Below are 144,179 nucleotides of genomic sequence, written 5' to 3' on the forward strand. Positions count from 1 at the left end.
GCTGTGGTCTGCAAATACTGCTTACTTTCAGTGGAGTTTATGGTCATTAAATGCTGACCGTTCTACCTTCCGAGGGCGTTTACAGCTATACTGCTCGCTGCTGTTTACGTTCCTCCGACCGCCAGTGAAAACAATAGGAGTGAGGCATTGAATGAACTATATCTATATACAGAGAGCAGCAGACAGCCCACCCTGATGCCTTTCTCATCCTGGTTGGGGATTTCAACCACATGGACCCAAAAAGTGTTTCCAAAACTACACAAACTCAGACTTTCCAACACGTGGAAACAATACACTGAACCAAGTTTTTACCACCCAGAGAGGAGCATACAAGGCCTTCCCACACCTCTGCGCCTCTGACCACATCACTGTCATGCTAATGCCATCATACAGACCACTGGTTAATACAGACCACTGGCATAGAGACTGGAAGGGCTGGAAGGGCCCCCTCAGGACTGTTTTAACATCACAGACTGGACTGTGTTTAAACAGGATGCCACCTGCAACAACAGCACAGACCTCCAGGAGTACTCAGATGTCGTCACTGGCTACATCACCAAGTGCATCGATGATATAACAGTACTCAAGACCATCACTGTTCAGGTCAATCAGAAGCCATGGCTGACAGGGGAGGTCCACAGGCTGCTGAAGGCTGGGAACGCAGCCTTCAGAGCAGGACATGAGGAGGGCCTGAGGACAGTGAGGGCCAACCTGTCATGCAGCATTGGAGAGGCAAAGAAGCAGGACTCCAGGAGGATAGCTCATCGCATTAGAGACAGCAGAGACACACAGAGCCTGTGGTGAGGGATGCAGACCATGGACTACAAGCCCCCACTGCAGACCTGTGACAGCTCCATCTCTCTGCTAAATGAGCTAAATGCCTTCTTTGCTCATTTTGAGGCACACAAAAGCACACTTGCACTGTGTCTCCACCCCCTCCTGGCAAACAGGTGTCACTGCTGTCCTCGGACAGTGTGAGGAGGACTGTGACGAAGCCGTCTCGTCACTGACAGCTGTCCCTACTGAGTCCATAAACGCGCACACACACACACACCCACACACACATACTCGCCTAGTCAGTTCCCCGGGGACAAACTCCCGCCAAAGTCCGACAGTCATATTACAACAGTAAACCACACAGGAACACAGTCTGCCTCACGTAGCGACTTATTAAGGGTGCACACTTAATATTTTGCTAGGCTTATTGATTATATGGCGTTTGCTGGTTACTTACCGTCCTCTTCCTGTCACTGCTGTGGCTTTGGTCAAACCAGAGGCCATATCCAACCCACTGTTAAGTAGCGACCTGGCCGACATCCGGAAGTGACGTCACGACCACGTGAGCACTCCGGTTCGCGCCAAACATTTTTATTTTTAAAAACCATTTATTACTTTGCTGTTTCTGCTACTGTGATTAATATGAATATTCGAAACGAATGTGTAGAATTTGTGTTATTTTTGTAATTATTTTATTTATGTGGAAACATAACAAGAATTTATCTAAAGTGATTTATTTGTAGAAATTAAGGATTATTAAGCATAAGGGGCGGGGCTTAGAGTATTAAAGGGAAGCCTGAGAAGAAGGATTGGGTCATTCATTGAGTTGCATTGCTGGCAACTGGAAGGATTGAGTGGAGACAAAAGGTTGGATTATTTTTGGCTGGTCTAGAGAGAGACAAAAGTTGTATGTTTGTTATTTTTCTTATTTTTTCTTTTTGTAAATATGTAAATATAATTGGCACTGGAGTTTTTGGACATTTCTTGCACTGCTGAGCACCGTTTGGGAGCCACGGGCACAATAAATCCACCACAAACTGACAAGCGACTTGCCTGTTTTATTGGTTGGCGAAGAACCCCGCCACAAGGACACTCAGCAGCATCAATGCTCACAAAGCTTCTGGTCCTGATAACATGTGCTGAGGGACAGTGCTGGGAAGCTCACAGATGTCTTCACGAACTTCTTACTAAGCCAGGCTGTCATCCCCACGTGTATCAAAACCATCATCTCTGTCCCGAACAAGTCATTGCCCTCCTGTTTTAGCGACTACCATCTGGTAGCCCTCACTCCCATTCTTATGAAGCGCTTCGAACAGCTAGTTTTAAATGATAAGGTCTGTCCTCCCACCCTCCCTGGACCGCTCCTAGTTTCCATATTGGTCCAACCGCTCAACCGACAATGCCATCTCCATTGCCCTCTACACAGCCCTCACACATTTGAACACAAAAGACACTTATGTCAGAATGCTGTTCATTGACTTCAGTTCATCATTCAACACAATCATCCCCCAACAGCTCATTCTGAAACTGGACCAGCTGGGAATTAACACCTCACTGTGCAACTGGCTGCTGGACTTCCTGACCAGGAGACCACAGGCAGTTCAGGTCAGTAGAAACACATCCAGCATCACCACACTGAACACAGGGTTCCTCAAGGATGTGTGCTGATCCCCCTCCTCTTCACTCTGCTGACCCACAGCTGCACACCGGCACACAACTCCAACCTCCTCATCAAGTTTGCAGATGACACGACTGTGGTGGGTCTCAGCAGCAATGACGATGAGACAGACTACAGGAGCGAGGTGAACCGCCTGGCCTTGTGGTGTAAATGTCACAAATGGGGTGGGGCTCTTCAAAATACCAGCAAAAAGATAGGATTAATAAAATGATTAATTAAAAAAAAAGATTAATAAAATTGTTTCTGTTATTCTCTGTAAAAAAAAAAATATCTTGGAAAATTAAAAAGAACAAGACTGTCCTTGATTTGGGACTTGCAAGCTTCCCCAGAATGTCCCAGCGTACTTCCTAATATTTCTCACAAGAGATATTCCAGTTCAATCAGCTGACCTGGGTCCGTGGTCATCACACTGTCAGGAAGAAAGCGTAACTCAATTGGTGCAATTTTTAAGAGGGAGGAAAGAGGTTTCACGCTTATAATGCCCACAAGCTCTTCCACTTTCCTTTACTTAGCTGATAGCGAACGTTGCAGTTGTCTCCTCATGGCCTGGGTCAGTCCTGCAACCTCTCCGGTTCTCTGCTTGCAGTCCGTGCAGCAGCTTCCTCTGACTCCCTCAGACCCGCCCACACCACAGCCTTTCTGTCCTGTCCTCCTTCCTTCTCCCCCTTCCTTATTTTTGCTCAGTCTTTAAGAGAGGCTCCTTATTAGTTATGGTCCAGTCCAGAGACTGGGGGGGTGTGTGGGCCTAACTGAAATCAGCTGTTCTCAATCATCCAGGTTTCTACATTCATGAAATTAAAACACAGCAAGTGAAAAATAAAAGTCAAAATAAAATCAACACAGTTAAAAATCATGCAAAATGATAAAACAACAAACAATATGAAACCATAAAATTGACCAAGAATTAAGCTTAAGAAGAATAAGTCCCACCTTGACATGAACACACCAATTTCTCTCTGAATGAGGAGAAGACAAAGGAGAGAATTGTGGACTTCAGGAAACCAGGCCCACAGCATGTGGCTCTGACTATCGATGGTACTACGGTGGAGAGAGATGGCGGTGCAGAGTTCCTGGGTGTGCACATCACAGAGGACCTCTCCTGGACCATCAACACCACATCACTGGCCAAGAAAGCCAACCAGTGCCTCTACTTCCTCTGCAAACTGAGGAACGCTAGAGCCCCGCCCCCATCATGTGCACCTTCTACTGAGGCACCATGGAGAGTGTCCTGACCATGTGGTACAGCGCCTGCTCCACGTCCTGCAGGATGACCCTCCAACGCATCGTGAGAGCAGCTGAGAATATCCTCACCTGTAAAACCCTCTGCATGGCGAGAGACCTCGCCCACCCGTCACACAGCTTCTCAGCCTGCTGCCATCAGGAAGGAGACTATGGAGCCTGCAGACCTGGACCAGGACCAGGACCAGCAGTCTGAGGTCCACCAGGCAGTTAACTCTCTCCCTGCTCTGCCCCCTTCCACACACACACACACACACACACACACCCTGAACTCTGACACCCACATCAGCACTTGGACTTTTTACACCCTCTGGAACCACTTTAACCAGACCAGAAGCTAACTCTAAGTCTGCTTTAGCTCCATAACATAAACATATGTTGGACTGTATATTTATTATCATGTTATCATTTATTATATGTTTTCTTTGTTGGATTACATTCTTGAATTTCATCTCACCAAGGCTTGAAATAACCGTAATTTCAAGTCTCTGTTTGTCATGTACATGCTGCAGAATTAACAATAAAGCTGACTTTGACTTTGATGAGAAAAGATGACTCAACCAGGCACAACAGACATCACAAAGCACAGCTAAGGCCGTAACACAGTTATTAAAATGTAATGATCTGCTGGATTACAGTGTTCTATGTATAAAACTCATAGGAAACAGTTACCAACAATATCCAGAAAGGATCTACAAAAAATAGAAAACCATTAGAATTTTACTTTTTTTATACGGTGTATATTCAGAAATCAACAAAAATTAACTTGGGGTTCATCTTAGTATAACATGGTCCATTATACTAACAAACAGAAGGGAGAAAGCAAAGCAAAACAGAAGAGAAAGTGAAGCAGGTAAGCACTATATAAGAATTACAGTCTAGCAGGATATGAGATGTGAGTGTTGTAGGATGTGTTTCTGTGATGACGTCTATCATACACTGTGTATCCAGAGCCAGCGTTAATGGGTAACAAAATAATGGGTGCAGTTAAGTAATAAATTATACAAGGTAATTTCCACAGCCCTAAGATAAATTAATATATACACATTTAAATTATTGAAAACACAAAGAGAACAAAGTTCAGGTACTTTAATCTCGAGTAGGCATAAACAGAATATATATATATATATATATATATATGCCTACTAACTGGAAGCTGGTGAAGCGGTTCTGTGGGGTTCATGGGGTTTCATTTCTATTCCTTTTGTTTGCGTTGTCTTTGAGTCTTGTGCTGTGGTTCTTTGTCTTATTTTGTAGTCACGCCCTTGTATGTACCGTTCCCCTTACTTCCTGTTCAGCTCACACCTGGTCTTTGTTGATAGCGCCACCTGCTCCTCGTTTAGTTAGTTCTTCCTCCTCAGTGTATACAGTAAATACCCGCTGGTTTCTTTTGTTCTCCACCAGTTCATCATCATCATTGCACCCCTTCATCACCCATTGCATCCCTTTTTCCTTGTCATAATTCTTCTCTCAGTCCAGACTGTTTATTGATATTTTCCTTTTGGTTTGTGTTCCAGAAACCTGCTGTAGCAGTACCATTTGTTGTTGGACTATTAAACATCTAACACCTTCATCAACCTGCATCCTGCCTGATTCTACATTTTGGTCCAGTCTCCACACCACCCCCTGACAGATTCCCAGCTTCCCCAAACTGTAGGCAGAAGTAGTGTGCATTGGGGTATGACTCACATAGAATAGAATAGAATAGAATAGAATAGAATAAATAACTACATTATCATCACATAGAAGTACAACAGATTTGAGGTGCATCTCCAAATTATCTAAATAAAAATAACATTATACAAAAAAAAAATGGAGATAATGAAATAAAATAATGTAAAAACTAAAGACATACACATATTTAACTGAGCAGGGCACATACTAGAATATTGCATGTGGTGGTTTTATTGCCCTTGTATAATCAGTATTGCACACTGTGAAATTTGGAGATGATTATTCTTATTACAGCTTGTGAGTGTTAAATGGTTGTGATGGCTCAGGAAAGGGAGCTGCCATCCTGGCTGTGTAGGCTCTAATCGACCTATATCCGCTGCCAGAGAGGAGGTCAAACAGGTGGGGGGCTGGGCGGGAGGGGCCAGACAGGATAATCTCGACCTGTCTGATACAGCATGAGGTGGCGACCTCCTCAAGGCGGAGCAGGGGGACAGCCAATAATTTTACTAGCTGAGCTGACCTTTAGGAGGGCTTGCTGTCATTGTTTCAACAACTTCACACAGCTGATATTTGGACTTTTTACTTCACTGAATTTTTCATCATGACATCATTGTCATCATCATCATATGTGTAATTTGGACACCTTGTCAGGTATTTACATATCATCAAAACCTTTATAAAAATCGGATCCCTAAAGCAAGCACAAGCTGGCTCGCCTTTATTCTCCAAAATCATCCTCCAAACTGGACTCACACTTAGTTCTCACAAAACAGACATTCAATTCTGGCATCATCCTTGGTAGTAAATGGAAGTAAATAGAGAGGCAAGGTTGAAGTGTAGGAGGGCTGACTGAAGTGTGTATTAGTGTCTATATGCTGTAAGTGTGTGTCTCCTAGCAACTACCAGCCCTCACTGGCCGTGTGCTCTGAGCCAGCAGAGCAGCTTAGCATGGCAGATGCAACAGGTGCACTGTGAAACATCCTGCAAATGTGCAGGCCACCATTCAGCTTCGCTGAATTTCTGGGAATGTCGTCCATCTGTGCTCACTCAGCAGGTATTTTAGCTTTTTTTCATCCTGGAGCCAAACAGCAGCAATTGGCTGAAAAAGACAATGTACAGAGATATGTTATATTACCAACACCAGCTTCTGAGTCGCCTCATGTTCCCCATATAAACCAACATCCCTGAATAACCTGTAGATGTTGACAGAAGCTCCAAAGAAGCATGATCCATCATCACTCCTTAGATGTACATTACTTAAGTTTTCATAGAATTCAGGAAGAAAAACTCTTTTGCAGGTAACTGCTCAGCATCCACGAGACACCCACTTGCCCACGGCACTGAGTAACCAGATCATCATTAGGCCTAAGCACTGAAAGTGGTGTAAAGGCCAACCGAAATACAGGTGTTTACTAATTTTGTCATTCTTACTTAAAAAAAACAACAAAAAAAAAAACTGCTCCTAGATGTTTTGCCATTAAACACTTTCTGTCTCAAACAGCATCAAGTATCTATTAAACTGTTGTGTGTGACAACAGTGACCTCCTGGACACAAATGCATCTCAGTATTTGTTCATTAGCATAGCCCTGCCCACTGAAAACAGAAAGTCTGAAGTTTTTTTTTACTCTAACTTACAAGGTAATCAAACACATTAAGTTCATTCTTGGTCAGGACAGGATTGATAATTTGACTGTCCATTACATGTTCCTGTAATCTATTACAATGATGACCTATGGAAGAAACAGTTTAAACTTACCTCCCTTTGCTGCCTTCTTCATCCTTATACAGTATATCCTTATTAATTATTTCCCCTCTACAATGGTGGCTAATCACATTAGATGTTAAAACGTGTCAGATCACCAGCAGAAACAATGGTCTGTTTTCACAGACGAGAGCTCAGCGGAAAACCTTAATATGAAAGATCATTTCTTGACACAACTCTAGTGGTTCTTCTTCTCATATCATGGTATGATATGATATTGCATTATTTATTAAATAACATAGGATTAGACCTAATATGACAAAATGCTGCTGTGCATGGCAGTCAAATGCAGCAGTGATAAAGACATGCACAAAACTCTTAATATTTACCTGAAGAAGTCTATGGACATCCAATCATACTGCTGGCATGAAGGGCCAGCAGTATTACTTTTGTTCAACTTTCTAAATCATCTGGAAATGACTGAAATCAATAACCAGTGGGTGAATGGAAGTAATCAGATAGGAGCAGAATCAAGAGTTGGTATTCCGAGAGTTTAGTTACAAATAAAATGTTTTAAGGGTTTGTATATGAGAAGAATCCAGTTCAACACTGATGCTTTCTGGAACATAAACAGTTGTGTGGTTTCCCCTCAGCTACACAGGATGTGACTGTTCAGTTTCACATGTCTCCAGTTCCCTTAGAGGTTCCTACAAACCATCTCCACAAACAGCACAGATGGGCAGCATGTGCATATCAATGCTGTGATCTGGCTGGTGATGGCATTTTGGAGTCTCTGGCAAGAGGCCTGCTGTGACTTACATCAACAGAGATTTATAGAGGATTTATAGCTTTACAGTGCAAAGAAGAAGCATGAATGTAGCACTGTTAACCCTGTCCAGAGACAGGCTAAACTCCTCTGAACGTGGAGGTAACTGAGATAGACCAGCACACAATGGATAGGTGTACTGCAGTTGGATCAATCAGTGTTTCATTTTTGGGAGAAAACGACCCGGACCATTAATGAGAAGACTCATTTAGACTGTCGAGAGTCTAAATCTAGTTTCACTACTGGTATCACATAAAAAGCTTTCCCTGCTATTGACTCTTGTTTGGAATCATTTATTGGATTGAGATTTTCTCCAATGACGACGAGCCTTGTCAAGAGAAGAGGAGAAGCTTTATTGTCATTGTACAAGGAGTCTCTTCACAACCATGGGGAAAGAGCTGAGTTTAAATCTATGTAGGTGTGGGCTCGCATGACTCTGAATCTTCCAGAGGGAAGACTGCTGAACAGAGTGTGTCCTGGATGAGTGAGTTTGTCCCAGATCTTTGTGGCCCGTTTGAGGAGTCGGCTCCAATAGATCTCTAGGCCTGGGTGTAGGGAGCCAATGATCCACTCAGCGGTCTTGATGACCCAGTGCAGCTAGCGTACCACACTGTACATCCATAGGTCAGGACAATCTCTATTGTGCAATGGGAGGAAGCTGGGAGAGTACTCATGCACACATGGGGAGAACATACAAACTCCACACAGGTTCCCCCCAGAAACCTACTTGTTGTTAATATATAAGAATTATAAAAATAAGATATATTAAGTATGTACATTAATAATTATGTTGGATTTTTTGTGTGTTTGTGGTCTACTGGGAGAATCCCGGATCTCCTCCAAGTGCTCCTTCACGCTTTGGTTGTTCCTTCATGCTTTGGGAGAGAAGAAGATGAAGGCTAAGCTCTCATCCCCACCTTTCTCATCCAGGCGATGAGAAAGGTGGGGATGAGAGTTTAGCCTTTATCTTCTTCTCTACCAACACCTCAACTGGTAGATCCAAGGATGAGACCTAGCAAGGTAGCAATCACAGCAACTTTGATGGTGGTAAGTTTATCAAAAATTTTCCTTCCACCCAGCCAACCATGGGACTATTACACTCCCAGTTGCCAGTCAGCCATGGTCCCACATACAGTAGCTCTGGACTATGTTATTGGTTTTCCCCCATTCAGAGATAACACCACCATACATACCATAGTTGACCAATTCTCCAAGGCTGCACACTTCATTGCTTTGCCAAAACTCCCCGCTGTCTAGGAAGACCTCCTTTCCAACATGTGTTTTGTATTCATGGCATTCTCCTGGATATTGTCTCTGACAGGGGATCCCAGTTTGTGTCGCAGGTCTGGAAGTCTTTTTGTCATGCCCTCCGAGCTACTGTTAATAATCTGGTTTTCACTCCTAGACTAAAGGCATGGCGGAATGGACCAACCAAAACTGGGGGCTGCCCTTCGCTGTGTGGCTGCATCTAATCTGTCCACTTGGAGTGAACATCTGTGCTGGGTGGAGTACTCTCACAATTCCCCGACCTTGTCGGCCACCGGCCTCTCGTCTTTTGAGTGTTCCGCTGGATATCAGCCTCCTCTGTTCCCTGATGACAAGATTTCCCTCAGTGCACATCACACGAGACCCGTTGTTGGGTTCCACGGTCATGAGTTAGGGACATTTGGGCATAGGTTGGGTAAGTTTGACCAAATGTTGGGTCAAACACTCTGACCCAGTGTGTTGGCTTTAAAATTGTTAAAAGAGCCTTGTCATTGTTCTCTTCAGTCTGCCATCTTTAACAGGACAAGGACCTGATTTGACTACACAGGATTGCTGCTCCAGCATGAAAAAAGAAACAGTAAGATAGTAAAATTTATCCGTATGCCCATGCAAAGGTAAACTGGCAATAGAATTAACTTTAGTTGATTCTAGACAAGATACATCTTTTTAACTGTCAGCTTTAGCTTGCTAACAGCAGCTATGTTTAAAATTCAGAATGGGGAAAGAGGTACGGCACTGTTCATGGCTAGCAATACAGCATGTTACCTTTAACCTTCCTGTCTTATTTATTTTTATAAGCAAGACTGTTTCTGCAGTTGAATTTAATGTGTTTATATAATTTATTTCACTCCCCTTCGTTTCTTTTCTTTTTGTTTTTGCTTTGTTTTCCTTTTTGTGAATGTGCTTGAAAGCACTACAAGCATTCAAGGTGAACTTGAATGGAAAACAGTGAAATCTTGGTGTACCTGAGTAACCTGCTTCATTTAGTGTGGAGAGCACCTTTCCCTTATTCAACCACAGGAAGATTCAAGCATGTGTCGTGTACAGCTGAGGATGCAACAGTAACAAACGTGTTCGGGATGTTCTCCGCCTGCCCTGACCAGTAGGAAAGTTAGCTGGCCAATACGCTGTGGAAGGTCCGTTGGTGATGAAGCCACTGAGGGGAAAGATGAGTGAAGCACGTTTATTAAATGTTTTCATCCCTACAGATAAAACAAGCTGAAATAGATGCTGCAGATACACAAGAAGCTCTGCTGGGCCTCCATGGACCTTGTAGGAGTGAAGATCCTTACGTTTTAAATTGTTGAAGCTATTGCAGTGTTTTGGTCTTATACTTTACACTTCATGTACATTTGTAGGAAGTTTGACAAACATTTTTTATTTTAAGGATAAGGTGACATGGCTTTACAGCGGCTGCCGGTGCTCCTCCAGCTGCATCCAACAAAGCTGGAAGAAGAATTTTGCTGTCCAGAGGTCTGGAGATCTGCAGCTCCTGCTGACGTCCAGCTTGTGAGTTGATAGTAGAATTTGACAGTTAGCTTCAAGATTGGTTTTGCACTCTTTTTTTTTATGCTTCTCTTCATATTTGAAGAAAACATGGTGGAGTACCTGATGCAACAGAAGAGGATCCATGTTCCTGATGCTGGCAGAGGAGTGCTGGGCTACCAGGTATATCTGGTAATACGTGGGACCGCCACTGAACATCCATCTCCTGAGTGCAGTTGATGGGTTTGTCTTGTACATCAGCTACACAAAACCAAATATGAAATAAATAACATGAATAATCACCTGTTTTATCATTTTTTATTTTAGTTTTGCATTGTATTTTGCACATTTTTACAAATTAAGATGGTTTCCCTGTTTATCAAAAGACTGAAACATGATGTGTTTTATTATTATTCCCCATTTATATAAATGCTGATTTGGGATTAAATTTTTTGGGTCATTTTCACCTAATTGCTAATAGTTTAATAACCCAAATTTGGGTTTTCTTTTTAATCAACTGTTAGGTAGCCTTAACTATACAACTGTGTAATTTTAACCATTTCTTTGGGTAGAAAATATAACCCACCATGTTGTGTCAAACCCACCTAACCCTGCCGGGTTAGAAGAACCCCTGCTGGGTTTGACCCAGCAGCCGGGCTGCAGAACAACCACAACTTTGTGATTTTTAACCCAGCAGTTTTAAGTGTGTACTGTTTTCATATTCCTATAATATCAATATTCTATAACAGTAGCCGGTTCATTTCTTTTCCTGTTCATCGTTAAAACAAATTTGTAAATTATCTGTAAAAATTCTACAGTGAGTGGCAGCGTGTTTGATGAGGCACGGAAGCAGCAAATTTACAAATATATATATATAATAATTTTTTTATTCTGTTGTCAGTTTTCATTTTGCTTAAATAATAAACAAGCTGAATATGGTTCCTGCTTGAGTATAAAGATTTCTTTCTATAATCTAAAAACAACATAAAACTCAGTCTTTCCAGTTAACAAAATAAATTTTGCCACAACTGTTGAAGAATAAATGTCACCTTTTATGTCCCATCCTTCATCCATCAGCAGAGGAGATGTAACTTCTCCTCTCTCCCCCTCCTCCTCCTCTTCCTCTCATTCCCTGTTGACGTCCACGACTCTGCCATTCCAGGGTGTTCTCCGCTCCTCTCATGTGCTCAGAAAGACTCTTCTAACTGCCTCTGTGCTCACATCCTCCTTCTCTTTGGTTTTTCTCTGCACCAGCAGTTTCTTTATCGACCATTAACTCTGTCCGTTTTCTTCTTCTTCTTCTTACGGAGTTTGGAGGCTGAGCTCATCCAGCCTCTCAGCGGTGTGAACCCTTCCTCTCTCCGCTCCATCAGGACCAAACCTGCTGGTTATCTATCACCGTGGTGACCTCTGCTTGTTTCTGGCTGAAGTTGGAAGCCGCTTCCATGAGCGCTCCTCCGCTGATCCGGGCTCCCAGCCCGCTCCCGTTCTTAGCGGCTACAAACATCTCCTCCGGGGGAGGAGGAGCAGGTGGGACCGGTGTGATCTCCTTCCACATTCAGATCGGTATGAGCCGGGAGCCGGTACTGCTGGACGCCGCAGAGCTGAACCTGAGCCAGGTCCGGGAAGTCGCCTGCTCCATCGTGGATCAGAAGGTATGAGGAATCAGTCTGAGCACGTTTTCCTTACCGGAAGTGGCAGCTGGTTCACCAAGGTGTAAACATGGTGGTGATAAGATCAGTTTGCTGTAGCCTACTCTCAGTCCAGGAGAGTTACTGCACACAGCTGGATGCGTGGTGCGCGCGCGCGCGTGTGTAGAGCATCACTTATTCATTTTCAATGTAGGTAATTTATTTATTAGTGATGAAAAAGTTGAGATAAAACCTTTCCAGTTCAGTCTGTTTCTTGCTGAGACAGAACTCATGATGATAAGACTGGTGGAAGTTCTGGTAACTTTAGGACCGTACTGGTGAAAAGTTCGTGAAGAGTCATGCACGTGGCCTCCACACACCGGCAGCTCAGTGCAGCTCTCTGGATGCTGATGAGGCTTTGACAGGTACAAAGGTTTGATTTTTACATGGGTAGAGACATAAAGGTTTCCCTGGAGGACAAGTGTTGCACTTAAGAGAGACATTTATCTCCTGCATCATGTAAGTGAGTGAAAATCTGAACAAGCAGAAGTTTAGAAAGTAAAATATTAGATTCAGTGACTGACATAAATTTTTTTTCCTGTTTTGTCTAAACTGCATCCAGGACCATTTTACTAAATAATTTCTGTAAGTTGATGAGTTGAAGGCATCTGTTGGTTTATTTATTAGAAATCAATTGTGTCCAGACAAGAAAGCAATTTACACTATGGTGCAGTCATCATCATCATCATCATCATCATCATCACACAAATGTTCTTTAATCACAGAACAAAAATGACTTAAATTAATCAATTTAATGAAAACTTGAAGGAAAATATGAGCATCTCGACAATCACAAACAGATTGTTTACACATCTACATGTGATCATTTTGATTTGATGCAGCTGCACAGAATTTGTGATGTTAGAAGAAAATGTTCATTTTATTATTCTCATTTTAATTTAATAATTTTTAAAGGATCTGTATCGAGCGAAATGTCCTTTCCAGTCTGTATACCATGTGAAGGTTTCTGTTTAGCACTGTTTGTAGTCCAAGTCACAACTTAGTGAAACTCAGCTTCCTCAGCTTCTCCTTCTCACACTAACATCAGCTTTGGTTCTGACACATTGATCCATGATAAGGAAACATTTTTTTATTATTATTTAGTCAGGCCTAGAATTACGGGTCGGCCCAGGGGCAAGGCCCGCCCCTCCCATCCAGGGACTAGCCTTTTTCTTTAATTATATATACTTTTGAGTATAATTTTCATTTTCATGGTCTCAAACGTAACATTTATTGAGACCCTGTTAACGTTATCTGCATCTGCTGGTTTCTGCTGAACTTTGACATGAAAAGGAAAAACTTTGTTTGGGGAACTTTCCACAACTGAAGGTCTGATTCCCATCCTGCCACGAAATATTTATAAGCTCTAATCTGACTTGTCTGCTTGTAATTCTGCCCCTGTGAAGTACGACTGTCAGCTGAGCAGGTAGTTGTAAATGTCAGGGTAAATCTGGTAGCAACGTCAGTTGGATGTTTTGGAGTTTTTTTTTTCCCAGGAATTTTGGAAAATCATACAAATTTTCAGCACAAAGAAGCGCACAATGTTTTTCTTTATTTATTTTTCTCAAAATATCGCTGACTGACCACATAACTGCTGAACTGGTTTGGAAAGTGTGAAGTCTGCTACCGCCACCCCTGATGTCCTCTTTGTCCCTGTCCTGTCCATCCCTGTCCTCTTTGTCCCTGTCCTCTCCATCCCTGTCCTGTCCATCCCTGTCCTCTTTGTCCCTGTCCTCTCCATCCCTGTCCTGTCCATCCCTGTCCTCTTCGTCCCTGTCCTCTCCATCCCTGTCCTGTCCATCCCTGTCCTCTTCGTCCCTGTCCTCTCCATCCCTGTCCTGTCTGTTCCAGTCCTCTCCGTCCCTGTCCTCTTCGTCCCTGTCCTCTCTGTCCCTGTCCTGTCCATCCCTGTCCTCTTTGTCCCTGTTCTCTCCGTCTCTGTCCTCTTTGTCTCTGACAGCTGACAGAAGTGATGGAGTGATAATTAAGTTTTTTCTCTTTAACTGATGTCAACTAAAGAGCAAACTGGTCTCGGAGGAAACCAACAACAACAGAAGAATAAAAACCCAGAGCTCTTAAAAACCAACCGGATTTGGCTGCCAGGTTTTGAAATTAGAAACTTTACTGGGCTGTGTTTTAAACAACAACTAACCACTCAATGATTAAAGAAAAACTTAGGATTTTTTTTCGGGGTCCTTAAAAACATTTTAGGGCGGCACAAGACCCCCTAAAATAGTTGTTGTTTTTTCTCTCACAGTCCACCAGATCCTTCACCTCCTGGCAGAATGACTTCTCATTGTAGGTTAACAGTCCCACTGCTGCTCCACCACACGGCAAACATAAACAGTGTGTACAGCCGGGGGCTCAGGACACATCCTCGAAGGGAACTAGTGTTGGGAATAACAGGGAAAGACGGGGCTGCTCAATTACAGAAAAAAAAATCCATAATCACGATAACTCTGTCCAAACATTGGACACATGTTCACATGTTCACATGTTTGGACATGGCTGAAATGGTTTTTGCAAGATGTTGGGAAGAGGCGGGACTTTGACTGGTGCTATCACGAGTTTTTCACTTCCTACTTTTTATTGTGTGTAAATATGTGTTTATAAATCTCTATAGATTTTGTTTGGTTACTTGGTTCATATAAATATAAATATAATATAAATATAAATATAAATATAGAGCCAATTGTAATTGGATTTGTGTATAATCTAAACAGGAAGTAGGACTGATAAGAAGGATAAGAGTAGACGTGCTTCTGCTGCTCCTTTATATCATGTTAAGTATGATCCCTGTTTTTATTTGGAGCAGAAACCACAATTAAATTTAGCTTTACTGTCCAGCCAGAGGGAAAGATGAGAAATGGAGGATTCTGACTGTCAGCAAATCCGGGACCCAACTGTAAAAGGAAGGTCTTAATGTGAGCTACAGGAGTTTATTGATAAGAGTTTGTAGGATGGTTGTGTTAAACCCACAACTGGATGGAATCTATCTGCAGTTTTTAAGGCCACTTAGAGAATTCAGTGGTGGTCTGGTTTAAAATGCAAATAGACCTGGTTGTCATCCACAAAACTACAGAAAGGGATATTATATTTCCTGAAAATAGATCCCACAGGCAACATTTACAAAGGACTGGGAAATGATTCACAGTGCCACAGGACCCGTACATGGGTGAGTGTTTATGACTGAGAAAAAACAGAAAAAGCCCTGCGTGGGCTGTTTGACTGTGTAGACTAGGAAGTGATGTCTGAATGTGCGTTTCTGGGTATAAGACGGAGAGAGAGAGAGAGAGGGAGAGAAAGAAAGCACTTGTGGTGTAAAAGTACAATCAACAGTACATAAATTCACATTTACAGAACCTGTAAGTCTTCTCAACATCCTCATCACCACACCAATGACAACATCAGAATCAGAGAGGTGCTCCTCAGCTTTAAAGAGGATAAAAACTTTCCTGAGGATCAGGATCGCCTGGATCTCTCTCCATAGAGAAAAGCCTAACACGGGACATCCCTGATTTCAGCACCAGGTTCTTTCCATCCCCTCCAGTCCTCATCATATCACACTCACCTTAAAACAACTTGACCTTCTTTCTCTCACTTACACACACTGTTGATTTGTATAGATTCAGCTGATCATACCTTTTGATTGTTGTTGATTATTGTAATAGAAACTCTTCTTTTCTGAAGCATGCATGACGCATTATACAACTGAAAATTGTTCATTTACTGTGTCTGTAATTCTTATTCTGGACTAGGCAGAGAAATGTATTGTCACATCAGCCCCATCAAGAATATTTTTCACCCCCCGCCACTGATGGAAGCACAGTTAGCAGCATTCATTCGCTGGTTTTATTGGAAATGTAAAATGGTAATAAGGGCTGGAAGATGTGTGCATGTGGATTTGAATTTAAATTCCACACAGTTTAAAAAGTGCAGAATACTCCTAAAGTAGATTCTGGTTCAGACTTTTTCAGTTTTTGTTATTTATTTATTTATTGAGAAAATGAAAATACAAACTCACAAAGAGGATAAAATAATAATAATAATAATAATAATAATAATAATACAGATGAAAGTTAAATAACAAGCAGCTAAATTAAACTTGTAGTTTTTGCACTGCTAACAAAATATAGACAAATTTGTTTTGGTGCCAATGGCCAAACGATGATGAACTAACAACAAACATTTCATTTATATAAAAAAAAAGACAAGAACATGATGAGGCATATCTTACACCAGGCTTGACCAGGCAATGGTCAGCGGTGGGTAATGAAGAGAGACAGTATGGAGCTAAACAAATTCTACAGAACTTGGAGACTTATCCTGAACATAAAGAACACCACAGCAGAGGAATGAACCAACCCGTCTGCTAACGACATGGCTTTAACTATAACTGATAAAGTAGCAGCCAATAAACTAAAGACTGTTTCATGGCACATTTCTTTGTACGTTTCTTTGTAATAATCTGGGTTTATGTGATAGTGGGATTGGGGGGCGTGACATTATTCTTTTAGATAAAAAGGGGGCCCGGCAGGAAAGGTTTGGGAACCACTGAGTTAACATAAGATGCATGTCTTTGGACCCGTGGAGGAAGCAGGCAATACCCGGAGAGGATCCATGGATACACGGGGAAACATGCAAACGCCACACAGACAGGCCGCTGTTCGAACCCCCAGCTGAGGCTCGAACCAGCGACCTTCCTGTGGAGAGGCTGTAGCGCTAACCACCGTTAAACACTGCAGTATAATGTTGCATGTTAAAAAATAGAGCCTTGTTTTTTTTTTTTTTTTTATTATTTATGAGTCAGAGGCTTATTTGGTCATTTTAAATTCACCCCTGGAAATAAGCAGGTACAGAAAATCGAGGGACAACCTAATTAATCGCAGAAAATCAGCTGATCAATCATGAGTACAAGTTTTAATCGTTGCCCAGCAAAGATATTAACCCTAAATTTGACCATAACTCATTGTTTGCTTTATCAATCATAATGATTTGGTCTTGATCTGTTAGCTTCCTGTCAGGTTTTGGTCCCCATAATGTTAACGTCCATTATGTCATAAATACAAACATCTCTGCTCTCTATAGAACGCTGTGTCCTGTGTACCAGCTGGTGGTGGTCTCTCTATGTTGCCTGGCAACTGATGATGATTGGGACTGTGAAGTGTCCTTATGGGGGTCATTGTTAGACGAAGACACATACATTCTCTCTCAGTGGAGCAACAGATGAACAGATGTGTTTGTTTCTTCTCCATTTCATTTTCCTGTTTCATCTCAGTTTACTTTTTTTTCTAGGTGCATCAATTTCTGTTCTTTGTTTGTTTTTCTTTTTTCAGTTCTACCCATCCTTCTTAACACCTTCCACCGAGTATAGACATGTCCTTTATGGATGATTCTGGTGGGGCAGCTTAGTGTAGACTGACAGAATCAGATATTTTATAAGTAAAATTCATTTTATATTTACTTTAGTTCAGTTTTGGCTGTTACTCTGTTTAACAGGGTGGAAGGTTAAAGCTCGGCTATAACAAGAGGAGATAATAAAAGGCTGCTATGTTCTTGCTGGAGGGGAATGCCAAAATATTTAGTACTATTTATGATTTTTGACTGGCTTCTTTTTGTTTTATGTTTCAAATACAAAATCAGTCATTAAATCTTTCAGTCAGGACACGAACATCCACACAAGCAACCATAACAGTTATTAGCAGTGATGGGAGTAACAGCGTTAAAATAAATGCCGCTAATAACAGCGTTACTCTTTCCATCGTTACAGCCTCAGTGATGATGATTGACCACTGAAGAGTAAAACGTCATGGCAGATCAAGATCAATCAATGCAGTAAACGTTCTTGCATCTCATTTAAAATCTCTGATTGGCTGGAAGTTCGGATGGGGAGGGTGGGGTTGTCTTCACGTTTTTTATTTGTGTTCGTGGAAGGAGGACGGAGTGAGTTGGTTTGGGCTGATGTTGCAGCTGTTAGCGGCTAATGACAGAGCTTTTTTGTTTGTTTGACCCTGGTCTGTACCACTATACTGTCTTCATCTGCCCCCTTTCTTCTTTCACATAATGGTATAATCCAAGGCTGTGTCCGAATGTGCACCTTACTCCCTACACAGTGCCCTATACAGTAGTGATGCGCCGGTCGGGGTTTTTCCCGACCCGCAGGTCCCGCTCTTTTAAAAAAATTGGACCGCACCAAACCGCCCCGCATCTCCGCTTCTATTTTTTTTAACCGACCCGCCCCGCCCCATTAAAACACATGTTATGACATTGACGAATATTTTTTTTTAGTCTGAGAAAGGTGCATATGGTCTCCTAAATTGGCACCGGAAACTGGCAACACAAAATGTATTTTCATTTGAACGTTAAGCCTATAAACATAAATAGGCAAATAAATAAAGTGTTTTAAAGCGTTTAATTGTTATAAAGCACATAGCCAATGCTGCTGCTGTTGTCTGCACTGATTACCTGTCCCAAACCTGGGATTTAGCCATTTGACCCTCCTTCTTCTTTTTAAGGATGTAAACTCCCGAACAAATGTTATTCAACACTTCTTCCATCTTTTGTTACTTGTCTGCTTGGCGCTTTCTGCACATAGCCTGCATAGCCTGCGTAGCCTACTACGCACCTACGTGGACATTACGTTATAAAACGTGACCTGTGTTTAAATAACTGATAAATATTTTGTCTTACATATTATAGTAACAAAATGTAGACACTGATTAAGGTCTTTATTTTCAGTTTGACAAAAAATAAAATTAATAGATAGAACTAGATATTTCAGAATAGTAAACCACACCAACCCGCCCCGCAGTGAAGCGAAAATTCTTTGACCCACCCCAACCCGAACCTCGGGTAACCCGCGGGTTAGGGGGCGGCCCGCGCATCACTACTATACAGGGATCACGCCATTTTGTCGGAGTGTCCGAATGTCCAGAGAGAAAAAAGTAGGGCACTCAAAATTACCCACAATGCATCTTGAAAAGTAATGAGCATCGATGGTCACTAGACGGGTCAATATAGACCACAATGCATTGCAGGAAAAAGCTCAACATGGCGCAAGGAGGCGAAAAAATTGACCTGCGCGAAATTACCTATAAGCAAACAAACAAAGTATAAAAAACAACATAAGGAATAAAAATAAAAATATTTACACACAACTTTGGATTTAATTTGTAGTGACATCTTGATGCGGGTTGTGGTTGCCGTGGTGACGGCTGGTAGTCACGTGGTTTGTGGCGAGGAAAAAATAGGCAGCTTCGTGTCTGAATCGCCAAGAGAATGAGTCACTATGCAGTGCAACTCTATGTAGTGAAGGAGGGGTTAGGGAGTAGGGGGGACATTCGGACACAGCCCCTGTCTTCCTAGCATACGATTGGACATATAGTGTCCGCATGAAACTAAAGGCAAGGTAAGTTTATGTGTATAGCACATTTCACATACAAAACAATTCCTTCACATAAAACATTAAAAGTATTACAGTGGGGTGCAGAGTAAGCATTGCAAAATACATTCAAACAAACTTCCAAAAGAAATAAATATAAGCAGAAAAAGCTAAAACAGAATACGATAAAACAAAGTTCCAGTGCCAGGAATTAACTTTTAATAAAAGTCAGTGGCAAACAGAAAAGTTTTCATGTTTCTTTAAAGTTGTAGAGTTTCAGCAGACCTGCAGTTTTCTTGTAGTTTGTTCCAGAAATTGTATGATGCCTGTAAATGTTTAGTTCTGACTCTGGGAACAGAAAGCAGACTTAGTAAAAACTGAAGTCACGCCCCCTAACTGAGGCTGCAGAACGGACTGTCTCGGAAGGGAGTTTACCCTTCTCATTTACTTTAAAGACGTATCAATTTATCAGCCGCCAAAATGGCTGGAAGCTTGTATTTACTTTTTAAATTTTATTTTTATTTATTTTATTTATTAAGTATTTATTTACTCCTACCCAGAGAACAGATACATTTCAGCCAGATTTGGGCAACTTTTGGCAAAGTACTGTAGTAACTTCTGGCTCAGTCACGGCACTGTCAAGTGTGCAGTGGGCCACATGTGGTGCAGATGTCACTAGCTTAATTTTGTACTGTTTGGGGAGTGATATGATGATATTCATATGCTGTCTGAGAAAGCAACAGGAACTCTTTTATGGTTAAGTGATTTAAAAAAAAAGCAAAAAAAAAAAACGGACAAACATTGATTCCAGAGCTTTAAGACACTAACAAATACTAGTTTGACAGGAATCAGTCTCCTTGAGCATTTATCAAGCACTCATTTAAAAATTGTAAATTAAAATTTTCAACCATTGAAAAGAGTCTTGTTAGAACATAGGCAGGAGCTGCCTGTGCAGGGAACTGCAGACTTCCCTCTTCCCGGCCACATTCGCCAGCTCATCCGGGGGGATCCCGAGGTGTTACCAGGCCAGCTGAGAAATGCAGTCCGTTCAGCGTGTCCTGGTTCTTCACACTTGGTGGCAAATCGCTCCAGCAACAGCTGAAGATCATGGCCCAGTGAAGCCAGCACAACCACATTATCTGCAAGAAGCAGAGACTCAATCTTGAGGCCACCAAACCGGAACCCCTCCTCACCTTGGCTGCATCTAGAACTTCTTTTCATAAAAGTTATGAACAGAGTCGGTGACCCCTCCAAGACCCTGAAGAGGGTGTAGAGCTGGTCCACTATTCCACGAAGGTGATGAAAACCATATTGCTCTTCCTCAGTCTGAGGTTCAACTATCCCACAGACCCTCCTTTCCAGGACCCCTGACTAGACCTTACCAGGGATGCTAAGAAGTGTGATTCCCTTATAGTTGGAGCACATCTTCCTCTCCCCCTCTTTGAAGAGGGGGACCACCACCCCAGTCTGTCAGTCCAGGAGAACTGTCCCCCATGTCCACGAGATACTGCAGAGGCATGTCAACCAAGACAGCCTCACAGCATCCAGAGCCTTAAAAAACTCTGGGTGGATCTCATCCACCCCAGGGGTCCTGCCACTGAGGAGCTTTTAAACCACCTCAGCGACCTCAGCCCAGAGATAGGAGAGCCAGCACCAGGGTCCCCCGACTGCTTCCTCATTGGAAGAAGTGTTGGTGGGATTGAGAAGGTCTTCAGAGTATTCTCTCCACCGACCCACAATGTCCCGAGTCGAGGTCAGCAGCCCCCCATCCCCACTGTACACAGTGTTGATGGAGCACTGCTTTCCCCTCCTGAGCTGCTGGATGGTGGACCAGAATCTCCTCGAAGCCGTCCAGAAGTCGTTCTCCATGGCCTCTTCAAACTCCTCCCATGTCTGAGTTTTTGCCTTACTGACCAGCGAAGGCGCTTCCCTCTTGTCCTGCCGATACCCATCAGCTGCTTCTGGAGTCCCACAGGTCAAAAAGGTCAGATAGGACTCCTTCAGCTTGACAGCATCCCTCACTGCTGGTGTCCACCGACGAGTTTGGGGATTTCTGCCACGACAGGAACTGACAACGTTTACACCCACAGCTCCCAGTGGCCACCTCAACAATAGAACCATGGAACCCAGGACATGGTTGAAGCTCTGCCAGAGATGGGAGTTGAAACTCTTTCTGACAGGGGACTCCGCCAGACGTTCCCAGCAGACCCTCACAACACGTTTGGGTCTGCCAGGCCTGACCGGCATCTTCCCCCACCATCTGAACCAACTCACCACCAGGTGGTGATCAGTTGACAGCTCTGCCCCTCTCTTCACCCGAGTGTCCAAGACATGCAGCCACAAGTCCGATGATATGACAGCAAAGTTGATCATTGAACTGCGGCCTAGAGTGTCCTGGTACCAAGTGCACATGTGGACACTCTCATGTCTGAACAAGGTGTTCGTTATGACCACTTGGACTCAGATAAAAGGGGTTGTTCCTCCCAATCACCAGGTCTCACTGTCATTGCCCACTTGAGCATCTCCTCCTGCAGGTGGTAAGCGACAGAATGGGGGTCCCATGTCACCCTTTCAGGCTGAGCCCGACCGGGCCTCATGGGCAAAATCCTGGCCACCAAGTGCTCGCCTCCATGCCCCACCTCCAGGCCTGGCTTCAGAAGGGGACCCCGGTAACCTGAGTCCAGGGATAGAGAAACCTGGATCCACTGATTTTATTCATCACAGAGGTCTGTTGAGCCACACTTTGTCTGGTCCCTCCCCTACAGTTCTGTTTGCCATGGGTGACCCTACCAGGGTCGTAAAGCCCCCGACATCATAGCTCCTAGGATCATCAGGTAGTGCAAACTCCTCCACCGCGGTAAGATGGCGGCTCTGGGAGGGGTCAAAATAAAATAAATAAATAAAATTAATAAATAAGTTACTAAAATAAATTAAGATATGCTCAAATTATCCAAAACCAAATCAATAAACTATATTTTTTGATGAACAGCTTATTTCTCTCAGGGACTATAATTCAAAAAGTTTGCATTTATTTATTTATTTGGTTCTCTCCAGGTTCTCCAGCTTCCTCCCACCGTCCAAAGACATGCATGATAGGTTGATTGGTTATTCTAAATTCTCCCTAGGAGAGAGTGTGTGTGTGAATGGTTGTTTGGGTATCTGTGTTGGCCCTGCGACAGACTGTTGACCTGTCCAGGTGTACCTGCCTCTCACCTGTTAAAATGCTGGGATAGGCTCCAGCTTACCCGCGACCCATAATGGACTAAGTGGTCAAGATAATGAATGAATGAATAATTTATTTTCCAATAGAATTTTTATATAATTATATATAAAAAATCTAATTCTACATTTATTTATTTACATTTATTTTTCAGTGGCATTATCTTTTATTTCTTTTTTCATGTTGTGATCTACATGTATTTACTCAATGTCAATTTTATTTTCTAATAGAATATTTCTTTGTTTTATTATTATTTTTTAAATAATTCAATATTTTTCTTTATTTTATGACAAATTTGTTTTTGAACTTCTGTTTTAATAGTTGTTACCATAAGCCAAATTTTATTTAACTCAATTATATTTATCTCATAAAACATTTCATAATATTTTTTTGGAACGGCATGTTTTCATAATTTCATTATTCGTTAACGGTTAATTAATTATACAATGTCCCTTTATACATGAAGCAAATCCAACACACCCAAAAGTGCTTTAAAGCAGTATGAATTGACACTGAGATAAAACAGTTTTGTCATCTGGCTGCATATTTACACACTGACTTAAAAAAGAAATCTTCAGAGGAGCCGTTGTTATTTGAATTGTTCATTTTTATTTTTTTTTCATCCAATCAGTAACTTGAAACTAGAATCGAGACCAGAATGGTTACCATGACCCTTTCTTTTACATTCTGATGACTTTCCAACTTCAGTGTTAACTATTTTGACGTCTGTCTGCTGAAGTGGGAGATGTGTTGGGCTTCATGAGTCAGGACTGTGGAGAAAAGCTGACCGAGGAGGGTCAGTCCAGGATCGGCAGTCCAAAAAGCAGCACAGTATGCCCAGCACTGAAAGACTTGAAGCTCATGAAGCTCAATATAATATAACAAGATGAGGAAGATGGAGAGGAATCAGCCTTGGGCTTTTGTCTCCATGACAACAAGAGCAGCACGGCTGCTATGGCAACAGCACACATAAAGATGTATCTATGAATTGTATCATTAAAGAGCTGAATTGAGAGGCAGGTGAAGGACTAAACAATGAATGGTCTCAACTTCCTGAAGCTTCATCTTCCTCACCGCTTTTGGCTTCTGTTTCCTAATAGCGTTTTGTTTTGTTTGTGGCAGAAAGCTGCAACAGAAACTATTACTTACAATGTCTTTCCTTCAGTTTTAAATGTGAAATGTAAAGCTCACTGAGTTTGTTTTGGAGCAGTAAAAATGAGATAAACTGTCTGGTTATTAACTAAATTAATGTGTGCAACTGCTGTGTGTTTCATAGATATGATGTAAATATTTCTAAAGTGGTTCATTTAATTCTAATAAGCTGGTCTGGCCTCTATACCAGAATGTTCTGATTAATGAACCAGTACAGCCAGGAGTCTGATATCTATAAACCATGAAGACTGTCAGCAATATTTATTTTTAACTTATCAGATTATTGCTGTGCAGAAGGTTACTTTTTTTTTTTTTTACAGCCCATCTTTTTCTAGGAAATTAAAATTAAAACTGACTAACACTCCTGGATCCACTTTAGAGAATTTTGAAGTAAATATTTCATCTCGGCAACAGTCAGTAAAAACAGATTAATCAGATAGGATGTGGAAATGTTCATGAAGGAGGAAAAATGGGATGTTTTTTTCAAATCCAAGCCAATTGTTTCAATAAAGCTGTTGGCTCAGAGAGCTCAACAGCCCAGAAACAGTCCAAACATCGTAATCTACTGGGCTCATGTGTAAGTGGGTGGAGACAAAAGACCTACAATCATCTACACAGGAGGTAGATGAAGAGGCAAATAAAAATAAAATAAGTAGCCTGCTGGCAGCAGTGTTAGAGAAACGCAGAGCGGCTTGTTAGAGCGACCAACATCATCTCTTGGCTGCTTTGTCCGGTCACCTGCTGGTATATCCGAATGTTTGTTGGTAGATCTTCATGCTAGCCATTCTTTTCAGATTTCAGATCAGATCAACATGCTCATTAATTAGGTCAGCTCACTGTGTGGATGCAGCACCAGAAGGTTTTCTGTCTGTCCACTGCAGTTTCATTTATCCTGGCTTTCTTGCTTTTTGTTTGTTTTCTGTATTTATTTTTGTAGTTTTCATATAAGCAGTGGCGTAGTAAGCTTTTTAAAAGTGCGGGGGTTGTCTTTCGTCAGGGGGGCATTGTTTTTTGTATTTGCCAGCCATGTTTGCTGGGTTTTCTTCTGTTGTCATAGAAACCTAAGAACAATACATTTTTTTTCAAGGGACTACGTCTTTGTCAACACATCCTAAACACACTGTCTCTTCCTCTTTCCCAGACATGTCTCATGTCCCATCATCATCATCCTCATCACTACCACAGAGAAGAAGAGGTGTGAAAGTGATCTTGTTATATGTTTTCAAGTTTTCAAGTTGTTTATTTGTCACGTGCAACATGGCAGTGAAATGCAGTCGTACATGAGGCTGTGCACTCATTTACCACTAGTGAAAAAACAAGAAAAACACAGTAATAAACTAAAAAGACAATTTATGTAAATATAATGAGCCACAATGCAATGATTGTTAAATGATGTTCTTCTGTACAGACTTACACGATATATATATCTTTAATAAATTTAAATAATAGTGGTTTATATTCTTTTTAGCATTGTTAGGAGAGCCTGGTCTAAGAATTTCACTGCCAATGATTATTGATGTTATTGTTGTGCAATAACAATAAAATTCATTCATATATATATGTATATATATATATATATATATATATGTAATATTTCCAATGTAAACGGTAGTGCAGAACATGAACCTCCGTACATCTCTTGGTAAATGCATTGAGGAGATTAATGACTGGATGTGTCTGAACTTTCTTCAGTTAAACAAAAACTAAACCGAGGTGATTGTGTTTGGAGCCAAAGAGAAACGATTAATTGTCACCACAGAGCTTCAGTCTATACACCTAAAAACCACCAACCAGGCCAGAAATCTTGGTGTGTTGATGGACTCAGACCTTAACTTTGAAAAACACTTTAAGGGAATCATAAAGTCAGCCTACTATCAGCTTAAGAACATATCAAGGGTAAAAGATGTGATGTGTCAGCAGGACCTGGAAAAACTAGTCCAGCTTCCATCTTTAGTCGGCTTGATTATTGTAACAGTGTTTTTACAGGTTCTACCTAAAACATCAGTCAGACACCTGCAGCTGATCCAGAACTCTGCTGCTCCAGTCCTCACTAAGACCAAGAAAGTGAACCACATCAGTCCAGCTCTGAGGTCTTTACACTGGCTGCTGGTCCGTCAGAGGATAGACTTTAAAGTTCTGCTGCTGGTCTAGAAAGATCTGAATGGTTTAGGACCAACATACATCAGAGACCTCTTGACCCAGTATGAACCTACCAGAGCCCTCAGGCCATCTGGATCCAGTTTCTTATCAGTTCCAGAGTCAGAACCAGATATGGAGAAGCTGCATTCAGCTTCTATGCTCAGCATGTCTGGAACAAACTCCCAGAAAGCCTCAGATCAGCTGAAACACTCAGTTTATTTAGCTCAAGGATGAAGACCCACCTGTTCTCTGCTGCATGGAACGCGTTTCTATTTAGAGTCCAGATAATAATAATAATAATAATAATAATAATGGAATAGATTTATATAGTGCCTTTTCAAGGCACTCAAAGTGCTTTACATTGTGTATCCATTGGTCATCCACTCCTCACTCATACCTGGTGATGCTAAGCTACTTGTGTAGCCACAGCTGCCCTGGGGCAGACCGAAGGAAACGTGCCTGCCAATCTGCGCTCACATTCATTCACCAGTGATGCCAACACTGCAGGCCCAAGGATACGACAGATGACTGGGCGAGTGGGAATCAAACCGCCGACATTCCGGTCATGGGACGACCCGTTCTTTCGCCTGAGCCAATGCTGTCCCAATCTGCATCTGGTTCTTTTAAGCTGGAATCTTTAAACTTGATCATGTTTTTAATGCTGTTCCCCCCACTGGAACTTTATTTCTTGCATTTTATTTATTTTATTTTAGCTTTTTACTTTATCTTTTGATTTTTATTTAATTTCCTTTAATGTTTTTCTTTTTTTTTGTTGCACTTGTTACTGCACCCCGCTGTAATGCTTTTAATGTTTTATGTAAAGCCCTTTGAATTGTCTTCTACATGAAATGTGCTATACAAAGAAATTTCCATTGCCTTGCCGTTAAACCTCGTGAGATGCTTTGTGATACTGATGCTGATGTAACTGACATATCTTTCTCTGAGAATGACCTCCCTATCTCTGTCAGTTGCCAGAATGTGGTTTCTATGGGATGTATGAGAAGATCCTGCTGTTTCGCCATGACCAGACCTCAGACAACATCCTGCAGCTTCTGCACTCAGCTTCTCAGATCCAGGAGGGAGACCTTGTGGAGGCCATACTGTCAGGTGAGAGATGGCCATCCATGGACCAAAGAAAATGATGACACTTGGCTGGGTCCTATGCTGTGAACATCATATTTTTATCTTTTATACATTTTTTACTTTTGTGAAGTGTTCTTTATCCCCAGTCATTTTTAATTATTGATGTTTATTAATTAAGTCAACTTTAAAACCACCTTCCAGCCTCTTCTACATGCTGCTAGGCTGGTAGCCTCAGATGGCCCTTTTCCACACCAGAAAGAAAGAAAACAAGAAAATCTAATGTCTGATAAAAATCAGACATCTGAAGCTACCTCTCTCTGTCTGTCTCTATCTGTTTCTGTCCAGCTTTACCTGTCTCTGCCTGTCTTTACTTGTCTCTATCTGGCCCTACCTGTCTCTATCTGTCTCTGCCTGTCTTTACTTGTCTTTACTTGGCTCTACCTGTCTCTACCTGTCTCTAAATATCTTTACTTGTCTCTATCTGGCTCTACCTGTCTCTGTCTGTCTCTGTCCAGCTTTACCTGTCTCTGCCTGTCTTTACTTGTCTCTATCTGGCTCTACCTGTCTCTGTCTGTCTCTGTCCACCTTTACCTGTCTCTACCTGTCTTTACTTGTCTCTACCTGTCTCTACCTGTCTCTAAATGTCTTTACTTGTCTCTATCTGGCTTTACCTGTCTCTATCTGTCTCTATCCACCTTTACCTGTCTCTAAATGTCTTTACTTGTCTCTATCTGGCTTTACCTGTCTCTATCTGTCTCTATCCACCTTTACCTGTCTCTAAATGTCTTTACTTGTCTCTATCTGGCTTTACCTGTCTCTATCTGTCTCTATCCACCTTTACCTGTCTCTAAATGTCTTTACTTGTCTCTATCTGGCTTTACCTGTCTCTATCTGTCTCTATCCACCTTTACCTGTCTCTACCTGTCTCTAAATGTCTTTACTTGTCTCTATCTGGCTTTACCTGTCTCTATCTGTCTCTGTCCACCTTTACCTGTCTCTACCTGTCTTTACTTGTCTCTACCTGTCTCTACCTGTCTTTAAATGTCTTTACTTGTCTCTATCTGGCTTTACCAGTTTCTATCTGTCTCTGTCCAGCTTTACCTGTCTCTGCCTGTCTTTACTTGTCTCTACCTGGCTCTACCTGTCTCTATCTGTCTCTGCCTGTCTTTACTTGGCTCTACCTGTCTCTATCTGTCTCTATCCACCTTTACCTGTCTCTAAATGTCTTTATGTGTTTCTATCTGGCTCTACCTGTCTTTACTTGTCTCTACCTGACTCTGCCTGTCTCTTCTGGGCTCTACCTGTATCTGCCTGGCTTTATCTGTCTTTGCCTGCTTTTACCTGTCTCTACTTTCCTCTACCTGGCTCTACGTGGCTCTGCTTGGCTCTACCTGGCTCTACCTGGCTCTGCTTGGCTCTGCTTGGCTCTACCTGGCTCTACCTGGCTCTACCTGGCTCTGCCTGGCTCTACCTGGCCCTTCCTGGCTCTGCCTGGCTCTACCTGGCTCTACCTGGCTGTACCTGGCTCTGCTTGGCTCTGCTTGGCTCTACCTGGCTCTACCTGGCTCTGCTTGGCTCTGCCTGGCTCTACCTGGCTCTGCCTGGCTCTGCCCGGCTCTACCTGGCTCTACCTGGCTCTGCCTGGCTCTACCTGGCTCTACCTGGCTGTACCTGGCTCTGCCTGGCTCTGCCTGGCTCTACCTGGCTCTACCTGGCTGTACCTGGCTCTGCTTGGCTCTACCTGGCTCTACCTGGCTCTACCTGGCTCTGCCTGGCTCTGCCTGGCTCTACCTGGCTCTACCTGGCTCTGCCTGGCTCTACCTGGCTCTACCTGGCTGTACCTGGCTCTGCTTGGCTCTACCTGGCTCTACCTGGCTGTACCTGGCTCTGCTTGGCTCTACCTGGCTCTGACTGATAGCACTAAAATATCATGATGAAAACCATGTTAATGTAACGCTGTCTCCACAGTCCTGTAATACATGATTTACATGTTGATGACAGTTTAGAGCACAGGTGTCAAACTCCAGTCCTCCAGGGCCACTATCTTGCAGGTTTTAATTGTTTCCCTGTTTCAACACACATTAGAGTCAGGTGTGTTGGAGCAAGAAACAGCTAAAACCTGCAGCCCTGGAGGACTGGAGTGGTTTAGAGGAAGTATTATTCAATTTGGCTTCAATTCAGCTTTATTTTTATACCACTTCACAACAATGACATCTCAGGGCGTTTTACAGAAAAACCAAATTGAGCCAGGTCATAATAATAGCCTCGTTTAGGAAAACCAACAGATTGCATCAAATCTTGACTTCAATCCAATACCCCATCCCAAGCATGCATGAGGCAACAGTGAAAAGGAAAACCTTCCTTTTAACAGGAAGGAAAAACCTCCAGCAGAACCTGACTCAGGAAAGGTGGCCATCTGCCTCAACTGGTTGGGGTCAGTTCTTAAAATTTTCCTTCTGGTGAATCCCCAAGACAAGGTCAAAGGTTTTCAGAGTGAGGGGGAGAGGTCCAAGACCAACCAACGAGAGGATATGCATCCACTAATCATCCCTACTTGTATGGAGCAGGTGTACCTAATTTAAAAAAAAAAAAAAACACCAACTCGCGAGTGACGATATTTACAAGCGACTTCACAAAAAAACCAGGCCCAATAACCGGACTTTGCAACAATGTCGTGTTGCATCACTGCTGTAAAGCGAGAGAGCGAGCTTTATTGTCACTGTAGCAGAGTAACAGCGAGATAGGAGGTGCAACTCCACTTGGTTTGCAAAATAAAATACAATAACAAGAATTTGCAATAATCAGTGTAGGAAACAACAGTCTAATATATAATTCTTAAAAAAAGAGTGCTAAGTAGAGTACAGATAAAAACACATAGTCCACCATGGTGAAGGGATGTAGCATCAGCTGTATAAAAGAATTGAAGTATGTGCACCGGAGCTGATACTGTGTGTGGTGGAACGATGTGCAGGGAATAAGCTCAAGTAGTCCTTGGTTTTCCTGGCATTGCAGGTGTAGCAGGAGGTGGCAATGTACTCCAAAGAGGGCAGGGGGCAGCCAATGATTTTTTTGAGCTGACTTCACTACTCTTTGCAGAGCTTTTTTTTTTTTTTATCAGTGGCTGAGCAACTAGCATACCACACAGATGTTGTAGGTCAAGATGTTCTCAATGGCTGCCTGGTAAAAGCCCATGAGCCGCTTCTTCTCTCCTGAGCATTCTCAGGAAATAGTCTTTGCTGTGCCTTTTTTATTACTGCTGTGTTGACGGACCATGAGAGGTTGTCTGAGATGAGGGATCCCAGGAACTTTGATGACTTTGATGATAAGTAGGGTTGGGTCTGTTCTGAGTTTTTTTTCCACTATAATTTCTTTAGTTTTTGTTCACTGAACACCACTCAGTTCAGTGATAGTTGTATCATCAGCAAATTTGATAATGGTGTTGGTGGGGTGAGCTGGTGTGATGTCATATGTGTACAGGGAGTAGAGTAATGGACAACCTTGTGGTGCCCCAGTTCTGAGTGTGGTGGTGGAGGACAAATGTGGGCCAAGTTAAACAGTCTGTGAACGGTTGGTAAGGAGTTCTCCAATCCAGGTGCAGAAGGAGTATGACAGCCCTAAATAGAGCAGTTTTCTTATCAGGATGTCTGGGATGATTGTATTAAATTTTGAGCTATAGTCTATGAAGAGCATCCTTACATAGCTTCCACTGTGTTCCAGATGGCTCAGTGTGTGTTGCTATGGCAATGGCATCTTCAGTAGACCTGTTAGCACAGTAGGCAAACAGATATGGATCAAAGGTGGGACGAAGGCTCTCTCTGATATATTGAAGGACCAGTCTTTCAAAGCACTTCACAATTACAGGTGTGAGTGCTACCGACCTGAAGGTGGCTTTTTGGGGATGGGGATGACTGTTGCTGATTTTAAGCAGGGTGGAATGATGGATTGTGACATGGAGGTGTTGAAGATCTTTGTGAAGACCCATGTGAGCTGGTCAACACATCCTTACTAGGTATTCCGTCTGGGCCAGCAGCTTTCCAAGGGTCAACTGACCTCAGTACACTCCTGATTTCATGCTCCTGTAGAGTAAGCATCACATGGTTGGCAGCTGGAGGGGGGGCAGTGAGTCTCTTGCAGGCTTTATGACCTCAAACCTGGAAAAGAAGTGGTTCAGCTCCTTAGCCAGCATGGCATCTGCAATTACAGGGGTATTGGTGGTGCTTTTGTAGTTTGTTAAGTGATGAATGCCCTGCCACACTCTTCGTCCATTAGGTGGTCCTCAATTCTTCTCCTTTATGCCTGTTATGCACTCTTTATGCTTCTCCTCAGGTCAGCCCCAGCCATGTTGTAGAGTGACATATCACCTGACCTGAAGGCCTTTCCCAGATATTAAAAAGAGTATGGATCTGCCTTGATATCCAGGGTTCCTGGTAGGGAAACATCCTGATGCACCTCTCCATGGCAACAGTGTTGGCGCAGTGTTTACTGTAAAAGAGGACAGTCTGTGTACTCTGCCAGATCACCTTGGTTGAATAGTTCCCTTGCAGTGTGTGAAACAGTCCTGCAGCTGGGAGAGTGCTCCCTCAGGCCAAATGATTTTTTTAACTTTTGCTTGCCTTGTTTTGTATTTCTGAGGATTGAATCTAGTTTTCTGTAATTAAGTTGAAGCTCTGCCTCCAGATCAGCCAATCAGAGTCCACAACCAGCTTTCTAAGAAGATAATGTTGGTGGAGCTACATAGTAAAGAACAAAAGGAAGATCTTAAGTTGAAAAAGGTTCTGAGAGAGGGTATGCTGGAGTCAGGAGTAGAGAGATGGTCTGACTGGCCTAGGTGAGGAAGAGGAGTGGCTGTGAAGACATGCTTAATGTTGGAATAGACACAATCCAGTGTGTTATTTCCCCTGGTTGGACTTTTACATGTTAGGAAAAAGTGGGGAGTACTGACTTTAAGCATACTTGGTTAAAATCTCTTACGGTTATGTTCACTCTGTCTGCAGTTAGTTTATGATGGCCAGAAAGTGGGTGAGGGCAGTGCTAACATTAGTGTCTGGGGAATGTAAACAGCAGTAACATCTACAAATTAGTTCACGTGTTATATAAAATGGTCTACAAATTACTAGCAGAGCTTCCAGGTCGGGTGAACAGTGATGGTCTGTAATCCTGTTGTTGCGATAGATACAGAGTCCTCCTCCTCTGCTCTTACCAGATTCTTTGGTTCTGTCCTGGTGGTGGACGGTTCGGCCAGCTAGCTGCACCACGGTGTCCGGAACGACTGGTTGAATCCAAGTTTCTGTTATGATCATCATGCAGCAGTTCCAAACGTTTGATTAGAGGCAATCTGAAGCTCCAGCTCGTCCATCTTATATGTAACGGATCTGGTGTTGGTGAGGAAGACAGAAGGTAGTGGAGGTTTGTATGGTTGTTCACGTAGCCTAGCCAGCAGGCCCGACCTCTCCTCTGCCTCCCTTCTCTCCGCTGTCTGTGCTGCATGCCAGGCAAGCTGACAATCCATGGCGATTCCGGTTGTCTAGTGATATCCTCCTGTATGTTGTGACTTTATTGAGTCACTTGTAATGGTCAAATTATAACGTAATCTGCACTCACTCAAGTCTTGTTGACTGTACACGCATCTAGCCTGACAGACTTACAAACGAGTACTGAAACAGACAAAAATAAACAAAAGCTGCACCAAAACACCGAGCACAGAGCCGCTGCACTTGTGCATGCCACCTTATTAATCCATGTTTTAGGAAGAAGGAAGAACCTCACAGCTGCTGGCCCAAATGTATTAATTTAGCAAATAACAGACAAACATAGGGAAACAGTAAATGAGTTACTTTATTTAAAGAGTTATGCATTAGAATATTAATTACTGTCAAAAGTGACAGCGTCACAATAACACGTGTAACACTGTTTTGCTCTTCAAGACTTATAAACAGTGCCCTGAGTTCTTTATTTACACTTGTTAAAACTAATATAACTGCAAAAAGTCTGCATATATGACAGTGTGACTGGTAAAGAAAATGACTGAACTATTAATGACGTCTAACAAACTCCTGCAGCTTTAATAAACAATTTGGAGAACAACATCATTACCAAACATTAATGGGCAGAATACACAGACATATAGTGTGGGCCCACTTTTAACTTACTTATAGAATGAAATTTAATAATAAAAAAAAAAAAAAAAAAAAAAAAAAAGCACAGTCACCGTTGCAGGCCTGAGAGTTGGGCAAGAGTAGGCCCACTGCTGGAGCAGCAAGAAGGAATGTAGCCAAAACAGGCGGGTTTACTCCCTTGTTCACAGGTTATTCCGAGGGAATGAGGAACATGTTTTCTCACAGCAACTGGCTTTCACTTTAACTTCAGAAGTTCTTTTTGTCAGCTTAACGGCAGCTGAGTCTCTTTTTACTGTTTTTTTGTCTTCTCCTAGCGAGAGGGCAGAAAGGACAGACACATTGCCGACGTGCTCTCACCCAAACTGTCCTGCCACCGTCCCCTAGCCAATCAGTGCATCAGACACTCTTTACATCCTCCAGATAACTTGTACAAAAGTTTAACAGAATAACACTTTAGGTTTTCTCTCCCTTCACCATTAGCTTCCTACACTTTAATGTAACATTCAAGGTAATCGGAAAACAGATAACTCACATTTACAAAATACTTAAACAATACATATCAATGACATTACTTTTAAATAAGAAAATTATGCAAGTCATTTAACAGAAATAACCCCAGGATTACACATGTTACTACCCAACACTGCTTGCACTAATATTTCTTAAGGAAATTTGAAAACGACTGAGGTCGTGGTTACCAGCGGTGATGCCAGATGACCACTGTTTCCGTGGTAACAACCACAGACTCCTGTTGAATCGTGTGTTAACAGCAGTAGCCCTTGATGACTGTTGGCAGCCAGTATGTAGAGACAAAAACAGTGTTGTTGAGTTTTTATTTGGTGTCAGCTGCAGCAGAGATGTTGGAAAACTGAGCTGCCTCTGTTGTTATGTTTAGTATTTGAAGATTTAGTGTATTTTGCTGTTGCACACACATATAGTACGATGCATTTAGTGCAACAACTAAATAAGCATGCTTCTGTTTCACAGTTTCTTCACCCACAGTGTTTGTTTTCAGACTGTGGATTAGAACACTCACACAGACACACCTCATTTTCTGAAGCATATAATAACAGTTTAGGAGCTTGTTGAGACGTTCAAACCTCAGTCGGCCCTCCGAACAAAAGCCATAAACACTAATATGAATAAATGGAGGTAATTTTCTGCAGAATGTTTAATCAGAGCTGTTTAATCTATGGACCACAACACAAAGTCAGTGTGTGTGTGTGTGTGTGTGTGTAAGAACATAAATAAAAGACATTCAACAGACAGAAACACACACAAACACAGGGAGGGATTAAAACTTGTCTCCCAAACTACCCATCATGCTTTGTCAAGTCTGCTGGCCAAGTGCAAGAAAACCAAAACATAAAACCTCTGTATCCATCTGCGCCTGCGAACAGCCTCTCATAATATCTCATTCATGACTCTTCCCGGTTCTCTGATGTTCCCTCGCATGTCCTACGGCAGCAGGCAGGTTATAAAAAGATCCCACTCATATTCCAGACCGTTTCTCACTACAAGCAGTGTAGCTACTGATCAGTACTGATCACCTGTACAGGTGTTCTGGACCAGGGTAACGCTGAATGGTGTGACCATCGTTTTCTGTGACTCTTGAAGAAGCTGCTGCCTGAAGAGTGTGCACAAATAACACGTTCTTTGTTGGGTGACGCTCTGCAGAGTGTCAGTCAGGAACTGTTGTTTTCTGTGTTTGGAAGACTTTGGTTTCAATAAACTACACAACAACTAAAGGAAAAGGATTTTATTTCTTTTCATGCTGCAAGAATCTTTTCGGTAGCTCCTCTGCAGGGCCTCCTCTACTCATATAACAGTGAATAACAACATAACAATCCATAAACAAAGTCACTACCTGGATTTCACTAAGCAAACAGGTGTGAATCTCCCATTGGATAATTCTTGCATGTATGATGGTGTTCCAGCTGCAGCTTGCCTGTGGTCATTTAATCAAACTGGACTTAGACCATTAAAACCCCAGCAGTGCCTCATTTAATCACTTCTGCACAAGCAAACACTGAAAATGTTTTATGTCCAGGTTAAAAACTAAATGTGTTTGCCTTTTGTAAACAGATTTTACATTCCAATTTCACTTCAATAAAACTTTCTCATTTCATTATTTTTCCACGTTATTTCTCACCGGTTCTTGAAACGGAGCCTGTGGATCTGACCCATGGGCTGTTCAGACCCTAAATCCAGCATTTCAAGCCTTCTCTCAAGCTTATAAATGTCCTAGATTGGGAATATTATAACTATAACTAACTATATAAAATAACAAAAGGCTTGTTTTATAAACCAGGTCTTGTGTGTGCTCTGAGACTCCGATGGTCTCTGTCAGTGAAATGAGGAAAATAAAAACTTTGGTCATATGTATATGTACACATTTTTAACTTTAATTTGGCAGAAGTTTAAAGCAATGTTTTGGCAAATATTTCTATATGAACCACAAAGCAGAAAATGTTTTTTGCAGGTAGTAGATATGAAATGACCTCATTTTAATTTGCAACAGAAGGACTGAATTATTTTCTTTCCAGGACTCCAGTTTGAAATAATTCTTTAACTGCTTTCAGAAACCATTCAGGTATTTTTATAAGGGAAACCTTGGTGCTTCAATTCATGGTGAGTATCAGAAAACATATTAGAGAAAGCTGAAGAACAGTTTTACAGACCTGAGCGGTCACAGCTGTCTCATCTCTGACAGATGTTGAGTGAATTCTGCTTCACGGTTAGAGGAACATTTACAGCTTGTCTGAGGAACATTTTCCTTTTGTATGCATGGTGGGGAGCCGACATATGAATTGATTTAGCTGCTGCTTTCATTGTTTTACTTTGCTTTTAGATTGTTTGCTTAAAGAACAGTTCAGTCCACTTGAGAACATTTGCTTCACATCTGCTGATGGAGCTTTACTCTGCTAAAATCACATTAAAACTAAGGTTGTCAAAAATAACGCGTTAACAGCGGTAACAATTTATTAATTGCGTTAAAACTTTTAAAGCATGCGCAGCACCCGTCATTCATGATGGAGAGACATGGAGATTTCTAAAGGTGAACTGGCTCACTCTGTGGATGGATTTGAAGGCGTCTCACTGGTGGGGGATGAGGATGTTTTAACAACTTCCTGATGAGAGGGTTCAACATCTTCACTTTTTCCGCATATCAAAAGAAACAAAAAAAAAAAAAAAACTTTTGACGTAGTTTTGCACAAACCTTACTGTCCTGATCGTCTCTGTAGCTGTACAGCACATCACGGCAGCCTCCTCCTCTTCTGTTGCGAATCATGACAGCTGTTGGTGATCAGCTGTTGCTAGGGAAACTAGCTGTTCACAGTTCACACCGGCACATATTTACCTAAATCCACAATTTCACAACCCAACTTTCCTGCATCATTCAACATGGCTCTTTTAAATGTCAGATCGCTGTCAAACAAATCTTTTAGTATTAATGATCTGATTTTAGATATTTACATTGACTGTGTCTTTTTAACTGAAACTTGGCACAGATGCACCAGTTATTCTCACCAAGGCTTCACCCCCAAATTTATATTTTATTTTTTTATCAGGGGAGGTAAAAAAGGCAGTGGAACAGCTTCCATTGCTCAACAATTAATATCAGCAAAAATAATCATATTAACTAATTATTCAACATTTGAGCATCATTTATTTATTTTTTTTATTATGTTATTAAAGAGTTTTCGGAGTTTTAAGCAACCCTCTAGTGAGCCTCTCAGGTATTGTTCTTAAATGGTTTTACTCCTATCTCACAGACCGCTAATTTCTTCTAAGTATGGATACCTGCTCCTCAGGACTCTATGAAGTCAAATGTGGAGTTCTCCAAGGATCAATTTTAGGCCCACTACTTTTTAATCTGTACATGTCGCCTTTAGGGATGACCTCCTGATAAATTGGAGCCAATTAATGTCTCTTTAAACTGTATTTTAGATATTAAGTCGTGGATGGCAGAGAACTTCTTACAGCGCAATCAGGAAGTTTTAATTATCAGTCCCGAGGGCAAGAGAAATCATTTTATCAAAATTACAACATTTTAATCCTTCTTAGTGTGGGAGAAATCTAGGTGTTCATTTGACTCTGAGCTGGATTTTATTCCACACATCAGAAATAACAAAAACTGGATTTTATCATGTTAAAACCAGAGTCCACCCATTTCTCTGTCTCTGTCTCTGTCCCAAGACCTCCATCATTCCCTGGTCCTGTATGTCCCCTTCCATGCTGTGTGTTGTAATTTCCGGTTGTTACTGTTTCCTCTTCTTCATTTTTTGCGGGTTGTTACTATGTTTCTTCTTCTATGTTTTATTAGATGACGTTTGGTCATGTGACAGATCCGGCTCAGAGGACTAGATTGTAGACCAGTTGTCGGACAGCATTGTTATGTGTGTCTTGTTCTGTGACTAGATTATTGGAGCACAAAAAACACATTATGATCAAAACTGTTTAATGTCTGATTTTTTATCTTCACGTGTGAGGTCTTGAACTGAGAAACAGTCTCATAAGATTTAAAAAATTGTGTGTGTCCCAGGCTTAAGGGTAAGGCCAAGGATAACTGAGGGTTCTACCTCCCATCTAGAACCTCTAGGAACAAACCTCTGAATTACTCCTGAGACTTCACTCATCAGTAAGTTTGGACCCGTAATTTGACTTATTAAAGTTCATGGTGAAGAAGAGCTTTTCATATTGACATTTGCTCTCTAAATGACTCACGGTCCATTTGAACACAGGGATCAATTCTCTTAAAAACTGTGCAAGCTTGTTTGCTTTTCCACTCATGTCATTCATATAGTAGGGCCCAAACCACACCACAAAACCACTTTATCCTCCGTATTTTCGAAAAAAAGTTGCCAGAAGGGACTCTTTTCTCCTCGTTTTGGATGTTCCACAGCGGTGCCTCCCTCCGGTGTGGGTGCCTGTATGGGCTATGCTCTGTCTAGGAACCACCAGTAAACCTGCAGAGTGAAGCTCTGAAGGGAAAATCTGGAACTCTGAGATCTTTAAGATCCAGTTGAGCTTGGTCACTAGGCTTTATATGTGAGGAGAAGAATATAAATTCTGTCCTTTATACTTCAACATCTTAACTTCTGTATGTGATTTTAATGTTTCCTATTTATGTGACACATTTCCTGCTCTATTTTTCAGTTTCCCAGTAAAGATTCAGTTTCTTTAATGCTGATATTTTTGCTTCCATTGAACTGATCGGGGTCATTTTAACATCTCAGTTGTCACCGCTGTAACATACTTGTTTAAGAGATGCTTCCTGGTAGCAAGAAGTGACAGAAGCCTGTGAGGAAAAAGACCATTTGGTTTGTTACTCCTGTCTTCTGCAGCTTCAGCCACGGTGGAGGACTTCCAGATCCGTCCACACAGCTTGTTTGTCCACTCGTACAGAGCTCCAGCTTTCTGTGACCACTGTGGAGAGATGCTGTGGGGACTCGTACGCCAGGGGCTCAAATGTGAAGGTACCACAGCTTTGTGCTTTCCAGCTCCAAATGTTTCCCTGTAAGGAAATGAAGGTGTGGGCTCTCCGGCTGAGTTGAAAAGTAAAAAGATTGAAGAAGATGCTGTCTTGTTCTCCAGGCTGTGGTCTGAATTACCATAAACGCTGTGCCTTTAAGATTCCCAACAACTGCAGCGGGATGAAAAGGCGGCGTCTATCCAACGTCTCCTTGACAGGAGGGATGGTCAGCATGGGTCGCCCACTCTCTGCTGAGCCGTCACCTCCCCACTACACTGACGATGCTTTACTGGTCAGTCCCAGATATTTCCACCTTACATATGACCGGCTCTGGAACCGGGACAGCCGAACATCAGCAAAACATTCAAGTTATTTTTTTATTTATTTTTCTTAGAACTTAACTTTTATTTTAATTTGTTTTCTTACCGTTTCTCATTTTTCAGTCACCAGTGAGTCCCAGTATGGAGGTAAGTCCCACCACCTTCATCAGTAAAATCCAGGATTATTGATTGTAGCATTACCCTGTACAACCCAAAATAAAACATTGGATTTCTGTGTAAAATGTAAATGAAAACAGAACTCAATGATTTCCAGATCTCATCAACTCATTTTATGCCCAGTAAAAGATAAACAACATGTCAGATGATGAAACTGAGACATTTTAACCTGTGATGGAAAATATGAGCTGATAGTGAATCTAATGAAGCAACACGTCTGGAAAAAGTCGTTCCAGGGTGATGTTCAGCATCGTGTATTATCCCCTCTTCTTTTAAAGGTGTCATCACCTGATCTTTTCATGTATCCACTGTCCTCTAAGTGTCTTTAAATATCGTTTTGAAGACTTATTAAACAAAAAAAAAAAAATCAAATAGAGCTTCTTCTGATCCTTTGCTCATACCACAACTTTGTCTCGTGAGAGTTCATGCAAGTTTTTGACTAATGTTAATGAGGTGCACGCTGATTGGCCGCAGGGAGGCCAGAGTTGGAGGGGGGAGCTGGCCCAGTGCATGCACAGTACGTCCGACTTCAAAACATCAACAGCTTGGTGATGGTGAGGGACCTGACCGAGCAACAGCTTACAGAATTCAGCCATTTATGTTTGAACCAGACTCCGAGCCTGAGAGTGAAGATACCGAGATGGTGGAAGAAGCACATTTAAACCAAATGTTTACAAAATTTTACGTGGCAGAGCATTTCACCCCACTTATACAAAAGAAAACACGGGACTCATTTGTACATTGCAGGGGGTTAAACTTTTAGGCTCGGCCCTTAGCATTAGCATTAGCATTAGCATTAGCATTAGCATTAGCTGCGTCAGCAGTAAAGCATGACTTTATATCATTATATCATTCCACACCTAAAGCATGACTTTATATCGTTATATCATTCCACACCTAAAGCATGACTTTATATCATTATATCATTCCACACCTAAAGCATGACTTTATATCATTATATCATTCCACACCTAAAGCATGACTTTAGACGTGGAAGAGGGGCTGGCTTATTCAAATAGCCTCCTGTGATGATGAAATCGCAGGAACAAATTAAAATCAAATGCAAAAGTTTACCCTTGTTGGTGATTCTGCTGTGAACAAAGACGGAAAAACTCTTCAAACCGTCTTCAAAAGAAAGACTTTCAGGGAAGTTACACCAATACACGCTTTGACTTGAAAAAGTGCAGTTTCCAGGTGATTCCTCCTCCTCCTCCTTTAACATCTGTCTGGAAACGTCTGGGAAGTGAGGAGACCAGTTGCTGGAGTTTTAGGAGAGGAATGTTGTCCCATTCTGGTCTGATGCAGGATTCTAGCTGCTCTACAGTCCTGGACCTTGGTTGCTGGATTTCTGCTTCCATGATGCTCCAGATGTTGTGTACTGGTGAAAGGTCTGGACTGCAGGCAGGCCAGTTCAGCAGCCGGACTCTTCTCCTGTGAAGCCATGCTGCTGTGATGGATGCAGGATGTGGTTCAGCATCGTCTTGCTGAAATCTGCAAGGTCTTCCCTGAAAGAGACGTTGTCTGGATGGGAGCAGATGTTGCTCTAAAACCTCCATGTACTTTTCAGCATTAATGGAGCTTCACAGATGTGGAAGCTGCCCACACCATAGGCACTAATGCAGCCCCATCCCATCAGAGATGCAGCTTTTCACCTGTCCACTGATAACAAGCTGGATGCTCCCTCTCCTCTTTAGTCTGCAGGACACGCCGTCCATGCTTTCCACAAACTAGTTCACATCTTCATCCAGGTTTCCACTTTGCCTCAGATCATTTTAAATGAGCTTTGGTCCAGAGAAGACGGAAGAAGCTGGTTCTGGATCCTGTTCACATCTGGCTTCTTCTCTGCATGATGGAGCTTTAACCTGTATTTGTGGGTTTCAGGGTGAACTGCGTTCACAGACAGTGGTTTCAGGAAGTCTTGCACTGATTACTTTTCCAGTATTTTGTAGCTCCTGGCTTTGTAAATATATTGATATACTGTATATCAATTATTGGAGAATATAAACTGATTGTGAAAAAAAAAAGTGAAATAATCATATTGCTCTCAAGGTTTCCCAACACATTATTACTAATATTTAGCAACTACTGTTGGTATATGTTTTTTTCTTTTCTATATTATTTTCATTATTATAATATATTTTTTTAAATTTAATATAATTAAAAAGCAGCAAGCCAAAAATATCTATTTAAACAAAGCTGACCTAGTTTCTGTCCTTTGTGCTGCTTCACTCTGCTTTTAAACAGAAAGGGAAGACGTCATACCAGTGCCTTATACAATCGTTATGACTGTTAACATGGTAGAGGTGCAGATGTAGCAACAGTCTATATGACAGAGGAAATGCTGCCGACTACAACAGTGTATGACCTGACAGAGCCGCAAGTGTAGGAACCAAAGTTTACAACAAGTACGTAGAAAAGATGGTAATGAACCGTTACCCTACAAGAAATAGTTGTAGCTGGTCACCGGCTCGATTGGCTGGTTATTAATAACACTGGAGATGGTCATCTAAAATCAAACCTCCTCTGTTTTTCAGACATTGATTTGGAGGAAGGCTTCCTCACACAAGCATATAAAATCCCTAAGAACCTGGCCGTGGCCATCTTCATCATCACTGCTCAGCGGGCGAAGAGCTGCATCATCGCCTGTTATAAAATAAAGCTGTGTCTGTGCTGGCTAACACAATCATTTGTGCATAAAATATATGAAAAGGTAGATAAAACACAACCTTGAGGTGACCCGGGGGAGGATGTTAACTTGCTTGTTGTGTTCTGTCTGTGAGGAAATCTACAATCCAGCCCTCCAGATATGCATCGAGACCAGAGGAGGAGACCATCGGCTAAGATGTGAGGCTGGATCGATTAAAAGCTGACCAGAAATCAACAAACAACAGTCTAGCCTAATTCTTACTACTTTCAAGATGCCTGTATACAAGATTAAGTAAAGTAGCAGTGGCATCTTGTACACCTGTTGTCTCTATGGGCAAATTGCACAGGGTCCAACAGATGTTCAACTTTTGCTAGTATTTCTGCCTTGACTGGTTTTTTAAGTGTTTTTTCACCACAGAGGTTAAAGCCACCTGTCGAAAATCACTCAAGTGGGGTTGTTGGTTTGTGTGTTTTGCAACAGGCACCATGACAGTCTGCTTCCACAACGAGGCACCTTTTGATGAAAAATAGACATATTCAAATTAAACATAGGCCCAAGCTGCTCAGCATGTTTTTAACAGACAACCTCCAATATGCTCGGTCCCGGGGCCAGTACCGGGGGTGGGGCCAGTACCGGGGTCGGGGTCAGTACCGGGGGTGGGGCCAGTACCGGGGTCGGGGTCAGTACCGGGGTCGGGGTCAGTACCGGGGGCGGGTCCGGTGGCGGGGCCAGTACTGGGGTCGGGGTCAGTACCGGGGGTGGGGCCAGTACCGGGGTCGGGGTCAGTACCGGGGTCGGGGTCAGTACCGGGGTCGGGGTCAGTATCTCGGCGTGTTTGGAACAGAGATCACACGTCTCGGCTCGGAGCCAGTTCTGAGTCTGAGCTGCAGCCGATGAGCTGAACTTTCCTCCTGCTACAAACTCGTTCTCATGCTGTCCCAAGCAGAACCACGACTGCTCCTTTTGAGCTGATACTCAATTTCACATGTTTTGTTTTTCAAATATTTACTTTTATATTTAATAAAATGAGTAAATACACTTTTGATTTTACTTATTTCAGTTATTTAAAAAAAAAATCAGTAATGTATTTTAGGACCAATAATAATTTTTGGGGGTGTAAAATGTCTCAGTTTCAGCTTTTGATATGTTGCTTATCTTCTACTGGGAATACAATTGTTTGATGAATTCAGTTTTTTTGTTGTTGTTGTTGTTTGTTTTTTTGTTTGTTTGTTTTTTAAACATTTTACACAGCATCCCAAATTTTGGGGCTATTGATGTTTTTATTTACTCAGATGTCATACTAACTTTATTTTCACAGATATCTGATGTTTTGGTTTCCTGTTTATCCATTCAGTTTAAAGTCTGAGATTTTCTTCAACCTGTTTTATATTCTGCACATTTGAGCTGCTGTGCTGGTTTTACTGAATGACGTGAAACTTGTTGAAAATGAGTTCTGACCAGCAGCTGCTTTCAAGCTCATTTCTCTTCACAGCAGAAGACCCAGTTAGATTATTTCCCCAGTAGAGAGCGGCGATCCAGCTCTCAGTCCTACATTGGTCGTCCCATCGAGCTGGACAAGATCTTTCTGTCAAAGGTCAAAGTTCCCCACACCTTTCTGGTCCACTCATACACCCGACCAACTGTCTGCCAGCACTGCAAAAAGCTGCTGAAAGGCCTCTTCAGACAGGGCCTGCAGTGCAAAGGTGTGCACCTCCGGGAGTCTGAATGTTTTCATCCAGTCTTACTCTCATCACAACACAGTGTTTGTCTTTAAATACGAGATGTTGATTGAACATTTGAAAAGAATGTAGAGTTATATGTAGAATAGACATAAAATGAAGACCAATATGTTTCTGTCGGGGGGTGGTGGTTAAAATAAAATATTTCAACATCTGGAGAACTAAAATAGCTTGATGTCCTACCCACGCCTGCAACTTTCATGTGTCCTGTTTTGGCTGTTTAGAAAGTTTTCATTGAGTCTTCTTCTCATGCTTCATCCGTGCTTCATTGAGGATGTGTCATTCATTTAATCTTCCCTACTGAGCCTAACCTTCTCTTTTCTTGTGTCTTTCTCAGATTGTAAGTTTAACTGTCATAAAAGATGTGCCCTGAAAGTGCCAAACAACTGTCTGGGAGAAGTTTCCAAAAATGAAGGCAAGTCTTCAACCCACAAACACCCAAACACATATGGACCTCTCAGTCTGAGCAAAGTCCTCATTATTGAGATAAACCCCATCATGTTAAAACGATCACCTCTTTGGTCCAACTGACGTTACCATGAGGTTAGGTCCTGTTTGACTGGTCATTGGTGGTGAATAGTACCACTGCTGTAGCTCCAAACTTCACTATGAACTCTGCAGTAATGTGTCAGCTGTGTGTAGAACTGGACTGAAGACACAGCATAGCTGGAACCCGTCGCTGTGGATGATGGAGGAGGATGTGTTAACAGACTGGTAGTTGTTCGCCAGTGTTTAGCTCTGCGTTCAGCACAATCATTGTGTAACGTTCAAGCAGAGGAATGTATTTTCCAGATGAATGAGGACCAGAGATGATATCAGCAGCAGCGTTTTTGACTGAAAGTGCTCTTGTGACGGTCCTCAGAAATGTCACTGGACAGCCTCTAAAAACACATCATCCTTACTGGTGTAAGTGAGTGTAACTGGGTGGTAGTCGCCGGGGCAAGGACACAGCTGAGATTTGTCCCTCTGGTACTCTGGGATTGTCCTCCTCTTGCCATGCTAAATGGGGTCTCATCTGGTGAGTGTGGGAACCTGGGGTGGAAGTGTTGTTGGAGGTTTGGAAGCAGATGTAGAGAGAGTTCAGGTTGTCTGCAGAGCATTGTGAATCATTTCTGTTGCAGCCCATGTTCTCCTGAGGGCTGGTGTTCCCAGTGGGGAGCCAACCTCAGCCGGGGCTTCTGGGTTGGATGGTTTTTGTGGTTGTTTCATTCTCCAAGTACTTGATGGTGTAATTGAGTCAGTCCTGCAGCACAGGGTCAGCTTCAGAAGGCCGTACAGTGAATGTGTGTAGTATGCTGACATCTTTTAGATTTTTATACTGCCAACATTACACTACAAGGTCTGTTTTTACCAACAACATCAACGGTTGCATTCACTCAAAATGCTACATTATTGTATGATTTCATTCTCCGTTAGCCTCCATTAAGTTCTTCCTCAGTCTGAGGGAAAGGGATAGAAATGAAATTAAATTAAGAATATGTTATTAATCGACAAAGATTAAATTATAAGGTTGTAGTAGTTTTTGTGAAACAGGCCCGAGTTGTTTGTTCAGCAGCAAGATGCTATCAATGTTAGCATTAGCATGTGGTGGGACATATACAGTGACTGTGAACAATACTGTGAATTTGCATAGCAAATTGTGTTTAGTACTGCATCTGATGACACATTCCCCGTTGTAAGTCCATTTTATTATCCAGAGCATGCACGTGGAATTGAAATATCTGCTAGCTCCTGGGTTAGCAGGCCAGCCATCTTACCCCTCTTCTGCTTCGTCTTGCCTCTGGACCATCAGGTTTCTCCCCTTGAAGATCTGCAGTCTGGCAAGTGTTGCTCTGAGCTTTGGTAGAAATGGAGATGAACAGCTGATGCTGAACCTCGATACTGTGCTAATCACACTAATACTAATACTAGTGCTAACGCGAGCTGGAGCGGCTAGTAGAATGTTCCAGTCATTCAGACATGGAAACCTTGATAGTGTTTTGCTAGATAAAAATATTACAAATAATAGATGGTTAATAAAAATAAAGACGACAGACCTGGGTCCTCCCACTTGGCTTTGACACAACACTGCGCTGTCCTCCACATATTCTCCATCCAACATCCAATCTGTCTGACTTCACCTTTCTGAGGCTGAGGGTGGTGCTCTGCTGATTTGAATCAAAGATCCTCAGACACAGTTCGCCGCCTGTGGTAAACTTCTTTCCTTTCTTGGTGGGGTGTAGAGCTCCTGAGCCCAGGGATGGAGTCAGATATGGTGATGCTGGAGGGCTGCCTTGATGACCACAATGCTGATAGAGGTGATGGTCTCCTGGATGACATGGATGAAGCACTAACGTCAGAGGGGAGTTTGCTGCTGGAGACGGGACCCAGTGACCTTAGCGATCTTCGTGACCCCGACTTGGACGACTCCAACCGTGCCATCAGGTACACAAACACACTAAATACACAAATGCAAACAGAAACGAAGAGTTGAAGCTTTGTTTTGTCCCGCGTCCTGCAGCCCATCAACCAGTAACAACATCCCACTGATGCGGGTCGTTCAGTCTGTCAAGCACACTAAGAGAAAGAACAGTAATGTGATGAAGGAGGGCTGGATGGTCCACTACACCAGCAAGGACACCCTGGTACCTTTCTGTTTATGTGTTTCCCCATCTGTTCACCATAGCCATCACTGACGTCCTCGCCTCTGTCTTCCCAGACCATTTCCTTTCAGTCCTCAACATTTCCTTTTCTCTCCTGTCTCATCAATGTCTGCTTTTCTTTTCTCTTTGTGTTTCAGAGAAAAAGACATTATTGGCGGCTGGACAGTAAATGCATCACACTGTTTCAGAATGATACAGGAAGCAAATACTACAAGGTAGGATGGCTTCACAGGCAGCATTTCATCCATCGGTCAACACGTCTGTTTCTTATTGATCATTAGTTAAAAACTGGACCTGGATGGACACTAATGTGAGGCAGGTGAAACAGCCAAAATATGACTTCAATTAAACAATGTTTTCATCTGACAGAAGTCATTTTAGTCCAGTTATGATCCAATTAAAACAAATCCATCATAAGATCCATAACTTTTCATATAAACCAGTTCATGAAATAAATACCTAAGAAAACCAGAGGATTGTATCAGGTCTTCTCTTTGATTCAATCCTCCATCCTGATCTGCACAAGGAGAAAGAGAAGAGGAAAACCTCCATCAGGATCAGGACCAGAAAGGAAAATCTCCATCAGAACCAGGAAGGGACAGGCATCTTTCTGGACCAGTTGGAGGTGGAGAGGACTGAGAAAGAAGAAGAGAAACAAGAATGAACAACGTCAGATGTTTCTACATGGGGAGTAAAGAGAGCAGAGAGGAGCCCAGTGCATCATGGGACATCCCCCAGTAGAGAGGAGCCCAGTGCATCATCGGATGTCCCCAAGCAGCCTCCGCCTATAGCAGCAGGACTAGAGGATGGATCAGGGTCACCAAGCCAGACCTGCTATAAGATTTATCAGGAAGGAACATTTGAAGATGATCTGAAGGTAGAGAGGGGTCCAATAACTGGTACTGCTTCCTGAAGCCAAGCTGGAGCCGGTTCCAAAGAAACATATACCAAACATTTTCTTTCTGCTCCTGGAGCTGTGTGAGATACTTAATAGCTCCTGTGTGTTCTGGCTCTGAAATGTCCAGATAACCTCAAATGGAAGCACCTCAAAGATCCCGATCAGATGTTCAGTCCACCTCAGCAGCCTTCTTTCATTTCCTCTGAGTTTATATATATGAAAGATGAAGGATGCACCATCTGCTGTCAGCATGACAAAGGTATTGACTGTCTATCACAGAGCTTAGCTGGTGTTAACCTGCTGCAGACTGATGAGAACCCCCACAGTACTTCTCTTCATTATTACTGTAAACTGTAATCCTCTGTCTGCAGGAAATCCCGCTGTCAGAGATCTTATCTCTGGAACCACCTCACACCTTCTCCTTGCTTCCTGATGGAGCCAATCCGCACTGCTTTGAAATTTCCACAGCATCACTGGTTTACTATGTTGGAGAGAATCTGCATAAAGCTGAGTCTTCTGTGGCAGGCAGCAACATTCTGGTGAGACAGATTTAATGTAGAATGATGTAAGTTAGTGTGTTGTTGTTTATAAAGTAAATCAGGAATTTCCTCCTGTTTTTCAGTCTGTATCACTGTATATAGCAATTCCCGACATTTTTTTTTACCTTAATGAGCATTAACATCTTTTTCTGACATCCTAAAAGTTTCTGGTGTGATGTTTTTATTAGGGCTGTCAAATGAGTAAAATTTTTCAACAGATTAATCACAGTTTACAAATGAATTAATCATGATTAATCACCATTCGTGACTATGCCTGAAATATGACCATTTTTACTGTATTGTATCAACAGAACGAGGCAGAGCGGACTTGGGTTTTTCTACACTTAAGTTTTAATAATCAGCTCAATATTACATAAAATCAAGACTTTAAAAAAATGTATATTTCATTTGTACCAACCTCTTCCTGCCCAGTGCCCCTGCCTGGTCCCCCATCAAAACTTTTCTAGACCCGCCCTGGCATAGCTGAAGTATAAACCCTTTCTACCACCAGTTACTTTGTTAGGGAGGTGTCCTGCTCTGATTTGCATCTCAGAACCTGTTTATAATTTCTCTCATTTATTTATCTTACATTCATGGCCCATTAATGATCAGACCTGTGTCTCCAACATCTGCACAGCACCAATGATTTAGAGAAGACGTCTCCTTGATTCCTTTTGCTGTCTCACTTTCACTAGATATCTGAACCTGATCTGTTTTCATAGATGTGTGCACGGCTGTCTGATGACTAGCAGATTTTACAACTGTGTCACTAGCAAACCTCATTAATACTGAAAAGTCATAGGAAATAAAGGCAAACAATATTTAACTGAAGCAGGCTGCTGTTATCAACAGGTTTTTTTCTTTAGCGTCATGTGACAGTGATGTGGATCACTAATGAGACTAATAACTATAGCTTACTTTAGCTAGGTCATTTGCCTGTGTGTGTAGGTTTTTGGTAGTTGAGGCTGTGTTGAGGCTTCTTTCGTCATCAGTGAGCCCAGCACAGTCCAAACAAGGAGGTTTATTATCCAAAGCATCTTCCCTTGCTGTCCTGGGAGCTGTCAGACAGAAACATGAAGACATGGCATACAGGGACATTCAGGACCAGTGGTTGGACCTCATCAAACAGGAAAAAAAAACTCTTAGTCAAAGAATTCAACATTGCCAGAAGAAATACAGGCAGTAACAGCGAAAGCACCCAGAGAATGGGCTCTGTGAACGTAACAGAAACTGTTTAAAACACACACAGGGGATGCTTGGTGCAGAAAAAATTAAATTCATTGTACAAGTGACAAATATTTGAATTTCTTCAAATCTTCCTTCATACATATGAAATCAGCATTTCACCTGTAAAACATCCAGACAGTTTTCCAAACTGGTTTCAGGTCAGTGGTGTGGGATACGATGTGGCTCGGATGTGGGAGATGGCCATCCAGCACGCCCTGATGCCAGCTGTTTCCTCTGGAGTTGGCCACAGTTCCCACCGCAGCGGGCACAGTGAGTCTCTAGGCATCGTTACAGCTGAAACATGCGAGCATGATGATGAGCTTTTCTTTCAGTAATGGCCAGTGATGACTAGATAACTTTTCTGTAGTTGGATGGGATGTAAAACCATACATTCCCTGGTTCACAGACCTTTTATTCTAAACCACCAGACTGAAGTGATTTAGTGGAATTGTGATGACAGAGTTCACCTCTCTGACATCTGAATAAACTTAGCTCAACGGTCAGTTTTTCTCCGGCAGTCAGTGCTGCAGAAACTAAACATTGGACAATATAAATAAGCTTAACATGAATAGTGTTTGGTGGATTATTTCTTTGTGCTAACAAGGCTACTTGGCAATAAATATTCAACTGTTGGAAAGTCTGTTTTTTTCCCCCTTTAAATGGAGTAATATCTACCAGGAAAATGCAACTATGGGATGAGCAGCTTAGTTAAGAATGTGTGAAAAACTTGAAAAATCTTCTCTGGATCCTAGAGTCAAAGTGTGGAGAAGATGTTTAGAACATTGCTGATGCACCCCTACAGTGGGAGCTGACGGAGGCAGTGTGATGATGCGGGGCAGCATCTCCCTCACTGGAAAAAAATCTTAATGCAAGAAATGAGATTCTACAACCTGTGGTAATCCCGTTTCTCCCCAGTCCGGTATGAGAAGGAGGTACCAGACCGGTGGCCGGTATGAGGAGGAGGTACCAGACCGGTGGCCGGTATGAGGAGGAGGTACCAGACCGGTGGCCGGTATGAGGAGGAGGTACCAGGCCGGTGGCCGGTATGAGGAGGAGGTACCAGACCGGTGGCCGGTATGAGGAGGAGGTACCAGACCGGTGGCCGGTATGAGGAGGAGGTACCAGGCCGGTGGCCGGTATGAGGAGGAGGTACCAGGCCGGTGGCCGGTATGAGGAGGAGGTACCAGACCGGTGGCCGGTATGAGGAGGAGGTACCAGACCGGTGGCCGGTATGAGGAGGAGGTACCAGGCCGGTGGCCGGTATGAGGAGGAGGTACCAGGCCGGTGGCCGGTATGAGGAGGAGGTACCAGACCGGTGGCCGGTATGAGGAGGAGGTACCAGGCCGGTGGCCGGTATGAGGAGGAGGTACCAGACCGGTGGCCGGTATGAGGAGGAGGTACCAGGCCGGTGGCCGGTATAAGGAGGAGGTACCAGACCGGTGGCCGGCATGAGGAGGAGGTACCAGGCCGGTGGCCGGTATGAGGAGGAGGTACCAGGCCGGTGGCCGGTATAAGGAGGAGGTACCAGACCGGTGGCCGGCATGAGGAGGAGGTACCAGGCTGGTGTAGCTGTGTGTGGATCTTCTACATGATTCTGAGGTTCCTGTTTGTTAAATGAAGACATTAAATTACCTGCATGTTTTGTTTCTATTGACTTCAGTCATCTGATCCAGTAAAGGACACAAAACAAGAGGCAACAGCAGAATCAGCTGTTTGGTTTGGAAGATTTGGACACAACCCACATACTCAACTCTGCTTCTCATCCCACAAATACCATTTTTTAACACGTGGCTCAGACTTTCCGACAGTATCAGATTTATTACCAAGAACTATACAACAAAGAAATTATCAACCAAACACTCATTTTCTGACTTTTTTTCTGATATGTTTTTCTGATGAATATTTTAAATAACTCCTTAGTGAATTCTAGCTCAGATATCTTTGTTTCTGCTGAAACTCATTCCCCTGTGGACCCTTCAGATGCGTCTGGCTGATGCTGCCCACTTATAATCCATCAGAGAGATTTCAGGCCTTCAGCAGCATCAGAATGAAGATGACTAAGACGTCAGTTTGGTCAGAATAGCTTTTCTGACTAAAATAAACATACTTTTCCATCTTTATTCCAACCCTAACCTTCAGTTTAATATGTGTATTTCTGATGTTCACTGTGACTCTTCACTGAAATGTGGTGAAAAATTTGTGTCTCATCAACAGAGGAAGCTTCAATCAGCATTTCTGTTTCCAACTGCCAGATCCAGGAGAATGTGGTAAGAAACACACACACATTACAGAACTGAATAAAATACATTTTCCCGTGTTTCCCTGCGACAAACACATAACAGTCTGCAATGACTCATAGAACCACTTGTTCAGATAAAGCTTTAGATGCACGCTGACCACCAGGTTATCGCCTCAGCTGGTGAGGCTTGGTGAGGATAACTAAGCTAAAAGACTCCCCAAACTACTTTGCTCATTCCTAGAGCTATTGTACTCATTTTTAAGAGCACAGTACTTGTTCCTAGGACTGATTTACTAATTCCTAGAATTGCTTTCTGGTCTCACATTGTTTAACAATCATGATTTCCTACCAGGAATTATAACTTGGTATTATCTTATTTGGAATTCCTGCTTTAGGGGCCTCCTGGAAAACAGGATCCTTATGACCTTTAAGATACTCCAACAACACTATTTCAAAGAATGACCTTTTTTTCCATTTCTCTCAGGTAAATGACTATTAGCCCCAAAAATGAAGAAAGACAAAAAAAAGCCTCTATCAACTGATATTTGTGAAAATTCTAAAAGAATAATTAGTAATTGTAAAACCCACCTCCATCTGCGTGGGCTCTCCCGGTACTCTAGCTTCCTCCGACTGTTCAAAGACATGCATGTTAGGTGAATTGGTCACCTAACATTGGTATGAGTGGATCTTTGTCTCTCTGACTTGGCTCTGTGATGGACTGGTGACCTGTCCAGGGTTTACCATGTTTTCGCTCTCTTAAAGTAAACCACCATGCTCAACAATGTCTCTTTAAGACACTAAAGCTGTATCTGTGTCAGCACATGCTCAACTCGTCTCCTACAAAGTTGCCTACCTAGTGGCACGATGTAAAAAATCACATATTATTGCAGAGGATTTAATACTTCCTTGTGCTATGGACATGGTTTCGACCATGACTGATGACACAGCACCCAGCAAACTACGAGCAATTCCTCTGTCCAATAATACAATTGGCAGGCACATTTATGACATGTCAAAGGACATAGAGGGGCAGTTTAATGAAGACAGCCACTTTTCTCTGCAGATGGACGAAGCTACTGACTGTAACAAGAATTTCTTACTGATAACTTATATTAGATCAGGGCTACTCAATTCGGTCCTACGAGGACCGCAATCCAGCAGGTTTTCCATGTATCCCTGCACCAACACACCTGAGTCAAATTAGGTGGCTCTAACAGCCAATCAGGTTCTACACAATGACTCATTAATTTGACTCAGGTGTGATGGTGCAGGGATACATGGAAAACCTGCTGGATTGCAGCCCTCGTAGGACCGAATTGAATAGCCCTGTATTAGATTCATAGATGGAGATGAGACGAGTGAGAAATTGCTTCTCTGCAAACATGTTCCTGGCAGAGCCACTGCAGAAGAACTGTTTAAAATCATTGACTCTTATCTGAAAGATGCCAATCTGAAATGGGACGACTGTGTGGGAATCTGCAAAGACGGGGCGCAAGCTATGGCTGGAAAACAAGGAGGGCTGCAAGCGCTTATCAAGTGTGTTGCCCCCAATGTGCAGAAGACGCACTGCATGATACAGCGCAAATCACTCGCATCTAAACAGCTGAGTCCAGAGCTGAATGATGTAATGACTGATGTCATTGCCACGTCAACTACATCAAAACACGACCTGTTCAATCCGGGATGTTTTCAGCACTGTGAGGAAATGGCCTCTGACCACACCGCTGTTCTGTTTCACGTTGAGTCCCAGTGCCTGTCACGTGGGAAGGTGCTCTCCAGGGTCTTTGAACTGCGAGATGAGATCCACATCTTTTTGAATGAAGAGGGAAGTGATCTTACCCACAAGTTTTACTGTAACAAGTTCCTCATGAAACTTGCATAACTAAATTTACAGATGCAGGGCACAAACACACACCATCCATGCCTGGCAGATAAAGTCACATCATTCATCAGAAAACTTGAGATGTGGCAGCAGCTAGCAAAAGATGGAAACGTGGACTCATTTGAGAACCGGAAGTCGTTCATTGAAGACAACAAGCTGCAGAATACAGTAATTTCATGCATGGAAGCACACTGCCCTTCAGAAACTTTTCCAGAAATATTTTTTTGTTGCAGGATTCCAAAGAATATGACTGGATCCGTGACCACTTCAGTGCACCACCACCTACCGACTTCAGTACATCAGAGGAGGAACAGTTCATTGATGTCACCTCTGACTCAACAATGAGGCTGCAGTTTAAGTCGAAGACACTGTCTGCATTTTGGATTGGATTGGAGAAAGATTACCCACTGCTGGGTGAGAGAGCCCTGGCCATACTTCTGCCTTTTGCCACATCCTGCCTGTGTGAGATAGGCTTTTCTGCTGTCAAGACAAAAAACAGATTAAAGCTGGACATTGAAAATGAACTCAGAGTGGCCATCTCACAACTGCAACCCAGATTCGAGAAGATCTGCAGCAACAAGCAGGCTCTGAGATAATGAGAGATAATGGGAGGATTGAAGTTGTCAGTTTTGCAGCAAAAGAAGTTTAGGAACCACTGATCTAGGGAATTAAAAAAAAGACAAAAAAATGCAGTGTATTTATCACCTGAACAGAGTTTTTCTGGACTTAAGACTTTGCATGTCTTCAGACCAGACTATATATTCAGGAAGGAGCAAGGGAGGTGGTGTTTGTTTCATGGTCAACAACAAGTGGTGCTCAGATGTGGGAATTATTTCTACGGGCTGTACTCCGGACCTGGAGCACCTCATGATCAGATGCTGGCCTTATTATCATCCGCGTGAGTTCACATCGGTTGTCATGACAGCAGTGTATGTTCCACCTCACACTGAAACCAACGAGGCCATGGAAGAACTGTTTGAAGTTATCAACAGGGCAGAGACTTCATGGCCGGAGGCTGCATTTATTGTAGCCGGGGATTTTAACAGACCCTCCCTCACCCTCCTTTTGGGAAATCTGATCACATCTCAGTTCTGCTGCTGCCTTCCTATAGACAGAAATTGAAGTGTTACGGATCAGTTACGCGGACCATTCAGCAGTGGTCCGTCCAATCAGACTCGATTCTGCACCACTGCTTCAATACGACGGAGTGGGGTGTGTTTAAATATACTGACATGACCACATACACAGACGCGGTCATTGGTTACATCGGGAAATGCATCGATGACGTCATACCGAGGATTACTGTGTGGACATTTCCAAATCAGAAGCCCTGGGTTAACGGTGAAGTCCGTGCTAAACTGACAGATGCCTATAACTCAGATGACTTGGATGAGTACAGGAAGTCCAGGTACGTGCTCTGGAGAGATTTCTGTAGTGCAAAGAGACAGTACAGGGACAAAGTAGAGTCTTATTACAAGGGCTCCAACACCAGGAACATGTGGGCTGGATTAAAAACTCTTACTGACTACAAAAAGAAGACCAGCAGTACTGTATTTCTGTCTGAAGATCTGAACACCTTTTCTGCCGCTGTGAGAGCACCTCTACAAATACAGAGGTACAAAATGCTCAGGAGGACCACTGCCCACCTGTGATCACCAGGACAGACGTGTGCAGAACTTTAAAAAGGATAAACACACATAAGGCTACTGGACCTGACAGCATCCCTGGCAGAGCTCTTAAGGTGTGTGCAGACCAAATGGCAGATGTCTTTTCAGACATTTTCAATATGTCACAACTCCAGTCTGTAGTCCCCATATGCTTCAAGAAGACCATCATTGTCCCTGTCCCCAAGAGAACCAAAATCCTTTGCCTGAGTGAATACCGCCCAGTAGCATATACTTCCACCATCATGGAGTGCTTTGAGGGTTAATCAAATCATTCATCACTTCCTCCGTCCCTGACTCATTAGACCCACTTCAGTTTGCCTACAGGCCCAATAGGTCAACTATTCTATTCTACTATTCTATTCTATTCTACAGTCATTTAGCAGACGCTTTTATCCAAAGCGACTTACATTTGAGAGGAAGAACAACACAAGCATGAATTCAAACAAGATGGGACGTCATAATTAAGTGATAGTCAGACCGCTTTTGAGTCCAGTTGGACCCAGGTGCTGTCATGTAGTGCTAGTGCAGTGCATATAATTGTTTTTTTTTTTTTTTTTTTCTTTTTTAGTACAGGATCACGATTTCATCACACAATATCAACTAGGTCATAAGTGCATGATTTCATCACATAATATCAACTTGGGCATAAGTGCATGATTTCATCGCACAATATCATCTTGGGCATAAGTGCACACAGCTTCTTCAGTACTTGGTTGAGCCAAAAAGCTGGACAAATCTTTCTGACTCATTTAGTTAAGCTAAATGTGGAAATGCTCCTTAAACAACTGAGTCTTTAGCTTGGTCTTAAAAGTGGATACGGACTCTGCGGATCGGACGGAGTTTGGTAGATCGTTCCACCACCGGGGAACAACAGAGGAGAAGAGTCTAGCTACTGATTTTGTGCCACGTTGTGGTGGGAGCACTAGGCGTCTTTCGCTGGTAGAGCGTAAGTTTCGAGAGGGAGTGTAGCTCTGGATTAAGGAGTGAAGGTAGCCCGGAGCCGTTTGGGTTATTGTTTTGTAAGCCAGAAGCAGAGCTTTGAATTTGATGCGTGCTGCAACTGGAAGCCAGTGAAGAGCAATTAGCAGTGGAGTGACATGAGCTCTTTTGGGCTGGTTGAAGACCAGACGTGCTGCTGCGTTCTGAATCATCTGCAGAGGTTTAACTGAGCATGCAGGCAGGCCAGCCAGTAAGGAGTTGCAGTAGTCAATGCGTGAAATGACCAGAGCCTGGACCAGGAGCTGGGTCGTGTGTTCAGTCAGGTAGGGTCTGATCCTTCTGATGTTGTAGAGAGCAAATCGGCAAGACCGGGAAACCGAGGCAACATGATCCTTAAAGGTCAGCTGGTTGTCTACCATGACACCAAGATTCCTGGTAGAAGATGTAGGGACTAGTGTGATTGAGTCTAGCTGCACACTTATCTGTGGTGGTAAAGAAGGACTGGCTGGGAAGACAATAAGCTCAGTCTTGGACAGATTTAGCTGAAGGTGGCGATCCTTCATCCATGCAGAGATATCAGCAAGGCATGCTGATATTCGCATTGAGACGGTTGTGTCATCAGGTGGGAAAGAAAGGAAAAGCTGAGTGTCATCTGCATAGCAGTGGTAGGAGAAACCATGAGAGCTAATGATGCACCGAGTGAGGAGGTGTATAGGGAAAAGAGAAGAGGGCCGAGCACCGAGCCCTGAGGCACCCCTGTTGTCAGCCCATGTGATCTGGACACGCCCCCTCGCCAAGATACTTTGAATGATCTCCCTGTGAGGTAGGATGTAAACCACGAGAGGACAGATCCTGAGATGCCAAGCTCTAAGAGTTTGGAGAACAGTATATGATGGTTGACAGTGTCAAAGGCAGCCGACAGGTCCAGCAGTATAAGGACTGAGGATTGACCAGTGGATCTGGCAAGCCGTAGGGAATCAGTAACTGACAGGAGAGCAGTTTCAGTGGAGTGACCTTGCCTATATCCAGATTGATATGGATCTAACAGGTTGTTGTCTTGGAGGAACTGTGAGACCTGACTGAAGACGGCACGCTCTAGTAATTTAGACAACTGAAGATGCCATTGCCTTCACCCTCCACACTGCCCTTTCCCATCTGGACCAGATGGACACACATGTGAGAATGCTGTTTATTGACTAGAGCTCAGCCTTTAACGCCATTGTGTCCTCCAAATTTTTCACCAAGCCCAGAGACCTCGGGCTCAACAACGCCCTCAGAGATTGGATCCTGAACGTCTTGACAGGCAGACCACAGGCTGTGCGGATGGGCGGCACCACATCCTCCACCCTGACTCTGAACACCGGTGCCCCCCAGGGCTGTGTGCTCAGTCCTCTGCTGTACTTCCTGTTCACGCATGATTGTGTAGCCACCCACAGCTCCAATACCATCGTTAAATTTGCTGACGTTATGACCGTCATTGGCCTGATCACCGGTAATGATGAGACAGCCTACAGAGAGGATGTCAGAGGCCTGACATCTTGGTGTCAGGACAACAATCTTCATCTTAATGTCAACAAAACTAAGGAACTGATTGTGGACTTCAGGAGGATGCATAGGGAGGAACACGCCCCGCTTTCCATCAACGGGTCTACGGTGGAAAGAGTCAACAGCTTGAGGTTCCTTGGGGTTCACATTAGTGAGGACCTCACCTGGACTCATCACACTGACTTTATTACAAAGTCAGCCAGACAGAGGCTCTTCTTCCTCAGAAGGCTACGGAGGCTCAACATGGACCCAAGGACACTCTGCAACTTTTATAGATGCACCATAGAGAGCATCCTGACTGGCTGTATCACCGCCTGGTACAGCAGCTGCACTGCCCTCCACCACAAATCTCTACAGAGGGTGGTGAAAACTATTCAGCACATTACGGGCACAGTCCTGCCATCCATGGAGGACCTCTACACCCAGCGGTGTAGGAAGGAACCAAAATCATCAAGGACCCCAGCCACACCAGTCACAAACTGTTTTATCTGCTACCGTCTGGCCAACGGTTTGGCAGCATTCAAGCCCGTCCCACAAGGCTCAGGACAGCTTCATACCACAGGACATAAGACTTCTAAATGCTGTCAGCAGCAACGCCGCCTTTAAATAACATCTTCTTGTTATTGCTTATTATATATTTTAGTGTATAACTTATTTGTAGTATTCTTGCTTTTTGTGTTTGACTATTTTCATGTGGTTTATATTCTTTTTAGCTTTGTTAGGAGAGCCTGGGATCTAAGAATTTCACTGCCAATGATTATTGATGTAATTGTTGTGCAACGACAATAAATTCATTAATTCATTCATTCATTCATTCATTCATTCATTCATTCATTCATTCAGTGGGAGACTAACTCTGGTCAGTTTGAAAACAGGGGGTCTCGGTTCACTTGCAAGTGAATTCTGGTATGCCTTGTATGTTTCAGTTTCATTCATTAGGAGCACCACAAGGGCCTGTACTCTCACCACTTCTCTTCACACTATACACCTCAGATTTCCAATACAACTCTGAGCCCTGTCATCTGCAGAAATACTCTGATTACTCTGCAGCCCTGGGGAGTATCAACCAAATTTTATGGATTAATGAATTATTTTTCATTCGTTCGTTTGTTCTGTGCTTTAGGTGTGAATGTGCATGTTGTGAACTCTGTCTATAGAATAAACTGAGTTGAAATTTGAAAACTGAAACACATCTACATAATAAAGATTTACATGAGACTCAAAGGCAGCCGAGAATCTGAAGTTGTGTTTCCATGCAGACGTGTACCTTGCTGTCTCCAAGGTGAGCAAGTAGTCAAGCACCTCAAATGGAGATTACTGTTATTACTCACTCAGCCATACCGTTTCCATAGAGACTATGGTAATTAGGTAGCAAGCTCAGAGGAGAGGGAGGAGGTTTATAATATTGTATTTCTGTCCTCTTTGCTTGAGGTGTGATATTAGGCTGTCGCTGAACAGGGGAGATAAGTGAGACATGATTATAGACAAAGTAGAAAATATTTCCCAGTTTTAGTGTCAAAGCTGTAGTAGATGACTGGTGCTGTGTCATATACTGAACAAAGCACATTGTTGGCTGTCTGTTCAAAAACCTTTGTTAGAGTTGCTCCACAAGGTGATGAAGTGATGCCATTTCCTGTCAAGTTGAACTAGTTTTCCTTCCTCCTGCAGTTCTATATTGGTGGAAGGTAACAACGAGCAGTGTAGCAGGTATACAGGTATCCTGTATAAACACATTTTCTTTCTTTTTTTTTCACAGAACATTGCTACAATCAATCTGCATAGGAAAGATTGGTGCTCATGGGGGTGTTTGATACCACCATCAGGGTGGAAAACAAGGATCTGCAAATGATAAAAGAACTCATTCAATCCATCTGCCTCTGAGATACAGAATATTGACAAGTAATTATTTTCAATTTAACATTTGTAAAAATGACTGTGTGGAGATTTAAATTTTTATTTGTGACTCTGTAATGGTGGACGTGTGCTTTATGACTTTATGATGGTCTGGCTGCTGTATTGTCCTCAACTAATTTACTCCCCTTGAATCTTCTATGTTATGCTTTATTATTATTTTCAAATACATTTTTACCTATAACTGCTGGACCAGACCCGAGAAACAGAAGGACAAAGGAGGATATAGGAGAAATAGGAAGAGAAAAGATAGAAAATGGGAAAACAAAACAAACCACAACAGCTGCAATCAAAGCTAAACGGAGAAACTAAACAGCTGCTGCATCTTTAAAGAAGCAGGAAACATCCTAAAGGCTTCTAGAAGAACACAAAACAAAGCTTCTTGGAAATAAATCTGATACGGTTGGAAAGTCTGTTTATTTCCCTTTATACACACATTTGTAAGGAAAGTGCCTTGATGGGATGAGCAGCAGAGTTGAATATGTGGGTTGTGTCCACTAAAATTTTCTTTACCAAACATTTGATTCTGCTGTTGACGGCCATCACTGCCCTTCATCATCCATTTGAGGTGATTACAGCACCATGTTCATTGGAACCTGGACATGTGTAGTAGCATTATGTTCAGTGAAGAGGCCACGATTCAGCCTACAGCAGTTGATTATAGGGTCAAAGCGTGGCGAAGATGTGGAAAACACTACCCTGATTGCTGCACCAATAGTATGACATTCTAGTGGAGGCAGTGTGATGGTATTGGGCAGCATCTCCCTCACTGGAAAAACTGGACTGGTCATTATTGGAAGAAATCTCAATGCAGAGAGATGTGGAGATGATATTCTACAACCAGTGATAATCAATATCTCCACCGCCTGAGACTGAACTTTATCCTCCAAAATGACACTGCTGACCTCCACAAAGCAGGCCACAGACCAGGCTACCACCAGGCTGGAGACCAGCATGAGGAGGAGGTACCAGGCTGGTAACCAGCTTGAGGAGGAGGTACCAGGCTGGAGACCGGAGTGAGGAGGAGGTACCAGAATGGTGACCAGCATGAGGAGGACATACCAGGCTGGTGACCGGTGTGAGGAGGAGGTACCAGACTGGAGACCGGCGTGAGGAGGAGGTACCAGACTGGTAAGGAGTGAGGAGGAGGAACCTGGCTGGTGACCGGAGTGAGGAGGAGGTACCAGAATGGTGACCAACATGAGGAGGAGGTACCAGGCTGGAGACCGGAGTGAGGAGGAGGTACCAGAATGGTGACCAGCATGAGGAGGACATACCAGGCTGGTGACCGGCTTGAGGAGGAGGTACCAGGCTTGAGACCAGCGTGAGGAGGAGGTACCAGGCTGGTGACCGGCGTGAGGAGGAGGTACCAGGCTGGAGACCAGCGTGAGGAGGAGGTACCAGGCTGGTGACCGGCGTGAGGAGGAGGTACCAGGCTGGAGACCAGAGTGAGGAGGAGGTACCAGAATGGTGACCAGCATGAGGAGGACATACCAGGCTGGTGACCGGCGTGAGGAGGAGGTACCAGACTGGCAAGGAGTGAGGAGGAGGAACCTGGCTGGTGACCGGAGTGAGGAGGAGGTACCAGAATGGTGACCAGCATGAGGAGGAGGTACCAGGCTGGAGACCGGAGTGAGGAGGAGGTACCAGAATGGTGACCAGCATGAGGAGGACATACCAGGCTGGTGACCGGTGTGAGGACGAGGTACCAGGCTGGAGACCAACGTGAGGAGGAGGTACCAGGCTTGAGACCAGCGTGAGGAGGAGGTACCAGGCTGGTGACCGGTGTGAGGAGGAGGTACCAGGCTGAAGACCGGAGTGAGGAGGAGGTACCAGAATGGTGACCAGCATGAGGAGGACATACCAGGCTGGTGACCGGTGTGAGGAGGAGGTACCAGACTGGAGACCGGCGTGAGGAGGAGGTACCAGGCGTGAGGAGGAGGTACTAGGCTTGAGGAGGAGGTACCACGGTTTGAGACCGGCATGAGGAGGAGGTACCAGGCATGAGGAGGAGGTACCAGGCTGGAGACCGGCGTGAGGAGGAGGTACCACACTGGTGACTGGCGAGAGGAGGAGGTACCAGGCGTGAGGAGGAGGTACCAGGCTGGACGGATGTTAGAACATCTCGTTGGTATTAAGGGTACAGCTCTGTGCTGGTTCAAATCACACTTCACAGAAAGGAGCTTTCTGTCAACATAACGGCTCATTCACTTTCAGCAGCCCCTCTTCACTTCAGGGTTCCCCAGGGGTCCGTATTGGGACCTTTGTTGTTTATTTTGTATATGCTGCCACTGGGTTCTACTTTTAGGAAGCACAACATACCTTTTCATTGTTTTGCTGACGGCATTCAGGCCTATGCCGGTTAAGCTAAGCAACAGGACCACACTGACACCCTTATTAAACTGTTTGACCGAAAAGAAAACCTGGATAAGGTTAATTCTTTTAAACATTAACAAAAAAAGAAGACTGAGGTCATCTGTTTTGGAAAATTTAAGCCCCCTATAGCACAGCTGATGTTCTCGATTCCTTAACTACTTGCAGTCACTCTGCAGTGAGGAACCTGGGTGTCATTCTGGGTAGTTCCCTTCTGTTGAACAGACAGTACCATTATTAGGTTTAGCTTTTTTCAACTACAACACATCGTTAACCTGAAATCTTATCTGTCTTTTAAGGATCTCAGTAAGGTTATCCATGCTCTTATCATCTCTCGTCTGGACTATTGTAACTCTTTATATGCTGGGCTAGATCAGTCATTCCTACAGCACTTGCAAATAGTTCAGAATGCTGCGGCATCCACATCCACACACGAGAGCACTCCGGTCAACCGGCCAATTTCTCCTCAATGTTCCAAGATAAAAGTTAAAATGTAGAGACGACCGAGCATCCCTTGTGGTAACCCCAAGACTGTGGAACACCTTACAGTACATGTCCACACCGCTAAGAGGAAACAAGCTTTTAAATTTGTGTCAAATGTGAGATATTAAATAGTTTTTTTTACCAATCTTAACTCTTTTGTTTTATTTGTTATATTTATTTATTGTTTAATTCTGTTTGCTATTTTATGAATGCTGATGCTATTGAGAAGCACTTTGGTCAATTGTTGTTTTTAAATGTGCTAAATAAATAAATTTGATATTGACGTAGAGCAGTGGTTCCCAACCTTTTTTCCTCAGAGACCCCCTTCATGCATATACTAAAATCCTGTGCTGGAACCATGCTTGCTTTTATGCTTTCAAAAGTGAGATAACCCTCACCATATATAATCTATTCTGGTTGAGTCCTGTCATTTGATAAAGCCAAAGTTAAATGAACATACAGCCTTACTTTTTTCCCTTAATATAGGGACAATTTGTGGACATTAATCACACTGGTTCTTAATGTTCAAAGCCCCAGGGACCCCCTGTGCTCTTTGGGGAACCCCTTGGGAGGTCCTGGACCCCAGGTTGGGAACCACTGACGTAGAGTCTGACTAGCATGTTGAAGCCAAAGTGTACACCATGTTTCAAGTCAGTAATAAACAACAAGGACTGAATAATTTGTCTGTGGTTTTGCAGCTGGAGAGAGAAATAAATATAATAAATAAAGCATGTTTGTAGCAGCTTGTTGATGTCCACTCCTGGGAAGATTGCCAGGTGTCTTGGACAGTGGAAAACATTCTCCCAAAAGTTTGGAAATGACCTTATAGCATTCCCAGATTGGTCGGCAGCAACAGTTGCTTCTCTAAGATGTTTTTTTTTTTTAACGTCATTTACCGCCGTGTTGAATCACCTCACGCTACCACTGCCAGCCTTTAGGAACTGAGAATACCATTTGTCGTTATTTAGAAATGTTTACTATTCTTGTTTAATAAATAACTTTAGCTGCTTAACAGTTTGGGGATTCTTTTTTACATTTTTTTTCATCTCATGAAGTGTATCTCATCTGCAACCTTGTGAGACTCTCTGGACAGGTCACCATCCCATTACAGGGCCGTCACAGAGAGCAGTTATATAAACACCTGCTCACCAGACTCCGTTTCAAGCTGAGATTTGAACCAGAAACCTTCTGGCTGTTTTCAGTTTGAACATTATCTAATGACATTTTATTTAAACTTGTTCCTTATGTTTTCCAGGATATCAACTCTGTGTATCAGATCTTCCCAGACGAGGTTCTTGGTTCAGGACAGTTTGGAATTGTGTACGGAGGTAACACCACACGCACAGTGAGACCCCGACATCATTATATAGAATGTGCTACTTCCAACAGGACAATTTTGTGAATTTCTACTTCTAATTTCAGAAACTCCCATGAATCTTTATCCAGAATAACCAGGAATGTGGTACCAAAAAAGCCAAAGCACTGTCCTTCCACTGGGGTGACCTTCCATGTTCCCAATGAAAGATCACCACAATGGAAAATGACAGGATGACTCCTGCTGGTTGTGTTATGCGATGTAACAGTGGACCAGCAGGGAAATGGTACAGCTGAAGGGAAACCTCCAGTGTTATCAGGGTTGGAATGGGAGGGAACTGCAGGAGAAGCAGTGGAGTGAGCCAGAGCTTCATCTGAAGGGACTGCTTAGTAGCTGGGGAGGTGTTCACATCCCCGGATTACTGGACTACTTCAGCCTAAGAAGTCTGGTGGTTAGGTGTGGATCGATGGGTACCCAGAACTGCTTCCTGGAGAGCTGCATTAAGAGAGTCGATCGTTCTATAAAGAAGCTAAACAGAGAATCCTATCTGTAGAATTCATTAGAAAACCATATGATTATCCTCTTTATCAGCTTCTTGTTTCCCTTCTTAAGTAGATCATGATCCCCGCAGGAATCTCCCACAATAGTCGAGATCCAGACTGAGAAATTTGACGGTGAAAGTGAACATTTACAGAAACGTGTTCCAAATGATGATTTCCATCAAAGTGCAGATCAGAAACATTTGAAACTTCTAAATGTAAAAATTCAGTGATGGTGAAAAGTGATGAGAAATTAAATTAAAATGAAAGGTTAGCTTAACCACAAGTAACTAGTTTAGGCACAAACCAGTTTAGCCATTATCTGCTAGATAAAGATGGAAAGTTTAGATTACTCTAAATTCTGTAGCTATTTGATTTGCTTGCTCAGAGCAGAGTAAGTGATCATTAGTGAGGCAAGCAGGTGCTAGTCACACAGCTCCAAACAGCTGGAGGCAGCTAGCATCTGCAAGACAACTTCTTCCTGACTAAACTGTCTTTTATTCCTGCCCTCCCTCTTCCCGGCTCCCTATCAGGGTCTAAAGTGGTCAGTTCAGCAAACTATATATTTGTTTGTATTAACTGTGGTGTGGAGGTTAAGATTCTGCTCAAGTACCTGAGGGCCAGTGTGACAGTGTGACTGGAGCTAACCAGCGCACCACTGGACCAGGATAGATTCTGCACGTCTGTTCTTTGAAAAATATTTCAGGGTTTAAAGTGACTGAAGGGAGAACAGCAATGAGCTTAGTGGACAGACGGTAGATGAGCAGACGCATAGTTTAATTAAAGAGGCAAAATTGCTTCACTGCAAGTCTGCTGTTGTGCACTGCCTGTAGACCAAAACAAAGTGTGTCATGAGCCACACCTTCCTCTACCTCTTTTGCTTCAATAATGCACGCTGCCATTGCATGCTGGCTGTAGGCTTTTGTAGGGAGGGAGAACTGAGGGCTGCAAGAGAAGGGGAGGAGGCGGTGAACACATGAACTTACATGAATGCACAGCCGGACCGGCTGGTAGACACGGGGCTGGAGATCAACACAGAAACGGTGTGTGACGTCACGCTATACTCCAGATGAAATTACACCTCTAGTTCATCACATAGACATTTTTTAATTCTTAGACTTGATGATTTCTACTTGCTAAGATAAGATATAGTTATCCGAACATGTGCAGTCGGTCCCTCTGTACTATTTTCTTCACCTGAAGACTGCAGAGTCCAGTGGAGACAAGTTATTAAGCTTCTGAAGTTCAGCCTAACAATGCTCGGAGCACCACTGACATTTTCATTAACATCGGCACGGCTAATGTTACCGTCATTGACTCCAAAAGCTCGAGAAGTTGCTGCACTACTGCCATTCATAATGCTGACATGATCTCCACATCTTCAGACGTATTAGTGCAAATGCCAGTTCAGAAATGAAAATATTAGATTTACAAATATTAACAGGTTGATGAACTGACCAGCTGCCAACAGCAGTTTGTATCTAGTGCAGTCAACATTATAACAGCTAAACGTGTATATAATTTTACTTTATAAGAAAGTTTTGTGTGTTATTCCTGTTAGGCAAACATAGAAAGTCGGGCCGAGATGTCGCCATCAAGATAATTGATAAACTTCGCTTCCCCACGAAACAGGAGAGTCAGCTGCGAAACGAGGTGGCTATCCTGCAGGTAAATACTCACGCAATACTCACGTCCCCTCAGGTGGTATAAGAGTAAATTTACTTATCACTGATGTCACAAGACTCATTAAACCAACCCCTCCATTAATTGAAAATCTTGAAGCCATCATCTATTTAAAAGCTTTAAAATGTCCTCCAAGGAGCCTGGAAAACTATTCTTCAAGTATACTTGCAAACATTAAAGGAAAGCTGGTGAAAGAAGGTTTGAGCCGTGTAAAGGTGGTGCTGGTAAATACTGACTTTCAGGCTTGTTAGAAAGGTATAAACACACAGTGGCTCTGGTCATTTTTGTTTGTACATTTCAATAAACTACTGTATGTATTTACTGACTTCCTGGCAATGCATCTAAAAAAAAAGGGTGATTGAGAGTGTAGCACAGAAAAACAGAGGTACCTGTGCTCCACAGAAGTTCTTTCATTCATTCTCTCCTTTCAGGGCCTGCACCATCCAGGTGTGGTCATCCTGGACTGCATGTTTGAGACCCCAGAGCGAGTGTTTGTGGTGATGGAGAAGCTCCATGGGGACATGTTGGAGATGATTCTTTCAAGTGAGAAAGGTCGGCTTCCTGAAAGAATTACCAAGTTCCTGGTCACACAGGTAATACTTTGCTCATAAAAACTTATTTTTAACCTTGTGATTAAAACAATATTTTACCAGTTTGAGACGCCACAGCATCACAATCTGTTGTTCTCATGACTCCAAAATTAAATGAACCACTGGAGACACTGAAGAGGGGCTTACGGGCAGTTGGCACATGGAGGGTGTCAGGAACTGAGCAAAAGATAATCTGATTGGATGACTGATCCATGGCTTGAGTCACCGCAATATCAAAAGTGACTGTTAGCACTTTAAATGCAGTTTACAAATTCTTCTTGCTGTTTGTAGCTGCAACTCTGTTTGGGTGTTCTGGCCCATGGGAACCAGGTAGTGCAAATTTAAACATTGTCAAGGTAAACCAAATTTAACTTAGTACGATGAACCTCGTTCTAAATGGTTGAACAGGGAGACTTATGTTAATTAACACTGATGAGAAAAGGTGAATGACTGAGCTGTAGGAACAACCAGAGCAATAAAATCCACAATCCTGTCTTTAAATCAGTCAGATTTAATGTTCTTCAGGTAAGTCACCAAATGGTGTGAATTCACGTCTCAATGTGGCAATAAGCTTTTTTATTGGTAAAAAAAAGAAGTTAAAATTAATGCAAAATCCCCAAAAATAACACAACTGTGCCACCTGCTTATATAACTTGTAGTTGTTATGCATTGTCTCTTTACTAGTAAGATATAAAATGTAAAAATCAAATAAGTTTGGACTCTAGTCAGAAAACAGCTGGAAACCTACTGATCAAGATCCATATTTTCAAACTTATTGATTTGAAACTGAGAACTACAACAAGAAAGTTGATCGCAGTCCATGATCTGTGTGGTCAGAAGACGACTGCACCGTAGCAATGGGTCGAGTGTGTGTTCTGCTCTTTAGGAAAGATGGAATTTAATAAATAATTGGACACATAATGAAAGGGTTGGATGCATCCCATGATCGGATCAATAGCACAGAATAGGAAGTATGATTTACCCTTCCTTACTGAATGTGTCTGGAATCAGCTAAAGAGCGTTTACAATGAACAACTTAACTGTACATCCATTTATTTTATGATGCTTTATTTTGTATGCATGTTTCTGCTTTATTATCAGATCCTAGTGGCTTTGCGTCACCTCCACTTCAAGAACATCGTCCACTGTGATCTAAAACCCGAAAATGTCCTCCTGGCTTCTGCAGACTCTTTTCCACAGGTACTTTGTGTGTACATGCAGTAAGTGAATATGTTAGAGACTTAAGTGAGATGGTTTATTTTAAAGCATGATATATATATATATATAGATATTTCTTTTCAGCCATTGTGTGGTTGACTCAGAAGTCATGTGATCAGATGAGACAGGGTTTTCAGGAAATACTGTTACTTGTCTACTTTTGATGCTATACATCAGAACTATCAGAGTGAATAGGTCACATACGTACATACACCAGAGCTTTCTCCGGCTCAGGCTAAGGCTGAACCTGCAGCCGGGTTCTGGTCCAGCCGGCCCCGGTGCCTTTTCAACTGATTGCTGGAGACAGACAGCTGAAGCGAGTCCTGATGAGTGGGATATACTGTGTTCAGATTCATGATTGAGGTGACTCAGAAGATGGAAAAAAACGTACAAACTTATACAAACTATCGTATTTGCCTCCTTTTCAGATCTTTTCAGAAGTGTTGTGTGGGAGTAATAAATGGGTATCATTGGTTAGTACAAAGATAGGTTGTGCTGGGGCGGGCCTGCCATAGCGCAAAAACCAGTCGTGCTTTTGCTGGACCAACAATATGTCTGATATTAGGTGGATGTAATAAAGCTAATAAGTGCAGAAGGTAACTAGATGTTGGATTTGGTCTCACATAGCTCCTTTGTCCTGCTGCAGGTAAAGCTTTGTGACTTTGGATTCGCTCGGATCATCGGTGAGAAGTCATTCAGGTGCTCTGTGGTTGGTACACCAGCATATCTTGCTCCAGAGGTCCTGAGAAATAAAGGTTACAACCGCTCTCTGGACATGTGGTCCGTTGGCGTCATCATTTATGTCAGGTAAGGTGGCACTTAATAGACAATGGTAGTCCCCTTCAAGCTGTTTACATTTTGGTACCTTTCTTCTTTGTGTTTTAAAATGTTTTTAAAAACTGAAATATTATATCTATATGGGTATTATCTTTAGTGAATGGAAATCATTATAATAATTAAACTGAAACAGGATAGAGGTGCAATAAAGAAATAAACTTTAATTATTCTGTATTTGTAGTCTAAGTGGGACATTCCCTTTTAATGAAGACGAAGACATTAATGAGCAGATCCAGAATGCAGCCTTCATGTACCCTCCTCATCCCTGGAAGAAAGTCTCCCAGGAAGGTATGTAAGGGTGGTAAAAAAGGATGAAACGAGCTTTCTTTCTTTCTTTCTTTCTTTCTTTCTTTCTTTCTTTCTTTCTTTCTTTCTTTCTTTCTTTCTTTCTGTCTTTCTGTCTTTCTTTCTTTTAAATTATGACTGTCTTTTTTCTAATCTTTTTTGTATAGATAGATCTATCTCTACAATCTAGACCAGAGGTGGCCAACGTCGGTCCTCGAGAGCCACAATCCTGCAGGTTTTACATGCATCCCTGCACCAATGCACCTGACTTAAACTAATGAGTCATTGTGCAGATCCCTATAGGCTGTTGGATCCATTTAATTTGAGTCAGGTGTGTTGGTGCAGGGATGCATGTAAAACCTGCAGGATTGTGGCTCTCGAGGACCGACGTTGGCCACCCCTGGTCTAGATATTATAGGTCTCTTTTTTTTAATAATGACAAAGTTGCATCGTTTCCACACAATCCCTTCACTTCCACATTCACCCGGAGCTGTCGAATCTTTGTTTCCAGCATGATGATCTTCTGTAGAAGTTTGTAATAGTTATCTGTAGAGAGGGGAGGCATCCTACAGCTTTTCCTGTCCCACCCCAAGGAGTTGTTCCATTATCTGTGGTCGATAAATGTCAAGGAACAACACACGAGAGGGGGAGGTCATCTGGAGAGCCACATATTCCAATGAGGCAAAGTTTTTCTAAGATATCTGCTGCACTGGACTGAACAGCCAGTCCTCCACCTTTCTGATGTGATCTAGCTTCACCCACAGAGCTGAAGTTTGGAGGGGTCGCTTCTATAAGAACAACCCAAACATTTTCTCTGTTAAAAACAAGAATTTAACTTAGTAGCCATATGCTTTTAAAGCGTGTCTTTTGGCTGGTGTAGAAAAACTAAAACAGACTAAAACAACATAGAAAATCATAATAAAATCAAGAGAAATGGACATTCACCACAGGAGATGCTGCAACAGGCACCTAGCATGGTGCCATCACAGAGACCACTGAGTTTAAGGAGTATTGCGGAGCCACTGCCTATAAATTTCTTGAGTAGAAAAATAAGAAAATTGGCAGAAAAATGCAAGCAGAGGGGAGAGCGAAGAAGGAACGCATAATTTGTTTAAAGATTAAATACAAACGCATATAACATAACACAGTCACAGTTCAGGAGTCATCAGCTTTCCTCATGCAGTCAAGAGTTTTGGTCGTAAAACATGTTTCGGAGCCGATTATCAGGAAGAATTTGCTCTTAACACACCGCAGCCAAAATGATCATTTTACAGGAAAAATTTGATAAGACTCAAGATTATTGGTCATTTGCCATCCTTGGTCAGGAAGGGGGAAAATCCGGACAAAAACAGTCCGATTATCTTTATGTGTGTACCAGGCCTAAGGTGAACATAGAATGACAAACAACACCCACATCATGACACACTGAGCCCTCCTCTGCATCCTCCTCCAGCCTGTCTGTCTCCTGAGACCTCTTTTGCGTCCCTCCAGCCTGTCTGTCTCCTACAGTCAGGTGAAGAAGCCACTGGAGAGACTGAAGCGGATCAAGGCTGCAGGACTGGACTGTCATCCACAGTCTAGAGGATCTGAAATTCATTCCTGCCAACAGCAAGAGGCCTACACACTGGCTGCTTATGATGATGACTCATCACAGTCTTTCGTTTATTTATTTTATACAGTCACAATAAATTAAATAGCTTTTGAATAAATTTTTTATATGAATTTAAACATGATCAGCTCCTGTGGCAGATTTTTTTTCTAATCTGCAAATATCAGAAAATGTTTTTTTTGTTTGTTTTTTTTTTCCCCCTCGCCTCTGTGAAATAAGATGCTACGTCCTTCATGACACTTCAAGCTATTTTCCACTGTTGGTGACTCATGTTGATGCCTCTAAATGTGTCTGCACTTTGTGTTGACTGCAATGGTCCTGCTCACTCCGAGCCTGATTTATCAGCCTGAGTCACTCCTCAGTCTCCAGCGCACTTTTCCATCCACCTCCTCATCCTGCCAGAGTAACTCGAACTTCTGTTTGGAAATAAATGCAGGCTTTCGTTGTCGATTGCACAAGAGTTAAATGTCACAGAATAAACTCTTAGTGTGATATCTGCATTTTGAAATATCAGGTTAAAAGGAAACTCTGCCCACAAGCAAAAACAATTCCATTTTTTAAAATAAAGATTAAACTTGCTGCTTGTCACCCTCTCTATGATCACATATACTGTGTTAGATCTGAGACTGAAGCAGAGCTAACCAATCCAATTAGTGCTGGGCACGACTAAACTTTTAATTGTGATTAATTGCATGAACTGTTGCGATTAATCGTGATTAATTGCATGAAATGTTGCAATTAATCGTGATTAATTGCATTGTTAGACGCAAAGTGTCCTTTTCCTTTAAAAGGCCTACTGCTATATGAAGAAAATGAAGTAAATGTGTTGTGTTTAGCGTTGTTTAAGAACACTAAATCAGGGGTCTTCATCCTCTCTTGTCAATAAATGAAAATCCAGTGATGGAACACTATCATACTTATTTAGAAAATATCCTGTAATATTTAATTTTAGGTCAGACTTTTAATTTCCATTTAGGGGTTTACCTTATGAACTTAATTTCTAATCGGTATCCAGCTATTTTTGGTTGCTTTAGGGCTCAATAATTTTCCATTCACGCATCCAAATTGCAGTATCAGTGGATGGTGTTGGTGAAAATAAAAATAATTTAACTTGACAGAGCAATCCATCACTTCAGTGTTTTAGGAAATGGCTGAAGACGCTGGTTTCTGTTATTCTGCTGTTTGTCTTGGTAATTCTCACATACCAACCGAGGCATCGCAGCCCGACACCGCTGTGTCCTCTCACACATCAGGTTGGAAATGTGGAGTCAGCTGAGTGATGACACTGTTGGTTCGAATTCTCCGATTTTGCCTCTGTTACTACCTCTCTTGTTGTCTCAGAGGTATAGCAGGTCAACCTGGATTCTTCATGCCATCTCTTTCACCCCTTTTTATAGCACCATGCATAATGAAGGCACATGAATCCTTGCTTGAAAAGGCTTCCACATAAAAGGAGAAGCTTTAATCACTTATTCTGTTCTAGCTTCTTGTTTTCTGTTTTTTTGCAGCAATTGACCTGATCAACAACCTCCTGCAAGTAAAGATGAGAAAGAGGTATAGTGTGGACAAGACCCTCAGTCATCCCTGGTTACAGGTAAGAAGCCTGTCAATGCCTCAACAGTTTGTCCACATCTACCCATTCATATTAAATGAATGATATATATAAATATATATATATATATATATATATATATATATATGTGTGTGTGTGTGTGTGTGTGTGACTTCTTGTCAGACTTTCTACCAATCAGAGAGCTTAGATTGACAGTAATGTCCAATCAGGAGCAGCCAAAGATCAACCAGTGAGCAGAAAGTTCTATGTGTGTGTGAAAAGAAGAAAAATAATGCTCCTCTATGGCTGGAATAAAGCCAAGAAGACGTTTCTGATGCACTTTTATTTTTCTTAGATGTGGCTCAGTACATCTGACTTATTTTAGCCCTTAGTTTCAATAAATATAGAAATTACTCCAACCTCCTTTGCTTCTTGCTGAATACATCATCATTAGCCTCAGGGCATGTTTGTTTTCTCCACCAGGACTACCAGATGTGGCTAGACCTAAGGTCTCTTGAGTGTCGAATGAGTGAGCGTTATATCACCCACGAGAGTGATGACCTGCGGTGGCTTCATCACGCCCAGCTCAGCGGGCTTGACTACCCCACAAACCTTATCAATGCCCCCCGCGGTGATGATGATCATGGGCTGGAACATTACCAGGAGAAGGAAGAGCTGGAGACCCTCAGTGAGAGGGTCAGTGAACTCTGAGGACTGAGCTACAGGTAGATTTTAAAGTTCATAACAAAATAAGTGACAGTGCCAAATGAAAACAAATCAGGAGACATCAGCTTTTATTAAAGAAACAAGTTTAATTTGACTCCACTTTGCCTCTTTTTCCATGAGAGCACATATCAGCTCCTCCTGTTGGCGATCATGAATCAGACATCTGCTCTGCTCTTTGTGCTGCCTGGCTTTCCCTTTGCATTTACAACATGCACGTCTCAGGTGGAAGCGTCCAGTCATTTTCTCACATTGTGTATTTCCTTAGACATCTGATTAGACGTCCAAGTTAATGCTTTCATGTTCAAACCTCTTTTGTTAAGACACAGCTAATTAAAAGTCTAAGTAAGACATCAACTAGCAATGCTAACCTTTCAGGTACCAGCTAACCCTCTCAGCGGAGTGTTGGATAAAACTGATGTTGGAATCTGAGCAAGACCCAAACAAACTTTTCATTTTTTTTTTAAATAAATGGACACAAAACTGATTCCATACCTATGACATCCGGGGTCGTATCTACGGCCCAGAATGTTCTTGCTTTTGAATCTTGTGTTATTTTAGTCAAATGTCTCCATCGTGAGCATAAATATTCATGTCCTTGCATGTGCATTACGCTTGTTACTGGAATACTCCACTAAGGGGCACATTAGAGGAACCCTGACCAGATAGGGCTGGTGAATTTGTAGGATGGAAACCAAATGAGAAACATGGCAACCCTAGAGCAGGTCAGTATATTTTGCAATTCACATGCTGTCTGTTGTGGTTTGAGAGGGGCGGGGCTTGGTGATGACATTACTGGCTTGCGTTTGCGATTGGTTGAGAGGAAGTAATGACTGTTGTATTAAGCTACATGATAGGCTATAAGGAAAAAGGAAGGGAAACTGTGTTTTTCTATTGACCTTTTTATAGACCGTTTTTATTTTGCTATCACATCACACGTCTATCCATCAATATCCATCAAATTATCGTCCAGCCCTTGTCTGACTGACTGTCTCTCTGTGCTGGTCTTGTGATGGACTAGGAACTGTTGCAAGTTTGTTTTCTCGAGATAAGGAGATAAATGATCTCGTTGTCATTAGAAAACGGTGTTAAAAAATATACGAGCACACCCACTCTTGGCTGCCATATAGATGGTATACAAAGACCCTAAAAATGCAAACAAATTTTTACTGCTGCGGATGCTGTGACCTTATATCTGGTCATACTGGTCCTTTACACTGCCCCTACTGGTTACCAACATACTGCAGGTTGCAAACAGTTAATTTGTCACAAAATGCACAAAGATGCTTCAAGCAAATGCAAAACATGTGAGATAGCCATGTTGAACACATGCAATTAAAAGCAGGTTTATTCTGGTCCTATGTGAGCCAACTCAGACCCTTGTCACAGAAATGCTTCGTCCATGAAGATCTGAATTTCATGGCTCAGAGATCTGGCAGCTCAGAGACAGACTGTTTATTTCCCAGCTGACTGAAAATTGATTAGCTTGTCCTGTGATCCTTGAGGTTTGTTTGCTCACAGACCTGGCGTTACTGCATTATTGGAGATTAAAAGGGGATCACAGACACTGCAGACCCGCACAATTACTCAGAAGATGATGAGGAGCCTTCTGGAGATCCAGTCATACTGATGGAGACCTGAAGACCACCACCTCCACCCACCAATGAGATGAGCATTTTCCAGCTGTAGTTTAACCTGCTTTCACTGAGAGAGCTGTGACCGCCAGCTGCTCTCTCTGCCTCCAGGCTTCCATCACACCAACATCAAGTGCTGCATCACCGGCAGGACGTGGCCACCCCTGCCTCCTGTGCTGTTTAACTAAGCACACTGCTAAAATATGACCACTGACCAATGTTGTGTCCACTGTCTGTATTAGTGGTTTCACCTCTGAGGTGGTTTTATTTGCTTTTTTTGTTTGTGTAAGTCTTTCTCATTATAATGTTATTCATGCTGGGTAATCCCTTTTGTATCAAGATGAAATGAGGGATGTCATTTTTATTTTCATCATTATAATGTATTTGTATCATTGTATTATAAGGATATTCCATATGTATGAATATGTATGTGTGTATATATAATATATATATATATATATATATATATATATATATACATATATGGAATTTCTTTTTGGTATTTAGTTTATTTGTATTTATTCATTTATTTGTAATCATAAAATCCCTGTTACATAGTCAGGATGTATGTTTAATTAAAAGTTTATCTTGTAATTATCATATCATTTTAGTTTCATATTTACAAGATAAAGATCTGATAATTAACCAATATCACTGTTAAATTACAATACAATAATTTTATGATTATTGAATTATTGCCTTGGAATAATATTTTATATAATTTCTTGAAGGAAGAAGTTTACATAACTATTTTTACCACTTTCACACTTTTATTTTGTTAAATCTGAATATTTTGATTTCAAACAACCTGTAATAATTAATGAATAACAATGTTTATTACACTTGCTGAAGCATCTCGTGATCTCCCAACGTAAGGAGCAAATATATATAATTATCATACTTATCATCATTTTCAGCTTGTACGTGTGAGGTTTGTTCTATGATGTCATCTTTATTAGTATATCTTTATTTTCTTTAGCAGCATTAAAAAAACAACAAAAAAAACAAACAAACAAAAAAAAAAAAACAAACAAAAAAAAAACCTTAAATATTCAGCAGATAAACAGGATCTGAAAGTGATGTCCTGAAGAAATAGGAACCAATCCCGCCCTGGCTTCCCATTAGATAGCAACGTCTGCTAATGAAGAGTGTGGACAAAAACATTAAAATAGTTTAAGTGTTGTAACATGCTGCAGACTCCTTATTAAAACACAATCAACACTTAATAAAAATAACTAAAAAACTAAGAAATATTGACCGAAGAATGCCTTTTTAGTTTTTCTTATTATTGGGGCTGGACAATAATTGAATATCAATATATATCCCAATACACTTTTATTCAGTAACGTAATATGACTTTTGAACACATTTCCGATATTTCAATATACATACATCAGTACATGATTACAGCGTTCGATTCAAGTCGAACAGAAAGAGCCGCAACACACTGGCTACGTAAGTGATGACGTACACCACAGACACGGAGCCCGACCTATGAGCCCGACCAGGCCCAGCAGCAGTTGGCTCAGCGCGAGGTAGAAGGCCAGGCTGGGCTAAGCTGCAACGTATGGAGTTATTTTTGTGTTTTTATTAAATGCAAAAAAAAATAGTGATTTGAGAGTGGAAAAATTATCTGAAAGGAAAAAAATATATTTGATATAAATATTTTTCACACTGATAGCAAAAAATAATAATATTTGAGACTAAAAAAAGTTTTGAGATAAAGTATCTTGTTACAGCACATTTAAAAAATAATTTCCTAGAAAAAAAAACTCTCTCAAAAGCCTTTCTTTACTCTCAAATATATATATCTTTTGCTATCAGAGTGAAAACTTTTACTCTCCCAATTTTTTTTCTCTCTCAAAGCTTTTTTCTTTTGTCTCTCAAAACCGAAGTCTTTGCTATCGTTTCAAGATTTTGCTATTGAAGTGAAAATTGTGTCATGGGCGGGTCCATGTTACTATTGGTCATTCTCAACCGAACTGACAGCTGGGTGGCATCATTTCTGCATACTGATTACGCCTTTCTCAAATAATATTCACGACTAACTCCTGCTATCCCTGCGCTGTGATCCACCATTGATTCACTGGGGGATGCAGACATAGTGAATATGCATTGATTTGTTGTTTTTGGCGGCGGAGACTCCAATATTTGGGTAAGATTATGACACAGCACACACAAAAGGCGTAATCAGTATGGAGAAATGCATTTTTGGCAGTTTTTCTGAGGCTGTTATGTTGTTTATATCGATATCGGAATTATATCGTATTGACCGAAATTAAGAAACATATCGTGATAAAAGTTTTGGCCATATCATCCAGCCCTACTTATTATTATTATTATTTATTTTTTTATTGTTATTATTATTTTTTTTTTTGCTGTTCTAAACATTTTTAGGTTGTCTTTTCGTCAATTTTTGCCTTTCTCATGACATCCCACTCCACAGCAGCATCAATATGTACCAGGCTGATTATGCAGATTAGATAATGACTTCATTTAGCGACTTCTAGCGCGCTTTTAGGACAGCCAGTAGCTACTTGTCTTACTGAGGGATTGGCAACAGTGTTAACAGGCGAGAGGCGGGTACACCAGGGACAGGCTGCCAGTCCATTACAGGGCCAACTCCTAGGAAGAATTTTAACCTGTTAACCTCACATGCATGTTACTGGACGGTGGGAGGAACTCCCACATCACTAGAAAAGTAACTAAAAAAAACAACTAATTTCTGGAATATCTGTCATTTCTCCATTATGGTGGTGTGATGTGGAGGGTACAAAGATAGAAAAGATGAGCCTGCTGAATTTATGGATGGTTTAGAGAATAAAAAGAACGTTGACTGAACAACACATGGTCTTCGCCCTCGTAGAGGATGAGATTGTTTTAACACCCATTCTTTTCCTGATGAGAGGGTTCCACACCTGCACTATTACAGGATTTTCTTTTTATTTTATTTTTTTGTTAAATTTGTTCTGCTCTAGAGGATCTCTGGTTGTCTCTGTTTGTGCTGCGACGGCTGTCGGTGATCAGCTGATCGGCTTTTGTTGCGTTTGTTTATGGTTCAGGAGGAAACTTGCCGTTCATGGTTCGCAACGTCAAATATTTACCCCGAAGTATTTCTCTAGTTCTTCTCTAACACAGTAGCTGCTGGTGGTAGACAGGGTTGATGCTTCAGCTATGCAGGGGCGGGTCTAGAAAAGTTCTGATGGGGGGCCAGGCAGGAGCACTGACCAGGAAAAGGGGGACACGAATGAAAACTATTTTTTGGTCTAGATTTTATGAAATCTTGAAATGATTAATACAACTAAAGTGATCATCTAATGCATGGGTCTCCAACTCCGGTCCCCGTGAGCTACTGTCCTGCAGGTTTTAAATGTCTCCTACTACAACACAGCTCTGCACAAGCCTGTTAATGACCCAGTGATTTGAGTCAGGTGCGTTGCATCAGGGTAGAATCCAAAACCTGCAGGACAGTAGCCCCCGAGGACCGGAGATGGACCCTGATCTAATGTAAAAAAAGTGAATAAAAACTAGTAAAACAAGCAGCCAATGACGTATTTTACCAGCAGGTGTTTACTTTGGGTGAAGCTGCTGTAGGACTTTTGTCACTGCTGCACAAACGCACACTTCAATGATAAAAGGAAAAAGCTGTTTTTATCCAGATCATCAGTTTTATCAGAGTTTCTTCATCAATGTCGGCTGTTTAACTTCAGTCGTCACATCTGCTGGTTTTAGGACAGAAATTATCACCATGGAGACGGTTGGTGAGATGATGCTATATGAATTCTGAATTAGGATCTAGAATATGCTAGAGATGATTTAGAACAACATATAGAAGTACATTACATGCAGCATTTACTGACCATTGGACATCTGGCGTTTAAGGGAACGTCTGTTAACAGTAAATATTTGTAGCATCAGCTCGTTCTGTTGACACAATACAGTAAAAACGGGCAAATTTCAGGCATAGTCACTAATTGTGATTAATCTGATTAAAAATTTTAATCATTCGACAGCCCTAATATACATATATACATATATACATATATATATATATATATATATATATATATGTAAATATATATATATATATATATATATATTTACATATATATATATATATATACATATATATATATATATGTATATATGTATATTAGGGCTGTATATATATATACATTGGTATACCAATGTGCAATGGCTGTGTTTGCACAGGGATTACAAATTTGAGAAAAAAAAAAAAAACAGTTAATACAATGCAATAGAAACCAAACATAAAACCCTACACAATAATGTCCTCTAACAGGTTGCATCCGAGCTACTCGGTGACTGATTCACAAACGATGAAACCTCCTGCTGCCAATGACAGCAACCTGTACGCTATGCGCCGCTGCACACCATGGGTATATTTCAGCTGACATGCTAGATCACCCTTGCCATGATGACTTGGAGGTCTACCAGGGCCACCCAGGATGAAGGAATGCCCCTTGACTAGCGAGCCCCTGTCTAATATACCGGCCTCCGCTCTGCCCCGTAGTCAACACTGATAAATTACACCTGGGAGGTGCAATTAAGGGAGGAGAGGGAGACAAGGTATCCAGCCTTGTCCTGCCACACCAGCATGGCAGAACATTTGCATGGCAAAAAATGTTCCAAAAAGGCTCAAGTTAAGACACTTTGAAATACAACATCTTTCTGACAGATACTTCTTGGACCCCACTAATTTCAATAACCTTCATCCGATTTCCAATTTGCCCTTCATTTCCAAAATCCTTGAAAAGTCTGTTGCTTCTCAACTTCATAACCATCTTATCACTAACAATATTTTTGAGCAGTTTCAGTCTGGTTTCCGTCCCCTTCACAGTGCTGACACAGCACTCAAAATCTCCAACGACCTTCTCATAGCTTCAGATTCTGGTTTACTATCCATTCTCATCCTTCTTGACCTCACAGCAGCATTTGACATAATTTCTCACAGCAATTTCCTTGGCAGACTGTCATGTATCAGCATCACTTACATTTTCACTGCTATGAGGACGACACCCAGCTCTACCTCTCTACCAAACCATCTTCTTCACTTCCACCAACCTCCCTCACCACCTGTCTACAAGAAATTCATTCTTGGTTTTCATCCAAATTCCTCAAACTTAACATTTCTAAAACAGAAGTTTTCCTGGTAGGCATGCCCCCACTCTCTCCAAATCTAACAGGTTTCCTATTTCCATAGACAACTCAACTGTCTTTCCCTCCTCTCAGGTAAAGAGTCTGGGTGTCGTCCTTGACAGCACTCTTTCTTTTCACTCCCACATCAACAGTATCACCCGGTCTGCATATTTTCATTTGAGAAATATTTCTCATCTCCGCTCCTCTCTCACCCCCCACACATCTGCTATCCTCGTCCACATCTTGTTACCTCTTGGATTGACTACTGCAACTCACTTCTTTTTGGTCTCCCCAACAAATCCCTCCAGAAACTGCAGCTCCTCCAAAACTCTGCAGCACCTGTTATTACCCTACCACTCACCACATCACCCCATCTTGCAACAACTTCACTGGCTCCCCATAAAACAAAGAATTAACTTCAAAATTCTCCTCATTACATTAAAAGTACTCCACATTCTGACATTTCCTTCCCAGCCAAGCAGCTGGGAGCGCTCGGCTCCCCATCTCTGGAACTCTCTTCCCTCTGATATCCGTACCATAGACTCTCTTTCACTCTTCAAATCACAACTCAAAACACATTTGTTCAGACACGTACGTCATCTAGTCATCTAGTCATCTAGTCACACACGCACCATCTTAATGTTGTCCTCTGTTCTGTTTTGTTCTTGTTTATAAGCATTTTAATGTTCTTCTGTACAGTGTCCTTGGGTGTTTTGAAAGGCGCTTTTAAATAAAATTGATTATTTTTATTAGTTATTATTATTATTGTTGTTGTTGTTGTTGTTGTTATTATTATTAATAATAATAATAAAATAAATAAACAATTCTCTTATCATGTACCTCACTAGACCTTTTAGATCAATCAGCTGTATCAAGAAAAGCCCAATGAGACGGTTAAAGGTTTACCTCAAAAGGTAAAATATTTTTTTAAATTCTGACATTTCCTTTGAACACATCCCAAGAACATTTACACAAACTGACTTAGTACTGACCCAAAAGAATGTACTTTTGTGTTTTGCTAATGTCATTTTTTTTTTTTTTTTTTTTTTGGGCCCTAAAAGGTTAACATAATGCAACAAATTTAGGTTTAAACCAGAAAAAATAAATAATAAAATAGACAAAGAGGACACAAATCTTCAGGACTTGCTCAGCCTGGTCCTCTTTAACTGCTTCTTTTCCAACGTCCTGTTTTATTTAATTTATTTATTTTTTGGGGCCCAAAAATATGAAAATTCTAAAATGGCCCAGTTGTTTTGTTCAGAAGCTAAAAAATAGCCCAGGAACAGTTTGAGCAGAACATACTTTGCCAATCTACTGTATCCTTTATATCCTTTACGTCCATGCAATAAATAATGAACACATCCCAAAGACCTCTCCATTTTCTCAGCTACCATCTTGTCTTTGTTTTTGTTCTGAATTTCTTGCAGCATGTCAAGTCTCTCCTTCTCTAAAGTGGCTTCTGTGTCCCCAGATGGCAGGGGAGGCAGGTAGTTTACTTCAGCTTTCTTAGGCCTTTCACGCCTTTGCTTGAACCTCTTTCATTTGACCTCTGTATTTTCAAAGCGTTCACCTCCAGCTCTGGACAGGCAAGTTGACGACATCTTCATTTTGCAGGGTAATTCCCCGTTTTGTATTTGATTCTCTGATGCCTCCCATAAAGGCCGTTAAAAGACCCGGTTCCCTCAGACATGGGAACTTATGTATTAAGACGTCGACCACAGTCAGAATTTGGATCCCAGTGGGGTGTGGAATAGAATAGACTAGACCAGACTAGACTAGAATAGAAAAGAACTTAATTTGTCATTGCAACAAGTGCAACGAAATTACAAAGCCCTCCAGTAAGTGTGAAACAGAATAAAATAGAATAACTGCAACAATCATAATAACACAAAATACAACATATAATAAATAAGATTAAATAAAATAAAAATAAGTAAAACTATACAGAGTATAATGTATGATATATATAATATATAATACAGTTATTGCAACACCTTATTTTAATTAAGGCACAGGTGTTAAGTGCAAAATAAAGACACATGAGGTGGAATTATCAAGTACTCAGCCCTTTGTTCAGGGCTCTTACTGCTGTGGGTAAAAGCTGTCCCTTAACCGCTTTGTTCTTGCAGTGATTGTACCACCTGCCTGACGGTAACCGATCCAACATGTGGTGACCGGGATTATTATGCCGTGTAATCAAATACCAACTCTGCCAGCTTCTCTAGAATGCTGCTTGTCAATATCGGATGTTGCATACCATCCTTTAGGAAAGTTTGGTTCCCAGCCTCCAAACGATTTTCCACATCAAAGGAAAAGGTTGGAAATCTGGCTGACCATGGTTGTGACTCCGCTTTCATCAGAAGTGGAAAGAAGGATGGTGTCTTGGCATCCTGACAAATGAGCAGAGGAGGTACTCAAGCATTCTTTTGGTAGAAGGGAGTCACCGTGTGATGCTTCCACGGAACTGATTTAGCAAAATTGGCTTTGTTTAGACAACTTTTAATGTTGGCTTGTCTTCCACTTCTTCAATGCAGCTGAGAGTGAAAAACTGACCACCAAAATTCATGTCCTGATATAACAGAGAAGAATCCCAAGGGATAATAAAAGTCTCTCGGATGACACAAAAAAAGCTCTGTGAGGCTGCTTGGTATGCCTGATGCAGAGCTTTGCTGGCATATCTGTCGTGGCAAAAGAAGCTGCCTCAGACTCTGGTGTAATGTTGCAACTAAGTTTGCCAAAGATGTTTATGTTTTGTTTGTAAAACCATGTGTGTTATCACGTTTTACATGATATAGTGCCTGTTTTCGCCTTTGATATTTTGAATAGTACAGTATAATACAGTATATAGTAGATTATCCCTAACTAATTAACTGATGCCACGGCTGAGCATTCCATGTTTTAGTCTGTAGTGTTTCAACAGTCCTGTCTGCTTGTCAGCTCTAAATCCACACATTTTACACAACCATCTCATCTTTCTGCATTAGGAAAATACAAACAGTGGGAAAAAAATCAAACCTTAGCAAGAAATAATTTTCATGCAAGATGAAAAGTCAGCTTAACACTAGAAGTCCCAGGAATTTTGATATCTCCCTAAAGTCCCAGAGAAGGGTCGAAAGACCTTTAGTCCAAACTGACGACTCTGCTGGCAAAAATTAGCATCTCTTCATTTGTAAATGCAGCCATTACCTGAGGAATGCACCCATTGCATCCAGCCCCTCCTTGTTACCTTGAAACGTCTGGTAAATTCTGTGGCAGTGGGGGATGGTGGGCTGAGGGGGATAAATAGTAGCTAGCTTCACCTCCAACAAATAGAAGGAAGCAAAATGCAGAGGCGGCTTACAACTCAGCAGGCATTGGACCTGATCCTCAGCGATACAAACCCTTGTGACTCAGATGGAGAAGAGATACAAATTCAGCTGGATTCGGACTCTGACTCTGAGCAGTCTTCAGGTAAGATTTGAAACTATTATTGAACTTTTTGGTATGACAAATTTCTTTCTTTCTGCTTTGTCCTGTACTGTGAGTTGCAACACTGGAATTTCTCCATTTTGGTACAAATAAAGGATTTTTTTAATCTTATTTCCAAAACATCCTATTTTCGTCCTCTGAAATTGTGAAATTGTTTACCTTGCAGATGATGAGACTGCTCCACTGCCAGAAAAGAGGGCTCGGTTGGGAAGTGAGAGGACAGAGATGGCTAAAGATGGCACAGTGTGGCATGAAGAACAGCTGGGGACATGTCTCAATTTCACCCCAATAGAACCATACGGCACAGATGGAGAGCCAACTGCTAAGGCCAGAAGAAGTATCCGGACTCGTCTTCAAAGCTTCTTCTGTTTTATAACACTTGAAATGCTTCGTAGCATTCAAGAATGGACCATTCAGCATGCACGGCAAAAGGAGCAGGCAGATTGGTTCATGAACCTCCCAGAACTAATGGCATTTATTGCAATTATTATCTTGCGGGGGGTGAAGAAAGTTCCATCACTACGTGACAATTGGTCAGCAGAGCTGGGAAACCCACGAATCATTGCTACTATGGCCCGAAACCGCTTCCAAAACATCATGCAACACCTACGCTTTGATAACATGTTCACACGCAGTGAGCGAGTGGAGACAAATAAGTTTGCTGCAATTTCTAATCTGTGGGAATCTTTTGTCAATAACTGCATCAGATCTTATAACCCTGGTCGACACATCACTATTGATCAACAGCTTTTCCCGACAAAGACTCGCTGCAGTTTTCTGCAGTACATTGCAACAAAACCGGACAAATTTGGCATTAAGTTTTGGCTGGCTTGTGACTTGAAATCAAAGTACATTTGCAATATCCTGCCATATCTTGGCAAGGACCCCAGTCGTCCCAGTGGAGAGAGACTCTCTGAGAGTGTAGTGATGAGGCTGATGGAGCCGTTCATGGATAAGGGCAGAACTGTAACAACAGACAATTTTTTTACATCGCTGTCCCTTGCGCAACGACTGCTTAGCCGGAAAACCACCATCCTTGGCACAGTCAACAAGATTCACCGGGAAATTCCTCAGTCAACTAGACAGAAGGACCACACTAAATTCACCACTCGAGTGTTTTCCACCACTGGTGCAACACTCACAGTATATGCGCCGAAACGGAAAAAGACTGTCTATCTTCTCAGCAGCATGCACAATGTGGTTGAGACTGAGAATACCACCAAAAGGAAGCCAAACACTGTCACACAATACAACACCACAAAGTGTGGTGTGGATGTGATGGACCAGATGGTGCGGGAGTACAGCGTGCGTGCAGGAACACGGAGATGGCCAGTCGCCGTGTTCTACAACATGATCGACATGGCGGCACTGAACGCTCATGTTCTTCATAAGGAATGCACCGGAGTGCAGGAGAGAAGAGTGGACTTCCTGGTTGAGCTCGCGAAAGAGTTGGCCAACTCTCATGTGAGTCAGAAGAAGGCACATAAGGAGCAACTGCTTCAGCAGCAACCTCCCACACCTAGCCCTGGGAAAAGGGCAAAATGTCAGGTCAACCATCGATGCAAGAACAATTGCGCAACTGTAAGATGTGTTGACTGCTACAAATACACATGTGGCAAATGCAGGATGGAGATACCATGGAAGTGCCAAGCATGTTTGGACTTAGCACAGACGGACTGCTGAAAGAGCAGAAAAGCCATTCACACAAGGGCATGCCACTGTAGCCTTGTGTAAATATTTGTGAAATTGTTTCATTACTTGCATTATTTTAACTGTTTTGTTGTTTTTTTTTATGACAAAAATAAAAAGCATTGGAAAAAATTCACAGTTGTTCTTTTATATCTTTGTCATGTTGACATTTATGCCCTCTTGACTTAGACACTAATGCTTCTGGACATTTTACTCACAGACCCTGCCTGTACCACCACAATCAAAAAATGTTCATTTTAAATATTCAAAATTGTTCATTGCTTGGGCTTTTTGGACATAAGGTACATGAACATTGGGTTAGAAAGTTTGAAAAATTGGTCAAAAATTTTGAAAAATTTGTATTTTTTCATTTGTATGAAAAGAGGAGAGCTGGACCTTTTAAAGTGATTTTTAAAAAAAATATGAATTCATCATTTTGTCATATCATTCTAAATTGTTTGCTTTTTTATTGAAGGCCCACAATGATTATCTTTTTTTTTTCTTCTAAAAGCACACAAATGTGTCGAGGAGGTATATATCATATATCATATCAAATATATTTTTAATTATTTGAAATATACCAGAATGCAGGAAAACCTTTCTGAATCTGTTTGAGGTCTACTCCAATCTCATACTCAGGGGACCAAGCAGTGTCTCAAGCCAAGCTTTGGGCAAAAGTTGACAGTCAGGTTTCAAGAGTCTACAGTGTCTCCCCTAAGTATGCGCCCTCCTGGGGTGTGCCAGTAATTGACTCGTCTACAAACAAAAGAAGCTGTTCACAGCTTAAGACAGGATTTTAGCTAAAATCCTACTGGTCAATCGACCCATCTCTGGGTTGTAAAGGTAGAAAGGTCAATTGACCCCTCTCTGGGACTTCTAGTGTTAAACCTGAGAATGTAAGGTACCTGAAGCAAAATATTTGCCTTCCAGTCAGGAGAACGTTTCTTGTATGTGCTGTGGAAACAATGAGAAATCTAATAAACATTTTTGCAAGTTACTGCACATCAACATTATGCCAACAACAACGAGGCTCTATCCATAGACCGCGTGATTAAAATGAAGCAAGCAACAAAATGTTAAAGAACCCCAAAATATTTAGCTTCCTTGTATTTTGTACCAACATTAGATTGTCTCAAAAATGATGGTAGTTCTCTAAATGTTATGAACACAGTACACAGCAATACACATTTTCTTTTCTCTTTCTCTTTTTTCACCGGCAGAGCCAAAGGTTTTGCTTGTGGTAGAACTTGGTGTGGTTAGTGGGAGCGCACCGTTTCAACAAACTGCTGCTTAGGGCTGAAGGACAAAACACACATTTAAATCATACTTTAAATCTTTGTAATCATGTTACCAAATAAACTGCAGCAATGCCAAATCAAACTATTTGAGAACGTGTTATTTTGTTACAGCTCCTGGAACAGACACAAAACTGCCACATTCAGGTTTTCATGCTTCACTTTATTACTTCGGAGAAGACGAGCCGCCATCAAACGCCCCACTGGGCCGCTGTGCATCATGTTCGCCGCGGGTGCTCTAATTTTTACCTGTCTTCTGAGGCTTCCTACACAGTTTTTGGAAGTTCCACACTAGCCACACTGGCTGCACCAAAGTGCGCCACAAACTGATAAAACGGTCCGTGTATTTCAGACCATGTTGTTTAACCACACAATGTTGTTGATGACATAGCATCCATTGAAACTTGGCTTCAAACATCTAATTATATTTGCACTTCGGCACACACCATGTTTGCTAGCAAGGACATAAGTTAGCAGGTCAAAGAAGTAAACTTTTGTCCACTGAAGAGATATTTTGTGTTCATCTGACTTTATAATATATCTTTAATAAAGTTTGCTCATTGTGGACATGACATGCAAAAGAAAGAAAGCTTATCTTTGCTAGAAAATGTATGCGGATGATAGATGAGTACGGGACGGCCTGGCAGTTTTGTTTGTATCTATTCTTCCTTCCTGCTCTACTTCCTTCTACACTCTGTATCTACATCTCACAGGTGTACTGGACCTCCGAAATGGAAGATGCCTCAACTGACTCAGTTGTTGGCAGCCGTGTGTGTGCGTGATAAGAAGAAAGTAGCTCCCCAAAGTTCCACCCATACTGTTTGAATGGACAGGGTTCAGACTTCTTGGCTGGGCTCACGTTTAGTCTGAACCCAGAGATTTGCTTTTGATCTGTTAATAAATTGTTAATTTGATCCTCGACGTCATTCTCCTCATTTCTGATTCAACAAAAAACAATGAATAGGTAAAGTTTTATTGGAGTCAGATAGTTTATGTCAGCGTTTAACTTAAATTCACCACCTGTCATAAATTATCTCCGACCGAAGTTGCGTGTGGTTTAAAACATTTAAAAGTACATAAACACATACTTTCATGACTGTGCATAGAGGAATTTCATGAGGACCGCTTCTGCTCTGCGACCGCTGCACGCCCTTGCATGACGTCACGCGGCACGTTTGAATGAGGTCACATTAGTCCATTACGGGTCGCAGGTAAGCTGGAGCCTATCCCAGCATTTAACAGATGAGAGGCAGGTGCACCTGGACAGGTCACCAGTCCATTGCAGAGCTAACACAGATATGGACAAGCAACCATTTACACACACACTCACAGGGAGAATTTAGAGTCACCAACTAACCTGACATGCATTCCCCCAGCTGAGGCTCGAACCAGCGAGCCGCAGTGAGGCTGCGGGGCTAACCACCACACCACCGTGCAGCCATTATGAATACACTGAATACAAATTACATGATAATTGTCATTTTTATAAGACCACAAAAATCATTTTTTTCAGTTGCTTCCACATGATCTGATCCGGAAGGTCAGGAGTCTAAAAATAGAACAGCGCAAAATCCCGCGCAACAAAGATAGGCAGCGGTGGCCGTAACGAGATCATATTTCTGTTCTGTACATACTGAATATAACAACTAGTTTTAATGAAAATTCTTGTAGTTTTAGGTAAAGCCAGGGAGCAGCAAGGCTTCATGATTTTATTAGACAGTTATTGAGTTAAAAGCGTGTATAAAAACAAAGATTTAGCTCAGATCTGTTCATCACTGCAGCTTGACCCGGAAGCTGCGGTGCAGAGAGAACAGCAGCTGTTCCCTCATCGGTGGCTCTCTACACCTTCAGACTGCAGTGTTTCCACCACATACGTGTTATTCATGTTATTTAACAGGAATTTCTCTGCACACGGACCATTTTCTGTGGAGGAGCCGTTCACGCAGCTGGATCGTTACCAGCGGGAGCCGGTACAGGCTGACAGGAGAAAAACCAGCAGAACTTCCAGAACTTTAATTTAGTATGAATGTTACTTAAAAAAATCATACCATTGTTATTATTGTCTTTTTTATTATGTAAACTGAGGGAACAAAAGGCAGCATCGCCTCCAGATATTGGCTCAAGAAAATCTGCACCCTATCGGCCATCAGCCCTAAAAAATCCCGATCAGTGGATCCTTGATTACTGGCTGTAAGAACACTACTTCTTTCTTTTTACTTTTCTGTTTTTCATTTTGAATACAGACATTTTAATGTGGAAGCGATTAAATCTGTGGCGACTACACAAGTTGGTCATTAAAAGTTGTCCTTTAACTTAAATTCAGCAGCTTTTCAAACTGAGGATGCCGGGGTCTGCATGCTGCTGGAGCTCATCCTCAGGACATTCAGTCTCATAAATGTCTTTTCAGCTCATGATTTTAAATTTGAGTGTTAGAATCATAACTTTCTACTGTGTCTGATGCTTATGATTTTCTATGTTATCATGAACTTGTCATGTATGCGAGATAATCTGTAAGAATATTTAAATTACAAGTCCTGGAAATTAAATGTAAAATAAAAACCTTTCTGAACCTTAGAGGAGAAATTATAGCAAAGATATTACAAACCAGCTTCCATAATTATGTTACTTTGCCAGACACATGATAGGCTCACATAATTTCTCCAGCATCTCTTTTATATTTTGTTTAAACTGGAATATTGGACCTTTTAAATTGGAGGATTTGTTTATGGTGAAAAGTTTAATCTCTGTGAATCCGTAGAAATGTTTTTGCTTTCACGGGGCCTTTAATGACCAGGAGGGATATGTCTGCTGTCACCAGGTGGGTCTGTACTGTGACTACATTAGATTACAGATCATTATTGTTGTTGTTGCAGGAACAATGAAAATCAGCTTGGCAGCAGATTTAATGTGCAAACAAATAATACAGAAAAATACAAAGATATATATATAAAGCCAATATTCTTTACAGTGGCATACAAGATATATAGAAGGCGCAAATGATGTATGTAAATGATGCTTTGCTTTGTTCTAATCCCACACAAATGGCACATGGATCTCTGGAGATGGAAAAATGTCCTTTTTGACATACAGAATATTAAAGTTTAGTTTCTATGGTTTGGTGTTCTGTATATACAAGTTTAATTTCTATAGTGTTTTCCCATGAAAAGATATAATAAAATATTTGCAATAATGTGAGGGGTGTACTCACTTCTGTGAGATACTGTACATCTGCATTTCATCACTTTCTGAGGGTACCAACTTCTAAAACAGTTGTTAATGAAAGACAAAGCCAAAGGAGACAAGTAGGAAACTGGTCATTTAGCCCAGTACCAAGGTGGCTGTGGTGACTGGGTGAACTGGGGCAGATAAAAGAGAAAGACTGGAGAGTGTTATCTGTGTGATTACTGTGGTGAGAGGTGTCATGTGACCTTAGACCAGAAGGTGGTTCAGCTTTCTAATTGTCAGTGGGGAGGACTCAGGGGATGGATGAGCAAACCTGTAATTACCTCATACTACAGTTAATGGTTTACTGCAAGAACCAAGTGAGAAATGTGGAAATGTAAAGATATCTTTAAGGTTAAAGAATAAAGAGAGGGTCCTACTGTGATGATGAAGATGAAGAAAAAAAGTGACAGCTTGTTATGATTCAGCTGAAGTTCAGATAACATGTGAGTGGATGCTAGCAACAGCTAAGTAAACTAAACATACGTCTCTGTGATGCACAAGTATGATGTGGGATTAATGAAGGCCACACCTCCTCTTGTCATTTCCCCATAATCTCACCACCACCCAAAGCAACGTCATCAAAGGCAGACAGGTGGAGGGGATCAGGGGGGTCACTGTATAAAAAGACCACTTTCAAGCTTAATGTTTTCCAGTAAAAAGGTTGGAAACGTGTTTTCTGTTTTCCTAGATTGTTCAGTTCAGTTCAGTTCAGTTTATTTGCCATTTGCAGTATAAAAAAAACCACATTGGAAAACAGTTGCAAGAAGCTCAAAGTGCATTGTCAACATATAAACAGACGAAAACATAAAAAACACACATGGATAGATCATAAGAACACATAGATGCTAGGAAACAATAAAACAACAAAAACACTGTATATATAAGTAGCGGTAAAGAGGTGACTAAAACAATAAGGTGCATGTTAAGGTATTCAAAGTGCATTTTTCAAAGTCTTCACAGCTTGTGGAAAAAAACGTTTAGCATGACGAGATGTAGTGCATTTAACAGAGCGACATCTTTTCCCTGAGGGGAGGTCAAACATCTCGGAAGCAGGGTGGCCAGAGGGATCACTGATGATCTGCAAAGCTCTGGTTAAAGTCTGGATTTGTAGGAGACCTCTAGGACTGGTAGGTCACAGCCAATTGTCCTACGAGCAGAGCGAACCACTTTGTTTAAATTTTCTTCTCTTTCACAGCGAGATTACCGAACCACACAGTAATAGAGCTGGTAGAAGACTCTCAATACCACACCGATAAAAGTTTATTCATTTGTTGTTTTTCATTTGAAGGCTGAGACGAAACCTGAACTAGGATGTAAAAAGTTTTTCCAAGTCAAAGACGTTGGACAAAAGATGGGTAACGACATTATACATTTTTAAATGAGCATTTAATTGTAGGAAATCTAATAATTTCTGACTATTTTCTCGATATGTGACTGTCATGTTTGAACTAACAGCTGTTAGAAATGAGTCACCACAACCACCAGGAGGCATTAATTCATTAAGATTAACAAAAAAAATCAAACCAAAACGCTTCATTATCGCTCGGCTCCGGTACAGAGTGTGCTTTGCTGTGAGATCCAGTGCTAATTTTATTAGTTTTTTTTTGTTTTTATTATTATTTTCACCTTCATTTATACAGGTAAAACTCACTGAGACACAAGGTCTTATTTTCAAGAGCGACCTAATGGATAACAGAACCACGGGAAGTGATTTAGAGCTGGGGGTGTGGAGAAAGAAAATTATATTATGACGTCACACTAAACGAAGCACAAATCACTGACTTTTTCTTCAAGTCAAAGCTTTTTTGGAGCATTATATTTTACAAAAAAAACTCCCAACATGGACCATCAAATCTTAAATAAAACAATTTATTCAGCATACATTCAGATATTTATGCTTCATTTACAACATAAATATAAAAGATAAAAGACTAATTCCTGTTGACTAAGGTGCAGTCAGGCGTACACATAAGAACAGAAAGCCATTTAACACAAGGAACACACATCAGACTCGTCAAAATGACTGAAGAGATTCAGCAAAGGTTAAATGAGGACGACTCCGCACCAAGACACGACCTCTTCCTCTCATTAAAGCATGTGGTGCAAACAGATCTGTGACGCAACCAGGATTTCATGTGATCTGTAACTGAGACAGAAGCAGCAGCACAATTCACTACCATCCGAATCTGGAAACAGGGACGGCACCGGGAATCACAGCCTGAAAACAACTGCTGGGGTGTTGACTTTTCCTTGAGGAAAACTCACGGATGTGGACATGCAGGGTCTTTCCCACCTTAAGGAACAAAACTACATCCATGATTCTGAAAAACCAGTCAAATTACAGCTACTTATACTGTGGCCAGTATTTTTACATTTTATTATTGGCACACAGACTTAGAGGGATCAAATATTAATAAAAGATGATGATTGATGGGAAACCCCAGAATGTAAAACAACTGGAAGAACTGCCCCCGCTGTTCTCAAGGCCACAAGAGAAAAGAGACGTCATTTTGTTCTCGCAGACGAGAATGGGGACAGCTTGAGGCTTGTTCTTGACGCATAAGCTGAGCAGAACTTTCTTCTTGTGGGATTGGTTGGAAATTTGAGGTGGACATGGTTGACGTGAAAAGCGTGAAGCGGGAGGTTGTGGCTTCTCCATTTCCAATGATGCGAGGCTGAATGGATAGCTTTACTGAACAGCTGATGGACGTTGTGGTAAATAGCACGTGGTAAATAACGACATGGACATTGCCGCGTGCTCAACACCGCCCTTCCTTGGATTAAGTTTTCCTTAAGTATGACATCACCGGTTCAGTTCTTATTTGCACATAAAAACACAGACATCCCTCCTGCAGTAATCCCGCCCCGTCGTGGACAAAGCTTCTCGTGGATGAATTGACTGGACCAATAAGAACTTTTTTATGGTTCTTGTGGCCAGTAAAAACAAGAGCAAAGTTCTCGTTTCTCTTGGAACATATGAAAAACTTTAACTAGCTGATGCTGCTTCTCTGATTTGACCTCCTTCAAGCTGCTGCACAGACTCCAGTCCATCACTGTGGAGGAAATCCGCTTTGTTTTGGGAGAATTTATGTTGTTTTGCTTCAGGGTTAAAAAAGAAATCAGATACCTTTTTTCTTTTAGTCATAGTGAATCTGCCAGCAGTCTGCTGGTCGGTGTGAAACTTTGTGCCTTGCTGGTCACATGCTGTGCTTTAAAGCATCCAATAGACTACACGGACATCCATTAAAGTTATTTGATTATCTGTTCTTTACATTTATATAATTTGAAGGATGATATAATTTTTTGAAAAGCTATATTTTATAGACCTATTTTTTTTAATTAAGTTTATTATATTTATTCATTATATTTATTATTTATACATTTAAGAAAAAAATTGACTAGAAACATTAAAAAACCCTCTTCATGTTTACCTCCTATTTGATGGGATCCTAAGGCCCCTATGTGGCCCCACAACCCGCAGGGCCCAGAGGGTCTTTTTGGATTATCTCATGTATATTGTAATGTCTGCTCCCATCTCTGAGACAAATCAATGCTGTTCTTGCATGGGTGTAGCAGTGGGTAGGGAAAGGAGGGACATGTCACCATCAGCAACTCCTGAGTTGTCCTTTCCATTTTCTACCGGACAGAACAGCTGAGAGATCTGTCCTCCCTACAGGCAACAAAGCCTTATAAACCAGAGAAAATAAGATTAATGATGTAAAAATGAACATTTTATCTAACAAATTCTGTGCAGTTGCATCGAGTCAAAATGATCACATACAGATTTTTTTTCTTTAAATTAATACTGTACAATGTATCAATGATTTATCTGTTAATGGTCATATTACTGCAAGTTTTCATTAAATTGTTGAATTTAAGTTGTGGATTTTTTGTTCTGTGTGATTAAAGAACATTTCTATGATGATGATGATGATGATGATGATGATTGCACCGTAGAATAAACTGCTTTCTCATGTGGACAATAGTGATGTGAAATAAATTTATTAACAGATGTCTTCAGACCATAAAGTCACAGAAATTATTCAGTAAAATGATCCTGGATTCAATTTAGACAAAATAGAACAAAACAAAATTTCAGTCACTGAATTAAATATTTTACATGATAAACTTGTGATTGTTCAGATTTTCTATCAACTCAGTTACATGATACTGCAAATAAACATCTATAAATCCAACAAAACACATGTCTTCTAGGAACCTTTCTGGGTCTAGTTAAAGGTACTGAGGAACCAGTACTAAGGCAAGAAATGGGCTACTGGAATACAAAACTGATGCCAATGGACACAAGGAACTGTTGGAATGCTACTACTCTAATAACACCAGTGGGTGGGGCTACATGAAGAGGATGTTGGATATATGGATACCTCGATATCCACATTTTACAATGATATTGAAACAACTCATAGCTCAGTGTTCCTACATCCTCAAACGGCAACTGCTATCATGGTTAGAGATTGAGGAGATACAATGCTACGGTAAGGGGGAGCCAGGATGATAGCTCAGAGAGATTTGGGTACCAAGCCCCAATGAGGAATGAGATGAATGAGAGCGCAACTGACCTGAGGGATAAGATCATGTCTAAGATGAAAGCCTGTCAACTCTGACACTAACCACTAGAAAATCTTCCAGCTGATGTGAATGCAGCATGTAGCGGCTTCCTTTGTCCTTTAGCCGCTGAGAGTGGCTGGGTACTTTCGTACTATTTGTAATGCGCTTTAATCCGCTTGGCCCACACAGACGCTGAATCCAAGATGCTTTCACTGTTTTATTCCTTTTGCGTAGCTTGATACATACAGCGTGGATATAACTGATGGTTGACTGAAAATAAACCGGGATGGTAGCGGATAACACGATACAAAGTATATTAAAACGTAAAACAAAAGCGTAGAGTGGAAGCGTGAAGCGTGAAGCATGAGGCGAGAAGCGAGAAGCGGTCAACAAAAAATTACGGCTACCCAGCTGCCTCTCCCAAACATTTTACCCCAGGTGAAGGTGTACCTATATAAACTTTGCACCCGCCCACACCCGCTTACTCACGACCACGCCCACACAAACACACTCATAGTGTTCCCTGGCTACACGTCTTCTATACAGCATTTAGAACAATCCCTACTACAACCATTACTGGAACCAATAAGTTGATATACAGTACAGCAACAGTGATCCTGGAGATGCTTGGCCAACATAACATCAATATGAAGAGCAAGAACGAGGCACCATGGAGGAGGAGGTTGAAAGGTGAAAAGTTAGTCAGCTGTCAGAACTCTAGAAGGGTACAACCACAAAACAGGTACCCAAGAGGTACAGCTAGATGTCCATACTTAAGGCTTTGAAAACTGCCACACTCCAAGCATTGGCTGCACGACTGAGAAGAAACACAGGCTGTTCTCCATTTACCCAACTAAAGTGTACTCCCAGTGGCAGGGTGCTAACCCACTAAGGCTGAAGACTGAACAATACTGAAAAAACATATGGGAGAAGGAGGCATCACATAACAGTGAAGCACAGTGGTTAAAAGAAATAAGAGTGGACCACAGCTCCCTTCCTGAACAAAATCCAGTAACCATCACAGTGGCAGAGATTCAGCAATGAATCTCAAGTCAGAAGAACTGGTCAGCACCTGGCCCAGACATGATCCATGCTAACTGGTTAAAGACAAAAACTTCACTCCATGAGTGTGTAATGACACAAATGAACCAACTGCTGAGGGATAGGACCCATCCTGAGTGGTTGACCAAGGGACGGACAGTCCTGATACTGAAAAATCCCCAGAAAGGAAGAGTCCCATCCAACTCAGCCGATAACCTGTCTCTTCACAACATGGAAGCTGCTGTTGGGTGTCATAGCAGCTATGATAAGGGGGCACATGGTTCAATACATGACAGAGACACATAAAGGCATTGGTAAAGGCAACAGAGGAGCAGAACACCAGCTGTAGCTCAGCGCCACATACATGGATCCAGGAATGCCTGAAGCTGTACAAGATCAACAACACTTTAAGATGCTTCATTGCAAACTCAATGAAGCTGTGGCAAACCACCCTTGAGGACAACTTCAAGCCAAGTCTCTATCAAATGTAGTATATACCAAGGAGATGTTCTGTCCCCACTGCTGTTCTGCATTGGCATAGGCATGAACCTCCTCAATCAACAAGTCTGGCTATGGATGCCGACTCAGAATTGGGGCCACCATCAGTCACCTCCTCTGCATGGATGACATCAAGCTGCATGCTAGTGAGGAGTGAGAGAGACATGGGATGCACCAGCAACAGATAGTCAGTGTGGTGGATATGAACAAGTCCTACCAATGACTATAGAGGGCTGGACTGAAGGACAGTACAGAAGCGCTAATCATGGCAGCACAGGAGCAAGCCTTGAGTACCAGGGAAATCAAAGCCCAGGTCTACCACACCAGGCAGGACCCCAGGTGCAGGCTTTGCAAAGAGGCCCCTGAAACACCCAATACCTCACAGCAGGATGCAAGACACTGGCAGGCAAAGAATATGTGGAATACTAGTAGTCCGCATAGTGTATAGAAACATCTGTGCATAATATGGACCGGAGACCCCTAGATCACAATGAGAAACACCTCCCAAGGTGGTGGAGAATGAGAGGGCTAAGATCCTGTGGGACTTCCAGATACAGACTGACAAAATGCTAGTGGCCAATCAACCGGACATTGTGGAAGGAAGGAGCAAAGGAAAGCTGTAGTGATTTAAGTAGCCATCCCCAACGATGAAAATATCAGGAAAAAGGAACAAGACAAACTGGCAAAATACCAAGGATGAACTGGAGAAAGCCTGGAAGGTGAAGGCAGCAGTACCAGTGGTTATCGGAACCCTGGGGGCCGTGTTTCCCACCCCGGAAAAGTGGCTCCAGCAGATACCCGGAGACCCATCAGACCTCTCCATCCAGAAAAGTAGAAAGAGTAGAAACAGCTAAGATACTGGAAAATCCTCAAGCTCCCAGGACTCTGGTAGGGGACCTGGGCTGGAGATGTACAGCCTAACCCAGGGAAGATGGGAGTTTGGTTGAGGGAAAAGTTTTATACATACATATATATATATATACTTTGCATGTATTCCTACATTGCATTGACTCACTAAGCAGCCTGTAAGTGTCTGTATGTGAAGTCAGTTTGTGATTTGACATCATTGGCAGCATGAAAATGTTCACAGTGCCACAGTTTCAGATGATGACATCGTCTCCATGGAGAGATTGCAGATTCTTCTTGGCAAAAAGCTTCAGAATAAGAGAATTACATTTGGAACATCTTCCTCCTGTGCATTTTCATCTTTGAGATGAAGAAAAAAGCTGTAATTCAGTGTGCTCTCTCTCTTGTTGTGCCACTAGATGGCACCACATGAGAAGCAACTGGAGTGTTTATGTGTGTTATGTCTCATCCTCTGGCCATGTGTGTGTCTAGTGGTTTATATATATATATATATATATATATATATATATATATATATATATATATAAATATACAATTTGGTTTTTTTGTGCCACCCAAAAGGTTTGTGTCAAGTTGTGTTGTGTATTTTTGTCTTTGTTGTGTATTTTGTGTTGTGTATTCCTGTGTGTATATTTTTCATGTGTTGTGTGTTTGTTGCCACCGAAAGCGCCTCCCAACACCTACCGCAGTGCTTGTTGGGACACCGAGGGTCACATGAGCACAATCACACACATTTAAGAAACTGCAGACAAGAAAAACAAACAAGCCTCCCTATATGCCAATTAAAAAAATCCAGAGATGGAGGAAGAGAGGGAGGCGGCTTTAAAACAAAAACAGAATCATTTCAGAGCGTCTGTGTGGAGACGTTACAGAAGAACGACAATTAACAGGGTGAAATCTTCCTACTCTCAGATTTCAGTTTGTTGTTTTCTGCAGCAAAACACACTCTGATACCTGCGCCTCACATTTACACACACACTTGTGCGTTAATGTGTAAACACACAAACACACAAGCAGTGAAAATGGTCAAGAATGCAAATGAGTTGTCAGCACGAAAATGAATCTGGATCTTTTTTGTCTTCGTGTTGTCTTCCTGTGTTGGACATTTCTTACAATTCTTTTCTTTCCTAATTTTTTATTTTAGTTAGAATATTTAATTCTTTTTATCGATTATATCCATATTTAATAAACTTTTTCCAGGGAGAATTGTTGCTGTTGCTCCATGCATTTTTTTCTCTTGAAATATAAAAGATCATGAAATTTCCTGTATATTTTTTACCTTAAAATGCATTTCAAATGAAACTATTTTATCCTATTAAATATTATCATACTATCAAATGTTTGAGGAAATCAAAAGTAGTTCAGGTTTGATTCTTCACAGAGTTTTTCCTACATTTTCAGCGCAGCCTTAGTCCTCCTCTTCCTCCGTCTTTTCCTTCATTCCTCTTGTATTTTGTGTCTGCGATTTCTCCTCCAGCCGTTTGTTTCTTTTGTTTATTGCAGCAGAAAGAAGCTGCAGTCTGTTCCGCTGGCGGGAAGATTTTCCTCCACCGTCCCCTCACTGAGGCGACTACCAAAGAAGAAAGAAAACCACATGAAAGAACTCATTAACTGTCAGATATTTGTGATAAATGCTGGAGACATAAAAATATGTTGGCTGGAAAAGACGCGTCTGTGCCGCTTATTTTAGATGAAGATGAAATAAAAAATTAAAAATAAAAATTTTCCCTCTCAAATTAAGATGTAATATTTATGCAGTATTCTATAATAATGAGTTGGTAAATTTAGCATTTTTATAGTCAGATAAATCTACAATTATTTTTCTAAAAAATATATATTTATTCCAGACATGTTTGTTTATATTTATGTTTATGTCTACATTTACATGGCATTGCTATTTCCTTTAGTTTCTGTATTTCTATGTTTTACAACAGTCATCTGTTTTAATTTATCTCAAGAGTATTACATCTAGTAGTAAAAGTATATCAGGAATTTTTATCATAAAAAATTATATTGATTTCTAATTTCTTTCTTTTTTGTAATTTCACATTTTAAACGTTCTTATAATGGTTTTTAGGTAAATATGTAAAAATAAAATAACAACAACAACAACAACAACAATAATAATAATAATAACAACAACAATAATAATAATAATAATAATAACAATAATAATAATAATAATAACAATATTAATAATAATAATAATAATAATAATAATAATAACAATAATAATAATAATAATAATAATAATAATAATAATAATAATAACAACAATAATAACAACAACAACAACAATAATAATAATAATAATAATAATAACAATAAGAATAATAATAATAACAACAACAATAATAATAATAATAATAATAATAACAATAATAAAAATAATAATAATAATAACAACAATAACAATAATAATAATAATAATGGATATCATAGACATTAAAATGTGTGATTTGTTTAAAATATGTCTTATTTCAGTTTGAGCTCTTTATTTCTTCTCTGACATCTTTGTCCTCCTGTTGTTTTTAGGTTTTATTAGTCTTAATTGTTTTTTTCTCTTTTCAGATGATATTTCTAGAAATAAATTTCTGAATGATAATTTGTCGTTAATCTTCCTGCATTCATCGGTGGGAAACTTGTATAAACTAAATTCACTCTCATTCGCGTCTGTTTGCTTCTGCTTATTTTCTCGTTCCTTTCTAATTTCATTGTCTCTACCTTTTCTTCGTATTTTTACATGTTATGTTCCCGTGTTATTCAGGGGGATGAAGCGAGCTGTCAGCTAGAGGCTACCAGGCAGAAAAGTCTGCAAACCACCAGCTGCCATATGTTTCTCACTCCCTCTGCCATTTTCTCGCTTCATTACTCACTCTTTTCATCCCCCCGTCTCTTTCATGATCCTTTTTCCTTTCTTTCCACTTACCTTGAAAAATCATTTTATCTCTCTTTCTTTCTGACAGGAAAATTTGACCAGGGTTTTGTTGAACGTCTAAACACACTTCTACCCAAACAGTTTATGAGCATGAGTAATTTGCTTGATATTTTCTATTTTCCTTCTTTGTTGCAATGCAAACCATGGCTTAGTGTTTTTGCTGTGAACCTGTCTCAGTCCCACGTTCATCTCATTACAGCACAAAATGTTGATTAACCCAGCACCGAAAATAATCTTCCAACTAATTATTTGCTTTTACACAACTTTACAAGCTAGAACATAAACTCAAATAATAAAGTTGTTTGGATAAGATTCAGACGTGTGAAACAGTTGCTGCTCATGCTACACCTGCAGCATGCAACGTGCTCTTTAAACCACACTTCTTTCCTTTTTAACGCGCTTCATTCATCCTCACTGGGGCACAAATTCTTCCTACATGAGCGACTCTGCAGATACTACACTGAGGGAAACAGAGAAAGATATCTCCTTAAATCTGCACAGAAACCATCCCGACCGTTTCACACATTCCCAGACATTCCAGCAGAAATTCTGCATATATGTGTTCAATAATCCAGGAATAAAAACACTGTTTGCTATGTAACTGTGACAACAGTTTTCAGATTTTTCTCTGATTAACTGGAAGGAAAATTAACAAGACAGAGGAGGAGAATGAAAAACATGACAGATTTGTTCTCTCTGGGTCTTTATCTCAGTTTCAGCACCTTTCAGCCTCCACATTTTTCTGTTTTTTATCCTGTTTCTGTCTTTCACAATTTTCCGGCTCCTCTGTCTCTTTGTCTTCATCTTTGGTGTTTTTCATCTTCTCCCGTCTCTTTATCCTCTGACTGTCTTTCACTTTTTCCTTCTCTCTGAATCTCCAGCCCCTTGTTGCTGTCTATTCTATCCTTCTTTCTCTCTTTCTCTCATTTAGTGAGAGAGATGATGGGTTTGTTGCCATAGTAACTTCTTCATTCAGCCTCTCTGCTAAAACCAGAAGCATCACCCAGAATCACCCAGTGACGACATAAATATACAACCATTTTCCCACATTGAAGTGATTTAGTTTTGTGTGTTAGAAAATAAATGGGACCAGACAACACGAGGGCTCCTCCCTCCATCTATCCCTGCATCCAGTCCTCATCCATCTGTCTGCCATGCTCACCCACATGTTGACGACACAAAGTGGCCGCAAAGGCAACAAATGAATCGTGTCTCACAATTATTGCCCTGCTGCCAATTTGTTTTTCATCTCAGAGCAGTTTCTTCTCCTTTAACGGGCTGTTTCATCAGGATGACATGAAACATTATTGATCCCAGCAGAGACAAAGTAAATGACCGGGCTCAGATACAGACCGTACAGGAGGCCAGTGGAAGATAGGAAAAGCTTTGCTAGAACATGACATAGTGATTAGGCCTCCGTGGTTGCTATGAGTCAAAACACAACAACCATTCACTAAACTTCTATTAGAAAGCGTTTACTACTAAAAGCTCCCTCCATAAGACCTCTGGAGGAGTCCTGTGGTAGATGGCATTGGTCCTTAAAGTACAATGTGGAGCTGACATGGATCAGATCATATTTGCTGTGGCATTCAAATACTTGGACGCCATGATCATGGGCCATGGTTACATGTTTTTTTTAAAATTGGGAATTAATTATGAATAAAATAATTCTGAATTAAAATATTCTATATATTATATATGGTTATTGATGTAATTGTTGTGCAATGACAGCAAAATTCATTCATTCATCCATTTATTCATTCTCCTTGTGTTTACATGGAAATAGTAATTCTGAATTAAGGGTTTACACGTTTAATCACCTTTATTTATTTTGGCATTAGATCTGGGGTTTGGGAAGGGTTCTGATTGGTCAGGAGGTGGACGTGGCGTATTTACGTCTACTGGAAGGAAACACACTCCAGTTCCTGCTTCTTTCCCTTTCATCTACACCATGGAAAACCACATCATAAGAACTATTTTCACTCTGATGGTGATTCTAGTTTTGAAGCAGCAGCTCGATACCAGCATCCTGCTTCACTTTGTTAATCGGAGGAGGGGAAGGGAGTGAGGTAGAGTACCGTATCGTCGTGGCGACAGGACTAGAGAACAAGCATGCTCAGATTGACAGGAATTCATTTAAAACAGAATGAATGTTTACATCATCAATGAATTATTCAGTTCTGATTTAAAATCATAATAAACCAGCCACTTACTTTGGATTTAAGTTTAATTCGGAATGATTATTTTCATGTGGAATTAGATGTTTACAAGGTCATTTTAAAGAGGACTTAACTGTGTATTCTGAATTAAAGGGGAATTAAAACTCTCATGTAAACATGGCCAATAAAGTGATGATTTTATTTAGCTCATTTATTTAATCATCTCATTTGATATTATATTAAAAAATTCACTCGTCTCTTTTACTCTCTATAAGATAGAACTACAGCAGAAATGGAAAAAAAATAAACAGAACAATGGAAGGACAATGAAGGAGGTCTTGTAAACAAGATATCAAAAGCAGTGATTGTATTTAATTCTATAACCCTTAAAGCTCCAAAATATTTTTTTTTCTAAACCTACATCTAGCAGGTGAAGCTCAGTCCCAGTATAAACCAATCTGTAGCAGCTGGAATTGTAAATCCCAGTATAAACCAATCTGTAGCAGCTGGAATTGTAAATCCCAGTATAAACCAATTTGTAGCAGCTGGAATTGTAAATCCCAGTATAAACCAGTCTGTATGAAGTGTCCTCCATAGTCTACACACTTCGAAGACTGCTTAACTTTCGTGACATGGGACAGCTGTTGTTTCCAGCTGGTACACATTTCATTAACCTCTTAAAAATTCACGAATGTCAAATATCACAGAATTTTATTGTCACCATTCAACAAACATTTTTTAATGTACTTGGTTTAATAACATTTCTACTAAAGTGTAGTTGAAAAAGGTACTTCTTTTTTATACAAAACTTTATTTAAACGTAAAACCTTTTGCGCTCAGTTGCTCATTTGCCACTGTCTTGTGTGCAATGAATTCTGGGAGAAAAGAGGCCACGGAAGATGCATCACCAGTAGCCTTTATTTAAGATTTGAAGGGTGGATATGGCGGCTCTAGAAGGAGCCTCCACGATGATGTATGTACCCGACGAATCCGCACTTTGAAGTGTACAGACCCTGAATTGGGACACACTGATGATGTTTCCAGGACAGCTGTCAGACTATGTGGCTGACATGATGTAAAATGAATGTATGAATAGATATAGCAGCATAAAGGCCAACCAGAAGAAAAAAGCAGAATTTATTACTATATAACAGAACTTGGTAGAAATAACACACAGATCAACAGTGACCAAGCTTTTTCTCATCTGCACATCATTCTCTCAAGTCTTGGCTTTCAGGAGAAAAAATATTGGCATTAAAACAAACACAACAGAAACTATTTCCATGTTTCCACTTTTTCCTCATTTCCAGTTATTCCTGCTACTATTTACCTGCTATCCTCACTAAACCAACTCCAGCTCAGAAACATCTTCTTAGCTTTATTCCAGCCATAGAGGAGCATTATTTATTCTTTTTTTCAGATACACAACTTTTGCTCACTGGTTGATCTTTGGCTGCTCCTGATTGGATATTTCCTTCATTTTAAGTGCTCTGATTGGTGGAAAGTTTGACAGGACATGGCTTAATCAACCTCGGCTGGTAAAATGTGAAGCCTATGCAGAAGTGCAAAAAATTGCAGTTCACCCCTCATCCACTAGGGGCTGGCTCCAAAACAGAGTCAATTCCCATCGACTGCCATGTTAAAAAGACCAACGTTACAGCAGAAATAAACATGTTTAAAGCCTGGTACAAAAAACCATTTTAGGTTTAATAGATCAAGTTTATCGTCATGACAACTGTAAGGAGGGCAAACTTTTTTCTAAGACATCCATTTGGATGTTATTTAATTTTGAAATTCTGCATAATTAGGGGCGTGTCCTTTTGATTGACAGGTATCCATTATCCGTGGCAAGAAGGGAGAGTGTAGCACAACCGCAGTTTTTAGCCGGCTAACAGCGCGCCTTAGCTTTAGCCCACCTACCTACCAAGACAGAGCAAGACACGCCAGGAGCAGCTGCCCCCCATGACCGGGCCACGCACCAACAGACATCCACCCACCACACACCCAAGGGGAAGGACAGGAGTGGGAGGAGAATAGCGGGTGAGCCCAGATCCATGGCGCACCATCCCTAGGTCCACCCAGGCCTCCCCCACAGGTTCTCGTCAATCCTCCCCACCCCACCTACTCACCCATGATCTTGCACACTCCCACTCCTCCTAGAACATGCATACACACACACACACGCACACATGCCCACCGACACACACACACACACACCATCCACAGGATAAACACATACACACACACAACATACAAACGTCCCTGTCTCACAATGCAGCACCTCCCCCCCCTTCAAACCCCTACACCCCTCATCCCCCCGGGCCATACCCAGACCCCACCATCTCGGAGGGAGGGGGGGCACCCCCAGGCACCAGAGCCCAGAACCCCCACCCAGCCCTCTTTAGAAAAGCCTGGCCACTCGGCCAATGGCCTACACCAACCGACCCAGGCACCACTAGTGGCCTCACCCCCCGCCACGAGGCGACCCCAACTGCTGGCCCCCACAGCCCCCGACAGGGCCGGACCCAGAGCCACCGCCACCATAGAGCACCACGGGAAACCACCAACAACCAGCAACCACTAGCCACTCCCCACCATTTTGCAACCCCCAAAGCAATGAGGTCACAGTCCTCCACCTACACTAAGTGATGGAGCTAATCACGGAAGACCAGAGGGAATGAGATTCAGCTAACTGGTTCTTTGAGGAGGCAGACATTGTCTCAGTACTGATGTGGTCTACTAAGAGATTCCTAAACTGCTGAATACACAGATTATTTTTGGTTTCCAGTTCACAAGGATAGTTTTCTTTGCAATGCATAATGCTGTGCGTATCATTTGTGCAGAGTTAATTACCAAGTTAATGTCACCCAAGTCACCTAGTAGACACAGTATGGGGTTTGCAGGAATATTACATTTAAACCACGTTGACATGTCTTCACAAACCTGGAGCCAGAACTTGCGAACAGGTGTGCAGGACCACAAGGCATGGAGATAGTTATCAGTCGTGTGACAGACTCATCCTGAACATCCTTTGTTTTGTATAATGAGTTCTATGCAGAATTTTGAATTGTATTAGTTGCATATTTGAATTCTTAGTATTTAATTTTAATTTAATTCTAGAATTCTTAGTGTTTAAACATATTTGTGACCATTTATCTTTATTAAAGTTACTGGATAAGTCAGCCTCCCAGTTTAAAGTTGGAGGACAGATTGAGTCTTCTAGTTTAGATAATAGTCTCTATATTTTTGATACTAGCTTTGGGGCATTGAGATTCATGAATTCTGCCACCCTGATAGGTAGCTGTAAGTTTAACTGATTAATGGTATATATATATTTAAACATATAATAGATTTAGGCTGGTGATATTCTAAAAAAATTTTTGCTGATGATTCCGTATTGTGAAGTCAGAATTTTAAATGACAAGACGTTTCCATTTTCTACTATATGTTCTTTTTTATTCCTTTATTTTTTCATTGAGGGAAATTAATCAGCTTTTTGTTTTGCAGGATGTCAGGGTTGTTCCAGATGGGTGTAAGCTTACATGGAAAATCTTGGTTATTTTTAGAAATTCCCACCAAGCCATTAAAGAGGATCTGATGTCAATACTTTTAAAACACTGATGTGGTTTGATGGCTGAGCTGAGCTGAATTGCAGGTCAGAGATAACCAGATCCTCACATAATGCTTGCTCTACATCTAACCATGGTTCATCCAGACTGCTAGGTTTAAGCCATTTGGAGGTATACTGCAGCTTGTTAGCTAAGAAAACATGATTAAAGTTGGGTAGCTCCAATCCACCTCTATCTATCTTTAGTCTGTTGTAACATTTTTAGACTGATACGTGATGGCTTGTTTTTCCATAAAAATTTAGATATATGTGAGTCCAGTGACTTAAACCAGCTGGAGGATGATTTAGTGGGTATCACTGAAAACAGGTAGTTTACTTTAGATAGAACCATCATTTTAACTGTGGCAACCCTCCGCATGAGTGATATGGGTAAGCTCCTCCACTGTGAGAGATCATCCTCTATTGCTTTAAGTAGCTGGACATAATTTAGCTTTGTTAGTTCTGATAACCTGGGGGAAATGTTTATGCCTAAATATCTAATGTTTCCAGACTGTAGTGTAGTATTGGGTGTGTTTTGTAGGTCACAGTTAATGGGCATAATAATGGTCTTAGACCAGTTAATAGAGTAGTCAGATATTGATGAGAATGTGTTAATAAGTGTGATTTTCTGGGGGAGAGATGTTGGTGAGTTCTGGAGGAAAAGTAATACATCATCAGCATAAAGACTTATCTTGTGTTCTATATTTTTGGCATGGATTCTTTTAATCTCTTTATTTTGTCTTATGGCAGCAGCTAGGGGTTCAATAAAAATAGCAAAGAGTGATGGAGAAAGCGAGCAGCCCTGTCTGGTGCCTCTCTGTAAACAGCAGCTTGGAGAAGTTTCATCATTGGTCTTCACACTTTGGGTTGTTATATAATATTTTTTTTATCCAATCTATAAAAGAAGACCCAAACACAAATTTGTTTAATGTCGCAAATAATTTCCACTTTACTCGGTGAAATGCTTTTTCTGTATCTAAAGAAATGACTGTGGATTCCAGATTATGTAGAGTAGAATAATCTATTATGTTAACTAATCTGCGCATATTAGTAGAGGAATGTCCACCTTTAATAAAGCCTTTTTTATCAGTATGTATTATTAGGTTATCTTTCCCTATCATTCTGGCCAGAGCTTTGCTATTTATTTTAAGATCTACATTTATTAATGAAATTGGACAGTAACTGAATGGAAGTGTGGGGTTTTTCCTGGTTTTAATAGTAGAGTAATATTAGCTAGGTTCATATTTGAAGGTATTTTTTGTTTTTCCTTTTTCTCTAAAATCATATTGTAGAAAGTAGGTGCCAGCATTGTCCAGAATTTTTAATTATAAACAAATTAATTCAGCTTTATTAACAGTATATGGTGCCAATTCACAACAAAGTCATGCCAAGGCACTTTGCAGACATAACCAATTTCGGCCAATTCATTGTGATCCAATTAAAAAAAGTCCACATTGGTCCAATTTATGATATGTGTTAATACAAGCTAAATAATAGAAAATAATAGCCTATCTTCATTGCATCAAACCAAGTGTTCGATTTAATCCCCATGCTGAGCTGCAGGGGGCAGCAGGTAACGGTGGAAAGAAAACCTTAAGCAGAACCCGGCTCAAGGATGGCAGCCATCTGCTTCGATTAGTTGGGGTGGAGAAGACAGGACTGAGTGACTGACAGGCACCACAACTTTTACCCAAGTGCTGAGATGACAGATCTAGTATTACTTTTCTGGAAGACTGAAAAAAGATTTTGCCTGTGCTGAGCAGTATAAATAAATCCTTTCCCATCCCCTGCTGATGACAAACGTCACCACAGTATGATGGTGCTACCACCATGCTTCATTGTGTTTGCAACAAATGGCGTTTTCTTAATGATCAAAAAGTTAAGTTTATTGTCTGTTCTATAAATTTGTGGCTGTATATCTTAGCTTCATAGGATGTTACTGTCAAGTACTGTCCAGTTCCACCATAAATACCTTAAGGTCTTCTTCCAGAACAACAAGCTCTCACATGGCTGACTGGCAGACCAGCTGATGGAAGACAAAGACCACTATTTCTGCCAGTCTGATGAATCTGTCCACATGATCTACGACAGGGCCATTCACCTGCAGTCCTGCAAGTAGTAGATGTTTCCCTGGTCCAACATAGATGATTCAAATTAAATGGATCCAGCAGCTTGTTACCAAGTTCTGCACAATGACCCATTAATTTGAGTTTAGTTTGGGGTAATCTTTTGTGAATTGAAAAGACATAAAGGAAATACAAAACAATGGAAAACTGAAAGGGTGTAGGCACATGAAACCACCTGTAAAAAAAATGAATGTGTAAAGCTCCAGTTTTCTTTTATGCCATGTATGAAGTTGCAGCAGGAAATTAAGTTCAGAGTACAAGCATCTTTAGAAGTTGTTTGTATAACTCCTACATGTTACAAATATAAAAACAAAAGTAAAGAAAAAGATCAACAATACATGAAGTAGACACACCTTTCACGATAGGAGCAAGTTATAAATTAAATAATATCCACAAAAAGATCTTTAGGATTTCATTAGTCATGATAATTATTTTGTCAGTTTTGTAATTTTTTAAAAAGGATTTCAAAGTAAAGTTCATTTTTGTGTAGTGAGAACTACAGTTCCACAGTTTGTACATTTCTGTCACTGGTGTCGGTCTTTGTCTTTGTCCAGACCTTGGTTTTGTTAAACATACAATTTCCTCTCAATCCTTTTTATTCATCTTTTTAAGCAGCCTCTGGATACAGAGTGGCAGCTGGTTATAAGTTGCCTCGTACATAACTTGAATTGTGTTATAATTGCTAAATCTCTTCATTTTTGTGTGTAAAATTGGAAGAGTGATGGATTTCTTGGTTCACAATGTGGTCTTCATACAATCTATATGCTCATATATGAAAAGACTGTATTTGTTGAGCTCCTCCCAGAGCCGCCACCTTACCGTGGTGGAGGAGTTTGCGGGTCCTGATGATCCTAGTGGCTATGTTGTCGGGGGCGTTATGGCCCCGGTGGGGTCACCCATGGCAAATAGGTGTCTAGGGGAGGGACCAGACAAAGCGCTGCTCAAAGCACCCCTATGATGACGACGAATCATGGACCCAAGTTTCCCTTGCCTGGATGTGGGCCACTGGGGCCCCCCTCTGGAGCCAGGCCTGTTGGTAGGGCAAGGAGGCGAGCGCTTGGTGGCCGGGCCTTTGCCCATGGGGCTTGGCCGGGCTCAGCCTGAAAGGGTGACAGCTCCAGTGGGCTCAATACCTGCAGGAGGGGCCATAGGGGTTGGGTACAGTGTGAGCTGGGCGGCTGCCAGAGGCGGAGACCCTGGCGGTCTGATCCTTGGCTGCAGAAGCGAGCTCTAGGGACGTGGAATGTCACCTCTCTGGCGGGGAAGGAGCCTGAGCTTGTGCACAAGGTTGAGCAGTTCCGGCTAGATATAGTTGGACTCACCTCGACACACGGCTTGGGCTCCAGAACTACTGTCCTTGAGCGGGGCTGGACCCTTTTCTATTCTGGAGTTGCTCCCGGTGAGAGGCGCTGAGCAGGTGTAGGCATGCTCATTGCCCCCCGACTTGGCGCCTGTGCCTTGGGGTTTACCCCAGTGGATGAAAGGGTAGCCTCCCTCCGCCTTCAGGTGGGGGGATGGGTCCTGACTGTTGTTTGAGCTTACGTACCAAACAGCACTTCAGAGTACCCACCCTTTTTGGAGTCCTTGGAGGGGGTGTTGGAAAGCACTCGTCATGGATTGTCCATAACGAACACCTTGTTCAGGCATAAGAGTGTCCACATGTGCACTTGGCACCAGAAAGAGTTTCAACTCCCATCTCCGGCAGAGCTTTAACCATGTCCCAGGTGAGGCTGGGGGCATTGAGTCCGAGTGGGCTGTGTTCTGTGCCTCTATTGTTGAGGTGGCCAGCAGCAGCTGTGGCCACAAGGTCGTCAGTGCCTGTCGTGGCGTTTACCCCTGAACTTATTGGTGGAGACCAGCAGTAAGGGATGGCGTCAAACTGAAAAAGGAGTCCTATTGGGCCTTTTTGGAATGTGGGACTCCAGATGCAGGTGATCGGCAGGCTAAGCGGAATGCAGCTTCTGCGGTCGCTAAGGCAAAAACTTGGGCATAGGAGGAGTTTGGAGAGGCCATGGAGAATGACTTTTGGATGGCTTAGAGGAGATTCTGGCCCACCATCCAGCGGCTCAGGCAGGAAAAGCAGTGCTCCATCAACACTATGTACAGTGTGGATGGGGGACTGCTAACCATGGCTCGGGATGTTGTGAGGCGGTGGAAGGAATACTTCAAAGACCTTATCAATCCCACAAACACATCTTCCGACGAGGGGTGGCTGGTGTTGGCTCTCCCATTTCTAGGGCTGAGGTCGCTGAGGTGGTTAAAAAACTCCTCAGTGACAGGGCCCTGAGGGCGGATGAGGTCCGCCCAGAGTTCCTTAAGGCTCTGGATGCTGTAGGGCTGTCTTGGCTGACACACCTCTGCAGCATCGCATGGACATCGGGGACATTTCACCAGGACTGGCAGACTGGGGTGGTGGTCCCCCTCTTCAAAAAGGGGGACTGGAGGGTGTGCTCCAACTACAGGGGGATCACACTCCTCAGCCTCCCTGGTAAGGTCTATTCAGGGGTGCTTGAGAGGAGAGTCCGTCGGATAGTTGAATCTCGGATTGAGGAGGAACAGTGTGGTCATCGAACAGTAGACCAGCTCTATGCCCTCTTCAGGGTCTTGGAGGGGGCATGGGAGTTTGCTGAACCAGTCTACATGTGCTTTGTGGACTTGGAGAAGGTATTCGACCGTGTCCCCTGGAGACTGCTGTGGGGGGTACTCCGGGAGTATGGAGTGCGGGACCCCCTTGTACAAGCTGTCTGGTCCCTGTACGACCAGTGTCTAAGCTTGGTCCGCATTACCGGCAGTAAATCAGAGTCATTTCCAGTGAGGCTTGGACTCCGCCAAGGCTGCCCTTTGTCACCGATTCTGTTCATAACTTTTACGGACAGAATTTCTAGGTGCAGCCGAGGTGTTTAGGGGATCCATTTTGGTGGCCTCAGGATTGGGTCTCTGCTCTTTGCGGATGATGTCGTTCTGTTGGCTTCATCGGGCTATGATCTTCAGCTCTCACTGTGGAGGAGTTCACGTATGTCTGGGTCTTGTTCACGAGTGAGGGAAGGATGGAGCTGGAGATCGACAAGTGGATCGGTGCAGCCTCTACAGTGATACGGACTCTGCATCGGTCTATTGTGGTGAAGAGGGAGCTGAGTCAAAAGGCAAGGCTTACCGGTCGATCTAAGTTGCTACCCTCATCTAGGGTCACGAGCTGTTTTTAGTGACCTAAAGAACAAGATCAGGAATACAAGCTGCTGAAATGAGTTTTCTCCGCAGGGTGGCCGGGCTCTCCCTTAGAGATAGGTTGAGAAGAGTCGGTGATCCGGGAGGGGCTCTGAGTGGAGCCGCTGCTCCTCCACATTGAGAGGAGCCAGATGAGGTTGCTCTGGCATCTGGTCAGGAAGCCTCCTGGTTGCCTCCCTGGTGAGGTGTTCCGGGCACGTCTTACCGGAAAGAGGTCCCGGGGAAGACCCAGGACACGCTGGACAGACTACATCTTGCAGCTGGCCTGGGAATGCCTCGGGATCCCTCTGGACGAGCTGGTGAATGTGGCCGGGGAGAGGGAAGTCTGGGTTTCCTTGCTTAGGCAGCTGCCTCCACGACCCTACTCCGGATAAACGGCAGAAAATGGATGGATGGAGAGATGGATGGATTTGTTTATGTGAACATAGTTGTGATTCCGGCCATTATTGCTGTTGTTGTTATTATGTAAGGTTTCATTAGGCTGTAGTACCACACATCACTGCTTAAGAAGAGAACAAATGATATTGTTAAAGGAGCTAAGCCTATTACAAAGCACTGAGAATGTTTGACTCGGTGGTGGTTGAGCGCCTTGTCACTGTCATTAAACACTAATAAATGTCCACTTCCAGTTGCTATGCAGACCTTTTCTATTTATGCTGCAATCATGCATTTCAAGACAGACAATACAGTTTAGTTAACTCGCGCCACTGCGGTCAACCTTTTTGCCCTTCTGGGCAACACCTGGTGACGTAATGACGTCTTCCTCTTATATACCCCTGTCTATTACCTTTCCAGGTAACAATACAGTGTCCCCTACTGGGTACATACAACATCTACAATATTTGGCTCCTATAGATATAATTAGTCTAATTTAAATGTTTCCCAAAAATAAAAATAAAAAATAAATAAATAAAATGTGAATAATCTGGTAACAATAGTCTGACAGCGTAGCAGACATATTGTGGTCTGCATTATTGGCTTAGAGGCCTCGTTTCTGCTGAAGAGGTCTTCTGATTATAGAAGATGAGAATTCAATCTGGCAGAAGCGTCTTCATAGGGCTGATTAACAAGAACTTTTAAGTTTGAAGATCCTGCAAATGTGACTGTTGTAGTTGGAAATGTTTAAAATGCTCCACTGGTTTTTCAAGTTGCCATCTTCCTTTAATGTTTGCATACTAAAATATATCTAAATTGACATGCTGCAGTAGCAAAGGCAGCTCATTCCCTACCAGACTTGTATCTGCAGGTGTTTGGTAATGCTGAGTCTAAACTAGAAACTCAGAGTAAAAAATTAACTAACTTATAATTATGTACATTCGTTCGTTATAGTGGAAATATTACATGAACTAATTCTGCATACTGTGATGGAGTGACTGTCAAGGGTGTACCCTGCCTCTCACCTGCAAAATGCTGGGTTAGGCTCTAGCTTCCCCGCAACCCGTAATGGATGAAGCGGTATAAATACTGGCTGACTGACTCTGCATCGGCATATTTTGGTCAGCTTAAATTTGCATAACACTGAAAGCTCCCCCTGTGGATCAATTAAGCTAGTCAATTTCGGTGGCCGGTATCAGTTTGTACAATAAGTATTTTCACAAATTTAGACAGTGAACTGATATTTGAAGTTTTCCCATGTGTGAAATTTCCCAGTCTGGGAGTAATAAAGTATGTCTGATTCTGATTTCTGATTGAAGATAAAGTGACAACCCAAATGTTAACAGGCTTTCCACAAGTATCCAGACTGATATATGGCAGGAAAAAGGATTAACTGTTGATGGGCAGCCACTCTGATTAGTGAGGAAATATTGCTGTATTAATGTGTGTTAGTTTTTCTGGAGTCAAACAATGAATATTCTGAAGAAGCTTAGAATAAGGATTTACTATAGAGTACGGTACATGTAGGGCTTAACATAAATATCAAATTAAATACAAAAGGGTATAAAGTGAAACTAAGGGGAAATGTATGTAAAACTGGTGATATAACTACTAGAAATGTGAGCTCCTGCAGCAAATTACTTTAATCAGCTAAACATGAGGAAAAGCTGATTAATGTAAAGTAACTGCAGGTATGGAGAGAACAAGGAAAAATTCTTCTTGTTTTTCCTTTTGGCCTTTCCTCCACTCGCTCACTCTGTTTTAAACAAAGTGTTCACTGCTGTCAATCACATGGTAATAGCCAGCAAGTTGAGGCGACAAGGTCGTTATGACTTCATGAAATGTCTGCTCGTGAGCTGATTGGATGAATTAGTGACCATAATTGTTAGTGGCCATGCTTTAGACAGACTCTTAATGTATCTGTATTAGCACTAATGGAATGCAATTTCAGCTCTCCTTCTGCTCTCCATCACCCCACCCAAGCGTGATCCAGGGAGCACCTGCTGCACCGTTGTCTAGGTAACTGTAATCATGGTGCCGATGCCCAGTCTTCCTTTTCCTCCCATGAACTCCTCAGTGAGACAGTAAGAAAATTAGACACGGCTCTTAATAAGAATCCTGATGCTGAAGGAAAAGGACCTATAGCCTACTCCTCGTCAGGAGGGAAATGATTTAAGCTGCTGGCAGTTTTGTGGAGGAGCAGCAGGGGAGATTAGCTCGATTAAGGCCAAATCAGACCTGTTTCCAATTTGATGAGAGAAGAGAGGATAATAGCTCTCAGAATAATTTCTCATGCAGCTCTGGCCTTCGGTGAGGGAATTAAACCACTCTTTTTCTCTCTGTCTCTCAGGGTGAGTTTAGTCCCCCAGCCAATCACAGATGCTGGTAGCTGTAAGAAAAAAGCCACTGTAACCTTTTCTCCTAAGAATTATCTTTGGTTCAAATCTACTTTTCATTACTTAAAGTGTTTGAGGACTGATTTTGTTTTGTTTTCTGAGTTGTACCAGCGGCTGTAGAAAATGGTCTTTTTTGACCCTTACTGGAAGCTTTCTGTTATTAATACATCTCTTCAGGCAGAGTTCTCTTCAAAACTACATCCACCATTCTGGATCAAAGCTGAGAGCAACATCAGCTTGTAGGTAAAATCAGTTGTGAGTTAACGCCATATAAAATGAAAGAAACTGAACTGAATTGTGATGTGCATTAATGTTCAAATTTATCCATCTTAGTAACTCTGGGCCTGCAGCCGGCTTGATGCAGGGTTTGTGGCATGTGTATAGAAAAGCTGCTGCATGTAGCTGCATGTTTGTATCCACACCAGTCATTCTGCTGTGGCGCAGCCGCAGCTTACATAGTTGTAACACTGCATGCCAACACTGTAGGACAAACATTTTAATATGTTTGATGCAACATGTGGTAGATATGACTTCAAAACATAAGACATGTAAGTTGCCCAGCTATAACCAGTGTAGAATCACCAAAATGAGCTGAAAATTACCCAATATCCCTAAAGGTAAACTGTCTTTATAATGTTGATAAAGAAACACAGTTTTTAATCACGAAGCACCTATCAAGATAAAAATCACAGAGTATTTCACAAAGAAAAACTAGAAGCAAGAAAATATAAAACACAACACAGGCTACGCAAAAACAAGACTAAAAAGATGAATTTTACCTGCATTTTAAAAGAGATCAGTGAGTCCACGGATCTCAGGTAAGAGTGTGCGATACTATCTGACACTTCACACATAATCACTCAGTTGTCCCATCTGACATTCTGGTGCACGCTCCTTACCAGCATACACCTGTTTGCTGCTCGTTTACCTGTACAGCTGAGTCATGTGATGGTGCAACATCAACAGAGAGAGAGAGAGAGACAAGAGAGAGAGAGAGAGAGAGAGAGAGAGCAAGAGAGACAGAGAGAGAGGAGGTAAAGTAAAACTAAAGTATATATGGTATTACATTATGATTAGTACACTGTTATTAATGTTGTCAATGTTTGGATCGATCTGCCCCCCACTGATCTCAGGCTCAGAGGAATAGCGTTTTGTAAAGAAGGAGTTACTGTTGCAAAACCTCTGTCACCTTTAGTTTTAAACCATGTTTGCTGCACAACCAGCAGACCCTGATCACGTGACCTCAGAGACCAGCAGACACTCATCACATGACCTCAGAGACCTAAAGATTGTGGTCACATTACATCAGAGACCAGCACACCCTGATCACGTGCCCTCAGGGACCTACAGACCCTGATTGCATGACCTCAAGGACCAAGAGACCCTGATCACATGGCCTCAAAGACCAGCAGAACCTGATCACATGACCTCAGGGCCCTGCAGATCGTGATCACATTATCTCAGAGGCCAGCAGACCCTGATCACATGACGTCAGGGACCAGCAGACCCTGATTGCATGACCTCAGGGACCAGCAGAACCTGATTGCATGACCTCAGAAACCAGCAGACCCTGATCACATGATGTCAGGGACCAGCAGACCCTGATCGCATGACCTCAGTGCCCTCGAGACCTTGATCATGTGACCTCAGGGCCCTGGAGACCCTGATCACATGAGCCTATGAGGGGTCGGGTTGCGGAGGAAGCTGCCTAAGCAGGGATACCCAGACTTCCCTCTCCCTGACCACATTCACCAGCTCATTCGGGGGCTAGAGGCATTCCCAGTGCAGCTGAGAGATGTAGTCCGTCCAGCGTGTACTGGGTCTTCCCTGGGGCCTCCTCCCGGTGAGACATGCCTAGAACACCTCACCAGGGAGGCGTCCAGGAGGTATCCTGACCAGATGCCCGAGCCACCTCTTCTGGCTTCTTTTGATGTGGCTCTACTCTGAGCCCCTTCCGGATCACCGAGCTTCTCACCCTATCTCTGAGGGAGAGCCCAGTGACCCTGTGGAGAAAACTCATTTCGGCCGCATGTATTCGTGATCTCTTTCTTTCCACCACTACCCACAGCACATGACCATAGGTGAGGGTAGGAACGTAGATCGACCAGTAAATCGAGAGCTTTGCCTTTCAGCTGAGCTCCTTCTTCACCACGACAGACCGATGCAGAGTCTGGATCACTGCAGACGCTGCACCAATTTGCCTGTCGATCCCCTGCTCCATCCTTCCTTCACTTGTGAACAAGACCCCAAGATACATGAACTCCTCCACTTGTGGCAGGACCTCATTCCCAACCCGGAGAAAGCACTCCACCCTTTTCGAGATGAGGACCATGTTTTCAGATTTGGAGCTGATTCTCATCCCAGCTGCTCATCGCTCCAGCAAGAGCTGAAGATCGCGGCCCTATTTAGCCAACAGAACCATGTCCGCAAACAGCAGAGACCCAATCCTGAGGCTACCAAACCGGATCCCCTCAACACCTCGGCTGCGCCTAGAAATTCTGTCCATAAAAGTTAAGAACAGAATCGGAGACAAGGGGCAGCCTTGGTGAAGTCCAACCCTCACTGGAAACAAAGCTGATTTACTGCTGGCAATGTGGACCAATCTCTGGCACCGGTTGCACAGGGACTGGACAGCTTGTACAAGCGGGTCCGGCACTCCATACTCCCGGAATAACCACCAAAACAGTGCCCAGGGGACATGGTCGAACACCTTCTCCAAGTCCTCAAAACACATTAAGAGAAAAACTCCCATGCCCCCTCCAAGACCTTGAAGAGGGCGTAGAGCTGGTCCACTGTTCGACGACCGGGAAGAAAACCACACTGTTCCGCCTCAATCCGAGGTTCGACTATCCGACGGACTCTCCTCTCAAGCACCCCTATATAGACCTTACCGGGGAGGCTGAGGAGTGTGATCCCCCTATAGTTGGAAATGGGAGAGCCAACACCAGCCACCCTTCGTCGGAAGATGTGTTGGTGGGATTGATAAGGTCTTTGAAGTATTCCTTCCACCGCCTTACAACGTCCCGAGCCGTGGTCAGCAGTCCCCCATCCACACTGTACATAGTGTGGATGGAGCCCTGCTTTTCCTGCCTGAGCCGCTGACGGGACGTAAACCACACTGCTCCTCCTCAAAACAAGGTTAGACTATCTGATGGACCCTCCTCTCCAGGACCCCTGAATAGACCTTACCGGGTAGGCTGAGGAGTGTGATCCCGCTGTAGTTGGAGCACAACCTCCAGTCCCCCTTTCTGAAGAGGAGGGCCACCACGCCAGTCTGCCAGTCCAGGGGAATTGTCCCTGATGTCCACACGATGCTACAGAGACATGTTAACCAAGACAGCCCTACAGCATTCAGAGCCTTGAGGAATTCTGGGCGGACCTTATCCATACCTGGGGCCCAGCCACTGAGGAGCTTTTTCACCACCTCACTGATCTCATCCCCAGAGACGGGAGAGCCAGCGCCAGGGTCCCCAGACTCTGCTTCCTCATCGGAAGACATGTTGGTGGGATTGAGGAGGTCTTCGAAGTACTCTCTCCATCGGCTCACAACTTCCTAGGTCGAGGGCAGGAGCCCACATCCACCCTGTACACCGTGTTGATGGAGCACTGATTTCCCCATCTTAGCTGCCGAATGGTGGACCAGAATCTTCCTTAAGCCATCCAGAAGTCATTCTCCATGGCCTCTCTGAACTCCTCCCACACCTGAGTTTTTACCTTAGTGACCACCAAAGCCACGTCCCACTTAGCCTTCCTATGCCCACCACCTACCTCCAGAGTCCCACAGGCGAAAAAGGCCCGATAGGACTCCTTCTTCAGCTTGATGACATCTCTCACTGCTGGTGTCCGCCAACAAGTTTGGGGTTACGGTCATGACAGGCACCGGCAACCTTATGGCCACAGCTGCGGCTGGCCACCTCAACAATAGAGGCATGGAACACAGCCCACTTGGACTCAATGTCCCCCGCCTCACCCGGGACATGGTTGAAGCTCTGTCAGAGATGGGAATTGAAATTCTTTCTGACTGGGGACTCCACCAGACTTTCTCAGGAGACCCTCACATCACATTTGGGTCTGCCAGGCCTGACCGGCATCCTCCTCATCTGAGCCAACTCACCACCAGCTTACACTGCACTTGACCGTTATGGCCCCTCCTGCCAATGGGTGGTGAGCCCATTTTGAGCTGAGCCCAACCGGGCCCCATGGGCAAAGGCCCAGCAACCAAGCGCTCGCCTCCGTGCCCCACCTCCAGAGCTTGCACTGTGACCCATGTCCGGGCATAGGAAATCTGGGTTCATCGTTTGTCGTCATAAGGGTGTTTTGAGCCACACTTTGTCTGGTCCCTTCCCTAGAGACCTGTTTGCCATGGGTGACTCAACCAGGGGCATAAACCCCCCGAAAACATAGAGCCTAGGATCATCAAGGCCCCGCAAACTCCTCCACTGCAATAAGGTGGCAGCTCGGGGAGGGGTATTAATGAAATATAGGACCTTATTGTTAGACGACAGACATTCTTTGATGGTTGAGACCACTTGAAGCAGAACTAGAGTCTATTTCATATGAAAAACACTCCTGATCCATGTTCATGTCTGAGATATAAACTGTGTAAAAGAAATACCACAGAAAAATGATCATGAACTAAAAACATACTGACATAAATCTGGAATATTTCTAAAACCATATTATAAATTAGATTCATATAACATATTAGACCCAGGGATAAATACTGAGTTATACCAGTTATTTCTAAAAAACAACCTATGGAAATGTTGCAGTTGAAATTTTTTGACAATAAAAAAAAAAAAAAACAGTAATTTTGTGCAACCATGTCTAAAAACAACAGGTGTGCCCTGGCTCCTGCAAAATCAGAAATATGAATCTGGATAAAAATCCTTTCTTTTCATATCTCCAAACTGTGTTAACATGACAGTGGACATGAAATGATAACCATGGAACACAGTGTGATTGAGTGAAGTGAGCATTTTGAGGCTGTGCTTATCTGCATCCACCTAAATCCTCTGCTTTGGTTTAGTGATGCACAGATTCAGGATGTTTATTCCCAGAGAAGCACATCCTTCTTTTTCCTGACTGTCAGTCATATTAATATTATTAAACGATTAGTTAAGAAAAGAAAAACACTGATTCTGAAGCAGAATCTCCAGGAAACGAGTAGCAGACTGATTGCAGTGCCGTGCTGCCCCTTGCTGCCTGAATGCCAGTAATCATTTGTGTGATTGGATACGAGGAGGAATGAACCAAGTTGTGCTGATTAGTGCTGATTTGGATGGATGGATGGATGAATGGATGGAAGGATGGAAGGATGGATCCATCCATGGGGATGACATTGGGAAGTGTTTCTACTGATACAGAAACACTGATTTAGAGTTTTTGTTGTCATGGTTCTATTAGTTTAAAGAGGCTTCACAAGCCTTTCAGGACGGTCCTTCATAGCCGAAATAAAGAATAAGCAAATAACACAGTTCATTAAGGTAACTGAAGGAATATTTACTAGGTGGTATATATGATGACATTTTGTATGATCAAGGGTTCTAGTTTCTGTGGGCTCTCTGGACAACTCCCTTTGCTTCCTAAACTTAAAACTGCATACCACATGGGTCTGGCCTATACCACCATAACACAAATTTTGACCCTTTGCTGGCCCAGATCCGGTTTGCCAAGTTGGGTTTGAGGTTGTGATGATCAAGTAATTTTACAACTTACTGCAAGGGGTCAGTAATGTTTTGTTATTGCACTGTGGTTACATGTTTTGAGTTACAAGTAACGAAAGAAAAAGAAGAAAACAGTTGTGTGGCAGCTGTACAAAGAGGAGCAATTAAGTTGTTTGCTAAGTAAAACAATGACCAAGTGTGTCATAAATACATAAACAAAACAGATGTGTTCTGCATATGGCCCAAGACAATTTGCAGACAAACTGGTGGCATTGGACTGGCCCCAGATATTGGTCTAATCACGACATGTAATAACAACATGTGCCATATTTGGCCCAGATTAGAAATGCCTCCATAAACATGATGCAATTATATAAAAACATTTCATTTTAACTGAATAACTTCTTCTTAATAACGACATATTAAATGAAAACCAATTAAAGTAAATTAAAAATCAAACATTTAAAAAAAAACTGTAAACTGAGACACAAAGAATGGAAGAGAAAAAACATGTCGTATATGAACACTGTTGGTCTTTAAAATTAATTTAAGAGTATAAAAATGCATCAGAACAGTAGCAACATCTTTCCTGACATCCAGTTCCATTCACACGCTTTCTAACAGGAAGTGACTAGAGCCAATGAGAGCACAGGAAACTAGGTCACATGTTGAGGGATGGCCAAAGGGAGAAAAGGACAAGCTTAGTTAGTTGAGTGGTCGTCAGGTTTTCAGGCTTTTCTGTAGTTTTATTAGTTAGTTGCAGGGTTTCATTTACACACGGGGTTAGCAGCACAACTCTCATTCTGGAGATAAATAAAATGTCAGAAAATAAAAACATCAAGTTGTGAAAAAATTAGGAATAAAATCAGCAGACAAAACTAAATAAACCGCATATGACTATTTTGTTTTTTTCACATCACATTAGGATGATCAGTTTTTTATTTAAAATATTTTGTCCTGGCCAGAAACTCAGCTGGAAAATATTTCATGGAGGTAAAATACTGAAAAAAAAGTCTGAGAACCACTTTTCGGCGGCATGATCAGTAATGATTATCTAATCATTTAAGACAATGGTATTTATCATAGACTTGTGACGGCTATCGGTGTAAAAGAAGTTTATCACCAGAACTGATGTTTTAATTTAGATTTCAACTCAAGAAAAACCATCAACAAAGTCCTGAGACTTACGGTGGTTGCTGTGATACCTGTGTGGTATCATTGTTTCAGCACAACCTCACCATCATCTCATCATGTTTCCACTTAACCTGCTTTATTTAAGACAAAATAAGTGGCATTGACACCTAGTGTTTTAAATCAGAACCACAGTCGAAAGGGAAAAACATGGAAAGCGTTCTTCCTCCCTTCTCCCTTTCCCCTTGAAGAGTTTCACGCAGGTTGCCAGTTTGTTAGAGAACGGTTCTTTTATATACAGTCTATGGAGGATGGAGAACATAGTTCCAGCAAACATGATTTTTTCGCAGGATGCCAAGGCTTTTTAGGTTTTTCTGAAACTATTTCTGGTCTGCTTCTTTTACTAGCTTCCATACCTGCAGGCTGCTGCTGTTTTGCCGACATAAAATACCAAACGCTGCGTTGTTTGGCAACCTTGGGGAGTTGCAAATGATTGGTTAAGGAACCAGGAAGTAGGAAAGAGCTACACAGTACACAGCTACACAGTTATTCTGTCACATAACTCATATTTTGAAAGGAAAAAAGCTTGACAACGACATTGTTGATGTAGAGAGACAGATAGTGAAGCTTCCTTTTATTGCTCACAACAATTTATAACGTTTGAAATTATTTTTACAGAAAAAAATGTTACTTATTTAGCCTTTAACATACTGGACCAAAAATACACAAAAATAATCAAATCTTAATCATGAAAGTTCATTTAGGTTCATTTTGACATTATAGAAACAGCAGAATATCTCTAACTTTGTGTGAGTGGTGACGAGTCGGCGAGTTCTCCAACCATGGATCAGATTTCTACCAGCTGCTCCAGAAGCTTCTCCTGCTCTTTCCTTGGAAGGTTTTAGTGAAACTCTTGTGTTTTGGTTGTGCTGTCCCCTTACTTGGAAATGTCTAGAAGGTGGAGAGGAGGAGAGATACAAGCTGAAAAACAACTGAACTGATTAAACAATATAACAACAAGTAAAAGTTAGGAGCTGTTATGGCTGATGGTATGGACAGCATTACCGAATTTGGCCTAGGAGGGAATTGTTTGGAGAGTTTATTTAATTTTGTAATTTAACCTGAACAATGGGTCTAAAGTACACTGCACACAAAATACTTCCCATCTTCTCTCACCCAAAAATGTCCCAAATATCCACATTACAGCAAATGCAGTAATTATGCTGAATGTAAATGTTTATTTGAAGAGGGCAAAGCAAGGTTTTTGAAATAAACTGCACAGCAAAACGTCTATTTCCATCATGTTCTAATCCAGATCTCACTTAGTATGTTGTTCCTGGTACATGTGGACCAGCTGGAGATGTTTGATGATGGATCAGGTTTTCTCCTGGTCTGAGCCCTCCATGTTGTTCTGCATCTCACTTTCTCCTTCCTCATCTTGCAGATCCTCTCCCTCTGTCATCTCTTCACTACTTTGGTCTCCTACCACCTCCTTCTCCTCCTCCTCCTCTCCCTCATCATCTTGCCTTGCATTATCTCTTCTTTCTCTCCATCTCCTTCATCAACCTGGCTCAGGTGTTTTATGTTTTGCTATGATTTTCTCACCTTACTCTGGAAGTAACTTTACAGCGTTTTCCCTCACAAACGTTGTTATTATTTCATGTCTCAGATGATGTAACTATTTAATGTTATTTAATTGAGATTAATTAATTACATAGCCTGTAATTAATTAGTTCTGCCACTATATTTGTTTGCATATTTCCTTAGTAATTTGTTGGCATTGTCAGTAGCTGTGTCCCAGTTCAGTGTCTACACACTTCGAAGGCCGTTTACGTTTGTGAAATGGGACAAGCTACCTTTCCCATAGTGCTCCAGCCCCCCTAGCAGCTGCAGATGTGACAGCAAGCCAAGTAAAGCACTCCAATCATCCCGCTAATTCCTCTTAATATCTTATCTAAAAACAAAATGGAGCCAGAAATTTTAATTTTTTTTCTTTTCATTTATCTGCTTTTTATCTGCCTCGTCAGGCTGAGAGGGTACCTGTCCAGGTAACGTTAACTTCAGTGAAAAATAATGCTGGTGACCCGTGTAATTAAATTCATTTGTTGTAATGAAGAAGGCCACAAGCTAATACTATTGCCATCCCAGCTTCTCTGCCTATGGTGACAAACATAACTGAACTTCATTTATTATTAAAATTTTACCTCAAAGAAATGACCCAAAGTCTTGTGATGAAAATAGATGTTACTTACAGAATTCTACAGTTAGCTAAAAATTTCTATGTGTGACGCTGAGTTTCATATAAATCTTCTACTCAAAAGTATATATACAATTACATGACAGACACACGCACACATATGTGTGTGTGTGTGTGTGAATTATAGATATGAACTTAATAGACGTCCCATTCTTAATTAAATGAGTTCAGTAGGACGGCGGCCCACCCTTTGCAGCTAAAACAGCTTCAACACTTCTGGGAAGGTTTTCCACAGGTTTAGGAGTGTTTTTAACCATTCCTACAGAAATGAGGAGTCCAGACCAGATCTGGACCGGAGTCCAGACCAGGGTCTAGATCGTAGTCCAGACCAGGGTCCAGACCGGAGCCCAGACCAGAGTCCATACTGGAGTCCAGATCGGAGTCCAGACCAGGGTCCAGACCAGAGCCCAGACCAGAGGCCAGACCGGAGCCCAGACCAGAGTCCAGACCAGGGTCCAGACCGGAGCCCAGACCAGAGTCCAGACTGGAGTCCAGATCGGAGTCCAGACCAGGGTCCAGACCGGAGCCCAGACCAGAGTCCAGACCAGAGTCCAGACCAGGGTCCAGCCCGGAGTCCAGACCAGGGTCCAGACCACAGCCCAGACTAAACATGGAGAAGCAGCATTTAGCTGTTATGCTGCAAACAAGTGGAACAGACTGCCAGAGGAGATTAAACTTTCCCCAAATGTCGACATTTTTAAATCCAGGTTAAAACATTTCTTATGCATGAAACCTGCAAGCTAACTTTTTAACTTATCTTGCTTTATTTTTACTTTGCTTATTATTTTATTGTGATTCTTGCTATGTGTTGCTGCATTTTACTATTTCTTAATATTTGTAATGTTTTTGTTTTATGTAAAGCACTTTGAATTGTCCTGTACATGAAATGTGCTGTACAGATAAACTGCTTCCTTCTAAACACAGAAGGAACAATATGTGATCAATATCAGCATCAGGTGAACAGACAGAAAGCAGGATGAGAATCTCACAGCTTCTAGATGGTGAGGAGAGAGAAATATTCACAATATGCACAATAACTTCCATCCATGCACCTTCACTGCTTCATTACTTGCTTCATCCAGGAACAGTTATCATCTAATTCATCGTTTGTTATGCGTTTTCTTTCTGTTTCTTTCTCCATCTACACAAAGTAGAAAATGCTGCTCTAATATTCATCACTGTGATGGATTATTAATGTTTATTATCACACTTTTTGGAAGTATTTAATGTGTCTAAGGAGTACCAGCGTTGATGTTCACGCTTAAGGGAGCACAAAGATTATGTTCATGTTCATATATGGGCTGGTCTGGGCCACAATGTCAGGGCTGGTTTTTTGTCCCCGGCTCTGACGTGTTTTGTGTCACATGGTGCAGGTGGAAGTTTAGTACAACCATTGGCTAAACATTGTGTCCATGCTTCACCTAATCCTTTGTGTCTGTGGGCGTCTGTGTCCCTGCTCTCATCAGGGACCAGCTGTGGTTTTGGGTCACGGTACTTCAGCAGTCCCTACAGGGAAGTCAGCTATGAGAAAACCAGTAAGACGTTTCTCCCAGACAGAGCAGGCTGTCATTAAATCACTCATCTGATAATTAGAGATCACAGGCAGCGACATTAACCTCTGCCTGGCAGGGTCCTTATTAGCCACATTTATGCCACTTTTATGCCAAACGTAATGTCTTTCAACAGGATTTTTAAACATGGGAACACCTTTTAAAACAAGCCAATTACAGTCTATCCAGTTATCAGTTGCTACATATTTACCCTGAGTGCTCTGAGGGCCAAAGCTAACCAGTCCAGCATACCACAAGGTCCTGAGGGACAGATCTGTAGTACTGCAGGCAACTCTGAATTGAACAGGCCTTTTTGCTTTTAAAATTAGTTTTGAGTTAGTGATCTGATAATATAATTTTAATTTTTTCATTATAAATGGGGCTGTGGAGGAACAGAGGATGAGCTGCCATCTGTTTCAGAGTTAGGCCAAATAGATAAATCCGCTTTCTTTCTGTTCTAAGGCCGTGTATTACATTACATGTTTCAACTTTTATTTATGTCATAAAATTAGTTGTTCTGATTGGAAACATAATCAAAAATTAACTTTAAATAAATATGACAATACTAGAAAATTTACAGATTATATGGGTTTGTTTTCATTTGTGGTGATCAGAATAAAATCTCCATCTCCAAGGACCTGTCAGAGAGGAAGTGGTTGGACGGCCATCCACCATATTGACCTGCAGGGTGAGAAAACACATGGCATGTCCATATTACAGCATATGATGGGATGGCAACCCTGACACACCACCCAGAACAGCTCCAACACAAGCTGATCAAGCTGTCATGGTAACATCTGTAGGTGTTTATTTCTGTATCTGTGTGTATCTACAAATGTTTTCTGATTTCAAGAATGTATGTAACAAATAATAATATTAAGAGAAAAATATGTTTTTCTTATTTATTACTGCTTTAAATCCTTCAGGATACTGAAACTTGACTTTAAAGTTTATTAGTGTATCATTGTGTTGAGTTTTCAGGTGTTAATGTTGCAGATTCTTCATGGGTCATAGATGTTTGGTTGGGTTTGGAGATTGTTACATACATGGAACTTGGTTTACAGTATTAGTCTAACAACCTAATGTGGGAAATAGGAGGACTACTGCCAAGAGGTGCTGTTTTACAGTAACGCTGATAATAAAAACAACATTTTTGTTTAATTTAAAGCAGGACTCAGAAGACATGCAGGAGGCATGGTGGCAGCAGCACGTCTGCAAAAATAGTTCCAGGGTGATGTTTAGCAATGTGTAGCATCCCCTCTTCTTTTAACTACTGTCTACTACTAGTAGTAACTACTGGAAACATTTTTCCTGAGGAACATTTTTCTGAAATTGTTCCACAGTTTTAGAGCCAGTTTGTCTCAGACTGGTGAAGCTCTGTCCATCTTTCCATCCAAGAGACTCTGCCTCTCTGAAATGCTCCTTTTATACCCAGCCATGTTACTGACCTGCTGCCAGTTAATCTGATTGGCTGTCCAGTGCTCCTCCAGGTGTTTCCGGTTTGTAGCAGTTACTTTTCCAGCATTTTGTTGCTTCTGTTCCAACTTTTTCCAGACGTGTTGCTGCATCAGATTCACTATCAGCTCATATTTTCCATCAGATGGTGAAATGTGGGGAAGGAGCCTGAGCTGGTGTGCGAGGTTGAGCGGTTCCGGCTAGATATAGTTGGACTCACCTCGACGTACGGCTTGGGCTCCAGAACTACTGTCCTTGAGAGGGGCTGGACCCTCTTCTATTCTGGAGTTGCTCCCGGTGAGAGGCGCCGAGCAGGTGTGGGCATGCTCATTGCCCCCCGACTTGGTGCCTGTACGTTGGGGTTTACCCCGGTGGACGAAAGGGTAGCCTCCCTCCGCCTTCAGGTGGGGGGACAGGTCCTGACTGTTGTTTGTGCTTATGCACCAAATAGCAGTTCAGAGTACTAAGAGTTTTTCGGAGTCCTTGGAGGGGGTGTTGGAGAGCACTCCTTCCGGGGACTCCCTTGTTCTGCTGGGGGACATCAATGCTCACTTGGGCAATGACAGCGAGACCTGCAGGGGCGTGATTGGTAGGAACGGCCCCCCAAAATCTAAATCCGAGTGGTTTTTTGTTGTTGGACTTCTGTACTCATCATGGACTGTCCATAACGAACACCTTGTTCAGACATAAGAGTGTCCACATGTGCACTTGGCAACAGGACACACCAGGACACTCTAGGCTGCAGTTCGATGATCAACTCACCTGGTGGTGAGTTGGCTGAGATGGTGGGGGAGGATGCCGGTCAGGCCTGGCAGACCCAAGCGTGTTGTTAGGGTCTGCTGGGAACGTCTGGCAGAGTCCCCTGTCAGAGTTTCAACTCCCATCTCCGGCAGAGCTTCAACCATGTCGCAGGTGAGGTGGGGGACATTGAGTCCGCATGGGCTGTGTTCCGTTCCTCTATTGTCGAGGCGGCCAGCCGCAGCTGTGGCTGTAAGGTCGTCGGTGTCTGTCGTGGCGGTAACCCCCGAACTCGTTGGTGGATACCAGCAGTGAGGGATGCCGTCAAGCTGAAGAAGGAGTCCTATTGGGCCTTTTTAGCCTGTGTGACTCCAGAGGCAGCTGATGGGTATTGGCGGGCTAAGCGGAGTGCAGCTTTGGCGGTCGCTAAGGCAAAAACTCGGGCATGGGAGGAGTTTGGAGAGGCCATGGAGAATGACTTCCGGACGGCTTCGAGGAGATTCTTGTCCACCATCCGGCGGCTCAGGAGGGGAAAGCAGTGCTCCTTAAACACTGTGTACAATAGGGATGGGGGGGCTGCTGACCTTGACTCGGGACGTTGTGAGGCAGTGGAAGGAGTACTTTGAAGACCTTCTCAATCCCACCAACACGTCTTCTGATGAGGAAGCAGAGTCTGGTGTAGCTGGTTGTAGCTCTCCTATCTCTAGGGCAGAGGTGGTTAAAAAACTCCTCAGTGGCAAGGCCCCGGGAGTCTGGGATGAGGTCCTCCCAGAGTTCCTTAAGGCTGTGGATGCTGTGGGGCTGTCTTGGCCGACGCTGACGCCTCTGCAGCATCGTGTGGACATCGGGGACAGTTCCCCTGGACTGGCAGACTGGCGTGGTGGTCCTCCTCTTCAAAAAGGGGGACTGGAGGGTGTGCTCCAACTACAGGGGGATCACCAGCCTCCCTGGTAAGGTCTATTCAGGGGTGCTGGAGAGGAGGGTCCATCGGACAGTCGAACCTTGAATTGAGGAGGAGCAGTGTGGTTTACGTCCCAGTCGTGGAATAGTGGACTAGCTCTACACCCTCTTCAGGGTCTTGGAGGGGGCATGGGAGTTTGCTCTTAATGTGCTTTGAGGGCTTGGAGAAGGTGTCCCTCTGGGCACCCTCCGGATGAGCTGGTGAATGTGGCCGGGGAGAGGGAAGTCTGGGTTTCCCTGCTTAGGCAGCTGCCCCCGCGACCCGACTCCAGATAAGCGGCAGATAATAGATGGATGGATGGTGAAACATCTCCGTTTCACCATGTGACGGAAAATATGAGCGGATGTTTGTCTGAGATGTTGTTCATCTTCTACTGCGAATAAAAGATGAGATAAAGCGATTTGGAAATCATTGCATTTTTCTTTGCTATTTGTATGCATACTCTTGGTCTGAGTACACCTGAATTGTTTTGCAAAGCTTCAAGTTTAAATGAAATAGAATAAAATAAGATAAAATAGAATACGTGGCCACACAGTACCACCAACAATAAATAAATAATAATAAAAAATAACACTTTTTTGCAACATGAGAAACATATTTTGAAAAAACTTATTTACATTAAGACATTGCATTATTTATATTATACTGTAATTACTGGGACGTTACAGTGACAGGGGAAAAAATGACAAACTATTGGGACATATCTTTTCTTTGTTTAAGCCATCAGTTGGAATCGGGGTAGTTCTATATACTATTACAATACAGGTGAGGGTCAATTAGAGGAGAGTGAGAGGAAAACATTCATTCATTCATTCTCTTTACTATTTAGTCCATTAAGGGTCGCGGGCAAGCTGGAGGCAGGTACACCCTGGACAGGGTACCAGTCCCTCGCAGGGCCAACATATAGGGGACAAACAACCATTCACACTTGCACTCACTCCTAGGGAGTTTTTAGAGTCATCAATTAACCTACCGTCTATGGACAGTGGGAGGAAGCCGGAGAGAACCCATGCATACACGGGGAGAACATACAACCTCAAGGTTCGAACCTCCCCCCAGCCAAGATTCGAACTAGCGACTATCTTGCTTTGAGGCTGCTGGGCTAACCATCACACCACCATAACCCCAACCCTAAACAAATGAAAACTAAACCAACTAAAATGTTAAAGGGCACAGCGTTTAGAAATAAACAGGAAGCAAAGCCAAAATTAAGGCAAACAACCACAAATGATAACACTGATGTCATCACAGACAAGAAAATATGACTTCTTAATTCCACGTGAGATACTGCAGAATATGTTTAATGTCACAGCTTATTCTTTATATACTGTAACTACAAATAGCACCAGATGCAGTATTAATGATTTTTTAATTTTTATTCCTGTATGTATGTCATCAAGTACTGTCTCTTATGCATGACTTTATTTCAGTCTGCAGACTTAAATCAGTAAAATTCATGTCTAACATTGCTGTAACTGACAGGAATCTACATAAAATACATGCAATTTATCATTATGTATATAGTTATTTTTAATCTCATCTCCACTATAATAAGCCCAAACTATAATATGGCCATTGTCGTATTATAAGTTATATTCTGGTGCCATTTTCACCATTTTGTCATCATTGCATGTCATGTTATTTTCGGGGGGGGGGGGGGGACTCCCACTCCCACCATCTCATGAAACTGTCAGTGACCACATTACTCAGCAGGCAGAAATGTTTGGAGGCGTGTGTGTGTGTGTGTGTGTGTGTAGGGGGGGGGGGCGAAAGAGAGAGAGGCTACACGCCACAGCTGAGGACATACAAACCTGTTCGCCTGCTTGAGGGGCAGAACTCGGACATGTTTGCAAACTTCCTTCACAGACTCAGTGCAAGTGTGTCTCCTGCTTAATGGTCAGACATCGGGGCATGTTCAGGTCAGAGGAAGCCAAGCCCTGCACCAGCCTGGGTCCTCTGCTAGGACCCAACCCTGTGAGTTCTACTTCTTTCTACATATATTTAGAAGGTTTTGGCCCTCGGGGGACGGTGATTCTACCATCAGGGGCCAGCGATACCTGTTGGCCCCTCTTCTCTCTTCCTGATTGACAGATGGCTACTCCATTAGATGAGAATGATAAGTGGTTTTCTTTTGGCAGAAAGGACTTCCTCTTAACCTCTGACCCCTAATCCTGACTCTTGACTCCACTCAGGGGTTAAACAACCAGCCCTTCCCCCTAATTTCCCTCCTCTTTCTTTCCCGCTCTCAGTTGTGTTTGATCATCTCTCACCCCTCCACCGGTCAAGACTGGGTGCTGTGGAGAGCAGCTTTTGTTCGTCTCAAGAAGAATTCTGTCAAGCACAAGACAGAAAAAAGACATATGAGACGGGATGGTGAGCTAGCAAGTTGATTTTAGAGGGAAAGGAGAGGATGAGACAGATGGAACAGAGGAGGAAAAGGGGGAAGTGAAAGAGAAGCAGATAAAAGCTGAAAATGACAAACCAGAGCAAATAGTTTTACACAATCTGTAGAGAAGAATCAGTCAGGAAGGAATATGCGACAAAAAAAGCATCTACCACAAAAACAAAGAAAGAAAATGAGATACTGTTCAGAAGCATCTCAACAACTACAAAACAGGTCGAGTGTCACGTCTGAAGCTCAAGCAGGTAAAAAGATGCACTTTTGTAAGCGAGATAAAGAATTTATTTATGTTTTATAATAAAAAAAGATCCATTTCTATAAAAAAACACAAACCTGAGAATATTTAAAGGTTAGAAGTCATGTTGTTTCAGTTCATTCCAGACAGTAAAAAGTAAATCCAGGAATTTCTGTCAGTCTGGGATCTGAGATCAGCTGTTGTGGTTACTCGTGCTCGGTGAATCAGTGGTGTTTCCCCCCCGCTGAGGAAACATCATCTTATCGCTCTGGTGATTATGTCGTAGCTGTAAAAACGTGCTAATGTAGGGTGTCAAACTCATTTTAGTTCAGGGGCCACATCCAGCGCAAGCTGGTCTAAAATGGGCCAGACCAGATAAATATTTGCATTCAACATATAAATAGTCATAGTTACAATACGTCCATTTTAAATGCTAAAGTTTGTTTTAAAAGTTTTCAGTGACCTTGCCCCAGCTTCTGTATCTGAGCTCCTCCACCGTTATACTCACACATGGTCCCTCAGGTCTGACCAGCTGTTCCTTCTCACAGGGAAGAGGACCTTCCCCACCAGTGCCCCGGTGCAACTTACCTTAGACCATCTGCCAGACCACCAGGCTGCCAGACCACCAGACTACCAGGCTGCCAGACCACCAGGCTGCCAGACCACCAGACCACCAGGCTGCCAGACCGCCAGGCCACCAGACTGCTAGGCTGCCAAATCGCCAGGCTGCCAGACCACCAGGCCGCCAGACCACCAGGCTGCCAGACCACCAGGCTGCCAGGCTGCCAGACCACCAGGCCGCCAGACCACCAGGCTGCCAGACCGCCAGGCCACCAGACTGCTAGGCTGCCAAACCGCCAGGCTGCCAGACCACCACACCACCCAGCCACCAGATCGCCAGACCACCAGGCTGCCAGACCGCCAGGCCACCAGACTGCTAGGCTGCCAAACCGCCAGGCTGCCAGACCACCAGGCCGCCAGACCACCAGGCTGCCAGACCACCAGGCCACCAGACTGCTAGGCTGCCAAATCGCCAGGCTGCCAGACCACCACACTACCAGGCCGCCAGATCGCCAGACCACCTCACTGTCCATAAAAGCCGTTTTCAGACGGACTTTATCTCATTGGTCTTCAGCACAGCGTGAGACTTGATCTCATTTAGTTTTATTGCTTGGGTGTGATATCATCTATATTACTGTTTTTATCATACTTTAGTAACTTCAAGCTGTTGTTTTTCTGTGTTTTATTGGGACTGGGGAATTATTAAAATGTTTAATCTGATTAATCACAGGATAGCTGTGGATTATTTCTGATTTATCACATTTCAAAAAGTAAACACCTAGTTTGTGGTCTGCAGGAAGCTAGGTGTTACATCTGAATTTGCAGCCTCAACAGATGTGATCCTGAGATAGAGGGTGCTTCGGTGAAACTAAAACCCCTTTCTGCTCTGTCTGCATAAGACCGTGTTTTTATTCATTCTTCCATCTTTGATTTTTTTACTCCTCAAACTTCCGTCTACAGGGCTGACAGGTTTAGCAGATTCTTCCATCTTCTCTGGTCACAACCAAACAAACATAGAGGCAACAACTTCTTCTTACTCTTGTTTCCTTGGTGGGGATTTAGTTCATTACCACCAGCCAGGGAGGAGTGTACGTCAGATGTATCATCCTGCAGCATCCTCTACATGTAACTGTCATAGAAAAGGAGGATAAAGTGGTGTTTGGTGGATTAAAACACAGCTTCTATCTTCAAAATTTAATGTAGCATGAGTAATAACTTTAGCCTTGTTAAGGACTCAAATGTTTATTTAAAGTGAGTAGAAATCCAACTGGAAACACCTTCCACGGCCCAGAACAGTCAATGCTTCACCACTGCAACCCCACACTGAAAACCAAACCACTTAAAACCACATCACCCTCTCCGGGAATACATGCCCCCCACTTAGACTCAAAACCTGCCACAAACACTTCCCCAGACAAATTTAACTATTAAACTATTAATTAAATATACATTTAATTAGAAAAAGGAGCAGAGTTCCCTCACCTCACCTGGCTGGTGAGACGTGTGTGCAACAGTAAAAATTCAGCCCAACTTTCATTTTGACAACATTTAATTTCTATTTTTCACAAAGTTATCTGAACGTTAATGTGTCATGAATTTAATTTCTGTGGTTATGAGTGAAGGTATGTAATATTAATAGTCCTTTTTCCTGTTGAATCTTTGTATTCTTGTTCTTTTGAGTGTTTTTGTGAGATATATTATAACCCTTTAAGGAGTTTCCATCCCACCTGCACAATCATTTTTCTTTTCCTTTTCCTTTTTCTTTTCTTTTTTGTTGTTGTTTTTATACCTTTTTTTCTACCGTGAAAATAAATAAATGAAATAAAAAAAAGGTAACGTATTTATTCATTTTCATAACTTCAATTCTGGAGAAACCAAACTGGAAAAATGTTTTTATTCCATTTTATTCAGGGCGTACTGTCCAGTCAATAATCCAGGTTTTTTAGCTCTGATCTCGTGGAGCTGTGGTCTGGTTCAAGCATTCAGAATTCATTGAGCTTCCTGAGGAGTCAGCAAACTGTAATTACTGTAATTATTTTTATTATTATAATTATTGTAGGACTTTTAAGAACCCTGAGTACTCTCAAATCATTCAGACTCCTTGGAGCTGGAATCAAAATTTGAAACTCCAGAGGCGGCAGTAAATACTCTGAGGTCATCCAGCCAGCTCAGTCTGCCCGTCTGGACTCAACTAATAATTACAATAATTCAAGTTGATGTATTTTTCTTTTTTCTTACTTCATCTCTAGCAGAAGTGGACCGACTCTCTCTCTTTCTGTATTAATAAGCAATGCAGTACTCAGCGCAGCGCGTGGTAAAGCTTTGCCATGATTACAGTACACCATCAAGAAAATGAGTTGTTTTCCACACACAGCAAAGCACAGCGAGGGGTTTGCAACATAACAAGTTGCTTTTGTTTACAACGGTTCACTAGCTGTTTTCATTATGCTGAGACAAGCCCATAGACTCCGAGCCAGCTGCCACAAATCACACATTCAATTATTCTGCTTTGCTTATGAGCATCCAAATATTTAGTCCACTTACCAGGAACAAAAACAGTAGTAGAGTGATTACAGCTTAGAAGTAGAGTTCTCCTCGACGGGGGAAAAGAAGAAATAAAGGTACACAAAAGGAGAAGTTAATGGTGGACATTGTTTTTTTTTATTTATTTAGAAGCTTTAGACCAGGACAGTGACCAGCATGTTTATGAAGAAGCATGAAACATGCAACATATCAGCAGGAAAGGAGGATAATAATTACATTTCTGCTAATCAAATCTGACAAATGTCCCTCAATATTTTATGGAAAATAAGAATTTGAAAGAATATAAACTTAAGTGAAGCAAAGAAAAGTAAGTTACATCAAATATCTGACTTAAAATCATTTGTGTAAAGTTTGAATCTTTCATTTTATTGACTCTATCTTGTTTCGTTTTTCCTCCACACGGATTAGACCGTCTTTCTGTCCTCATTAGACTGGCTGACTCTGATTTAGGCTGACGGCTCTGTTTTGGGCTGCCTGGCTTTTTATTGGCAGTTCAGGTGGGATGTGTTATTTAGGGTTTTTGTAAAGACAGCAGCATTTCCATGACTTAACCCAGTTTTGCTTGTGGGCCAGCTTTACTGGATTTCCTACTATGTTTAACGGGTGAGTACTGATCATACTTACTTTAGACATTTTGAGGTTTCACATCTATTTGAGATAAGCTGCCATCTGTATGGAGTGAGAGCTGACTGAAAACTACCTGGGACTCCATCTGAGGTTTGTTTGGGTCCTGCAGTATCTGACAATGTTGGATTGCCCCACAGAGAGTTAGAGTTACAATCCTGCTCAGTTAACAGCTGTCTTAGGTGATGATTCACGGAGGGATTCACATGTCACACCAGCTGTCACACCACGCCAGAATAAACACAGACCATTATGGTCAAAGATACAGCATTTCTGTGCCTATACAAAAGCAATGAGTGTTTTTGGGTTCAGGTTACTTACAGTTTACACCATCGTCATGGGGAGTGTGGGATCGTTAGCAAACAAAATGGTAGCACTTAAAAGGACACACCAGGGATATTGGGACTGCAGTATTTTGTCCTTCTCTGAGCATGGCTCCACGAGCATCCTGGACTCCAACGCCTTTCCACCAAGTTCTCAGACAATGTGGGCAGACATCGGCATCAGAAGTAGCAGCAGATGTGAAGGTGGAGGCTTTGCTGATGTATCACTGTGAGGAAGAGGATCTGTGTCTGGACACTGAACTGTAGCCCTGACTTTCCTTCTGGGGCCTCGAGGCTTCATAAAACATATACTGTAGTTTTTACACTGCTAGCAAAACATGGACAGTTTTGTCAAAAGGACGAAAGGAGAAACAATGATAAACCAATAACAGAGATTCAGCAACAGTGTAAATATTAATCTGTAAATATCAGCATCTGACAGTATGAAGTCACTCATCCTGAACACAAAGAAAAGCCCATTGACTCATTTAGAAATAAACTACTCAACTGTTTTAAACTCTTTTACTAAAGCAACAAATCTGTGCTGAGTTCGCCAAATTCTTCACAGAAAAAATCCAGAATATCAGACAAGCAGTTGGTTCATCAGCAGCAGGTTCACGAGACATACTGTGTCCATGAAAACCAGTTTAAACACCATGACAGTTTAATCCCATTAACAGCAAAGGTCTGTGGGACATCTTACATGAGCTGAACTTCTCCTCTTGCTGTTTGGACATCTTGATTTTTCACAAAGGTCTCAAAAACTCTGGAGCCAGATCTGGTACAGATTGTTAACTTATCTTTAATTTCGGGCGTCTTCCCAGAGCTTCTAAAAACAGCTGTAATCAAGCCTCTGCTAAAAAGGGACAATCTAGACACACATGAACAACTATAGACCGATCTCAAATCTTCCATTTCTAAGTAAGATCATGGAAAAAGCCGTTTTTCATCAACTAAATGACTTTTTAACACAAAACAACTGCTACGTTGTCTTCCAGTCAGGTTTTAGGCGGCACCACAGCTTCTATGCTCCACATGTCTGGAACAAACTCCCAGAAAGCCTCAGATCAGCTGAAACACTCAGTTTATTTAGATCCAGGTTAAAGACCCACCTGTTCTCTGCTGCTGGACTAGTTTTTATTTAGAGTCCAGATCTGCACCTGGTCCTGTTAAGCTGGAATCTTTAAACTTGATCGTGTTTTAATATAGTCTTTCCCCACACTGGAACTTTATTTCTTGCATTTTATCTGTTTTATTTTAGCTTTTTCTTTCAGTTTTTGTTAATTCATTTTATTTCTTTGAATTTTTGTTTTTTAATGCACTTGTATGCTTTCTGTAGCCTGCTGTAATTCAGCCCCATATCTTAGAGTCCGAATTGCATCCAGGATATTAAAAAAGATCATGATGCCACAACAAAGATTATAGAATGACATCTTTGTTTGGTAAATGTGTTCATGGTCCAGCCTGAGGAATAGCTGCCAGAATTGTCTTTAACAATGGTAGCAGGGAATTGGTCTTGGTGCTTGAGCTTACTACATGCTCACCAAGAAGTGAGAACTTTGTTCTTGAGGCCTCAAGAACAAGAAAAAAGTTGGTTTTGGTCCAGTCACGTCAAATTCCACAAGGAGCTTTATCTGCGATGGGTAGGAATTACTACAGGGGGATGTTTGTGTTTTTATGTGCAATGAACAATTGACTTGGTTATTTCATGTTTAACAAGAAGCTTTGCCCGCGGCAGGGTGGGGTTGTGCATGTGCACCGGTGTCTGTGTTTTTAAATGCCACATGGGTTGTATAGGTTTTTGTATTTTCTCATCACCTCGATTAGCTGTTTATTAATACTATACGTTCAACTTTGCATCAGGTAAATGCTGAAGCCACACCTTTCCACTTCCTTCTTTTCACGTTAACCACGCCCACCTCAAATGTTCAATTAATTACACAATTCTTCTTTGAGCCCTACGAAAATAAAGTTCTGCCCTGCTGATGCATTGAGAACAAGTTGCAAGATGTGCACAACCACATCATTTTGTTCTCGGGACCCCAAAAGCAAGAGAAAAGTTCTCAGTTCTTGCAGAGTATGTAACAGCTTTTACTTGGGCCTGTCCATGTGGAAGGTGGCTAACAGCTAGCACCTGCTTGCCCAGCCCAGGAAGTGAACGCTGGTTTGCCATGGCTGGTGTGGTGGAAGAGGTTCCCCTGCTTCTTTCTATCAATTACACCGACCAGGTGCAGCCTATTGGAGCTCTTTGTTCTCTTCTCCATCAATTAGAACAGGCGTTCGCCCGTCAGTGTGCATCTCCCACTCCCGGCGCAGGCTCTGTGATTGCAGCTTGGCTGTTGTAAGAGAAATGGCTGAGCGTTAGCTGCTGACACCCTGAGCGGAGAGCCGATCACTGCGGGCAGCCGATCGCCGCGGGCAGCCGATCGCCGCGGGCAGGTCGGTGTTACCCCAGGCAGGTTAACACTCGGTTCTGGTGAGAGAAGTGGCTGAGCGTTAGCTGCTGATACTGCTGATGCCATTTCCTTCTTCGCTTGGTGTGGGCAGTTTTATATACTTTTTTTTTTTTTACAGCTGGGCAGACAACTGATCAGGTTGGTGTTCCCCTGGGCAGGTTAACTGCAGGAGGCATTTGGCGGCCAAGTAAGGGGAAGGTCGTTGGCAGTTTTGTCTGCTTAATTTCTCCTCCTGTGGGAACCTACATGGGTAAGACTGGTTCCACTAAGGGTGATCCTATATTATTTACATCAGTAACCTGGATTTGTGGATGTGTGTTCCAGCAGGCCAGCGAATGAGTGTGCATCACGTTCCAGCAGAGGAAGACACTGCTGTTTTGTTCTGGGCTTCTTTTATTTTATACAATCAAACAGTTGGTCCCGACCAAGTCCTGAGGTAGTGGATGTGTCACTATATATTACCTGGAGTTGCAGCCTGTGTTTTATTTTTTCTTCATTCAGAGTGTACTATGTTTTGTGGGTTGTTTTTTTTTTTTTTTTTTTTGCATTTGTTAACCCTCTTGTGTTTAAGGTTGCAACTCCCAGTCGGACCACCCACTTGCTGCTTGGGAATAGAGTAAAATGAAATGAATGAAATGAAAAATACTTTATTAATCCCAAAGGGAAATTCAATATTGTAGTAGTAGTAATTTTTTTAGTAAAACAATCACATTAATTAATTAAGGGCTTTGTTCTTCAGCCTGATAGCTGCTGGAAGGAAGGATCTTCTGTATCTCTCTGTCTTGCATCGGACTTGAACAAGCCTCCCACTGAACACACTCTGTTGTTTCGTCACGGCGTTGTGTAGAGGGTGTGAAGGATCTTCCATTATCTTCGTCAGCTTGTACAGAATTCTTTTTTTGATGATCAACTCCAGCGGCTCCAGAGTTACTCCAAGCACAGAACCAGCTTTCTTGATCAGTTTGTTAATTCTTTTCAAGTCTCTGGTTCTGATGCCGCTGCCCCAGCAGATTGCTGCAAAGCTGATTGCACTTTCAACAACAGACCTGTAGAACATTTGCAACATTTTGGTGCAGACGTTAAAAGATCTCAGCTTCCTTAAGAAGTAGAGTCTGCTCTGACCTTTCTTGTAAATGTACTCAGTGTTGCTTTTCCACTCAAGTCTGTTGTCCAGCTGAACTCCAAGGTACTTGTATTCCTCCACCACCTCCACCTCCTCTCCCATGATGGAAACACTTCTATGTGTGTTCTTGTTCCTCCTGAAGTCAACAATCATCTCCTTTGTTTTCTTGGTATTCAAGATGAGATGATTGTCACCGCACCATTTCACAAACTGACCGACCAGTTCTCTGTACTCTGCTTCTTGTCCATCACTGATACACCCAACAACTGCTGAGTCATCAGAGTATTTCTGCAGATGACAGAACTCAGAGTTGTACTGGAAGTCTGAGGTGTACAGCGTGAATAGAAATGGTGAAAGTACAGTCCCTTGTGGTGTTCCAGTGCAGCTGACCACCATCTCAGACACACAACCTTTCAGTCTCACAAACTGTGGTCTGTTTGTGAGGTAGTCGTAAATCCAGGTGGTTGTGGAGGCATCCACCTGGAATTTCTGCAGCTTCTCACACAGCAGAGCAGGCTGAATCGTATTAAAAGCACTTGAGAAATCAAAGAACATGACCCTCAAAGTGCTGCCTGACTGGTCCAGATGAGAGTGGGCTCTCTGAAGCAGGTATATGATGGCATCTTCAACCCCAAGCCCATTACGGTATGCAAACTGTAATGGGTCCTGAAAGGTGTTCACCTGCTTGCTGAGGTGAGCCAGTAAGAGTCTCTCCAGGACTTTCATGACGTGAGATGTCAGGGCGACTGGTCTGTAGTCTTTTGGTTCAGCTGGTTGTGGTTTTTTAGGCACTGGAACAAGGCAGGATGTTTTCCACAGCACCGGGATTCTTCTCTGGCTCAGGCTGGTGTTGAACAGGTGCTGGAGAATCGGACATAGCTGTTTTGAGCAGGTCTTGAGAACTCTGGGACTGACACCATCTGGACCTGCAGCCTTGTTCTGGTTCAGTTTCACCAGTTGTTGCATGACTTGGTTACAGGAGACAGACAGAGTGGAGGTGGAGGCAGAGGAGGTTTCAGGAAGTCCTGATGTGGAGGGAGATGAGGTTGTGTCCAGGTTCTTGACTGAGCTGCAGGGTGACAGAGTGGAGGTGTGACAGGAAAGCTGTGGGCTCATGGAGGGTGTGTGGCTAGTTGGGGTTGAAGCAGGAGGTGAGCTAAACCTATTGAAGAACATGTTCAGTTCATTCGCTCTGTCCAGACCTCCATCAGTCTGATCCTCCTTTATCCCGAAGCCAGTGATCTTCTTCATTCCTGACCACACATCCCTCACATTGTTTTTCTGAAGCTTACTTTCCAACTTCTTCCTGTAGTCCTCCTTGCACTTCTTCATTTGTGTTTTAAGTTGTGTGAAGGCCGCGCTCTTCAATGGTGGCGTGAACACTGCTCCAGGCCAGAGAGCCGTTGCTAAGGCAACGGACAGGGAGCAGAGGCCCTTATCTCGACAGATAACACCTGCTGGAAACCCCCGATTTCTGCTCTCAGTGAGTGAAGGAGGGAGAAAAGTTTTATTAAAGTTTGAATCTATGACTGTTATGGCACACATGATGTGAGATGATGTTTTTAATCAAAAAACTGAGTTTATGGACTGCCTGATCAATACTCAGTTATGTTTTTCTATGTGTTATGTATTACCTATTCACATTTCATATATTCCTGTTTGCTTGCTTATTTACATTATTATCCTTAGATTTAGTGATGTTCATTAGGTTTTGGTTTTGATTAATAAGAGCTACAGCTTAGTTGTTATTATTCTGTAGCTTACAGAGAGTGCATTCACAAATAAGGTACAAATAAGAGACAGAGTTTTTTTACACTACTGAGGAAGTGAAGAGAGGCCCAGAAGATCTGGGAGACTAAGAAGGGAGTCACCTGTTATCTGCTCGCTCCGAAGCAGAGCGGAATTTCCCAGCAAACTCAGAAGATATTAACAAGCAGCCTTTGTGTGAAAAACTGTAAGGATGGATAGATAACGGGGCAGGGAAAAGTTTCTTCTTTTCCTTCAGCTCTGATGCAACCCAGAAGGAGGGACCACTTTGCAGATGCCCACATATGCTTTATCCGCTGATGGAAAAATACTAAGTGGGTTGGATCTGAGTTGTTTTCTGTTGATGGAAAAATACTGAGTGGGTTGGTTTTGGGTGTTTTTCTGTTAGTGGGAAGGTACAAGATGGGATGGTTTTTAAGTTATGTATATATACTGGTGATTTTGTGAAAAGAGAGGATTGTCCGGAGATTTTACGGAGATTTTGAGGAGCTGCGGCAGAGGAGCTGCAGAGATTTTTGGACCTTCATCCCTTCACTGGGATAGATTTTTCCCCTTCTTACCAAGGGAGATTGAATCATTATTAGAGAAGATGTAGACCGCGAAAGCGGAAAGCACTCCTTGTGAGAAAACCTTTTACTTTATACTTATTTCTTATATTCTGCTTTTCAGCCCTCATTGAAAGGGAAGCCCGAGAAGGGGATTTTATTATTTTTTCTTTCTTTTTATTTTATTCTTTCTGTATTTTACCAATAAAAGAAAACTTGAATAAAAGGGTTATAGTTAACTTCGGTTAACTTCCCAACCAAACTTATTTCTCTTATATTTGCCCACATCCACTGAGGACAGGAGAGGACAACACAACGAGCAGGTGAGCCCCAGATTCCCCAATGCCCGAAGAGACATAAGAATTCGCTAGATTATTATTTCGATACCAGGTAGTTTTCCTGTTAGGACGATAGTACGGTAGCTTCATACTCCTAGACCCAAAGGCTGGCTTATCTACCAGAATAACTCCTCAGGTCTATCTCCGCAATGAGCGGATGATAATAATCAGGAATTCTAAAGGGGTAAAATTGCTTATTCTCGCGCCACAAGAATCGAGGTGGAAAGGTTCGCCCATCACTTCGCGACTGGAGTCTCACCGGTCGTTAAAGATCCAAGAGAGGAAACAACAGGACGTGAGCCTGAAAGGTCGGTCAAAGAACTGACAATAGGGTAAATATTCGTCACCGGTTTCAACAGTTGTTTTTGTGTGGACTTCAATAACTCCCTGTCTCCATCCCTAAAAGCTTTCTTTTTGATGTTCAGCAGCTTTTTCAGGTCACTGGTGATCCAGGGTTTGTTATTGGGGAAGCACCTCACTGTTCTTGTTGGAACGGTGCTGTCCACACAGAAGTTAATATAATCTGTCACACACTCAGTCAAGGCATTGATGTCATCTCCATGAGGTTCACATAGGACGTTCCAGTCTGTAGCCTCGAAGCATCCTCTCAGAGCATCTTCAGCTTCATTAGACCAGGTTCTAATAGCCTTTCTAATGACTGGTTGTTGCTGAACGATGGGCTTGTAGGAGGAGAAGAGAAGAACTAGGTTATGGTCTGATCTTCCTAAAGGTGGCAGGGCAAAGGAGCTGTATGCATTTTTAATATTTGCATAAAATATAAAAAAAGGGGCCTAACTGTAAGAATTATTTTAATTGTGATATGTTTTATTGATTACATGTACATAAGTGTTTTGTAAATTGTGAATCCGTCTGCCCTGGTACATCATTCAAGCCTTTGGTTTTTTACTGGAGTATCCAGTTGGCGTTGGCGTCTTTAGCGATTAAATCTAAACCACTACAGCCTTACACTTGCCACACTGGTATCCTCTCGTGGTCTATTCTCTACACCAAATCCTATAGCTACATAGTCCTACCCCGCAGTACTCAAAATTTGTGCTGACTTAGCCTAGCATAGCCTTAGAGACAGAGTCAAACTGCTAGAGATTCTAGAAAATCTCATGTGTTTTGGTTTTTCATTTTGAGTAACAAAGTCAACAAAATAAAGAGAAAATGTTGTTTCTTGTGTTTTAAGACATACACCCACAGAAACAATCAGCAAAAACAACACATCTGTTGTCCAGATTATGTTTAAACCAGCAGCATTGACAAACCTGCATTAATAACTTCACACGTCTGCACCAGCAACATCTACGGTCTGTGCATTCAAGGAAGTGACAGCAGCATTTGGAAGATTAAACAGAAAATGAAAGGTGCCAAAAAAATGACAGATGAATATTTAAAAAAAAAACCTTCAAACTGGGTTTGATGGGAAATGGAAAAGGCAAAATGTTAAAAGAAATCTTCTGGTCAGCTGTGCATAGAGGAGAAGAGGTCAAGGGCCACACACTGAATTATAGAGAATTTAATTTGCATTGCAGAACATGTTATAAGTGTTTCCTCACCCTGGAGGTTTATTCCGTTCAGTTCACTTTATAGCCTCAAATACTCTGAAAGAGTTGCAGGGTATTGTGCACCTCAGCGATCTAAAGGCTTAAAATGAGTAGAATCAGATTTTTGACCAAATATTTTTTTTTCTTCATTCAAATCAGTTCACAGTGTGTTAAAAGTTTTATGATATTAAACCTGTCCATCATGTAAACACACAGCTGATCAGATCAGTTTATCCAGCATCATAAACATGTCATCTGGACTCTGATAAAATGGTTTACATCGGATAGAAGAAATATTAATCCATGTGAACGTAGTTATTGATCATCCTCAGTGCAGTTTGTGAAAATCGTCCATATCTAAATGAAGTCGAAACAAGATCCACAAACCTGGTTTCAACCCTAATGATTTTAATCATTTCCATCTGATTTCCAACTTTCCATTCTTATCCAAAATACTTGAGAAAGTTGTCCTAACTCAAATTCATTCTCATTTAATTAATAATAATCCCAATGAACAATTCCAGTCTGTTTTTCAGACCCTTCATAGCACTGAAACAGCCTCCTCATGGCTGCTGACTGTTTCCTCACCATCCTCACCTTCCTCCAGCCTTTGATACCATTTCTCACTACATTCTCACTGATACATTGATCTGAACTGGTTTCACACACACTCCATTCCACTCCATTAAACTGGTCTAAATCTTACCTCTCTGGCCACACTCAGTTCATCCAGCTCAAATCTTCCACTTCCCGGCTGAGTTTTTGGTGATCTTTGCCAGACTGTGAACGTTAACATGAAGAAAGGAAAGGCACCCCCACCTTTACTGCTCAGTGTCAGGTAGAAGCGACCACGGTGGACACGGCAACGTTTTCAGTGTCAACATGTCGCACAGGAAATGCTTCTTCGACTGTGAGGGAAAGCTGAATTTGTTCAGGTTCCCGAAGGAAGCAACGTTCAGACAGCAATGGATGGAGTTTGCTTTTGGGAGGCAGCCACAGAGCTGCACCAGTGTTTGTGTTTGTCACCGGTACTTCACCGAAGACTGCTGGATGAGTAAGGACAACGAGGGATTTGCTACCAGGTTTTAGCTGAAAGGAGGGTCTGTTCCTACATTCAAGGACCGTATTTCTGATCCTGGGCCACAAGCTGTAAGTAAAACCAAATAAGTTGTCTCTTTGGTTCTGATAGTTAGGAATTAAGCCACACTTACTTTAAGTGATCACTACCAGCAGGTAACATGTGTAATGATGACCAGAAAGTTAGAGATCAACACTGTAGATGGAAATGCTACAAACGCAGCAACCAGGCTGGAACAATAGATGTACATGGAGTTGCTAGAAATACAGCTAACTATAGTGTAACAACGCAGGAAACAAAAGAATAATAAAAAAAAAAACTAAGTAACTCTGCCAAAGTGTCCCATTTGTGTCACTTTGTCGGTCTCAAGCCCGGATAAAGGAGGAGGGTAATGAGCTTGTAAATTTTACAAAACCAACCTTGAAGACTCTGTTCAGGGTTATGCTCTATAATTCAGGTTAAAACAATATAACCAGTGAATACATAAAACAGATTCAGGGTAAAAGTCGAGAAGAGAGTAAACCAACTACACATACAGTTATAAACTTTGTTCAAACTGTGCCTGCATTGACGTAAAGAGTGATACTCTGTGTGATAAGGTGGAATGTAAGTCACAATGATTTCATTCAAACGTTAACTTTATTTTCCTCTTTTTTGTGCAAGTCAGTGTCTCACATGTGCAGTTAAAACTTTTGATGTTTTGAAATGCTTTGAATTGAGTGTGCAGGACAATCTGATATTTCCAGCTTTCAAACGTTTGTTTTTTTTTTTGTTGTTTTTTTTTACCATTTATTTAATTCAGTCTTTTTCATTTTACAAAAAACATAACAAAAAACCATAACACACAAACACATACACACACACACACACACACACATATATTTATACACACTGCTAAAAAAATAAAAGGAACATGTAAACAACACAATAACTCCAAGTCAGTCACACTTGTGTGAAATCAAACTGTCCACTTAGGAAGCAGCACTGACTGAAACCAGTTCCACATGCTGTTGTGTAAATGGAACAGACAACAGGTGGAAATTATCGGCAATTAGCAAGACACCCGAATAAAGGAGGTTCTGCAGGTGGTGACCACAGACCACGTCTCAGTTCTGCTTTCTGGCTGATGTTTTGGTGACTTTTGAATGCTGGCGGTGCTTTCACTCTAGTGGTAGCATGAGACGGAGTCTACAACCCACACAAGTGGCTCAGGTAGTGCAGCTCATCCAGGATGGCTCATCAATGCGAGCTGTGGCCAGAAGGTTTGCTGTGTCTGTCAGTGTAGTGTCCAGACCATGGAGGCGCTACCAGGAGACAGGCCAGTACATCAGGAGACGTGGAGGAGGCCGTAGGAGGCAACAACCCAGCAGCAGGACGCTACCTCCACCTTTGTACAAGAAAGAACAGGAGGAGCACTGCCAGAGCCCTGCAACATGACCTCCAGCAGGCCACAGATGTGCATGTGTAGCTCAAACGGTCAGAATCAGACTCTATGAGGGTGATAATTCCTTGACACATTGAAGGAGATAATATACCTCTATCTATTGATTCTTTAAATACATACAATAAAAATTCAGAAATGTCATCCTGAAAAAAATGTATAAAATTCCCCAGTGAAGCCATCATTTCCTGGGGATTTCTTGTCGTTTAGTTTAGACACAGCCTTCTTTAATTCCACCAAGGACAAGTTACCGTAACATGTCTTTTTTTGCCTGTAAAGGAATCTGAAAAGTTTTTTTGATCAATTTGTTCAGAATAAAGTTGTTCATTGAAGTCTGCAGATCATCTTTGGATCATCTGATATTTGACCATCAATACTGAGCTCACGAATATTGTTTAAAGTTTTTTTTTTCTAATTGGTAAAAGTATCTAGTATTTTGTTCTCCTTGTTCCATCCATTTGCGTCTGGAACGTATAAATGCTCATCGGGCCAGATTTTGATATATGATGTCAAATTCTAATTGTAATTCAAGTATTTTATTTCTGTCCATTTGGGAGGGATTTACCTTATCATGTAAACAAATCAATTCTTTAATCATTTTTCTTGTTCTATTTTTTGTCTTTGCTATGTCTTTGCTTCTGTTAATAGCTAATTTTCTGATTAGGAATTTGGTATATT

The 144,179-nt window shown here is 42.1% G+C and overlaps 1 protein-coding gene and 1 long non-coding RNA gene across 3 annotated transcripts; one reads left to right on the forward strand and one right to left on the reverse strand.

Moving 5' to 3' along the window:
- Positions 1–10,570: 10,570 nt before the first annotated feature.
- On the reverse strand, positions 10,571–11,769 carry LOC121630840. The gene is made up of 3 exons (XR_006008604.1): positions 11,698–11,769; positions 10,772–10,874; positions 10,571–10,669 (listed from the first exon to the last, which is right to left on the reverse strand). It is a non-coding gene; the product is annotated as an uncharacterized LOC121630840 (long non-coding RNA).
- A 3-nt stretch (positions 11,770–11,772) lies between these two features.
- Positions 11,773–72,577, forward strand: prkd1 (protein kinase D1). Of its 2 annotated transcripts, XM_041971332.1 has the most exons (21): positions 11,773–12,303; positions 27,200–27,338; positions 38,779–38,910; positions 39,029–39,198; positions 39,350–39,373; positions 43,543–43,753; positions 44,127–44,204; positions 46,012–46,213; positions 46,290–46,413; positions 46,569–46,646; positions 47,701–47,868; positions 49,254–49,365; positions 51,310–51,362; positions 63,390–63,462; positions 65,550–65,656; positions 66,103–66,264; positions 67,363–67,461; positions 68,126–68,286; positions 68,498–68,604; positions 71,719–71,804; positions 72,246–72,577. In XM_041971332.1, the coding sequence occupies exons 1-21, from the start codon at positions 12,094–12,096 to the stop codon at positions 72,471–72,473; spliced, it is 2,724 nt and encodes a 907-aa protein (XP_041827266.1). In that variant the 5' UTR covers positions 11,773–12,093; the 3' UTR covers positions 72,474–72,577. The 2 variants fall into 2 exon arrangements, with proteins under 2 accessions (XP_041827266.1, XP_041827267.1); XM_041971333.1 differs by lacking the exon at positions 39,350–39,373.
- Positions 72,578–144,179: the final 71,602 nt, after the last annotated feature.

This window comes from Melanotaenia boesemani, chromosome 20 (assembly GCF_017639745.1).
Source record: "Melanotaenia boesemani isolate fMelBoe1 chromosome 20, fMelBoe1.pri, whole genome shotgun sequence".
In the NCBI taxonomy this organism is placed as follows: domain Eukaryota; kingdom Metazoa; phylum Chordata; class Actinopteri; order Atheriniformes; family Melanotaeniidae; genus Melanotaenia; species Melanotaenia boesemani.

Bases quoted from the DNA above. Each gene is read 5' to 3' on its own strand.
- prkd1 (XM_041971332.1), top strand. From the start codon at position 12,094: ATGAGCGCTCCTCCGCTGATCCGGGCTCCCAGCCCGCTCCCGTTCTTA. The intron at 46,647-47,700 runs GTAGGATGGCTT...CTCTGTCTGCAG, and splicing joins CAGGAAGCAAATACTACAAG to GAAATCCCGCTGTCAGAGAT. The intron at 47,869-49,253 runs GTGAGACAGATT...AACTGGTTTCAG, and splicing joins TGGCAGGCAGCAACATTCTG to GTCAGTGGTGTGGGATACGA.